The sequence below is a fragment of the Rhinolophus sinicus genome, linkage group LG12, assembly GCF_036562045.2.
Source record: "Rhinolophus sinicus isolate RSC01 linkage group LG12, ASM3656204v1, whole genome shotgun sequence".
NCBI lineage: Eukaryota > Metazoa > Chordata > Mammalia > Chiroptera > Rhinolophidae > Rhinolophus > Rhinolophus sinicus.
Window position 1 is genome coordinate 65,338,761 of NC_133761.1, and position 144,179 is coordinate 65,482,939.

General features: G+C 38.7%; 5 protein-coding genes across 9 annotated transcripts; 2 read left to right on the forward strand and 3 right to left on the reverse strand.

The window, feature by feature from the left end:
• Nucleotides 1-4,660: 4,660 nt before the first annotated feature.
• Nucleotides 4,661-17,753, forward strand: LOC141566965 (complement factor H-related protein 1-like). Of its 3 annotated transcripts, none has more exons than XM_074317070.1 (6): nucleotides 4,661-5,410; nucleotides 6,774-7,001; nucleotides 8,911-9,105; nucleotides 9,533-9,709; nucleotides 11,687-11,860; nucleotides 15,247-15,488. In XM_074317070.1, exons 2-6 carry the CDS (start codon nucleotides 6,944-6,946, stop codon nucleotides 15,471-15,473), a joined length of 831 nt encoding a protein of 276 aa, XP_074173171.1. In that variant the 5' UTR covers nucleotides 4,661-5,410; nucleotides 6,774-6,943; the 3' UTR covers nucleotides 15,474-15,488. The 3 variants fall into 3 exon arrangements, with proteins under 3 accessions (XP_074173171.1, XP_074173170.1, XP_019606484.2); XM_019750925.2 differs by lacking the exon at nucleotides 4,661-5,410 and adding an exon at nucleotides 15,875-17,753 and having other exon boundaries at nucleotides 6,712-7,001; nucleotides 15,247-15,428; XM_074317069.1 differs by lacking the exon at nucleotides 4,661-5,410 and having other exon boundaries at nucleotides 6,708-7,001.
• Nucleotides 17,754-19,577: 1,824 nt separating this feature from the next.
• Nucleotides 19,578-28,975, forward strand: LOC109457778 (complement factor H-related protein 3). Its single transcript, XM_019750924.2, has 7 exons — nucleotides 19,578-19,739; nucleotides 21,117-21,290; nucleotides 23,136-23,321; nucleotides 23,743-23,913; nucleotides 26,878-27,054; nucleotides 27,258-27,440; nucleotides 28,654-28,975. The coding sequence occupies exons 1-7, from the start codon at nucleotides 19,682-19,684 to the stop codon at nucleotides 28,848-28,850; spliced, it is 1,146 nt and encodes a 381-aa protein (XP_019606483.2). The 5' UTR covers nucleotides 19,578-19,681; the 3' UTR covers nucleotides 28,851-28,975.
• Nucleotides 28,976-38,216: 9,241 nt separating this feature from the next.
• Nucleotides 38,217-49,968, reverse strand: F13B (coagulation factor XIII B chain). The gene is given in 13 exon segments (XM_019750942.2): nucleotides 38,217-38,433; nucleotides 39,406-39,619; nucleotides 39,953-40,006; nucleotides 40,009-40,134; nucleotides 40,834-41,034; nucleotides 42,276-42,458; nucleotides 43,336-43,521; nucleotides 43,609-43,788; nucleotides 45,410-45,586; nucleotides 45,928-46,104; nucleotides 46,848-47,033; nucleotides 47,825-48,025; nucleotides 49,786-49,968. Coding segments are annotated over 13 exon segments (1,983 nt in total). The 5' UTR covers nucleotides 49,850-49,968; the 3' UTR covers nucleotides 38,217-38,399.
• Nucleotides 49,969-56,931: 6,963 nt separating this feature from the next.
• ASPM (assembly factor for spindle microtubules) lies at nucleotides 56,932-96,696 on the reverse strand. The gene is made up of 28 exons (XM_019750944.2): nucleotides 96,219-96,696; nucleotides 94,267-94,410; nucleotides 92,608-94,102; nucleotides 91,195-91,299; nucleotides 90,668-90,814; nucleotides 89,123-89,368; nucleotides 88,781-88,848; nucleotides 86,583-86,724; nucleotides 85,899-86,029; nucleotides 85,235-85,410; nucleotides 82,997-83,142; nucleotides 82,827-82,912; nucleotides 82,182-82,403; nucleotides 81,062-81,269; nucleotides 80,808-80,950; nucleotides 80,581-80,709; nucleotides 76,847-77,041; nucleotides 66,899-71,206; nucleotides 65,675-65,841; nucleotides 64,148-64,244; nucleotides 62,817-63,026; nucleotides 61,693-61,842; nucleotides 60,832-61,023; nucleotides 60,164-60,356; nucleotides 59,869-60,023; nucleotides 58,384-58,560; nucleotides 57,736-57,905; nucleotides 56,932-57,186 (listed from the first exon to the last, which is right to left on the reverse strand). The coding sequence occupies exons 1-28, from the start codon at nucleotides 96,492-96,494 to the stop codon at nucleotides 57,087-57,089; spliced, it is 9,978 nt and encodes a 3,325-aa protein (XP_019606503.2). The 5' UTR covers nucleotides 96,495-96,696; the 3' UTR covers nucleotides 56,932-57,086.
• A 1,461-nt stretch (nucleotides 96,697-98,157) lies between these two features.
• ZBTB41 (zinc finger and BTB domain containing 41) lies at nucleotides 98,158-132,979 on the reverse strand. 3 transcript variants are annotated; one of them, XM_019750935.2, is made up of 11 exons: nucleotides 132,749-132,979; nucleotides 126,516-127,759; nucleotides 121,034-121,241; nucleotides 120,243-120,312; nucleotides 118,746-118,893; nucleotides 114,237-114,366; nucleotides 110,903-110,998; nucleotides 109,265-109,371; nucleotides 107,741-107,846; nucleotides 105,620-105,708; nucleotides 98,158-104,383 (listed from the first exon to the last, which is right to left on the reverse strand). In XM_019750935.2, exons 2-11 carry the CDS (start codon nucleotides 127,636-127,638, stop codon nucleotides 103,728-103,730), a joined length of 2,733 nt encoding a protein of 910 aa, XP_019606494.2. In that variant the 5' UTR covers nucleotides 127,639-127,759; nucleotides 132,749-132,979; the 3' UTR covers nucleotides 98,158-103,727. The 3 variants fall into 3 exon arrangements, with proteins under 3 accessions (XP_019606494.2, XP_074173173.1, XP_019606493.2); XM_074317072.1 differs by lacking the exon at nucleotides 132,749-132,979 and adding an exon at nucleotides 128,395-128,553; XM_019750934.2 differs by lacking the exon at nucleotides 132,749-132,979 and adding an exon at nucleotides 127,979-128,382.
• Between the last annotated feature and the right edge of the window lie 11,200 nt (nucleotides 132,980-144,179).

Sequence of the window (144,179 nt, forward strand, 5' to 3'; positions counted from 1 at the left end):
CATTTAATTCGGTTTCCTCATTGTTTATGGAGGGAACTTACTGTTTCTCAACTCCTCTTGCCTGGTATTTCTCAGTTTGGTAAATTTCTTATGAACCACCTTAACTATGTACATTCTCTCTAGTGTTTGTTTCTGTTTCAGTTCTCATATTTTTATTTTCTGCAATGTGACTTTTTTCCGCTTTAATGGGGTATCATGACCAATAGGAATTGCGCATGTTTAAGGTGTACAGCTGCTATTTGATATATGTATACGTTGTGAAATGATCACCATGGTCACGCTAATTACCATATCCGTCAGCCCACATGCATTAGTAAGTCATTCACGATGTTAGTGTTCGTTGTCCTGGTGACCAGTGAACAAAAATTTCCTTTATCTGAATTATTTTTGGGTGTGTTTGGGGGCGGGGTAGGCTGAGGTGGTTTCATTTGAAGAGATACAGAATGTTGAGAAAATATAGATAATTTTTTGTCTGTTAAGATTAATTGCTAGTAGGGTGAAAAGTCAGTCCATCTTTCAGTTTAAGTTCTTGCCACAGTGCAGCATCCAGTGACTTAGTAACTAGTAAGGAGCCTTTTGTGGCTGCGGGTGTAAACTCATTTGTTTTTAGCTGAGACGTGTTGCCTGTTGTACCTGTTTTTAGGTGATCAGACTTTTATGTCCTAGTGTTTGTTCCTACACATAAAAGTTATGTTTTTCAGGGAAGGTACGGGTTCACAAAGCATCATGTTGGAATATAATCCCTGTGTAATTTATATGCTGGAATATGTCACCTGTGGAATTCATATGTCAGATATTGAAGCCTGGGGCTCTTCTGAAAACTCCTTTCCTTAGAAAACCTACACAGATTCCTCGTTAGGGGGACAGAGAAGCGCTTCCAGACAGAACAGATCGCCCTTTGCTGAGCGGGGTCCCCGTCCCACGGCCCTGAAGTTCATGGAGATTTTCTAAGAGCTGTTTGCTCAGGTCACCTTATTGAACCCAAAGCTGTGCAGTGAGATTTTTGACTCACTTTTGTTGGATATTTAAATTATCCATTTTAACGTTTTGTATTTTGTTTCTTCCTTTTAATGTTTTTTTACGTACCAATGGGTGTTAGCCAAGTTAAAAAGGATAAAAAATGTCTCCATGTCAAACTCATTTTATACTAAATTGTGTTCAGTTATCCAGTATAAACTCTTATTAGGGAAGATAAAATATCTATTATAATTTTTTCTACTATATTTTAGCTTAATTTTTTTAAAGATTTATGCTAGCTGACCTGTGGGCTGTAAGGATTTTGGAGCTTTGGCCTTTACTGGGCCTTCGCCCAAACTGAAGACTTGACACAGGCCAAGGTTTCATTTTACTTTTCCCGAATCCAACTGTTACCTCAGCATTTACTGGAGAAAACACTCCCCACTGAATGATGTGTGTGGGTGTGTTTGTCTGGTGTCACTGATTTGCACGGAAAATATGCAGATCTTTATGACAGTTCCACATTGTGATAAATAGAATAACTTAAAAACGATAAAAAATGTCTCTATATTAAACTCATTTTATAGTAAATTGTGATCGATTACCCATTATACACTCTTATTAAGGAAGAGAAAATGCATTATCATTTTTACCTGCATAGTTCTGCTTCTTTAAAAGCTTTGAGCAAGCTGCCTACATAACACATTATAAAATGAGGTAAATTATTTAAACTTTTATGAACATCACTGTAGTATAGAGTTAGATACTATTTTTTAGCATTTTACTTTCTCGTATTAATTACAAATGTAAAACTCATTCTACATTCAATCTTGAAGTGTATAAAATAATACGCAGCCATTAGGAAAATATTTGGAAAATATTCACACCTCAATGCAAAGCAGAGCATCTTATTTCTCTTCCCTAGTTTTAGAGAATATATTAGGGACAAAATATGTTGATATAAATGCAAAGTGAAATAGTTTCTGTGCAGTAAAGAATTTTAATACACATAAAATGATGGTGCTTAAAACCCAATTCTTTTTATGGACTGATTAAAAAATATAGTCTATTGACATTATGAAAGCTTCAACCAGAGTAGAGTAGTTAGAATCATGGAACATTCCCCATCTTATGCATCAGGACACTTAGTTTTTCCCGAGGAATAAATATAGTAAAGACACCTTAAGTCCGTTTGGCAGACCTATGGAATTCCACTTTGAGACCTGGACTAGCTGGGACGGATCAGAGAACGGGATATAAATTTGGGGTTCTTCAGCATATAGATTATATTTAAAGATGGGATGCTAGCTGATCTCACCCAGGGAATTAGTGTATATGGAAAAAAATTCTGAGAACCTGGTCATGGGTCATTCCAAGGTTTAGGGTTCAGAAAACACGGGGCACCAACAAAGGAAATATGGTATTATCCACTTAAACTTTGGCCTGGTGCATATTTTTCCCAGTGTTTTACTTTGAGCCTACCTATGTTTTCAAGTATGAAGTGAGTTTTCTACAGACAGCATATAGTAGGGTCTTGTTAATTAAAAAAAAAAAAAAAAAAAAAAACAGAGGACATGAATAGAAACTTCTCCTAAGAAGAATACAAACAACCGAAAGATATATGAAAATAATGGTCAACTTCATTAGCTATTAAGGAAACGCAAATCAAAACCACAAGACAGCTCAGTGTAAGTGATTAAAATTGCTTCAATGAGTCTTTTCTGATATCAGATTCTCAGTGTAAGTGATTAAAATTGCTTCAATGAGTCTTTTCTGATATCAGAAATCACAAGTCTTCATATTACATGTTTTGCTATGTTTTCATTTGCTTATGTTAACCTGTGTTTTTCTTTGGTCTCTCAATAAATCAAATAATATCATATTTTAGAGTGTAAAGGAAAATGTGGGCCCCCTCCACCTATGAAAAATGGAGACATCACCACATTCCCATTGGCAAAATATGCTCCAGGGTCATCAGTTAGATACCAATGCCAGTTCTTGTATGAACGTCAGTAGAAATGGAAAGTGGTCAGAACCACCAAAATGCTTAGGTGAGTACTTTGATGTTCTCGTGGGTTCTGAGAAAATCAGTGTAATGAGCGTGATGTTTTCCTGTTTATAATCAAATTTTGATGAATTAATATACAATAATTCTACCGATTGCTTGTCTACCAAATATGCAAATAGGAAGAAATAAAGTTTAAAAATTCTTAATCAAGCAACAACAGCAATAAGATATTCTTTAATAACAGCTCTTTCTATGATAATTGACATTATGAATGTTTGATTCTGACTGTTAATTATCACACATTAAACATAGTTCCTAATTTTTACATCATTACTTGTGTGAAATGATTCATATGTAAATGATGGATTTTCAATAAGTTTGTTTGGAAAAAGGTTTTGAGAAGAAATTCCTTGCCAAATATAGAGGATTCTATCTGAAAATCTGAATATCTGTAGAAAATGTTTGTATTCTACTTAATGTTCTATGTTCATTTTTTTTTTACCTTCAGATGCATGTGTAATATCAGAAGAAATTATGGAAAAACATAATATACAGTTTAAATAGACTTATGAGAAAAAACTTTATTCTAGAACAGATGATATCATTGAATTTGTGTGTAAAACTAGGTATCGTATACAGTCACCACATTCTGCATTTTGAGCAATCTATCAGGAAGGGAAAGTGGAGTATCCCAGTTGTGTGAGAAGACAGAGATAGAAGGAAGTCACGAAATTATAATATGCACACTCTTTTAGGATTTTTTATTATAATCACAGTTCTCAATTTTATTTTTGGAAGTGTTGTTTAATTTGTTTTTGTTCATAAGTCAGAATTTTTGTTACTCTGAAGTGCATGAAATAATGATACTCTGAGAAGATAAAACCTTACTATGAAAAGCACTGCATTAAAACGTGGCAAACTGAAGTGCCGTGTTGTAGTCATACGACACACTGACCAGATATTAGATGTAGTCACTTGAGAGCCTGCCTCCATCCACCATTCTCGACTCTCTCAAAGCTTCCTCCACGATTTCTGTGGCATTCTGAGACACGACTTTGGAGGAAATAGAAAACATTTCCTGCTTTTCATCTTTGAAATAATATCACTTCACAAACATATTGTAAGGGACTGTTAGCATGAGAACTGCTACTTTAGCATAAGAACTGCTACTTTAAGGTTAAGATAGGGTTAACAGCCCTGAGCTTAAAATAACCTAATGGCCTAATTGTTATGTGAGACCAGGTGCCTAATAGCTTATCTCCTGCTCTCTGAAGCAATGGAGGCTTTTGTAGCTTATCTGTAAACTCTTTGAAGCATAGCTCAACGTGCACTCCCTAAGACTATGAAAAATTACTAAATGCCTTAGCTATGTGGGAATTATAGTTTACCTTGTACTCCCTAAAATTACTGAGTGCCTTAGAAATGCTATCAAAACCCTTAGCTTGGAGGGCTAGGGGTCCTTGTTAAAACCCGCTGCGTCGGGCAGGGGGGGGGGGGGGGACCCCAGCTAGCTGGAAATAAACCTCGCTGTGTGACTTGCATTATCTTGTGTGTCCTCTGTCTGTCTGAGGGGTGGACGATTCCAGGACTTAACAATATACATGCCAAACTATGCTTGTGACAAGATACCAAAAATCATCAGTTCCTCTTTTTAGCTTACTTACATACAAAGAGAAAAATGTACAAAAAAGGATGATACAGCCTCCTTCAAGATTCTAACACTTTTAATAATTCAAGCAAATCATAAAGAGGACTTAGAATCCAGTTGAGTATGTAACAGTTATTCACTAACATAAAAATGATAATCCATATCAAGAATAAACATACACACCCACCCCACTTTGAACTCTAGGGTTTACAGAAGAACACTGGCAGAATTTTTACAGGGACTAGAGTTGAGTTTAGAGATAATAGAGGTAAGATTTGATGTTTAACCTCTTTATTCTTATCTCTAAAGTCTGATTGTTCCGCCTTTAGCATGTTACCATTTAATCACAAGAGTACATTATTTTAAAATAAAGAAGACTGAAAAGCAAGGCGATGCAAGCTGAGAACTGTGAAGACTTTGTCGTAATAACTTTGATGGCCGCTAACAGTTTCATGCACTTATTGGTATAGAAATATTTTGGAAATCTTCAACAAGATCCTGAAAAATAATTTCTATGATCACACATTTCATCAGCATGAATTAGCTAAAATCACTCCCGGACAGACACATTTTAAAGTTTCTATGAAAAATCTGAAAAATGTGGACATGAAACTGAACGTCAGCCCTAGATTTTAGGGGGATCAGTAGGAACTCCATGATGGGGTGTGATGAACAGCTCATCCGTGGAAAGCTGACTGGGAAGAAGGAAAGGACGGCCTGCATCTCTCCTCACTGCTGACCAGTCTCTGAGTCTCAGACTCTCCAACAAGAATATTCTGATGCTACAAATCTTCGAGGTGAGGCATGTACTTCATTTTATGTCACATCAGAGATACACAGATGGTGAAGGACAGTCACACGCTGTCCCCTAAGGTACATTTTCTCACTTTCGAAAAGAAATGCTTCGTGTGCTGCACTCTTGCCATTGACTATTGGGCAGCAACCAGTCATGAATATTCTTAGACATAACTTACTAACTTATGAACATCCAATGAGCTCTATACAGCAACCAGTGGAAGGTTCTGTAGAGATGATACACGCAGAACACTTTCCCCCCAACCGCCCAACGTACAGAATAGTTGAGATAATAGATTAATGAACTCTGGCGGAGACACAGTCAATATTCAACCAGTGTTAACATTTTTCCCTATTTGCTACTGTACTTACCAGTGTCCGCATAGATTTCTCTCTTGTGTGAGTGTGTGTTTCAGGAGAGTGAGGTAAACCATTAAAAATATTTGCAGACATTATGAAATTTCTTCTGAATTTTTAGTGTGTCTCTCGAAAAAAGAGGTAAATTTCACATCTAAGCAATATAGTACCATCACAGCTATGACAATGAACATGACTTTCCTAGTATTATTTATTCTTCATCTTTTAATAGCTATTATATCAAATGAGGTACTAATTCAGTGCATTCTCTGTTTTTGATTCCTAGGTAACTGGGAGCTTGTTCTTCTTCACTCACTTCCCCATTCCCCAACCTCCCACCTCTCACCTCCCACCTCTGGCTACCACCAGTCTGTTCTCTGTACCTATGTGCTTCTTTGTTTTCCCTTTTTCTCTTAAGTAACTGTATCTTAAAAGATGACATATGTAACTAGATATACACATAAAGGAAATATAGAATAAATGCAAGTAAGTAGTCACTGAAAAGGACAGGTGAGGATGCTTAAGTTATATTCCTACTTGGGAAATCATTGTGTGCATCTGAATTATTGGGCCCTAAAACAAAAGGTCCCCAAAACATTAGTTAAAGACGATTTTAATGCCAAGAATATGCTGAAACTCTTGTACGTTGTGTTGTAGTCTATTGTGAGTTAAAATTAAATAAGTAAATAAATAATCTGTGCTTCCCTAAGCAGAAGGAAATCCAGGTGGTGGAATAGGGTTCAAATACTCTGCTCATCCCCACACGCCTGAGTGACAAAGTTGGGGCAGGGCAAGTAAGGACAAGATGAAGTCAAAGTGATTTGACTCGGTTATTCCCGCATGACTCTCTTGGCTAAGAAGGAACCTCGCCTGTTTTCAAAATGTGTTTAATTTAAAAAATTCGTGTTTCACATCACTTTTGGAGCTAGGCTGTTACTGTCCCTAAAGAAACTCATACAGTAACTATCAGGAAATGAGGTCCAGAAGTGATTGTGAAATCCTTAACAGGAATTGAAGAATATTGCGAAACTCTTTGACATTTACGAGATAACCTCAACAAAGTAGCTTCTTGGTAGAGCCCTTAAATCCAGAATCACACTTGAAACCTGCTGTGCAGCAGACTTAAGCCCCACTCAGCACGACGGGAACTTGTCCTGGGACCATTGGGAAGAGCGGACATGCTGCTGCTGATCAGTGTCATCCTCACCCTGGGGGTGTCCTGGGCTCACGCACAAGGTGAGTGGAAACTACTCAATATTCAAGTTCCTTCTTAAGTGTAACTTACCTCTTCCATTTGTCTTTATTTTTTGAATGAATCAACTGGTACAAATAATCTGTATTATCAGATGTGGGATAACTATCACCTATTCACCTAGGGGAAAACAAAAGCAATTGTTTCCTGTCTTCTGAGTTCCACAGCGTGAACAGCCAGTCCTATTGCTTAGGGAGACGTGAATAGGCTCATGAACACTTGACATGAAAATGTGTCGCAGAAAAGCTTGAGTATTTGGGGGAGTCTTATTTGTAGCACAGAAAACTTTGGAGAGCGATGGAATTCTTCATAATCTTACATATGGCGATGATTTTACAGGGTCTTATATCAAAACTCATCAAATCACACATTTTAAATATACTCAGTTTATTATGTTTTAATTTTAGCTTTATAAAGCTTTTAAAGGTCATTAATATCACTGAATTGTTAATATTTAACAAAATTAGTGCATGCAACACATATCTCTGTTAATCAAAATGGAATATATTTTTAATTTCCAGTGTAATCCCAATACATTTTCATTTGTTTTCTGAGATCATGGACAAACGTTGAAAATTTGAAAGTTTTTTAAAAAAATCACTTCTTCAGTTAAATTTACATTCTTCATTATGATTTTCTGTCTGTCATTTTAGTTTAATATCCAGTCCTCTCATTTTCCAGTTCTCCTAATGAGCTTTATGGGGACCCATTAAATACCAGATATGACTGGAATATGCAAAACTGTTCATTTTTCATTTCAAACAATGTTGCATGTGGGGTTTTGTACATTATGTAATTGGGGTCGTTTCCTTCGCTAACAGTAACACCTCAAGAAAGATTTCAGAGATCCCCATTGAAAGCTCCCCACACCCCAGCTCCCCCATAAGAACGACTTGTGCATCCATCACCTCAGATTCCCCTGGGTCTGGAGTTTGGGAGTGGCTTAGCTGCCAAGGTCAGAGGCAGGCTCTTGAGTCAGGACGTGGCCTCGGTGGCCATCATGGAGGGCGGCTGCCAGGACGGCTCCCTCCTGGGCTTTCGGCAGCAGCCTCAGGGCCTAAACCCACGGGTCTCCATAGGATGCTTGACTGGCGTCTCGATTCCCAAGGGCCAGTGATGTGAGAGAGAGGAGGAAGCCTCCACACCTCTCGTGACCTGGTCACACTGTCACCTCAGCCACACGTGGTCTAGAAGAGAGTCACTGAGTCCAGTACAGGCAGGTGGAGGGAAGTTAGGCTCCCTTTTAGGAGGGAGGATGTTGAAGATGCTGGAACTTTCTAAAGCCATCACCTGTCACAAAATGCCACTCAATTCAATGGGGTATTTTATTTCCAGGGATGTTTCTTTAGCCCCTTTCAAGTGTTTTCTGTCCCAACTATCCTATTCCTTTTCTTTATCCATCACAGTTCATTGTAAAGGTGGCCCACACTTACAGTGGATATTCCATGAATCAGAAATGTAATGACACTAGTTGTAGGTAAGTGGCCTTAGTGTTACATCAGGGCCCAAGCGCACATGAAGTTTGAAAGTATGATACTATTGAAGGGACGGCTATTATCACCATGAACAGACCTCCACGTGCAGAAAAATATAAGGGAAAGGATTATTTATTTATTTATTTATTTATTTAGATAATATTGACATATAACATTGTATTAGTTTCAAGTGCAAAACATACTGATTCCTTATTTGTATATATTGTGAAATGATCACAAAACAAGTCTTATTTACGGCATCTGAATTTTATAACTTTGTCATCCTAGAAATCTTGACACAATGAGTGTAATTATGGTTAAGAAAATATAACTCATCAATGAAATAATTTGTCTCTCGTTGGATTTTTATTAAGGCAAACATTATTCATACTGTTTTTTTGTTTGTTTTTATTGCCAGTTCAATCATGTGATTTTCCTGAAATAAAACATGGAAGCCTATATAAGGAAAATAAATATAAACCAGACTTCCCAGTAACTGTAGGAAGCTGGTATTACTATTCCTGTAATGACAGCTTTGTGACTCATTCAGAATCGTTCTGGCATTGGGTTACTTGCACAGGAGAAGGATGGTCGCCACCAGTGCCCTGTCGCAGTACGTACACCTCTTTATAATAGTGTGTGTGTAAATAATTCTAAGAGTGGAGAGTGGAAAACACACAGGAGAACACAAGGAAGCCTTGTGTGATGAAAACAAGGTCAAGGGCTGAGCTCTATGAGCAAATGACCAATATAGGTTCTCCTTTTATGAGGAGTCTTCATTAATATAACATACAAAATAAAAATAGAGACTTGATGAGAAAACCTATTTCGTTTACACATATTTTAATTATGAAAACTACAGATAAAGGATTATTGAACAGACTTTTCTTCCTTAAGAAACATTTGGAAGTAGCTTAGTTTTTCTTAAACTATATGTTTTCCATGCTTATGCATGTAATTTAAATATTGTAAAGATAATTTTTAATTTACTATCTTGAACAAATTTATGAGTTTTTCATTCATCGTTTTATAATTCTTAGGAAAATGTGTTTTCCAATCTGTGGAAAATGGTGTTTCTCCATATCACCAAAGAAAATATTTTCAGGGTGATTCTGCAAAAGTTGACTGCCATCCCGGCTACAGCCTTCCCAATGAGCAGACCTCAATGACATGTACGGAGAATGGCTGGTCCCCTCCTCCCACATGCATCCGTGTCAGTAAGTAAACTCGTCTGAGATCCCAGAATGTCTGTGATTTTCTAAGACTCACCCACAATAACTGTGGTAAAATGTTCATGGCAGCTTCTTTTTCCACCAGTGCACCTGTTTGCTTTTATTCTTCCAAGTGTGTGAGTGGATACACTGAACTCCAGATGCGTATGTTGAAAAATAAATGAGCCTATTGATGGACCTTAGTCAGAAACACAGCCCATGATGGCAAAGTGGGTCCGTGTAGGAATATGGTGACATCAGCCTGGGGCTCAGTCACAGTTTCTATTGTCCTCGGCACAAAGAGCACCGAAGTTGACAGTCACCATGGATGAGAGCATCCCTGTGGGATGCTGATTTTGTGTATTTTATTCAGTATGATTGACATACTGAATGTCAATCTGGAACGTAAGAAGTTTGGTCTCAAGCGTTACCTGCATCCATATCTCTCCAGGCTTTAATTATCACTGCTCCCTTGTTACACTTCTGATAAATGTAGAATCAATCAATATCACTAAGTCAAGACTGCTAAGATTTTCACGGTATAAGAAAAACATTGTACAGCTTTCAGTGGTTTTACGTTTACCTAAGTATTGTTTTAGACTATAATTATTGGCCATTGTGTATTTTTAATGATTTGTTGAACAAACGCGTATTGTTTTCCTTTCAGAGGAGGCATGTTCTCACCCACCCAGGTTTGATAATGCCACGCTCATGAGTTGGAAGAGAGAGATCATATAGGTCAGGAGAACAATTGGCTTATAAAGGTCACGAATGTTGCCACATGGAAGGATCCAATACTGTACAGTGTATTAGGAGCCGTTGGATAGGGAAACAGACATGCAGTAGTAGCGTGAGGACATTGTAAAATTTATTTATCAAAGCGTCTGCAGTACTATAATATAGAATTACTTCTAGCACTATTCAAAAACGGACATAAGTGATGTTTTAAGCCCAGTCAAAGAACGTTTATGTCTCCACGAAAGTGATGGCACGGGTACACTATCGTTAGTCTCCTCGCCCCTTCGTTCTCAGAGTGCGGTCCAGGGACAGCAGGCACTGCATCTTCTGAGATGTTAGAAACGCAAATGCGAGTTCACAGGCACATTCAGTCTCAGAGTCAAAGGCCATGTACGTGACCCTGAGACTGTTTTAACAATTCCCAAAAAGACCACCCATACCTTAGTTTGGGAACCCTCACCATAGCCAATTATGACTTCATATCTCCCTGAATCTCTCTGAGGAATTACACTTGGCTCATGGTGGTGCCTTAAACATTGCCCCCTCCCCAAAATCACTGCAATGTTTTTATTAAACTTATTAGGGGCGCATTGTTTAGTAAAATGATATAGTTTTCAAGTGTACATTTATATTATATATCATCCGTTTATCGCATTGTGTGTTCACTACCCACAAGAGTGTTTTTATGAATTATACATTTATTTTTCCTTATTTTTCCACAATTCCTGTTTGTTCATTCCTTTGATCATCGTCTTCCTTCAACAATGGTATTCCTCAAAGTGTGTTAATTCTTTTCTTTTCTCTAAGGAAGTGGCTACCGTGTTTATTTCTGTAACAGTCTAAAATTACAACTTATAAACAAGATGATTACAAACCAAATTCTGATGTCAAATAATTCTTAATTATGAGTTTTTTGTGGTTTATAAATTCACCTTGAATTTATATAATTAATACTTATTTTACTAAACTCAAGGGAAGTATCAAATTAAAAAGATCATTTCTATTCCCCTGAAAATGTCTATTAACCGTCTGGAAAAAATGGGAAAGAGATTTAAGGCTTAGAATCTTACAAAAAATCCTTTACCTTCTTTTTTCAATCTTACGTGGAAATTAAAAAATTATCAATCTTTCATGACAGATGAGCCGTTGATTTTAAAGTTCCCTTGAAATATATGGAAACTCCCTTTGTGGATTTGCATTCAAAATGGTTGTTACATTAGACACATGCTCTTTCTTCCTATTCAGATGTTTCCTGTGCGAATCCTCCCGCAGTGGAAAATGCTCGTCTAGTAGACGAGATGCCTAAGTATCTACCGGGCGACACCGTACATTATGAGTGCATCGGGCCTTTGACCCTATTTGGGAACGGAGAAGTGATGTGTTTAAATGGATCCTGGACGGAACCACCTCAGTGCAAAGGTCAGCATCTTACTGCTCTTCCCTAATTTTGGAGAATACATTAGGGACAAAGTATGTTGACATAAATACATAGTGAAGTAGTTTCTGTGTAGTAAAAACTTTTAACGCACATAAAATATGGGCGCTTAAAGTCCAGTTCTCTTTGCAGACTCAATAAAAATTATGGTCTATTGATTTTATGAAAGCTTCGACCAGAGTAGAATGGTTGGAATCATGGAACATTCCCCACCTGACGTATTAAGACACTCGGTTTTTCCTGAGGAATAAATATATTAAAGGCACCTTAAGTCTGTTGGGCAGACCTGTGGAATTCCACTTTGAGACCTGGAATAGGCAGCTGGGGCGTGATCATATTAGGTTGGTGCAAAAGCAATTGCAGTTTAAAAGGTTAACAATTGCAAAACCCGCAATTCCTTTTGCACCAACCTAATAGAACGGGATATAAATTTCGGCTTCTTCGGCATACAGATTACATATTAAGGTGGGCTATTAGCTGACCTCACCCAGGGAATTAGAGGGTATAGAAAACAGTCCGAGTACCTGGACATATTTACACTCCAGGGTTTAGGGTTAGGAAACACGGGGCACCAACAAAGGATATACGGTATTATCCACTTAAACTTTGGCCTGGTGTATATTTTCTTACTGTTTTACTTTGAGCCTACCTACATTTTCAAGTATGAAGTGATTTTTCTGCAGACAGCGTATGGTTGGGTTTTATTTATGTGTCCACCGGCCATTTCAGTCTTTTAACTGGTATATTCAAGCCATTTACATTTAAAAATCATCATTGATATATTGGAGCCATGTCAGCAATTTCATTATTTGTTTTTTGTGTGTTTCCTCTGTATCTCATTTCTCCTTCCTTTTTTTCTTTCCTCCTTTCAGAATTTTGTGAACATTTCAAAATAATTTTATTTTGATATGTCTCTAGTATTACTGAGGATAGTTTTATTAGTGGTTTCTTGAGGTATTAAGGTATATATGTAGCTTACCACTCCCTACTACTGTTGAAATGTTACTACTACAAGTAAAATGTGGAAACTTCCTTCCATTTAGGTCCATTTAGTCTCCCCACACTTGAAACAGATATGCCTTACCTATTTCCTCTACATACATTAGCATGATATCAAAGGATGTAATTTTGCACAAACATCAGTAGTCATTTAACAAACTCATTAGAAAAAAGTATACTTATTATATTTACCCCGATTTTTATTGTAATTTTTTTATGAAATTTATTAGGGTGACAGTTAGTAAAATCATATAGGTTTCAAGTGTACATTTCTATAATACATCAACTACAGAGAGTGCCAAAAAAAAGTATACACATTTTAAGAGGACAATCTGTATTAAATTGTAATATTCAATATATGCCAATAACAAAAGATGAACACAAGTCAAATGTACACATTTTTTGGCACCCCCATCAGTATACAGTTAACCCTATATTTATCAATTCCATTGTGTTTTATTTCTTCCGGAAGTCTCAATCCTCCTGTTGCTATCATTTCCTTTCTATTTGAAGATTCCTGTAGCAATTCGTCTAAGGTAAGTCTGCTGGACACAGATTCACTTTATTTTCCTTACTGAGAATGCCTTTATTTCTCCCTTTAATTCTAAAGGATTCTATCCACTGGATATAGAATTTGGAGTTAACAGTTGTTTACTTCCATAACTTGAAAAATGCTGTCCTTATTTCTGGTTCCATAGTCACAGATGAGAACCCCATTGACATTGGAAGTTTTTCTATCTTGCTACTTTTGAGATTTTTTTCTTTTTCTTTAGTTTTCAGCAGGTAGGTTCTGATATATCTTCTTGGCATGAATTTCTTTGTTTTATCCTGTTTGAAGTTCATCTTTTGAAATATGTAGGTTTATGCCTCATTTCCTACTGAAAATTTTCAGCCACGTTTTCTGGACTTTGTGTTCGTTTTTAACCCCTTTCTTTTCTCTTTCTGGGTTTCCAGTGTTTGGTATCGTCCAACAGCTCCCTTAAGCTCTGTTCTTTGTTGGTTGTTGTTTTGATCTATTTCCCAAGTGAGTAATTTCTATGGTTCGAAATTCAAACTTAGGGCTTTATCCCTCTGTCAGCTGCAATCTAGGGTTGAGTCCTCCCATGAGATTTTTGCAAATTCTGTGATTCTAGTTTTCAGCTCTATAATTTCCTTTGGAAAATTTCCGAATGTCATATATATAATTTCCAAATGTCAATGGAGTTTTATGAATCATTGTCTAATAATTCCAACATCCATGTCATCTCAGTGTTGTCTTGTTGATTGTGTTTTCTCTTTTGAGACTTTCCTCGTCCTTGATATGATGAGTGATTTTCAGTTGTATTCCACATGGTCGGAGTATTATGTTTTGAGACTCTGATTTCCACTCAATCTTTTATGTACTGGAACTCCCTTACTACCACACAGGGTGCAAATCCCGGCCTCGTACTTGGTCTCCACGGAAAGCACAGAAAGGGCAGAGGTATCTTGTTCCTTCAGCCTGTGGGTAAAAATCTAGGCTCCTTTCTGGCATCTGTTAATCATGGTGGCCAGAGGGTTGGTCTTACTTAGGTTTCTTCGACGATGTTTTTCTAGATTGAGGAGAGTATTGCACAAAATTGTTTCTTTCTTGAAAAGGCTGCTCCTTTGGCTACAGAAAGCAGGCTCTTCCTGAGACTGTGTTTTTGTTGTTGTTTTTATAAACTTGATAGCATGTCTGGGTTTCAGTCTTCATACCCAGTGCATAATATACAGAAGGCAAGAGGAAAACCCAAACAACTCACTGCAGGGTATTTCCTGAAACCCAAGGTCGCTAATCAGATTGACTTCTTCTCTACATCTTCCACAGTCTTATGTTGGTATTTATAGTGTGTTCAGGAGTTTTAGTTACACAAGGCAGAAGGAATAAGCAGCAATGTTTCTACCTCATCTTGTCCAGGGAGGAAGTAAAAAAATCTTTTTCATATTATACAGATTTGTAATTCTTTAATTTTATTAAAGGAGTTGACATTTGTTCTGAAAAAAAAATGAACCCAGTGAAAATTGGCATGAGAGCCAATAGACACTGCAATAAGTGTAGATAAGAACAAGAAACTTTGTTTATCTTAGCTTTCCATCTGCCCACCACATATTTATGAAGAAAACCATTTTTAATACTGGAATACTGTAAAGCAAACGTATTTGTTAATGTTTCACATGTACCTTCATGTGTGGTGACAGAAGGACTTAATATTTGACTCCCAGATAGATGATTAAAATTGCTTCAATGAGTCTTTTCTGATATCAGAAATCACAAGTCTTCATATTATATATTTTGCTATGTTTTTATTTGCTTATGTTAACCTGTGTTTTTCTTTGGTCTCTCAATAAATCAAATAATATCCTTTCTTAGAGTCTGAAGGAAAATGTGGGCCCCCTCCACCTACTCAAAATGGAGGCATCACCACATTCCCGTTAGCAGAATATGCTCCAGGGTCATGTGTTGAATACCAATGCCAGTGCTTGTATGAACGTCAGGGAGACAAGCAGATAACATGTGGAGATGGAGAGTGGCAGAACCACCAAAATGCTGAGGTGAGTCCTTTGATGGTCTCATGCATTCTGAGAAAATCAGTGTAATGAGTGTGAGATTTTGCTGTTTATAATCAAATTTTGATGAATTAATTTACAACAATTCTACTGATTGCTTGTATAGCAAATATGCATGTGTGAAGAAATAAAGTTTGAAAAATTCTTAAGCAACAACAGCAACAACATTCTTTAATAACAGCTCTTTCTGATAATTGACACTACAATTGTTTATGACAGTTAATTATCACACATTTAACAGGTCCTCATTTTTATATCATTGCTTGTATAAAATGATTTACATGTACATGATGGATTTCCAATAAGTTGGATTGGAAAGGATTTTGAGAATGAATTCCTGGACGAGTATAAAGGATTCTATGTGAAAGTCTGAAAATCTGTGGAAAATGTATCCTACTTAATTTTTTATGTTCATTTTTTTGTACCTTCAGATGCATGTGTAATATCAGAAGAAATTATGGAAAAACATAATATACAGTTTAAAGGAACTTACGAGAAAAAAATTTATTCTAAAACATGATATTGTTGAATTTATGTGTAAAGCTGGGTATCGTGAAGAGTCACCACATTCTGCATTTCGAGCACGCTGTCGGGAAGGGAAAGTGGAGTATCCCACTTGTGTGAGAAGATAGAGATAGAATGAAGTCATGAAATTATAATACACACACTCAGGATTTTTTATTATAATCACAATTCTCTATTTTTTGAATTGTTGTTTAACTCATTTTTGTTCATAAATCAGAATTTGTGTTACTCTGAAGTAGATGAAATGATGATACTCTGAGAATAAAACCTTACTACAAAAAGCACTGCATTAAAACGTGACAAACTCAAGTGCCATGTCGCATTCATAGGACACCTGTGACCAGAAAGTAGATGCAGCCACTCGAGAGCCTGCCTTCGTCCACCATTCTCGAACTCTCTCAAAGCTTCCGCCATAATTTCTGTGGCATTCTGAGATACGATTTTGGAGGAAATATCCTGCTTTTTATCTGTGAAATAGTATCACTTCACAAACATATAAATACCAAACTATGCTTGTGACAAGATACCAAAAATTAATCAGTTCCTCTTTTTAGCTTACTTACATGTAAAGAAAAATACACACAAAATGATGACATGCAGCCCTTCCTACAAGATTCTAACACTTTTAATAATTCAAGCAAATCATAAAGAGGACTTAGAATCCAGTTGAGTAACAGTTATTCACTAACATAAAAATAATCCATATCAAGAATAAACACACACCCACACCCCACTTTGAACTCTAGTGTTTACACAACACTGGCAGAATTTCTACAGGGACTAGAGTTTAGAGATAATAGAAGTAAGACTTGATGTTTAACCTCTTTATTCTTTAGAGTCTGATTGCTCCGCCTTTAGCAGGTCACCGTTTAATCACAAGAGTACATTATTTTAAAATAAAACTAAAAAGCAAGGCGGTGCAAGCTGAGAACTGTGAAGACCTTGTCGTAATAACCTTGATGGCTGTGACAGTGTCATGCACTTACGGGGACAGAAGTATTTTGGCAAATGTTCCACAAGATCCTGAAAAATAGTTTTTATGATCACACATTTCATCCGCATGAATTAGCTAAACTCCCTCCTGGACAGACACATTTTAAAGTTTCTATGAAAAATCTGAAAAATGTGGACATGAAACTGAACGTCAGCCTAGATTTTAGGGGGATCAGTAGGAACTCCATGATGGGGTGTGATGAACAGCTCATCCGTGGAAAGCTGACTGGGAAGAAGGAAAGGACGGCCTGCATCTCTCCTCACTGCTGACTGGTCTCTGAGTCTCAGACTCTCCAACAAGAATATTCTGATGCTACAAATCTTCGAGGTGAGGCATGTACTTCATTTTATGTCACATCAGAGATACACAGATGGTGAAGAACAGTCACACGCTATCCCCTAAGTTACATTTTCTCACTTTAGAAAAGAAAAATGCTTTGTGTGCTGTGCTCTTGGCATTGGATATTGGCCAGCAACCATTTATGAATATTATTGTTATTAGACATAATTTACTAACTTATGAACATCCAAAGAGCTCTATACAGCGACCAGATGGAAAGTTCTGTAGAGATGATAAACTCAGACCACACTTTTCCCCCAACCATCCAACATACAGAATAGTTGAGATAATAGATTAATGAACTCTGGCGGAGACACAGTCAATATTCAACCAGTGTTAACATTTTTCCCTATTTGCTACTGTACTTACCAGTGTCCGCATAGATTTCTCTCTTGTGTGAGTGTGTGTTTCAGGAGAGTGAGGTAAACCATTAAAAATATTTGCAGACATTATGAAATTTCTTCTGAATTTTTAGTGTGTCTCTCGAAAAAAGAGGTAAATTTCACATCTAAGCAATATAGTACCATCACAGCTATGACAATGAACATGACTTCCCTAGTATTATTTATTCTTCATCTTTTAATAGCTGTTACATCAAATGAGGTACTAATTCAGTGCATTCTCTGTTTTTGATTCCTATACCGTGTCAATATCTTTTCATTTAAAATTTTCAAGCTGTATTGAGATAACCGACATAGAATGTTGTGTCAATTTAAGGTGAACGGTGTCATGACTTCATATGCATCACAAAATCATTTCTACAATTAGGTTGATTAGCACACCCATCTCCTCACACAATTCCATTCCTCCTGCTGAGAACATTTAAGACCTACTCTCATTCGAGTGTACAATACAGGGTTATTCACTATAATTACCATACTGTCTGTGAAATTCCAAGACCTTATTCATCTTATGACCGAAGTCTGAACATATTCACCAGCGTCTGCCCATTCCCCACACCCACCTCCCCAGGGTGCTGAGACTGGATTAGAGCCCTTCATCTCAGCAAACTCATCTGCCGTATGTTTGGCTTTCTAGATCCACACAGAAGTGAGATCGAACAGCCTCTGTCTTTCTCTGACTCGTTCCACTTGGCATAATGCCCACAGCTTCCATCAGGCTTTACTTTGCTTCAGCCTGAAGGATTTCCACGCCTATTCCTGGCAAAGCTGGTCTGCTCACAATGACCCCTTCAGGCTTCATCTTGAACGCATTTATTTTGTCATTATTACTACTTTTAACAGTAAGACCTTTTACTGTCAATTTATTTGTGAGTTAGAGTCTCAACACACACGAGACATAAACCATTGTATTACAAATGTCAGTTGTCAATATATGCATTAGATATTACTCATTTCTTCAACATCTACTTGTTGACCCTCTTTTGTGAAGGCCCTGGAAAAGCTCTCCAGTTTTCCATCATGTTCCATGCATTTTCTTTTTTCCCTATGCATGACATCCTCGTGACTTATTCATTTGGTAACTGGAAGCTTGTTCTTCTTCACTCACTTCCCCATTCCCCAACCTCCCACCTCTCACCTCCCACCTCTGGCTACCACCAGTCTGTTCTCTGTACCTATGTGCTTCTTTGTTTTCCCTTTTTCTCTTAAGTAACTGTATCTTAAAAGATGACATATGTAACTGGATATACATATAAAGGAAATATAGAATAAATGCAATTAAGAAGTCACTGAAAAGGACAGGTGAGGATGCTTAAGTTATATTCCTACTTGGGAAATCATTGTGTGCATCTGAATTATTGGGCCCTAAAACAAAAGGTCCCCAAAAAACATTAGTTAAAGACGATTTTAATGCCAAGAATATGCTGAAACTCTTGTACGTTGTGTTGTAGTCTATTGTGAGCTAAAATTAAATAAGTAAATAAATAATCTGTGCTTCCCTAAGCAGAAGGAAATCCAGGTGGTGGAATAGGGTTCAAATACTCTGCTCGTCCACACACGCCTGAGTGACAAAGTTGGGGCAGGGCAAGTAAGGACAAGATGAAGTCAAAGTGATTTGACTCGGTTATTCCCGCATGACTCTCTTGGCTGAGAAGGAACCTCGCCTGTTTTCAAATAGTGTTCAATTTAAAAAGTTGGTGTTTCACATCACTTTTGGAGCTAGTCTGTTACTGTCCCTAAAGAAACTCATACAGTAACTATCAGGAAAGCAGGTCCAGAAGTGATTTTGAAGTCATTAACAGGAATTGAGGAATATTGCAAAACTCTTTGAACTTTGATGTTTACTAACTAACCTCAATAAACTAGCTTCCTGGTAGTACATTTAAATTCAGATTCACACTTGATACCTGCTGTGCAGCAGACTTAAGCCCCACTCAGCACGACAGGAACTTGTCCTGGGACCATTGGGAAGAGCGGACATGCTGCTGCTGATCAGTGTCATCCTCACCCTGGGGGTGTCCTGGGCTCACGCACAAGGTGAGTTGAAACTACTGCAATATTCAAGTTCCTTCTTAAGTGTAACTTATCTATTCCGTTTGTCTTTATTTTTTGAATGAATCAACTGGTACAAATAATCTTAATTATCAGATGTGGGATAACTATCACCTATTCACCTAAGGGGAAAACAAAATCAATTGTTTCCTGTCTTCTGAGTTCCACAGCGGGAACAGCCAGTCCTGTTGACTAGGGGGTCATGTGAATAGGCTCATGAACACTTGCCATGAGAATGTGTCACAGAAAAGCTTGATTGTCACTCCACAGTGTTTGGGGGATTCTTATTTGTAGCACAGGAAACTTTGGAGAGCGATGATCTTACATATGGCGATGATTTTATAGGTTCTTATGTCAAAACTCATCAGATCATACATTTTAAATATATTCAGTTTACTGTGTTTTATTGTTACCTTTATAAAGCTCTTAAAGGTTATTAACATCACTATTAATTATTAATATTTAACAAAATGAGCATATACAAGAGACACGTCTTTTAATAAAAAATGGGATATATTCTTAATTTTCAGTGTAATCCCAAGACATTTTAATTTGTTTTCTGAGATCATGTACAAATGTTGAAAATTTGAAAGTTTTTTAAAAAATCACCTTTATAATTAAATTTACAAATTCTTCATTATGATTTTCTGTCTGTCATGTTAGTTTATAATCCAGTCCTCTCATTATCCAGTTCTCCTAACTGAACACTCTAATGAGCTTTATGGGGACCCATTGAATACTGTATATGACTGGAATATGCATCATTGTACATTTTTCATTTCATAATTTGTTGAATGTGGGGTTTTGTACATTATGTAATTGGGGTCGTTTCCTTCCCTAACAATAACAACACAACAAAGCTTCTTGAGTGTACCCATTGAAAGCTCCCCAGACCCCAGCTCCCCCATAAGAAAGACTTGTGCATCCACAGATTTTGGTATCAGCAAGCAGCTCCTGGGATCCATCCTTCATGGACCAGGAGGGTCAATCCTACCAGGTGCCTGAAAGTTAGACACTCAGAATATTTGTAAACGGTCCTTATGAGAACTTCAGAGGCCACAAACTTGAGAGAAGAGAGAACAGTTGAAGTGAGATATTATGACATCAATGCCTTGTGTGGAATATCACGACATATGTGGTGGTTTGGAGAAAGGGGATTCAAGAGTGCAGGGGACACAGATACATCAGAGGAAAATGTGGTCGAGGGATATAGTGCTATAGGGGAAGGACATGAGGCTGTGCTCATTTAATGCCACTTTGTCACATGACAAGGACAAAAATAACATCTGCTTTCTTTGTTTTCATGTACTGGATTATTTTCCTGGGGAGTGATTACGGTCTTATCCACATATCCTTTTTCAGAAATTACATGTGACGGTCCACTTATCCTGAATGGTAACTACCATCCTGTGAAGACCAAATACGAACTTGAAGATGTAATCATATACCATTGTAAAAAAGGCTTTTATCCTGCAACCAGAAGAATTATGGCAAGATGCACTAGTACAGGCTGGGTGCCCCGTCCAAGATGCACCTGTAAGTCTGTCATGTCTTCATCTGCTTCTTAATTCTGAAATTACTTTCTCTGAAACACAAATAATGGGGACCTCGTAAGTCCGAATATTTGCCTTATGAAAAGCCAGGATTTAGAGGCATTCAAAGTAGCCAATTCTACGTAGGAAAAAAACATCATTGTAAGTGAAAAATTTTTAAATTTTTGGTATTTGATATTAAATAGGTGCTTGTGTGCATCATTATTTATTTCTCTAAATGATATAATTCTACTATCAGAATGAATCCATTGGCGAAACTAGTATTATCTACAACCTAGCATGTTAGTTAATTATATCTGTGTACCAAATTTTCCTGTGAGGTCAGAGTCCCAGTGAGGAGTTTCCAGGCTCTTGGCCTCACGTGGAAAGGTGCTGGCTCGGGTAGTAAATGATCATCAACTGTGATTGGATGGCCATCAGCTGTAACCAGTTAGCCAACTAGCTACTGATATAACTGCCGTGACTGTGTTGGTTGGTTGGTTGGTTGGTTGGTTGGTTGGTTGGTTGGTTGGTTGGCTGGCTGGTTGGTTGGTTGGTTGGTTGGTTGGCTGGTTGGCTGGTTGGCAGGGAGAAAAGGGGATGATGGGTTGTAGCTAGCAAGGGGGTTGGTTGGGAGGGAAGTGGTCTGTGGATTATGGATCGTGTTGATCCTACTTCGTGTGTCTCGCCCAGCTGCCAGCGAGAATATAGCGGTGTGACTCCCCTATCTATGGCTTCGTGGGTGTTCCTTTCTGGCCTCACCATGTCCGGCATTCTTATGTGGGGAGCAGGACCAGAGACCCTGCATGAGTCCCTGCAAGTCATTTCCCTAAAACAAATTGACTTGAAACTACTAGACTCCATACCTCAGAGTCCCCTGAGTTGGAGTTTGGGAGTGGTTTAGCTGCCAAGGTCAGAGGCAGGCTCTTGAGTCAGGACGTGGCCTCGGCGGCCATCATGGAGGGTGGCTGCCAGGACGGCTCCCTCCCGGGGCTTTCGGCAGCAGCTTCAGGGCCTAAACCCACGGGTCTCCATAGGCTGCTTGACTGGCAGCTCGATTCCCAAGGGCTAGTGATGTGAGAGAGACGAGGAAGCCTCCACACCTCTGGTGACCTGATCACACTGTCACCTCAGTCACACGTGGCCTAGAAGAGAGTCAGTGAGTCCAGTACAGGCGCGGGGTGAGGAGGAGGGTAATTAGGCTCCTTTTTAGGAGGGAGGAGTGTTGAAGACACTGGAACTTTCTAAAGCCATTACCTGCCACAAAATGCCACTCAATTCAACAGGGTATTTTATTTCTAGGGATGTTTCTTTAGACCCTTTCAAGTGTTTTCTGTCCCGACAATCATATTTCTTTTCTTTATCCATCACAGTTCATTGTAAAGGTGGCCCACACTTACAATGGATAATCCATGAATCAAACGTGTAATGACACTAGTTGTAGGTCAGTGGCCTTAGTGTTATATCAGGGCTCAAGTCCACATGAAGTTTGAAAGTATGATACCATTGAAGGGGCGGCTATTATCACCATGAAACAGACCTCTACGTGCAGAACAATATGAGGAAAAGGACTGTTCATGTATTTATTTAGATAAAATTGACATACAATGTTACATTAGTGTCAGGTGTAAAACATAGTGATTAAACATTTGTATATGTTGTGAAATGATCACAAAACAAGTCTTATTTACATCATCTGAATTTTATAACTTGTCCTCGAAATCCTAATGCAACGACATTAATTGTGTTACTATGACAATATTATTCAATGAAACAATTGTCTCTCATTGGATTTTTATTGAGGAAAAACATTACTCATACTGTTTATTTGTTTCTTTGGTATTGCAAGTGAAGTCCTGTGAATTTCCAAAAATAAAACATGGACACCTACATACTGCAGACAGAGAGAAACCAGTACCTGTAGGACAGTGGTATTATTATTCCTGTAATGACCACTTTGTGACTCACTCACGATCATTCTGGGATCGCATTACTTGCACAGCAGAAGGATGGTCGCCAGCAGTGCCCTGCAGCAGTACGTACACCTCTTTATAATAGTGCATGTGTAAATATTTCTAAGAGCAGTAGTGAAAAACACACAGGAGAATACAAGTAAGCCTTGTGTGATGAAAACAAGGTCAAGGGCTGAGCTCTATGAGCAAGTGACCAATATAGGTTCCCCTTTTATGAGGAGTCTTCATTAATATAACATCAGAGATAAAAATGGAGACTGGATGAGAATACCTATTTCATTTTAATTATAAAAACTACACATAAATGATATTGAACAATTGATTTTTCTATTTAAGAAACGTTCAAGAGTAGCTTAGTTTTTCTTATGTTATATGTTCTATTTGGATGCTTTTGCATTCTAATTTAAATATTGTAAAGACAGCTTTTAATTTACTATCTTGAACAAATTTATGAGTTTTTCATTTACATTTGGTAATTCTTAGGAAAATGTATCTTCAGTTCTGTGGTACATGGATGTACCCCAAATTCTGAAGAATATTTCCAGGGTGATACTGTAAGAGTTGACTGCCATCCCGGCTACAGCCTTCCCAATGAGCAGACCTCAATGACATGTACGGAGAATGGCTGGTCCCCTCCTCCCATATGCATTGTCAGTAAGTAAACTCATGTGAGATCCCAGGAGGTCTGTGATTTTCTAAGACTCACCCACAATAACTGTGGCAAAATGTTCATGTCAGCTTCTTCTACCGCCAGTGCACCAGTTTGCTTTTATTCTTCCAAGTGTGTGAGTGGATACACTGAACTCTGGATGTGAATGTTGAAAAACAAATGAGCCTATTGATGGACCTTAGTGAAAAATATAGCACATGATGACAAAGGAATAATGTGACATCAGCCTGGGGATCATTCCCCATTTCTATTCCCCCAGCACAACTAGCATCGAAGTTGACAGTCACCATGGATGAGAGCATCCCTGTGGGATGCTGATTTTTGTGTATTTTATTCAGTATGATTGACATACTCTGGTATGCCAAGGGTTTTCTCTTCCAGTGTTGTAGTCTGGAAAATTGTTCCATCAAAAAGTCACTTTGAGTTCACATCATTTGCCTCTATCCCTCCAGAATTTTCGTTAGGTCCTGAGTGTTTCTCCAAGCCTCACAAGGTTCTTTTCACATGTTTAATTCAGTTTCCTCATTGTTTATGGCTGATACTTTCTGTTTCTCTTCACTCTTCTGGCCTGGATTTAACAATTTAGTAAATTTCTTCAGTGAACCACCTTTTAACTATGTACATTTTTGCCAGTGTTTGTTTCCACTTGATTTATGCTCTTTTTTTTTTTTAAGTTTTTATCTTTTATTTATTTATTTATTTTTGTTGGGGAAGGGGAACAGGACTTTCTTGGGGAACAGTGTGTACTTCCAGGACTTTTTTTTTTTCCAAGTCAAGTTGTTGTCCTTTCAATCTTAGTTGTGGAGGGTGCAGCTCAGCTCCAGGTCCAGTTGCTGTTTTCTAGTTGCAGGGGACACAGCCAATCATCCCTTGCGGGAGTCGAAATGGCAACCTTGTGGTTGAGAGGACGCACTCCAACCAGCTGAGACATCCAGGATGCAGCCCAGCTCACGGTGCCATGTTCAATCTTAGTTGCAGGAGGCGCTCCTCACCATCCCTTGAGGGACTCGAGGCATTGAACCGGCAACCTTGTTGTTGAGAGCCCACTGGCCCAGGTGGATATCGAACCAGCAGCCTTCGGAGTTAGGAGCATGGAGCTCCAACCACCTGAGCCACCGGGCCAGTCCCGCTGCTCATATTTTTATATTTTGAAATTTGTTGTTTTCAGCTTTAATGGGGTATCATGACCAATAGGAATTGTGCATGTCTAAGGTGTACAGCTGCTATTTGATATATGTATACGTTGTGAAATGATCACCATGGTCATGCTAATTACCATATCCATCAGCTCACATAGTTTACTTTTTACCTTGTGATGAGAACACATAAAATCTAGCCTCAGAATATTTAAAGCAAAATGCATAAAAGGACCCATTGCTAGGAGAGCTCTGGGTAGCTGGAGGGTTCCAGGTCCATTGGATACACAGGTTTCCAGTAATTTCATAGAAGGGATTCTGAGTATTTTAAATCTTGCTTTGCTCCAAAAATTTTTTTTAATAAAGTATCTTGATTTAATACCTTTGGAAACTCATAGCCAATCTTCTCTGGCACAAGACCTTCGATGATTAGGTTTTTCCAGGTTTTCATTTACAAATGACTCCATATTTTCTATATGGTTATGTTTGAGTGCTTATAAAAATGTTTTTTGAATACATGCTTATCTTTTCCTTATGCTCCCTACCTTTTAGAAACAGGTTCAAAATCAGACCTAGAAATTCCAAATGGATTTATTTCTGAATCTGATCCTACATATCCTGTACAAAAACAAGTACAATATAAGTGCAAACAAGGATAGGTGACCGCAGATGGTCACACCACTGGGTCGATTACATGTCAGCAAAGTGGATGGTCGGCTCAGCCCACATGCATTAGTAAGTCATTCACGATGTTAGTGTTTATTATCCTGGTGACCGCTATACAAAAGATTCCTTTATCTGAATTTTTGGGGGTCATGGGGCGAGTAAGCTGAGGTGGTTTCATTTGAAGATAAAATTTTGAGAAAGTATACGTTTTTCTTTTTTCGACTGTTAAGATTAATTACTAGTAGGGGGGAAAGTCAGTCCATCTTTCCGTTTAAGTTCTTTCCACTGTACAGCATCCTCTGACTTAGAAACTAGTTAGGAGCCTTTTGTGGCTTGTGGTGTAAACTCACTTATTTTTAGCTGAGAACTTTTTGCCTGTTATACCTGTTTTTAGGTAATCAGACTTTTATGTCAGAGTGTTTTTCTTAGAAATAAAAGTTAACGTTTTGCAGGGAAGGTATGGGTTCAGAGAGTCTCATGCTAGAATAATATCACCTGTGTAATTTATATACTGGAATAATGTCACCTGTTGAATTCATATGTCTGACACCGAAGGCAAGGTGCTCTTCTGAAAACTCATTTCCTTTAGAAAATCTACACAGACACCTCATTAGGGGGACAGAGAAGCCCTTCCACACAGAATAGATCGCTCTGTGCCGAGCGGGGTCTCTGTCCCACAGACTTCAAATTATTGGACCAGATTCATCTCAGGGCTGCCACTTTGGATGGTCCCCTGATCCTCCAACTTGTAAAAGTAAATATTTATCTGATAGTTACTGAAACAAAAATTAAAATATTGGTTATGACATTGTTATTCTCTATTAGTTTCCTGTTGGCTTCCAGAGTGTCTATAACCTAGGGCATTAAATCAAAGACATACGTGAGGAGAACGTGTGTGGGGTAGTAGAGAACTCTGATTACCTAACTTAAGAAATTAATCTTCCATCGTTTTTTGAAATATGTATTAAAAGTATCCACAGATACATATATTGTGTCTGACAGTGGATAGACTGCTTTTGTCATTTTTTTTTTCAACTCTTCAGCACAAAATAACGTTGACTGTCAGAGCATTTTAAAGTGGTGCTTAATGTATACACAGACATGCTAAAGTGTCTGATTCCCAGAATCACGTTCATTTGGCTTTAGAATACTGTGGCATGCCGGTATTCGAGAATGCCACAGCCGTCATTACTGGTGCCCGGTTCAGAGTGAATGACACACTGGACTATAAATGCCTGGACGGATATGAAAACCGAGATGGAAAAAGCACAGCGTCCATGGTCTGTGGTGAGGATGGCTGGACCCACTTGCCTACATGCTACAGTAAGTATTTTAATTCGGCACTTCCTTGGTCAAGAGTTGAAAAGCACATATGTATGTAGTCCTGGTGGGAGTGTGCTTTATCTGGGACATTTTTAAGATGCAAGGTTTAAAATTCAAGATAGGGCTCAGGTATGGAGCTTTGTATGGATAGTTTCCCATAAAAGTACAGATTTTTCCTCAACATATAAATTGCTGTTTTCCAGAATCTACAGACATGTGTGGGCGTCCTCCATCCATTAGCAATGGAGACATCACCTCCTTTCTATTAGCAGTGTATCCTCCAGGGTCAAGAATTGAATATCAATGCCAGGCCTACTACCAACTCCGGGGTTCTAAATACGTAACATGTAATGAAGGAACGTGGTCAGAACCACCAAGGTGCACGGGTAAGTGGTTAATATTCTTCTGCACCCTGAGAAAATAATGTTTGCTACATGCCCATGTCTGGTCCAGCCGTCGTGGATTCACTCTAGAAGTGTATTCACACACTGCTGTTCTGCTGAAAACTTGACATTCAAAAACTGATGTGCGAGGTGATAAGCTTGGGAAATTCCAGTGTAGACAATGACACAGTTTCTTTAAAACATGAGCGTGCGCATACTCAGATGCTGATACATTAGCTGACGTCACTGTGGACCAAACCTTAATCATTATCCTCCGTTTATGTGGCCCTTTTTACACGAGATCTAAGGAAAATCGGGGTTCCAAATCCTAGAAGTGGCAGGACCAAAGAGCAAAGCAGTATACCCAAGTCAGAATAGTCTAGGAAAAGCCCCAAACCAGATTACATAGGGAAAACACATGTTGAATTTCAAAGGTAAATTCTAAATTTCAAGTTTGATTGAGGAGATTGTGAAGTTTAAGATTGTGTGATGGTACAAGCATTACCTTTTCTGAGCTTTACAAATACGAATCGATTATCATTATCTGAGGACATAAAATCTGTTCTATGACAGAGGTAAGACTTTACTTTGAGTCTCTGAATTGAAAGAAGCATTGAGCATTCAAGAAGGTAAAGTGTGCTTGCATCAGTAAAGTTCAGAAACTTCTAGAACTTATCTTTGGAGCGATATCTAGAGCTCAGATAATATATCTTTTTGGATATAAACAACATCTGAATGTACTGAGGATCTCTTGAAAACTTTTGATATCAGAAGAAACATATATATGTATCATCTACTTTCAATTCAGAGTCTACAGTGACTTCAAATACTCCCCATTTATTCACATTCTGCTATTTTAAATCTATGTTTATATTTTCCTCTTATGCACATAATGTGGAGAACTACAGAAAAACAAATTTCTAATAAACTGTCTTCTATTAAAATGCAACTGTCTATACACATATACATCTATCTATCATCTATTTATCAATCATCTGTCTATCTGTTGACATCTATATATCTATTATCTATCTATCTATCTATCTATCTATCTATCTATCTATCTATCTATCTATCTTTCTATCTTTCTATCTTTCTAACTATCCCACTTACGTGGCCGTTTCTGTACAAGATCTAAGGAAAACATTCATTAGGTTGAAGTTTTCTTAGTCCCAAAAAGGGAAGATTATTGTTTTTATTTATGTTTCTCTTTCAGATCCATGTGTAATATCTGAACAAAGCATGAATAAAAATAACATACAGTTAAAAGGGAAAGATGACAAAACGTACTACGCAAAAACAGGGGATCTCATTGAATTTGTGTGTAAATCGGGACACACTGCAGCTACATCACAGCAAACGTTTCAAGCAGTGTGTCAAGAAGGGGCAATGGAGTACCCCAGATGTGAATAAAGAAGCACATATCCGGCCACCTTCCACCTACCGCTCTTCTCAGAGCTTGCTAAGATAACTTCTTGTATCTTGCTGCTACGTCCTGCTTTATTTCAAAGAAAATAAAAACAATATGGTAGTCTCAATGTTCAACTTGTCTTCCCACGAATGTATTGAAACAAACTATATCATCCCTTACACTTGTACTAAGACAATAGTTATTTTCCAGTCCCAAGTATTAGACTATAATACTTACCAATACATTAAACATGGTAATATGGTAATTATATGCTTTCTGCATATTGAATAGTGTGTTGAAACATTCAAACAAAGTAAGCGAGCTTAGAATTTATTGGGGGAAATGATGCAATGATAAAATTAGATAATAAATAAAAACTGAAAACAATCACAAACTCCCTTAGTGCGGTCACAGGCTGAATCTCTGGATGAGGAAATGGCACTGTGAGGAATAAAGGGAACTTTCATCTTTTATCCTATTTTTATTTGTTCGGTTGGAACTGGTTCACAACGTCGAAGAGTAGTTCTTCCATTGACAAAAATAGTCAATCATGTTAAATCTTAACATATCCGCTTACAGAAAAATTTACTTGTTGCTAAGTAAATATAGCAACTGAATTTTTACTTTCTCATGTAATTTAGAAAGCATATAAAACCAAATTAAAATCCCTGTAAAATAGAAACCTCGTCTAACAACTACTCTCCAATTCCTACTTGGGAAGAAGTCTATCAGGCAAAGTACCTCTCCGATCGGGTCAGACTTTTTATATTTCCCATTTGCTCCATTTTTCCTCCTAAGGAGCCATGCTGACTGCCCATAAATTCTGTTTTAATGTGTAATAATCTGCAGTGTTTTGATCTTTCTGTTACATGAAGAAATAGATACCTATGAATCGCTTAGAATCCAAAGATACGCTTGACCCTTGACTCCTGACCCCGACCCTAACCCTATGGCCGCCAGAATCTCGCGAGAGCAGGGGTTCTCGAGATAAACATGGCCGCCACCATGTCCCGAGAGCGAGGGGCCTCAGGTAAACAAAACATGGCCACCGCCAAGTCGCGCGAGAGGTGTGTTTCTCGCGATAAAACACTGGGCCCGCCATGTCACGAGGTCGGGTTCTCTCGCGATAAACTAAACATGGCCGCCACCACAGCACGAGAGGGGTGTGTTTCTCACAATAAACATGGCCGCCGCCACCTCACGAGGTTGGGTCCTCTCGCGATAAACTAAACATGGCCGCCACCCCGGCACGAGAGGGGTGTGTTTCTCACAATAAACATGGCCGCCGCCACCTCACGAAGTTGGGTCCTCTCGCGATAAACTAAACATGGCCGCCACCACGGCACGAGAGGGGTGTGTTTCTCACAATAAACATGGCCGCCACCACGGCACGAGAGGCCGTGTCCCTTGGGATAAACAAAAGTGTTTCCCATTCCGAGGGCCCATCCTCTGGACGGGGACAGTGAGGTGTAAATAGTGAGACGCGCCAAGCAGCCTCTTGACGGCTCAGGCCAGGACGCAGAGGCCTCTCCACACACAGCGCAGAGGACGCCGCCCCCCGGAGCCGGGGGGGTCACAAAGGTAACGAGAGAAAGCGCAGGCCTTCGTCACAAGGTGCTCAGGATGCGGGGAGAGGCTGTCTCAGGGCTCCCCCAAAATGTGCGGCACGGCCAGGCCCAAACCACTCATTCTGCCGATGGAAATTCAGAAAAGAGAAAGGACTCGCGCCCCTTCTCACTTCCATCCCGCGGACAGAGACCAGGAGCTGTAATATATGAGCACCTGCAATTCTCCAAAAAATCTAATTTCCAAAGACAGTGAGGAAAACGCAGGTAAATACAACATTTTTGACAAGGGTAGGAGTGGGCTGTTAGGTCTTAAATGTAAAAATAGGAGATTTACAGGTAATTCAGGAAAAGAACACACGTGGCAGGTCAAGTCCTGTGAGGCTCCTGGTTGGGGGCTCGCTGTCTACGGCGAAGGGGCTTGTGCTCGGGGTTGTATTTGTGCTTCACAGTCTTTAAGGAGACAGGAAAAGGGGAGTGAGGCTGGACGACGGAGGCCTGTGCTTTCAAAAGTGCCGCGTTTCAAGCAGTGTGTCAAGAAGGGGCAATGGAGTACCCCAGATGTGAATAAAGAAGCACATATCCGGCCACCTTCCACCTACCGCTCTTCTCAGAGCTTGCTAAGATAACTTCTTGTATCTTGCTGCTACGTCCTGCTTTATTTCAAAGAAAATAAAAACAATATGGTAGTCTCAATGTTCAACTTGTCTTCCCACGAATGTATTGAAACAAACTATATCATCCCTTACACTTGTACTAAGACAATAGTTATTTTCCAGTCCCAAGTATTAGACTATAATACTTACCAATACATTAAACATGGTAATATGGTAATTATATGCTTTCTGCATATTGAATAGTGTGTTGAAACATTCAAACAAAGTAAGCGAGCTTAGAATTTATTGGGGGAAATGATGCAATGATAAAATTAGATAATAAATAAAAACTGAAAACAATCACAAACTCCCTTAGTGCGGTCACAGGCTGAATCTCTGGATGAGGAAATGGCACTGTGAGGAATAAAGGGAACTTTCATCTTTTATCCTATTTTTATTTGTTCGGTTGGAACTGGTTCACAACGTCGAAGAGTAGTTCTTCCATTGACAAAAATAGTCAATCATGTTAAATCTTAACATATCCGCTTACAGAAAAATTTACTTGTTGCTAAGTAAATATAGCAACTGAATTTTTACTTTCTCATGTAATTTAGAAAGCATATAAAACCAAATTAAAATCCCTGTAAAATAGAAACCTCGTCTAACAACTACTCTCCAATTCCTACTTGGGAAGAAGTCTATCAGGCAAACTACCTCTCCGATCGGGTCAGACTTTTTATATTTCCCATTTGCTCCATTTTTCCTCCTAAGGAGCCATGCTGACTGCCCATAAATTCTGTTTTAATGTGTAATAATCTGCAGTGTTTTGATCTTTCTGTTACATGAAGAAATAGATACCTATGAATTCCTTAGAATCCAAAGATACGCTTGACCCTTGACTCCTGAGCCGAACCCTAACCCCCCCCCCATGGCCGCCAGAATCTCGCGAGAGCAGAGGTTCAAACGCTAAACATGCCCAGCACAATCTGACGAGCAGGGTTCACGAGATAAACGTGGCCACCACCGTGTCGCGAGAGAAAGGGGTTCTCGGATAAACAAAACATGGCCGCCACCACGGCACGAGAGGGGTGTGTTTCTCACAATAAACAGTGGGCCCCGCCACGTCACGAGGTTGGGTCCTCTCGCGATAAACTAAACATGGCCGCCACCACAGCACGAGAGGGGTGTGTTTCTCACAATAAACATGGCCGCCGCCACCTCACGAGGTTGGGTCCTCTCGCGATAAACTAAACATGGCCACCACCCCGGCACGAGAGGGGTGTGTTTCTCACAATAAACATGGCCGCCGCCATGTCACGAGGTCGGGGTCTCTCGCGATAAACTAAACATGGCGGCCCCCACGTCACGAGAGGGCGTGTCTGTCGGGATAAACAAAAGTTTCTCCCCTTCCAAGGGCCCGTCGTCCGGACGGGACAGTGAGGTGTAAATAGTGAGACGCCAACCAGCGTCTTTACGGCTCAGGCCGGGACGCAGCGGCCCCGCCACACGGAGCGCAGAGGACGCCGCCCCCCGGAGCCGGGGGGTCACAAGGTAATGAGAAAGCGCAGGCCTTCGTCGCACAGGCGGTCGGGATGGGGGGGCGACAGGCTGTCAGGGCTCCCGCACAGTGTGCGGCACTGCCAGGCCCAAGCCCGCTCCTTCTGCCGATGGAAATTCAGGAAAGAGAAAGGACTCGCGCCCCTTCTCACTTCCATCCCGCGGACAGAGACCAGGAGCTGTAATACATGAGCACCTAGAATTCCCCGAAAAATTTAATTTCCAAAGACAGTGAGGAAAAATCAGGTAAATACAACATTTTTGACAAGGGTAGGAGTGGGCGCTTAGACCTTAAATGTGAAAATGGGAGATTTACAGGTAATTCAGGAAAAGCTGAGCACACGTGGCAGGTCAAGTTCTGTGAGGCTCCTGCATGGAGTCTTCCTGTCTAGTGCGAAGGGGCTTGTGCTCAGGGTTTTATTTGTGCTTCACAGTCTTTAAGGAGACAGGAAAAGGGGAGTGAGGCTGGACGACGGAGGCCTGTGCTTTCAAAAGTGCCGCTTTTCCCATTTATTTTCCTGTGTTTAGCTCCCCAGGCTCGGGGCAGCTGTGGGCTGTGCTTGCATTTCCGACCCACTTGGCAGGGGGCCCAGGGGAGATGCTGAGACTCTCTCGTTTCTATCAGACTGAAAAGTCAGCTTCCGTTTCTGTCAAGTTTCTGATCGGTTATTAAATCCTTTACAACCTGTTTCAACATACCATTTCTCATAATCGTGTGTCTCTATAACATTTATACAGCTCTTGATTTTCCCTTTTGCCTTTTTTATACCTAATGTTGATATTAGCATCTATAAGACACAAGAAGCTGAAGAAGTAATTCAAAAGATTAAGAATAAATTTCCTTGTATCCCTTTGTATTAGACATGTGGTCTTTCTCTACGTTCCAATAAAACAGCTGTTTGTCAATGAGAGTTCTCTTAACACATTTTCCAATTTAGAAGTTTTTCCAATTCAAAGGATCCATAGTCTGGCCACTGATGATAGGATTTTAATAGATATTATATATTTCTCTAATAGATATTATGTATTATCAGAATGAGAACATTGGCAAGACTAGTATTATCTACCACCTAGTATGCTAGTTAATTATATCTGTGTACCAAATTTTCCTGTGGGGACAGAGTCCCAGAGAGCAGTTTCCAGGCTCTCGGCCTCACGTGGAAAGGTGCTGGCTCGGTTATTAGATGGCCATCAGCTGTAATCAGTGAGCCAGTAGCCACTAATATACCTGCCGTGGCTACGCTAAGGAGTTGGTTGTTGGTTGGTTGGCAGAGAAGCGGACTGCAGATTGCAGTTAGGAAGGAGTTGGTTGGTTGGTTGGTGGAGTGGACGGTGGATTGCGGATCCTGTGGCTCCTGATTCCAGTATCTCCAACCCAGCCGCCAGCGAGAAAATAGTGGTATGTCTCCCCTATCTGTGGCTCTGTGGGTGTTCCTTTTGGGCCTCACCACGTCCTGTGTTCTTCTGTGGGGAGCGGGACCAGAGTCCCTGCGTGACAGCTACTCAAACCAATTAGGCTTTTCACAGCTGAACCAAAGAAGCAAAAGGCTTTCTGTCCCTGTGGTATTTCCTTATCATGAAAAACAGCACAAGAGACGTAGATACAAAAAATGACCACCTCTGGGAGGAAAGATTCAATAACGAAAACCTGTGAGTCACTACTCCCGAGAAACTAGCTTCAAAAATATTTTTTCCTGCCAGTCTACATGTAGGAGAGAGGAAAAGGACACTGTGCACGTCTAAATTCTCCCAAACCCCACAGAGATAGACTGGGTAGGACGACAGGAAAAACAAAAACACCGCTTCCCTCTGCCGGCAGACGTCCTTGAGCGCCCAGCTGCAGAGGTTTCCAGGAGCTCGCAGTGCCCCAGCCAGTGCTGCTCCTTGCAGGCTCTCCAGAACTGTGAGGGCTTTAAAAACTAATTCTTTTGCTCTCACCTGTGCTATCGGAGAGCCGGTCTGAGCCATGACAGGAAGGCATTCCAGGATGTAGGAACAATGCCTCATGAACAAAGGGAAGCAGATCAGGATTTATTAAAAGAAATATATTCCCAAAATGCAGGTGTGGACAGGCACAATAGGAAAGGGACTGCGGCCAAACAAAGATAATTTAGGATTATATTTTAATGAGGGCGTGAAATATTCACGGGTGGAGTGACAGATGACCCCAAGGCGTTGCCAGGGTGTGTCTTTGTTGACGACTCCTTCCCATTGGAGGAGGGATTCCCTTGTAGGAACTGTCCAGGGGACAGGAGCTGTGGAGATTGTTCCCTGACTGGAATGCTATTAGGGTTGTAATCCATGACAGTTAGCTGTAGATGTACCTTTTCTTAGGAATGATGTCTCTTTTCTTTGTTTCCCCTCACATCTTCCTTCCTTTCCTCCCTGTTCTCCCAGTGGCCCTTCTTCTAGCTGAACTAATCGTCAAATTAACAGAACAGAATCAGATTAATAAGATAAAACTGAATTTTAACATATGTGCATGGGGAATTCACATACGCGTAAAAATTCCAAGGACAGTGAGGTCAGATTGGGTGCTTTGCAGGTAATCTAGCAAGAGTGTCACACTCACAGAAGTTAAATTGTTAGGTAAGCCAAAAAATAATGGGACACGGGGGAAGGGTGGTCAGCAGTCTCCAAGGGGCGTGTTCCCACCTCATGCTAAGGAGTTTATGCCAAGGTCCCCTTCCTAAACCGGGTCTTTCCATCTGAATCTCTTAGGCAGGAAAGGGGGAGGGTCAAAGGTTCTTTATGAGTCTTTTGTTTCTTAACAACTAGCGTAAAATCAATATTCCCAAAGGCAAAAGTTTTGTTCCTCTTCATTCCCGCCTTTGAAACTTTAATAAAAGTTTCACATCCAGAAGTTAAAATGGTAGATTGTTCCTTATTTCGTTGATCTGGTCTTTTGGTCCTGAGACTAAGTTAGTTTAAATTGTTGAATCTTATTGCAGCGATGTAGATATATTCCCAAAGTTCACCTTTTATTAACTATCTGATTACTTGCTTAGGTGGGGGAGGAAGAAACTTTCCTCTACCTTCAAGATTCTTTTGGTTGCTCTAATAATCAAATAGACATGAGACAGATTAGCAAGAGAAAAATAAGCAGATTTAATACATACATCGAGGTCAAGGGTATCTGTGAGTTCCTCACTTATTTTGAAAATGAAAGTGTCTCCCACCAGAACTAGGCCAGCATCCTCCCTTCAAATCTTTGGATAACCCAGGGCGATCGCCCAGTTAGTGACTCATGTTTGTACCAACAGGACGGCAAATGGCCTCAGCAAACTTTGCTTTCACCGCCACCATGATGACAGTTGTCTGACCACGTCAAGTTCTCTGAGAACACAATGGCCGCTATGGTAACAGTCTCCTCAACACCTCACACATCTAATGGACGTGATACTGCAATGAAACGGCTGTAATTGGCCACATCACCCTGCGGGACGTGCTTCTGCCTCAAGCAATCCTTCATGTCTGCTGTCATCTCACTCACTCTCTACGCGACTTTCTCAGCTTTCTCTGGTCTCTTCCGTCCTTGAACTTCTCTATCCATTGTCCTTCCCCGTTCTCAGCAGGGGACGTCCCCTCCTGGACAGAGAAATAAGAACCATCTGACATCACCTCATTCCAGCCACAAAACCAGCCCCTTCTCCCAGACAAGCGTCATCTGCTACTTGTGCCTTGGGTCCCACCTCTTCTCACTTTTCCAGGGACCCTCTGCAATCACTGTACAATATTTTCCCGACATCCCCCTCCTGTCTCTCTTTACTGACTCATCCCCATTTGGTTTGAACATGCTCACATTTTACCCTTTTATGCAAAAGACTCCTTTATTCTTCTCTCCCCCTTTATAAAAACTACTATAGCATCTCATTTCAATCAGTGACTTCCAAAAAGTCTCTTCCACATCTAATAAAGTCAAGCCTCTAATATAATGTAGATTTCTTATCCCTAGTGTGTTTGTTATTTTTTAATATTGACGGAAAGATGGAATTAAAAATAATGGAGGGCCAGGGCGGTCGGGTGGCTCAGTTGGTGAGAGCCCAAGCTCTGGGCAACAGGGCTGCCGGTTCGCTTTCCACAAAGGCCAGCGAGCTGCGCCCTCCACAACTAGAATGAAGACGAGCTGCAGCTGACTCCCAGGCAGTCGGAGGGCTCATTTGGCTGCAACTAAGATTGAACACAGCACTTTGAGCTTAGCTGTTGCAGAGCTCCCGAGTGGCTCAGTTGGTTAGAGCGTGGGCTCTCAACCACAATGTTGCTGGTTCGAGTCCCGCAGGGGATGGTTTTTGTTCTGTGCCTCCTGCATCTAAGATTGAACACCGCATCTTGAGCTGTGAGCTTCTGAGCAGTTGGGTGGCTCAGTTGGTTAGAGCGCGGGCTCTCAACCACAAGGTTGCCGGTTCAACTCCCGCAGGGGCTGGTTTGTGTGCCGCGCCCCCTGCGACTAAGGTTGAACACAGCACTTTGAGCTGACCTCCCAGTGGCTCAAGTGGTTAGAGCACGGGCTCTAACCACAAGGATGCTGGGTTCAATCCAGCAGGGGGGTATTGTGTGTGCCCCCTGCGACTAAAATTGAACACAGCACCTTCACTTAGCTGAGCTGCTGAGCTGCCCAGGAGCTCCCGGGCAGCCCAGCTCCTGGGCTCCTGGGCTCCTGGGCGGCTCCCCAGCTCCGCTCCCTCCTGGGTGGTTCCCCATCTTCCCTTAGTGGGCCCTGAAACTAACAGCTGGGAAACAGACTGTTTTTACGCAGGGTTACAGAATGAAACGAACCTAGAAATGAAGATAGAAAAATGAAACTAGAAATGAAATGAAGCTAGAAATAAAACTAGAAATGAAACGACCTAAAAATGAAAGCTACAAATGAGCTAGAAACGAAAGTAGAAATGAAACGAAACTCCAAATGAAAGCTAGAAATGAAACGAACCTAAAATGAAAGCTACAAATGAGCTAGAAACGCTAGAAATGAAACAAACTTAGAAATGAAAGCTAGAAATGTAGCTTGAAATGAAACGAACTTAGAAATACAAATGAAACAAACCTAGAAATGAAGATAGAAATGAAACTAGAAATGAAACGAACTTAGAAATGAAACTAGAAATGAAATAAACCTAGAAACGAAACTAGAAATGAAACTCCAAATGAAAGCTAGAAATGAAACGAACTAGAAATGCAAGTTAGAAATGAAACTAGAAATGAAACTCTAAATGAAACGAAGCTAGAAATGAAATGAAACTAGAAATGAAAGCTACAAACGAAACTAGAAATGAAATGAATCTCCAAATGAAATGAAAGCTAGAAATGAAACGACCTAGAAATGAAAGCTACAAACGAAACTAGAAATGAAATGAAACTCCAAATGAAAGCTAGAAATGAAGCTAGTAAATGAAGTTAGAAATGAAACGAACCTAGAAATGAAACTAGAAATGAAATGACTAGAAATGAAAGCTAGAAATGAAACTAGAAATGAAACGACCTAGAAATGAAAGCTAGAAATGAAACGAACCTAGAAATGAAACTCGAAATGAAACTCGAAATGAAAGCTAGAAATGAAACGATACTAGAAATGAAAGCTAGAAATGAAAGGACATGTTCTGGCTTTTGTTTACAAATAGGTTACATGTGAAATCATCCAAATTAGAAATGAAAGGATATGTTCTGGCTTTATATTTACAGGTACAGAAAATATTTATTATAAACAATCTAGGTTCAAATCTTCAAGCAAGTGAAAACTTATAAGTTTTTAATTCAACATTTTTCTTCTAAAAATTACGTTTCATAAAGGATTTTATAATGTGTTGAAACATGAATCTTCTTTCTGCAATTCATTTTATGTCCTCACGGGTTCTTGATAAAACAGCATCCTTGGTAAGAAAGGCCGATAGAGCGGTAAGAGAAAAAGAGAGAGAGATTTTTAAAATAAGCATCACTTCTGGTCAAGTTTTTATTAGCCTCAGTCCTTCAATATTTCATGTAGTTAGTCAATGGTTTAACTAGGTACTTCTAAAAGCATGAAAACACACTTGTAAAATTATACCAGAAGTCCCTTTTATAAACTACATTAACACTTTTTTTTATAATTTTTCTAAGTTGTTTATTTCTTTTTGTGTTAGGAATTACAAATCAAAGATACACTAAAACATTTAAATGGCATATGAAAGTTTTCTATTCTGATATTTACCACAGTTGTTAAAAATGAAATATAAAAGTTTTACACCCATCATTTTGTTGTATTATTTCAATGTTTTTCTAAAAAAAAAAAAAAGATCATTTTCCATTCTTCAACAAATAGAAAATGTATTTTTAAATTGTCATATGGGAAACACTTCAATAGGGGAGTCCAAATTTTATATAGAAATCTGTTCTTTATAATAAAGACCATAATTTTAATCATTGTTATTAGCATGTTCTCCTATCACTTCAAAGATTTATACAACTGTGTTTCCAATCTTTAGTATCTATACATAAACCTATACTGGGAAATGGAAGGATATGTGACTTTGTCTACCTCAGAAAACATAGGTAACTTTTTCACATTTAAATATGGCACATATAAATGGATTTATTTATCAAATTGCCAAAGTGTTGCAAATATCAAATAACACACAATGCTTTCAGTTTGGATAACTCAGAAACTTTTCTCAATTAGTTAATACTTCTAGGAGCTTTGTTAGTTAAAAAAAGAAAAAAGAAAATTATTTTTTCCTTTATAATGACCAAAAAGTAGAAATGTAGAGCCTAATATTTCTGAAATTTACAACATGATGACTGTTGACTAACAATGACTAAAAAACAAACAATCAAAAAATAGTTGTAAGACACAGGCCTCGTCTCACCTTTGTTTTTGAATACGTCTTGGATATTTTATCTGCCCTCTGTCACATCGCACTCCAAGTTCAGCTCCAACAGTAGATAACTGAGCTACGTAAGTCTCCCTCCTACAAAGAAACTCAACATATTCACCACGGAAAATATATGGTCTGTTGTCAAAATCCCATTTCAACAGTACATTATTCTTTTCCATTTCAACAGAAGATGATGTGCAAGGCTCTGAAAAATTAAAAGAAGAAAATTACGTTGCTACATCTTGGGACTGCCAGGAAGCATTGTGTTGCATGACGACCTTCAAATTTCCAGGCATTAGAGTGTCAAGTAAGTTAGACAGAATTAATATTTAAGTCAGAAAATAGGTTCCGAGCTTACAGAAAACAGCCTGCTGTTTTTCTCTGTAGTTCTTGGTAGATGTCTGACTATATAGGAACACTAACTAACACAAACATAGCATGTGAAGCGTCCTGTGACCGTTGTAGTAGCACAACGAGCATGGCAAGTGAAAGGATACGGTTTATCTCATTAACGAGAGCCACAATGAGTCGTACGTACCTACACACAATGGTGGTTTGGTCCACACTCCCTGTAAACGGTGGGAAACTCTAGGCCTTGTAGGAAACGCTGATCGAGGCACCTGGATTCTACTGGGGAACCATTTTCAGAGCTGCCTCCTACTGAACTAGGAATGACTCCATTTTTAATAAGTGGAGGAGATGCACACATGCCTTTAGATTCTGAAAAATAATTGTTCAAATATACAGTCAATTGCTATAATCAGTATCCAGTGCTTTCATAATTGTTACAGAAATACAATGGTGTTTTATATAAAAGCATTTATGACACGTCTCAATTTTTAAATATTGACAGCATTTCTCAATTTCATACTACAACATTTATTATTTCAATTTGAATCTCATAATATGTAAATACACATTTAAATGAGCCAAGTATTGACAATCATGGTTTTATTTTTCCCCTCTACCTAGCTGGAAGTGACAGTGTATGAGATTCCTCTGGAAGCCACGCTTCTGTATATATTCTCTTCCTTTTTTTCTTCTTAAAAATCCAACGTCCTAGGAATAGCAAAGTCTCGTGCTCCACCTCACCCTTTCCTGAGACAACACTCTCCAGTCAGCGCTAAGGAGAGCAATGTTATACATACTAGTTGGTTCTCCCAGACGACTATCAATGCTCTGAGAGTCTGGTGATATTCATCAAACCTCCTGATGACTCCCTTTATAAACTTGACTTACTGGAATGAAAAGATGTCAGCGTAGCCATCCTATTTAAGTATGTGTTGACTGGAAATTCATCAGCTCATTTCCACTTTTATAGATTAGAAGATGACGATAAATGGTTTAGAGTCTTCTACTGTGAACCCAAGTGACAACACTGATCCCCTGAGCTATTCTGAGGAAGCACCATTATTTTACCTTTTCTCAAACACACAGGATATTTCACTTCTCCTCTGTCGCACTGCACAGATAATGCAGACACTGGCGTGGATGGAGCTAGGTCAAAGCCCTGTTTACATACAAAATCTATTAAATCTCCATGTAAGACCTTTCCTTCAAGCTTCCACTTCATCTCTATGTTGTTTCTGTTCATGTACTCCATGTTAACAGTACACGGCTCTGTAACACAAAATGTTCTTTTCATTGTTTACTCATCTGGCAAATATGAAACTGATATATTTTTAAAATAAAAATGATAACAGACATAGAAAACAATTATTTTATATTTAACATTTATCATTGTCAAAGCTCCTCACACACATACATATTAAAGTATGCACTTTTTATTATCAACTGAATTTAAACATTTCTTATAAATTAAGACCACTTAATTTTTTATAATCTTTTTATTTTTCAATTATAGTTCACATACATTATATTAGTTTCAGGTGTATAACCTGATTAGACATTAATATACCTTAAGAAGTAATCACCCTGTTAAGTCTAGTACCCATATGACACCATACATAGTTATTACAGTGTTATTACATTCCTTTGTTTTGTAGTTTAAAAGGCTAATTATTTCTAATGACTTTCATTTCATTAAAATAAAAAGGTTTTTATTTTAATTTATAGAAGTTGATCATGCCATTACCCATTTGTAAAAGTCACAGTGTAACAAGTTAATTGCACCTATAGTGACCAGTTCCATTACTTTAAATGTAACTCTCACTAGCAAAGGTAAAAAATGAGAGCTGAATATTGTTTTCTCACAGTTATCTCAATTTAGGTAATTATGTAGGTAGCTGCCTCAGTTCTCTATTTGAAACAGCATTCGTTATACCATGCCTTAATCTAAAATATATTTAGAGTAACTACAAACATGTTTTGATTTGCTCAACAAGATATAAAAAATGGTGGCGAGGAAAGCTATTAATATACTGTACTAAGAAAAGAACTAGATAGCTATTGGAGGTTTTCTGCTTACAGAAATAATAAGGGAAACACTTGGGGGAAAAAAGATTCCTATAAAATCATTATTTCCATGCTATAAAACATTGTATGAAAAATCACACAAAAATACAAACACGATGGCAAAAGACATTCAATGTGTCCTGTTTTCTAAGAGAAATAAGTTCTAAGGAACAAATCACTAGAGTTAACAACATTGTTTCATATACTTGAAAGTTACCAAGAGAGTAGCTATTAAATGCTCTCATTATAAATAACAAAAGATGGTAGTTATGGGAGGTGAAGGCTACGTTAAGTAAGCTTACTGTGGTAATCAGTTCACAATACTATACACGGGAAATCAAATTATCATTGGACACCATGATCTTACATAATGTTATATGTCAGTTGTGTCAATAAAGCTGGGGGGAAAAAACTTTTTTAAAAATCGAATGTGTTCTCTTGCTTACCTAAGCAAACAGGTGGGGATGACCACTGCCCTTGCTGACAACGAGACCTTTTCGCTCCCTTCAGTAAGTAATATTCATCACACCGATACTCCACGGAGGACCCGGGCGTGTAGCTTGCCAACAATCCACCAACAACAGCCCCATTTATTATCACGGGTGGAGGCTTACAGTTCTCATTATTTTCTAAGAAAAGAGGTTATTTTCAACTTAATAGGAACTTACAACAACAGAATGATATAATATATGTAGTCCCCCATATGATAGTACCTCAATGTTTGCCCTACCTGGTTTAGGACAATTAATTTCTAAATTCACCAGAATCTAGAGAAATGTTACTCAGCTCTAATACTTTTAAAATTTACGAAGACTAAACAGCCAGCGTTTTGCCTCAGAACTAGGATGAGTATTTCCACTTTTCTTGCTTGTGAAGGAATCGTGATCAGGATGTTCCTAAAATGGATACCAAGGTAAATACTGCTCTTTAACCTAAACGTTATGCTCAGTTCTAAACCTGCCCATGATCATCATCCAGTTTTATTTTTTTCCGTCTTGTTTCTCCACATCTCGGATCTCAGTCAACCCAGGGATGAAAACTCCCATTTCTCTCTCTCCTTGGAGTGTCCCTCTTCCTCTGCTGATGTCTCTAGCATCTCTAATAGCTTTGCTTTCACACAATAAATCTCCTCAGTACATGTTTGTGGGGATTCCTCCAGAAGCTGATGGTGAGTAGCTCAACCCAGCATGTCCTTACTCGTCTTCTCCAATGAAGCTTGTCCTCACTTATATGCTGTCATCTAAAGCTCAGAAGTTACAGAGACACATAGGTCAAATAAGAGTGTCTAACACTGAGACACATTCAAAACGGTGTTTTTTGTTTCCCAATTCTTTATGTTGGCTTCACTTCTACAGATGGTTCCCTATCCTCACACACACACACACACAAAGCTGAGTTTCTATCTTTTCTAAGCAGTGATCTCTTGCTGTAAGTATGCCAATGAAATGAAAAGAATAAAAATTGTTTACGCGATAGGCTTAGCTACTGCCACTGTGCCACACGTACCAACACACTCGGGGGAAACAGTCCACTTCCCACGCAAACAGGTGATTTCTTTTGGCCCACGCAGATGATAGCCACGTTGACATGCAAATTCCACTTTATCCCCATTGTAATAAACCTTAGCGTGTAAGTTTGCTGCACCGTGCTCAATGCGGGGTGGCTCCTCACAAACTGTCTTCTCCTTTTCCTCTGAAAAGGGACAATTTAAAGAGAAGAGAGTATTCAGCCACACAAGTGGATTTCCCTTTCGGGAAAGCTGATGTGGGTGTTACTAACCAGTGCACTTTGGAGGGTCTGTCCATTTTCCATTATCACAACGTATTTCTTCTGATCCCTGTATCTCAAAATTCAGTTCACATTCTATACGAACTGTTTCTCCATGACGATAGGTTGTTGAATATGTTTGAAGCTTGGAGTTTAGAGGCAGAGGTGGAGGAGGACATCGATTTCTTCTTCCTTGTGGAAAAGTATCAGCATATTTTGTCATATAATTACAAAAAAACAATTACATCCGTTGTGCCAAGTACCATAAGAAGTAGGGCAGACAGACTTTAGGGTCACTCCCCAAACCCCCGCCTCCTGATGGTCACCCATCCCCAGGAGCAGGAAGTGAGATTTGCTTCTAACCAACAGAACACAGTAACGACTGGATGCATGAGCTCATGAGGCCCTGTCCACATACTCCCTCTTCTGTAGTCCCATCCCCCTCTGCCCCCTTTTAGGAGGATGCTCGGGATTACATTTAGGGCCCAGGTACATCATCCTAGATGTTACTCGCAGCTCAAGATCCTTAATCACATCTGCAAAGTCCCTCTGCAGTATAAGGGATCACTCACTGGTTCCAGGAATTAGGACACAGGTAGCTGGGGGGTGGGGCGGCATTATTCACCTTACGACACTGCCCATCCCACATCTACTGAGGATTTACTAGAGAAAATAATAGGCATGTTGGCAGCTGACTAATTTGAATGGGGGCAGGGGGAGTGTGGAATAGGAAACAGGTGAGCCTGTCTCTTTTTTTTGAAGTAACACACCACAGACAACTTGCTAACAATCTCCCTCTCTACTATGACACAAGGCTGGAAATTTTTACAACAAACACGTTAATTAATTACAAACATTAAAGTATCGTTCGGTGCACTTGCAGAATCATGGTCCTTCCGTGCAGTCCCACTGCACCCCCCTGCTGGGCTCCCCCTTCCGGTCCTCCCAGCACCGACCTCACATCTTCAGTGCTGTCTTCCAGCTTCGACTTTCCTACCTTTCTCCTGTTAATAATCACACAGTTTTCTACACTACAGAGTAAACAGAGGCTTTGACGTCTCCCCATCCTTCCCAATCCTCAAAACTCTGGTTTATCTTGTAAGGCCCAGTTCGAATATTCTCCATCATCTCCGTAAACATCGTACCCATCTTTAATTGCTGTTTAAATCCTTCACTCCTGATTTTCTTATACCATGTGTCACCTTGTATCAATTACTTTTTCATTTTTCCATATCTGTTTCCTCTGTGAGACTAGGCTCCACTTCGGTGTGATTAAATGACTATTGATTTGATGTCTCCTAACAGGGAATCATGCCACCTGCTTCAACACACCCAGTGACAAAACCTTAACCACAATCGTTAAGTTACATTTTAGGATGGCTCTTCCTAGATAACCTCATTTTTCATATTCACACTGGGTAACACTCTGTTGATTTTCCTGCTCTTTACCCATGATTTTGAAGACTGTATTTTTGCATCAGGAAATAAGTGACCACATCAGAAAGTTCCCTTCCAAAGGGAAGCCTCAGACAATTGGATCTAGTAATTACCAACAAAACAGTTATTCATTATAATGAGAGATGTAAATTTTATGAAATTTTCTTAAGAAGCTTAAAAGATAATAGCAACTCTATAATCTAGTACAAAATTTAAGATTTCTTCAGATTAACTATATTAAAGTTTGCTGAAAACAGCACTGATTTAAAAGACAATATTAATTTAAAAAGTAGCACTCAGGACAAGAATTCGATACCATCAGAGACACTATTAAGACATGATATTTTGCTTGCATGTGTAAAATTTTAAAAGTTACCTTCACATACAGGAGATTCTGGGTACCAGCCAAAGTTGTAGCACTGGATTAAATCAGCCCCACTTAGGTAATAATTTTCATGACAAAAAAACTGAACAACATCTCCTTCTTCATAGGTTTGCTTTATAGGATGAAAATATCCATTTTCTATTAATCTTAAAGGAGAGCATTTTAATTCTAAAAATGAAAGAACAAACAAAAAATACAAAGAAGTGTTACTTTTCTGATAGAAAAAAATTCACCTACCACTTACATGTCACATTTGGAATAGAAATTAGAAAATTGGCTATATTTCATTACACATACTAAAAGCTTGCCAATTAATATTTAATTATCTGAGCTGAAAGAAATTCTTTCCTATTTGAGAGTTTTCAATGATCAAAACCTACTATCCACACAATTAAGACCAGAAACAAAATAAAAGGATGAAAAGGGAACATATTAGCATGACAACGCATATACACTTCCGAGAGGAAATTTTCAGAGTGAAGTCGATTGTCTTCAAAATGAGAACCTACTGGTGCATTTTGGTGTGACAGACCATCCATAGGTGTGACATTCTACCTCCTCCGTCTTCTTTCCTCCAGCTGTATAGTAGCCAGGAGCACATTCGTATCTCACTTTGCCCTTCACTTGGAACGTTCTCTGTGTTGTGGAATAATTTCCATGATACAATTCTGGAGCCAAACATGTCTCTAGCAGAAATTAAAGTTACTTATTTTATGAACTTCATCACTAAACTTGAAATAGTAAGTAGAAATCTCCACGTGTATTTTCATGAAACCTTAGGCTGTATAACCAAATCAACCCTTGGCAAAGATGCAAAATAGACAAAGTTGGCCTTGGCCTCTCTATTTCCTTTCTTCACACACCATGTGTCCTATCTCTACCAGTTTCCTTGTTTTAACATCCTAGTCTAGTGTATTTGACCAAAAGCCACAATTCAACTGAAGGCGTGTGCGGTAACAATTTTTGGATTATGTGCCCTCTGTGGATTTGTATAATTTAAACAAACTAACAAATCACTAACAAAGCATGTGTATTCAAATTATTGGATAATTTTTAAGTATATCTGATATTGGTTTACAATATAAAATAATGTACATTACCCCAATGTCTTCTCTAAAAAAAAAAAAAATAGTAATTTACGTATGTGGCAAGAAACAGGTTTATTAAGTTTTTTTTGTTCCACTCTAATTCTTATTTTTATGGTTCTTATTATTAGTATAAAGTCAGACCTGCTGGACGAGTGTGTGGTGGGAGTTGAGAACCCCTGGATTAAGGAAACACCTAGCATTTGAGAAAAACCATACAATAACGTCCTGCATTTGCAGACATAATAAAAAAAGGATTGCATGAAATAGAAATGCCCATTAAGAAATGAAAGCAGGAGCCCCATAAGCCTTTATGGTCTGGGAAATGACGCTTGGGCACATACCATGCTCCTTCCTGCAGGCTGGTTGAGAAGACCATCCGTCAGCGAGACACTGAACCACTTCTTCATCCTGTCCTCCAGTGGTTTTGTATCCTGAAGCACAACTGTAACGCATGTTCTCTTGAAATTTGTATAATAATTTGGCATCAGAGATGAAACCATTCATCAGGTCAGGCTTAATACATTTTTCTATGGGAAAAAAATATTTCTTTGCTTACATTGATGAAATTAAGCTTCTCTTTTACTAAGTAGCAAAACTAGGGGAAAAGTTTAATATTATTCCTGAAATTTGAAGGACAAAAGTGTTCACTCAACAATTCCTTCATTATACTCAATTTTGGAAATATCCTCCAAGTTCGGCTTCAAATTTCCTCAACCATTGATTCAATTTGACACTGACAGTCTTTGTATTATATTTACTAATTTCACTTCCACTAGTCATTTCTACTCTACCACACCAACTTTTAGAAAATATAGCCAGAGCTATTCCATTGACCATCGTTAATGGAAAATAGGAGGAATCTTTTTGGATTTACTTCCTACTATTTTAAGCCTACAGTGTTGGACGATTTTTAACATAAACAAAAGCACATTTGTACTTGACGGATCCTTAACTAATAATTCTGCAGACATCAAGCGTTTATCTGGCTCCTATGCCCAAGGACCTGTATAAGTTTCTCATTAATTAAAGAAACTCAATTGTGTCTCTGTTCCTTGCAATGTGACAAATAACAATTTCATTAATTATCTGTATTCTATTCATAGGGAGATATTAACAACCAATAACGAAAATAACATTTTAATGAGAAACATTATTTACAGAATTTGCCTGTATTTTGTACAAAGGACAGTGGACCACTCATTTTGTTCGTATCTACCAAAATGATTAACCACCTGCCATCTTCTAATGGTCCTTGATATTTATTAATTAATTTACTTGAGTATCACAGAGATTATGTTGACACATTCCACCGACTTACTGAAGCATCTTGGTCTCGGATTCCAGCCTTCCGTTGTGCACGTGGTTTTGTCCTCTTGTTTCCCAGTCTCAGTTGCATAACCAGCCAAACAGGAAAATGACAATTTTTGGTCTATGCTCATTGGAAAGTAAAAACTTTCAAAAGAGTAGTAATACGGGGCAAGTCTTCCGTTTTCCACACTAGGAAGACCACAGGGTTTCTCTGAAATGAGTAAATATCAAGCTGAAAACTGAAAAACGTATCTAAACCCAGGAAATTTGTGTCTAGGCAATAATACACGTCATTTCAAAGTGTTTGCAGACACTTTACCTAGTACTTATTTTTATTACCTAAAATTTGAAAGTACTTCTGTGACAATCCTTTTCAATCAGAATTAAGCTGAAGGCAACCCCAGCACCAAACAGTCAGATGAAAACTGGGCACGCCACTTCCTCAGGAAGCTTTCTCTCACCTTATAAAATAGCACTCTCTCCTAGACATATCGTGTGAGCCACAAATGTAATTTTAAAATTTCTAGTAGCCACATTCATGAAAGGAACAATTAAAGTCAATTTTAATAATAGGTTTTATTCACCCCAATATATTACAAATATTTTCCGTTCTTTCTTCTGTCAGTGTGCCACTGTGATCTTACACTTACAGCACATCCCAGTTAGGATTAGCCACATTTCAATAGCCATGTATGGCTGTGGCCACCATATTACACAGCAGAGTTCTACAACAGATGGAGTCCTGAAGACATGCAAACGCAGGGTGGGGGTGGGGAAAGCACGGGAATATGAGATCATGGTCCCTGTCTTGGGCAGCTTTTTTGTTTGTATGAAAGATTACAACCATATAAGAATTAGAAGTTTTGCTAGAATATTGCAATGTCCTCATGGTATATGTAATAGACAACTACATCAGCTGGGTTTTCTCTGTGTAGACAGAAAAATAAAACTAAAGAAACTATGCGAGTATTATCTTATTGTAGAATTAAATGTATCACATAGGATGTATTCTATTTATTTTACTTTCATAATTTTAATTGCATACCTCTTTTTGGTAGAAAATTTATAGTAAACTATTTGACTAAAAGACAATTATAATGCGTAGGATATTCTGTTTCAACAGATTCCCTGAGGTGTTTATTTTAGAAAAGTCTTACTGCTGTGGTTTCCTGTTTTGCATACTCAGCCTTGCTGGCACTGAATGACTTGACTGGTTTCTTACCCCTACAGCCTAATATCACTGTTAACGAGTCACACCCGCCTCACTCTCACACTCATGTCACACATTAGACCGTCTGCTATAAACATTTCCAGTGGTCATGGAGACCACAGGTACTGGTTTGTCTAAACAGTCTTGATTGACACCTGTCGTCCCACATAATTATTAATAAAGCCCCTTCCACTCTCAAAAGTGTCCTTGTTCACGTAATCAATTATACGGGCCTCCTACAAATCACTACTGAATGGCTTCAACCAGTGAATAAATTAGGATAAAAAAGTAGGATAAAAAAGCATCAAGAGTCAAAAATCTTCTTGATGCTCTATGGTCTTTCTCAAATTTCCCACATTAAGCTCTCACGTTATGAACAGAGAATGGAAACTGTCCAAACTTTGAAGTGTTAGAAATGGATTCTAGTACGAAATAGAAATTCTAAACGACAGTACTGCTAGTCTGAAAACCGTTTAAAATATTTAGATTGTGGTCTTCTGTGCCCCAAAACCTAGAAATACAAAGGGTTTTCGAACTTGTTCTATTTTTCTCCGTTATGTTGCTATAAGAAGAGTTTAGTAGCTTTGCCCAAAAGAAAAATATCTAAATATTTTAACAAACTATATGTATAAGAAGTTTGTTATTTTTAATAAAATTGATACGTAAAAATGAGAGACTGTATTAAAAGCTCAAATTGAACGAATGCTACAATTTCCCTTTATAGGTTTTAGAGAATAAGGAATATTAAGAATTAATTTTACCTTCTGCGTAGAGTTCTCCTGAGATGATTAATATGATAATAAAAGCCAAGACTTTCGACCTCATCTTCAACGGTGCGCTTAATCAAGAGTCGAACAATTCTGAAGCCCTGGGGACTCCTCATTAAGTACACAATACTTCTGCTGAAAAGTTAATTATTTACAACATCTGTTTAAGTCCCTTTGTCACAAGCCTTATATTTCAGGTAAAAGATTTTCGAATAATACTAAAATAACATAACTAGGTTAATGGACAATGCTTTTCATACCAGAATCCAACAAGAACATAACCAATAAGGACGACAATAGCAGCAGCATAAATAATTAACTCAGACTGCAGTAAAACCCAAGTAATTTTTCAACTTAATCCCTTCTTGTAAATCCACAGAGTAAAGTTCACTGTGGCCATCGATTTTTTTTCCCCCGCCATTGATCCAATGGAGAGATGAACTTAGGAACACGAGATAATGGACACCTGATGTTAAACAATGATGTTGTCTAGACGGCGCTGCTTAAGGAGACAAATGACCTTAATTAGCTTGAACAATGATAGGATATTATATCGTAATGTCTAACTTCTAGAGAGTTTGTATTCAGTGGCAGGTGATAAGTAAGCACGGTGCTGGCGTTTTCAGTGTCCACTACGTGCCAAGTCACGTTCGGCTTTGTGTACAGCGCAACGAAAAAAAAAAACCAGATCAAAATTACTGCCCTTGGAGTTGAATGCATTCTAATGGGTTTAAACTACAGGATAATGCTGTGACATGGAAACTATTATCATTTCAATGTTGTAACTTTTTATTAAAATACAGCATATGTAAAGTGCACACAACATAAGGGTACAGATCAGTGGAGTCTCACGCTGAACATGTCTGTGAAACCAGCACCGCCGACTCCTCAGTCCCCTCCCCTCCAAGTCACTGCCTACGCCCACCGCGTGTTAAAACAGTATCTTGACTTCTAACAGCACAGATCAGTTTCACCTACTTTATATTCCATGCCTAAAATCATACTATTTTTTTTTAATGCCTTGTTTCTTGTGTAACCTTTTGCTTGTGAGATTCATCCATATTTTGGGATGTAGATCATGGCTTCTCTGTGTGGTATTCCATGTGGCTATGCCTCAAAGCATCTGTCCCTTCTGCTCATGCACATTTGGGTGACTTCCGGTTTAGGGATATAATTGGCTTCTGCTCATTTCTAAAGACGTTTTTGTCTTTTAATTTGAAAATGGTTCAATATAACCTCCCCCCGGATTCTACTATTCACAGCTTATTATATTTTTAATCTCACATATTTATTCATCTATCCGTCCATCTTTTTTTGATACATTTCAAAGTGAATTGCAAGTATTTATGTGTCACTATAAATACATATGCAAATATGTCATTAACTTGAACTCAGTATTTTTTACAGATGATTCTTTGGATATGAAATTTGCAAAGGAACACAAAACTTTTTTTTTTTTTTCCTATTGGGGAATGTTGGGGAACAGTGTATTTTTCCAGGACCCATCAGCTCCATGTCAAGTCATTGTCCTTCAATCTAGTTGTGGAGGGCACAGCTCAGCTCCATGTCCAGTCGCCATTTTCAATCTTTAGTTGCAGGGGGCGCGCAGCCCACCATCCCATGCGGGAATTGAACCAGCAACCTTGTTGTTGAGAGCTCGCATTCTAACCAACTGAACCATCTGGTTACCCAGAAAAACACAGCTTTTAAGCGTAGGTTCTATGTGTCTTGAGCAATGCATCCGTCAGTAGACCTCAAACCCCTACCAATTACCATCGTCCCAGAAAATTCCTTTCTGCTCCTTCCCAGGTAAACTGCTCTCCACTCCCCTCACGCAACCACTGCTCCAATTTTTCCACCGATCATCTCATTTATCTGTTCTAGAACTTCATGTAATTGGAAATATACAAGTACCCATTTTTTTGTAAGTTAGACTTCCTTCATTCAGCATGTTTAGGGATTTATCCATGTTGCTGTGTGTCCTAGTATTTCATTCCTTTTTATTGCTCAATTTTACAAAACAATGCACTGAAACTTAGAGAGTTTTGAAGTTGAAGAGGCTTGTCCGAAGATCACAAAGTTAGTAAGTGTAAGGGCCAAAGTTCAAAGAAAGTCCTTTTTTAAAAAAGTAAAATACATATAGTGATATCAAAATTAAATATCTATATTTTTAATCAGTTAAAAGTTACTAGCATTTACTAATTTCAGTAAATACAGAAAGTATACTACATCTAGAAACATAACAAAATGAGAAAGTATATTTACTGTTTCAAAAATTGTTGGAAGAATCTCTTTCATTCTAGGTAAGAACAAACATGATGTTTAAATGTTTATTTTTTCAAGTCAATATATTTACATGGTACAAACTTCAAAGGGTGGAAAGTGAAAGGTCACCGGCCTCCACTTGTCTCTCAGGCCCCAGTTCCCCTCTCTTGAAGGCAAAGAAGGCCCTCAGTAACTTTGCCCTCTCCCAGAGTGGTTCTAGCCATTTACAAACAAATCTGCACCTTCTAACTCACTCTTTTTCACATAACAGTGTATACTGGAGGTCGCTCCATAGCAGTGTGTAAATGGGTTCCTTATGTTTTCAGATCAGCATAGGCTTCTGGTATATGGACATATAATTTAAATCAAATTCATTATTGTTGAATAATAAAGTTGCTTACAAGATGTTCTTTTGCTGAGATTTCTGCGATGTCTAGTACTGCATGTGTCACTTTGCTCACATGAATCTAAGTGATTATAAAACAGATAAATATTGCTAAAGTTTTCTAGTGGAAATTATGGCAATTAACTCTCCCAATAGTGCAAGAGGATGTTTTCCGAGTCCCAAAACAGTTATTAAACACTCTATGGTTGCAATTTGATAAGTAAAAACATCACAGTATAGTTTAATTTACATTTTTCTACAATTGAGATGGAAGACTATTACATGGATTTGAAAGCCATTTGAATGTTATTAAAATGCTCTTTGTTCATTTTTCTATTAAACTGTTTGTTCTTATCCATGTGGTCTTATATGAACTTTTTATATATTAAGGAAAATGGAATTGGTCTGATTTTGAGTTGTATGCATTTTTTTCCTGGTATGCTATGTATCTCTTAAATTTGTTATGGTAGATTTTGCAAGTTAATTGATCTTTCCTTCAGGAGTTTTGGATTTGTGTTATAGTTACAATCAATGCAAAGTCATTTTTTTAAAAAAAACAATATTAACACAGTTTTCTTATAGTACTCGTTTTAATTTTTAATTGAATATAAATCACTGTGAATGGTGTCAACAAGATTATTTATTCCCAGAGAGTTGCCAATTATTTTTCAAATCATTCATTTATTGCCACTGATCGGAATTTCCACTTTTCTCATACACTAGAGTCCAGTATACACTTTAGGTCTTTTAGATTCTCTATTCTGTTTTGTTATTTACTCTCGTCATGACTTTAGCACCAGCCTTTTAGCTTTACTAGCCATAGAATATATGTGAGCATTTAAGACTAGTCCTCCCACTTTAGTCTTTTTCAGAAATTTCATCTAGTTTTACTTGTGTATATACTGTTGATGAACTACAGGCTGGAGTAAAGACTTTGGAGTCACTCAGTTTTGATTTATAATCTCAGTATCCAGACTGTGACTTCAAAAAAAATCTTGTTTGTACTTACATTTCTTCGTTTCTAAAATAACGGTGAACACGGAAGCTACCTCAAGCATGTTATGGAAATTCTGCTGATACTCCATGATCTGTTGATCCCTAAAAAAGTCACTATTCAAAATGGTTTTAGAGACAAATTCCTAAGCCAACATTCATAAGCACTTTTGAAGGAACTATATCCAATTCAGGGGGAAAAAAGGGCAGTAATACATTGAGTGGAAAAATTAAAAGGTGACAAAGATGGAATTATAAACGTGTCATTCTCTCTTTCCTTTTTCCTTCATCTCTCAACCCTGTCAATAATAAAAATCTAAAATCTTTCCTCATATAGATTTTGAAGTCAACTGTAATAAAAGTTTCTTTCAATGATATGATTGAATATGTTCCATGGGCATTATGCATGCTTCACAAAGTATCATTTTTTCCCCCATTTTGCCCAAGTCGGCACTTTAGGGAGAAATAATGACAAGTTTGGCTCGCTGCACTCCTTTCTATGTCCTGCCGAGTTTGCCTCAGTACACACCAAAGCACTTCCAAGACTCAGGCACACCACGGCTTTTGTACTGATGTAGTTTCCGCTCAGTGGACACATGCTCAGAAGAAACGGATGTCGGAAGTGAGGGTTATAAAGCAGAAACCAAGTTTCTGCTGGATCTGTCATTAGCCTAGTCAGGGCAATCATGGATGCACATGGCTTTACTGGATCAGCTGCAGCAGAAGCCGGAGACATCTGAGGAGACTATTTGGCTCACAATCTGTGATCGGGGTTTCCCGTATCCGTTCCTTTCCAGGTGACCGGAAATAAACAGCATCCTCAGAGCGCACAGGATGGAGGCTGTTAGAGCAAACGTGTGCGTGTTGACTCTGAGGCAAGAACCAAGACGGATTTCACGTAGAAAGCTACCTGGGTCTGTTTGTCCTGTGTCAGCGTTTGCTTTAGAGCAAATAGGAATGTGGATGGGACAGAAAGGTCTTTCAGGAAAGTGGTGGTAAACCTGGACATTTTCAAAGAGAAAGTCACCGTAGAAGGAAGACGCTGAGTGACACTGTCCAGGTAAATAGGAAGGTGTTGGGCTATTCTTTTAATGTACCTTAAAAAATATCCATTGCAAAGACCAATAGCAAGAAGAGTTTATTTCAAACACTCAAACCGTGTTTGACGGGTCTGACACTTAAAGATACTTTGGCAAAGTTAGGACAAAGTTTAGATCAAATTTCATTTTGTTCTCATTTAGATCGTAATTTAAAAAGAGCTATCACTATTACAAATACAAATGCTCTCTGCAGTAATAATGGAATATTACTCACAGAATAAAACTCTATTCTCTGAGACTTCTCTCTGAAATAGGCTTCTATAAAATTTATTTAAAAAGGTCCATAACTTAGGCCAGCTCCAGAAGCACTCACTACTTTAGGTAGTTTTCCATAAGCACTTCAGGAAATTGGAAGGCTTTGGGTATATTTCCTTCTTCCTTTACATAGGTTGGAAATTTTTTCACATGTTCTCAAAAACAAATTGTAAATAATATTTCTCTGCATTATTTTTAGGTTTTATGAAGAAGTTACAAGCAAAGTATTTTCACTGGAATTCTCCCTCTTTGTTGAAAGCAGAACTAACTACATTAAATTGTCACTTTTTCTTTACACCATGAATCAAGGACTAGTTAAAAATATAAAAATTAAAAGTAAGTGTATTAGCACCATTAGCTACTAGCAACAAGCTATCCAAAAGATTTTCTTAATCAGTAATAGCTTTAAAGTACTAGGCTTGCACTGCTAAAAACAAAAATTAGAAGTCATAAAGATAATACACCTGGGGGAAAAAATCACCTACCAATTGAGAAAAATTTGACCAACTTCAACTACAGAACATACGTGAATTTCTTCCTCTCAAGATGAAGCCAAAATATGGTATGAATAACAATCTGAATTAGGGATATATTGATAAAATTTTCCAAGAATGTAAAAGCAATGGCTTTTATTTACAAAAATTACAGCTTTGTATTATACATTTACAACTAAACTAAAAATGACACTACATGGTCGTCATGACCTCTACTGGAAATATGGGTTATTACAGTTAACAAGAGGGTTAATTTGAAACTCACCTAACTTCACCATGAATAAACTCACCTAAAACAGAATTAGATTGCAGTTAATGCATTTAGATTCCTTCTTTAATATAATAGCTGTAGAAAATAGTGATTTCTAAAGTAAAAGGCTTGATTACTTCTCAGCCAGTCCTGCCACCACACACACACACACACACACACACACACACACACACACACACACACGCCTTTAGCTTTAAGGAAGGCTCAGAATCCTGATATGGATTCATCACATAAATTTAGGAGAAATGTTCTTCCTATAAAAATAGGTATTATGTAAAGTTTTAGTATGAGTTTCAACAACAGAACAACTTTAAACACATGGAAGTCATCTTGCATGTGTGACGTCATAGAAATATTTCTTGTGTAAATGCTAACTCGTAACCACTGAAGGGGAGATTAATGCCTAACAATTTATGCAGATTGATTACATCCTAGCAGTATCACCTACCAGAGTAAATACAGTTCATACTAAAATTCTGTTGAATAAGAGGGGGGGGAAAAGAGCACTTCAGAGGGTCAACGAAAACCAGTGTTTGGAAAATACTGAGAACCAACAGTTCCTAAAACCCTTACTGCAAGAAAAACCACGAAAGCAACATCAAAATTTATGCCGAGTTAATTTCAATACACTAATATACCAATATAATTTTTAGATGTATCCTAACTAAATCCCAGACTATTTCAGACTAATTAGGTTAAATCCTTCTTCTAAAAAATTAGTAAATGAAGCAGTTACATGGTCTCTCTATTTCTAGCTACTACTGAGTAATCGTCAACACTGACACATTTTTATGGCTTCCATTTACGGACATGTTTGGGGACCCCAGCAGATTGGAAATAGCCACTGGAATCAGGCTCCGAGAGTCTCGGGAGCACACGGGCTCCGTTTGGTGGCAGTGACCCAAAGGTACAGAAACCACAGAAAATAACAAGTGTTGGTTTTGACAGCAAATCGTTTTCAGGTCTGTGGAACAAGTGTCTATTAGAAGCGATACCTTGCTCCCACCGTCAGTGCAAAGCGAGGCTGCTACTGTACGAGGGGCGGGCTGCTCTCACTGCTGCCCTGGGGTCACGTACCTGTCTGGACGGTCCAGTTGTCAGGGACACACATGGGGACTGTCCATAGGCCTCGGGATTTAGTCCTCTTCTCACTTGTAAGTTATCAGAACCTTAAATCGCCAACATCTGTTTTAGAAAAATGCCTCGATTTATCTATAAAACAGAGATAATAACTTATCCTATTCCCTTTAGGAATATGATATTCAAACTAACATAATATTTTAAGATAATAGACGTGAATAACAGTGTTATAATCATTTTGTGACATACCAGTTTCTTACGTGCATTAAGCTATTAAGTAATAAAAGAAACAATGAAGAATGTAAAAATAGTTTATTCAGTACATGTATTTCTTCGATTTTAATACAAAGTCAGATTTTAGGAGTTCTACAAAAAGAGCCAAAACACTTCACACATTCATGATTGGCTTTACTATTTCTTTTCTCTGTACACACTGAAAACATTTATATTTACTAATAAGGAATGCCAAGCGTATCCATCACCATTCGAATAGCTTGCAGGGGACTTGTGATCTCCATGTTGTCCCTTCTCAAAACCCAACCTGGTTTAAGTCTGTGAAAAGAACAAAACCTCCCATTAATAAAGTTCTGCTAAAGGGCTACCCTCACCCGTGTTACCCCACCACGTGAGGTTACTCCTGAGCACAACTGTCCTAATTCCAGACTGGGAGATGGTCCTGCTCCCTGCAGCTCATGCCATTTAGCTGCACCCTGCCATACTTGGGAGGACTTTGAAGGGGACCATAGTGATATTCAGCAATGTGGTAGGTGGCACTTTTTCTGTGTGTTCTTTTCCCCATTGGTGATCGCATTCACCGCCAAGGCCTTCAGTGCTGCCTAATGATTCCCTAATTTAAATGTCTAAACTGATTCTTCTGCCCTGAACCACAGACCTAATGTGCTAAAGCTACAGACTTCTTACTCCATTATTTACTGAGATCATCTCCCTTAGATTCACCAGGTTCTACTCTTGTTCATACGTTGTTTCTCCATTGTTAAACACGATATATTGCTTATAGTAGGTACTCAATAAATGTTTCTTGAATGAATGAATGAATGAATGAACAGTGACATAATGCTTTAGAACACATCCACCACTTACCTTGAAACCACTCTGGTTCGTACAGGTGTTTCTGGAATAAAGGAAGTACTTATAGAAGAATTCTTATTTTGCTTATAAAGTATTCTTTCAGTATTCATTCTATGTTTACGAGCTGTTAGTTTGTAGAGACTATAAACATAGTCAACAACTCTGGACCTATTTCGAACATCCTAAAAAAGAAAATGCACGTTTATTAAAACTAGTAATTAAATTTCGCATTCCTTCCATTTTACCAAAATCAATCATAATAAATACACACTATGTAGTAAACCTCTGAGCTTTTAACAATCAAAAACCAAGCTCTCTCAGTTCAGTGATTAGACTGGTTTAAATTACATGCTAATTTGTAAGACAAGTATAAAGAAGGCAGGTACTAAGAATTGTACATTTAGGTCTCCCTGAGTGAAAAGGCAAATATCAGAGTCAGTACCATCGCATTCAGTCACCAAGTCTTGTGAGCGTCCCTCTTCAAAGTTCCCAAAGTCATACAACCCCAGGTCAAGTACAACCTCTGGCCTAGACCACCACATGGCTACACTTGCCTCCCTGCTTAATCGCCTCCCTATGTCCACACATGCTCTCCCAAGCCCATTCTTCAGTCTGTGGCGAGAGTGACGTTAAAATGGAAACCAACTGATTAGCACTCACAGAGGCTCGATTCGTTGTCTTCAATAAAACAGCTAACAGACAACAGGTTTTGGTGAAAATACTTCCGCTCTTGTCGGCAACCTTATCACCAGGCTTTTCTCGGTACATCTGCAAAAGCTCCAGCAGCGTATCTACACAGTTTTCTACGTCGTACACTGCGGAAGTCGTTTTCTCATACTTGAAGAGAACAGAATGAGATACAAGTTATAGCAAACACATATGTCCTTAGAAACAACCCAACCGAACAGGAAGCGTAGAGCCAAATTTTGGGACCGTCTGCAGCCAGGGCAAAGGACTTAATAAGGTGACTGTGCTATTACTGCACTGTCATTTCTCAATCCATCTTACAGGCCTACTTGCATTTTAATTTTTTTCTTCCCAAACTACTTTAAATTTTCACAAAACATGAATCAAATCTATAGTCTCTGAAAGTGAACACCTTGACGTCAATAAAACAAGCTTAAAGCCAAGGCCATTTTAGTGAGAACCTTTTAGGAAAAGATAGCTTGTCTGTGACAGTCAATCACAGGGTAAGATAATGAAAACGGAACCTTTGATTAGTTGCCCTATTGCACGCTTCTTGAGCGCGAGGTGAGCTTGCTTTAAAATAAAATATATTTGATACTAGTAAGTCTAAAATATATTTCTCCTACCTTTTTTCAATTGTTGACTCTTTAATCCTCACAACCTCCTGAGGCAGATACCATTACGGCACCCATTTGACAGATACAGAAAGTGAAGCCCAGAGAGGCTAAGTAACCTGTAGGGAGCTGCAGAGCTGGGATGCAAACCCAGGCGAGCTGGAGTCAGAGTCTGTTTTCTTAACCACTACTTCTCAGTAACAAAATGTGGGGTAACGTGCTCTAAGTTGGAGCTGAGGGATGGGATGGCGAAGAGAAATCTGTCATCTCAATACCACTAATTGCATGCATTAGAGTTCAGGACAGACAGAGGCTACCAGTCCAAATCCCAATAGATAGAGTATTACAGGGTAACTAAGTGATAGCAGTATCTTTATTACGTTTTGCCAGACATGGGTAGAGGAGGTTCTACCGTTTCGATACAATGCAGTGGGTAAAGACACCAGCTCTAGAGGCAGGCAGAAATGGATCTAAATTCAGCTCTACCACTGACCACCCCTGAGTCTGCAGGTGAGGAACCTATGTAAAAATTATTCCTTCTCTATAAAGTCGGAATAATAGTATGAAATACCTTAGAGACAGTTCTCAACAAATAAGTAGTCAATAAATGCTAGTAATCACTGTTACTAATATTATAAAAACAGAAGAAATAAACTCATAAAAAATAGTGTTTCCAGGAACAATGATGTTAACAGATTAAACATTTTTTTCCCCTGAGCCTCTTGCAGCACATGAACGGATTTTCACTTGGGATCTGGGTTGCAGTGGTGAGCAAACATGCACCTAATCGCTGAGCCAGGTGTCCTGGCCAGTGCAGCACTTTCCTCCCTGACGTGGGAACTACCTTGGCGACGTTGAGCAGGACTTGCACAGCATAACTGATGACTTCCATGCAGGGGACACTGCGATTGCAACTTCGGATCAAAACAAATATTTCAGAAATCGCTCCACTCTGGGCCATGTCTTCACAACAACGTGGAGACAACCTAGTAACTACCTCTGCAAGGCAAAAAAAGAGAAACTCACAGCAACAAGGTGAGGTTTTAGCTAATACTGTATCATTAAAATATTCTCTGTACACTCAGGTAAAACTGCATTTCAAACCTTCTACAAGACATTGTGAAAGCAAACGAACTAACCGAGGTGCTTTAAAGCCTCGAGAATAGCTGAAAGGTGCTTGTACGTCAGCAGGTGGTGAAGGGCAAGTGCGGTTCTTCTGTAGAGCTTGCTTTCCTCTCGAATCTCCCCATTAATCATTTGGAGGCTGCTTCGTATAGCTTTAATTTTTGTACAGTCATTTTTCTTCCTCCAAGAATAGCCTCTCCACAGTGCCTTAAAGAGATAAAACTCAGGAATTTTAAGATTATAATCCACAATGTTTTGAACTTATAGATGTTCGTATCTATTTTCACGAAGTAAATATTTTCAGTAAATTTATATGACGTGATCAGATACTTTGCAACTAAAACCTCACTCCAGGTTCTAAGAAATAGCAAAATCAGTTCTTCTAAAACAAAATACATGTGATGTTCCTGTATATAAACTGGAGTTCATTCACTGACCAAAGATATATAACTCCATTTAAAATGCTAATATACTTTTCTTCTCTCAATCACAGGCTTCCTCCAGGGAATTGGAAAATCAAGGGCTTAGCAATGAAATTACGGTAACGTACTGTTTAGAAGTTACCCTACTTGCTACTCTCAGCTTTTTAAAAAGTATGTGACTGCATTTTTTAAATGTTGGCTATCATATAAATGAATTGCAAACCAAAGTCTTGAACTAAAATCAAAATATTTTCAGTTACCTGAATTTTAATGATTCCATTACTAAATTTTTCCTGCTTTTTACGGAAGAGAAAACGGCGTACAGCCTTCTGTATTACTGATGCCGCCCTATTTTGCTTCCTCTTACGTTCTTGAACTTCATGCTGAATTTTTATGATGCTATGATATATCTGCATAAACTTCTGTAGCTGCAATCTTGCTCGAAACCATCTCTGTTTAAAACATGATTTCTTTTTAACTTCAGTGTTTTAAAAACAAACAAGTACACATAAATTAAATAAGCAGAACATTAATTAACAGAACATTGGAAATCACCCCTCCATTCCCAGGCCACGTGGGTGCATCTGCGTGTAAACTGAGCCTAGACAGCACTGCCTTCATTTCACCACTTACGTAAATTCTATCAAGCTGCATGTATCATTCTGCAATTTGTGTCTTCACTCAATATTTTGTGTGTAAATATATGTTAACATGCACAAACAGAAAGAACTCCTACAGAGCATTAAAAAAGAACAAACATGCACCTAATCGCTGATGTGCAAAAGAAAGAAAAATGCACCCAAAAGAAAAATGGACAAAGTATATGAAATAAAGAACACATTTTAAAAAGCACACAACACACGTGTTGGCAAGGACAGAGAGAGGCAGGGACCCTCAGCCTTAGCTCGTCGGAGCATAAATGAGTACCATGACTTCAGACAGTAATTCACAGCTTTAGTTCTGTGTCACAAAACATCAACCTACTCCTAACGCATCAAATCATCCCAACAACCTTATGGCCAAAGGGTGAATTTCTATGGCCTTACCATAAGGTACTTGGAAATTGTTTGTTAAATATCAAAAAATATATCCTATCGTTTCACTGCAAAAGGAAAGCTAACCTGAATACAGATGACTGAATTAACGTGCTTTTCAGCGTTCTTCAGTGCCAGGCGGCGTCGATATGCTCTTTGAATTCTAAGAGCGGACAGGTGGTAATAGGCAGCAGCTGTGAAGTGAAGACGCCTAGTGCTGGCTCTCTGTTCTAAAATCTAAAGGAGACAAAAAAATTAATAACCACATATGTGACCTTCAATCAATATTTACTTCTGTATATTCTCAATGTCAAATTATATAAATTAGTAATAATTAACTGTTAACTATGAAAATTATTCACATTGTAACTGAAAGTGATTATAATCCTTTATTATACAATACTTCCACTTTTGTAACCCATAACTCAAGGTATAAAAAGCAAAATTATATTTTGGGCACTTTACTAAAGAACAATATCACTTAATTTAACTAGACTACCCAATCACATCGAGTTAAGGCTTTAAATGTGGTCATTACGAGAGAAGCATATGAATACGAAGCCCAAAAAAGGTTACAGTATTCCAAGCAAAACTGTTGGAGGTGGTGCCAATAAATCAGACAAAAGTATCTGAATTGATTTCTCCAGTATCAGTCTAGCAAAGGTCCAGCACAACTCTTGGAGAAGTCTCCTCCAGTTTATATTTAATGAAGAAAATACAAAACATTTCTCCAGTTGATCTTCAAATGTAATTAGCTTGTCTTTGCCAGCGTTTCATGTATTGATGCCGGAAGCATCATGAACACCCTAGGAAGGGCTCTGTTGGGCTGCAGACATGGAAGTTGTCACGGGAATGGCGGTGACAACACCTCAGAGTTGCTTGGTGGCAGCAAAAGGCCCCTGGAACAACCACCTGCTTCACACATGGAGCCCTCCTTCCCTCAGACTTCTTTCAGTCCCTCTGTTAAGCTTCATTACACAAGAGAAAACTGACTTTGCCTTTTTGGTGGGCCTCTGTGGGAAACAGGTTCACAGAACAAAACTCTACAGCAACCAGTGATCTGGGTACATGGCTCTACAGAAGCTGAGAGTTCAAATGAAAGGTTATATTCGCTCTGAAATTATTCTCCAAAATCTAAAATTTGTTAACACCATTTAACATCAAATATTTGAATTTCCTAAGATGGAGATATTCTACTTAAAAGTACTTACTCTTTTTCTCACTAGCCAACCCCGCACCAGTGCTTGTAGAGCAACTGTAGATTTTCTTAATTCAACAAATTTTGTCCTTTCACTCTTCCCAGACTTCCAGGCTCGGACATGTCTCTGTATGGTCAAAGCGGCAGACTTCTGCCGACAGAATCGCTGCCTTGCTTTATATCCTCTAAAATTTGTTTGGATCAAACAAGCAGCTCGATGTCTCTACCAGGGAAAAAAAAATCACAAGTGGTCTGATTAGATAGAAATAATAATTGCAATCCACTGGAGGTTCTGGAGTTTCTCAATGTAGAGTGAAATAGCATAACAACGACACTTTTCACATTCTTAGCTTAAGAATGTCATATTGCACAGGTAAGAAAAGGTGATGGCGTATAATTTCTAACCCAAGAATGAAGTTTGGATAATGGCGCAAGCCAGGGTCAGTAACCAGACACCTGGTGCCCTTTCCCTCTCACCCTCTTGATACTTCTCACGGTGAGGGGAAAGGGCCAATGTCACCTGAGGGGAAAGGGCCAATGTCACCAGAGGACAAAGCATTTAATAAAAACGCTAGCTCCAACAGAGAACGCAATGGGCACTGTGAACAGCTGCGAGGGAAACTGTGTGGTGCTTCGAGAACCACCACATACTACAGGCCCATCTTAGATTCCTGTTATATGACATCCTGACAATCAGATTCTAAGACACGTAAAAAGTATAGGAATTGAAGGGGAAGCCAGGTTTGTTTCACAACATCGATTCCCCACCTACGAGGAGAATGAGCTTGAGTAAGTGACCTTACCTCCCCTAGACCTCACAACGGGTACGCCAATAACTACACCTCAGAGTTCTGAGGAGGATCAAATTAGTAAATATACAGTAGGTACAATAACAGTAATGGCTAGAATCTTAGTGCATACTACATGCAATTCAAAATTTACAAGTAAAATTGTTAATTTTCATTTCTTTAATAAAAGACCATAGGTATTGTAGCTATTGTAAAGATTTGATGTTAAATATTTTAAATAGATCACCACTTGTGGCTTGAAGAGTATGTTATTAAATGTGTCACTTAAACTATACAAAATGTTTTATCTATTAACACTTTTCCCAAATAAATTATTTATTCTAAGTTACTTCAAAGTTGGGTTTGAGAATATTTTATAAATGCACATATACATAAACAAAAATATTCACAAATGGTATTTTTGTGAGTAAATATAGGTTTTAATTGACGGCAATGATGTGTCTGAAATAATGTATTGTTAGTTCTTAAAAATACTTTTTGTTTTCTGTCCTAAAGTAGTTCTTCGCAAATGAGCCGCATTTATTTTTAGACTTACTTTCATCATTAAGAAGTGTTCACGAGCTATTCTTCCAGAAAGTCTAGCTCTCCATTTTCTCTGAATGATAACTGCTGATGCTCTCACATTCAAAAACCTAAAATGTAGATATTAGAAAGCAATTTCAAATTACTTTAATCTATTTAATAAGTACTTATTGACCCCTCCCCATTTAAATACTAGAGGATAAAGACAATATAAGAATGGAGAGAATCAAAGCGGAAAAATATACTTAAGTTCTAGCAATCATAATTTTACACACACACACATTGAAAAAAAAGTTTTGCAATTGGCAATATTCCAGTGGGCAAGAAATATGAAGTTGCAGAATGACAAAGAAATCTGAACAGGATAGTAAGATTAACCAGATGCAGACAAAGCCCAGGTAAAGGGGGGGGAGAGGGTGGTAAATAATTGTAGAATATAAAATCTGAGTGCATGTTGCAAGGGAGCCTTTGAGCAGACAGGAGGTGGTCAAGAAGAGAACTGGGGAGATTAGAACAGATAAGGCCCATAGATAAGGCAAATGAGAAATGGACACGCATTTGAAAGAAAAGATAGGCATCAACAAAATATCTAAAAAGAAATAGTCTGTAAACAGAATTGGAGAAAAATTTAAAACCTCATGAGGGCTAGAGATTGACCTTTAGGCATCAACATAGTGATAACAGATAAAAACTGAGCATGGTCAAGCTTTTGATCTGTTCTTGCTAATGTGGAAAAGGCAGAAAGATTAACTTAAGGCACGTTGCCACATTTCTCAGAAAATAAAGCTTAGTGTCATGAGAAAAATTCAGCTTTTTGCTGCAGGAAAATTAGATTCTGGCCCTTCACACAGCTGAGTATAAACTACAAGTTCATGTGATCAGCCCTGCTTCTAACCATGGAGCTGACCCAGGAACACGAGTGTGCGCTCCTAAAAAGAACTTTCAAACCAGCAGTGACTGATAACGCTTCATCATTTCTGGGGACTGAAGGAAAGTTCGTATACTATGAAATAAAGAATAACATAGATAATCTGGTAAGAGCTTCTGAAAATGTGCTTAAAAGAAATGAACTAGGAGCAGGGAAATATGATCAAAAGAAACAATTTAGTAATTAGGACTTCATCATTAAGGATAGAGTATAGCAGGGAATAGTGCAAAGTGGAGAGAGAGAGAGAGAGAGAGAGAGAAACTAAGTAAAACAAAATTTTCCAGTAGCTAAATCAGCAAACCAAACCAAGATTTACTAGATTATTTTACTTACCTTCCTCCCCTCAGTGCTTACCTTCATCCCTTTGAACCTGAACTAATTTATCAAGTTTAAGTAAATACTTTTTACTAAATAATAGATAGCATCTCAAGGCTCTATCTCAAAAAATAAGACAGTCTTAGACATATATCTTGTTTCATTAATGGAGAAAACACCAACAAAATGAACCATACATATTAAGCATAGCAAATACTTAAAAGAAAAATCAATGAGCAGTATTATTTTATATAAAGACTTATATGAAGACTCTCCCACATAGCTCTGAGACATTACCGCGTTCTCTCCAGTTTGGTACAGAGGCAAGCTTGAATGGTTTTAACAGCTTTTAATATAGCTAGGTATTCTTTACGTGCTTTCCAACACCTGTACCACGCTTGAATCTTGCAGGCAGCCTTCACTTTACACACATATTTCCGGGCTTTGTATCTTCTCCACGCAGCCTATTAAACACATAAATATAACACATATGCAATGAAATGTTGGGTTTTGTAAATTGAAAAAAATCAGTATTCAAGACAGTTTATACAAGGCTAAGCAGACAAAATCAACTGCAGAAATATAGTCATGACTCTTCTATGAGACTCACGCAGGCCTGATGCTTAACGGGCCCTGGGGAAAAGGGGGTGCTTCCCACAGTGAACACCCGCTACGTGCTCCATCACCCATAGTGTGGCTGGCCGACAGCTAAGCCTGGTATAACCCTAACAAATATTTAGAAATGTTAGGCTTCCCTTCTCTGCTCTCTCTCATTTTGGATTATAATTATTCCTCCTTGCTCAATTAAGTTTTCTGAGGACAGCAACTAAGTATAGCTGACCATCTATTCCTATCGCCCTCTATAGTACTTGGCATATTGCCAGCATCTGCCATTTTTTGTTGAATGAAAACATTATTTCTAAGCTTAACAGGAACCCAGCAAGATACCAACATATCACATACACCTAGGTTTAATGCCCAGGTTATCACAGGTAGACTAGAAATAACTGAAGTACCCAGATTCAGCTCCTGGATTGGCCTCTCTCCAACAAAATAAAAATGCTTTAAGGGAAACCAAAAGTGCTCAACACTCTGAATAAAGTACATATGTCTATTTAGCCTTAGAAGTGCTGATGAACAGATCAGTAAGAGAATAAAGTTATCCCATTTGGCCTAAATTATGCCAAATATCACTTTACCTCAACTTAATCATTTTACCAAACAGAGAACTCCCATTAATCAAACCATATTCTCAAAATGCTTCCAGGAATGCTATAACAAACACCTAGCAAAATGCACGAAGCATAGGGTGATTATCCAGAACCCCAGTTCTGTGCTGCTTTGGGTAAATTATCCTTGAGCCCTTTTCCCACTCTCAAAAACGCTCCATTTTGGAAGGCAAATGAAATGGACATGTAAACTAAGTATTAGTCTTTATGACGTGCTTGAACTCATTTTATAAATTCTAACAAATACTGGTCAAAGAAAGGATGAAAGCCTAATACTTCAATGCACAAATACCTGGATTTTTAAGGCGCTCTCTTTCATTTTCTGCAACTTCCGTTTCTGCAGAAATCCTCTCATGCTGGCCTGAAGAAGGATAACACTGCTCCTAGTTTGTAAATACACTTCCCGCTGGTGTTTTGCAGACAAATGAGCTCTGTGGTGATTCTGTAGAACCACTGCTGCTTTTCTGTACAGTAAGAACTGCTTCCTGGCCCGCCAGGCCCGGAAACACTGCTGTAAGGAGACCGCAGCTCTTTTCTGCTGAAGGAATCTTCTTCGGCACACAGCCATCTGAAGGAAGGACTGAATTCGCAGGGCAGCACACCTCGGTGTTGCCAATTTTCTTGGGACCGTTTCACGAGAAGCTTTCTGGACTGTCACTGCAGTCTGACCTGGAGAATGCCACTCTGCTTCCTGTGCAGGAGCGAGCAGAGAGGCGTCAGGGTGCTTCTGCGGCGCAGTGGCTGAGCTGTGAACGGGGTCATGCTGAGCTCCAGCTGGATGACCCGGTGGTGCTGGCCGCTCGGCGGGGGCCGCCATCTTGGCCTCCGACATGGTTTTCAGTCTCTGTCTTACTTTCATGCCCCTGAAAGCGGCCTGAAGAGTTCGTACAGCTCTCTGAACTGCTAAGAAGCGTTTTCTTTCCATCTTTCCTCTGACATATGACCTATAATAATTCTGTATGACAACAGCGGCAGTTTTCCTCGCTTGGAAGTCAGCGTTGGCCCCGTGCATTCTGGAGAAGGAATGGATGCAGGTGGCAGCCAGGTGCGCACGCTGGGTATCGCTTCGCACCTTGAAGGCCCAGTACGAAGGCTGGCCACAAACCGCTGCTCCAGGACGCTCTGCAGTGAGTGCTCTGTATCTTCTCTGAACAAAAACCACTGCTGCTCTGAGGTGGAGATAGCGCTTCCTCATTTTAAAGCCTTTAAAATGCTTCTGAACAATAATGGCAGCCTGATGCTGGCCCTCACGCTCCCCTAAGACCGTGTCCTGGAAACCTGCCTGAATACAGGTCGTTGCTTTCTTGGGTGCCTTGTGCTGAAGGGCTTGCTTTTTATTTGCTCTGTATTTTTCTTGTATTACTTTTGTAGCCCACCGAACCTTTTGGTAGAAAACATACTGCCTGTACATTCTATATGTGCTCTGTATTATGAGAGCAGCTCTGTGTCTTTCCCTTAAAAGCTGTCTCGCTTTCATTCCCTTGTACGCAGCTTGAATGACCACAGCAGAGTGCCTCTGTCTCACGTAATTTTCTCTTTGCAGTTTTGCAGCTCTGCCGGCTCGGTAATGTTCCTGAATTAGGATTGAGGCGAGTTTCAAGGCCTGGTATCGCCCACGTGCTCTGTGCATTCTGAAAGCAGCCTGGATGAGAGTAGCAGCCCTGCGCATTTCTTGCATCTTTTTCCTTACCATCCATCTTCTGTATGACGACTGGATTTTAATGACGGCTTTTTGTAACCGTAGAAAGTGTAAGTGATGCTTTGCACAAACATTTGCACGATATTGTCTCTGCAACCAAAGAGCAGTTTTCCTGAGAGACAGGAATCTTCTTCTCATCATCAGAGTTCTGAATCTCCTCTGAATAAGCGTTGCTGCTAAATGCATAACTTTTAAATGTCTTCTAGTTTTCATCCCTCTAAAAACAGCCTGAATGTGGATCACAGAATGCCTTAATTTGTTATACCTTTGAAACTGTACATTTCTTGCCTTCACGGCCCGGTACCTTTGCTGTACTGTCTTTGTCGCCTTCTTTACCTTATTAAAACCTGTTTGCTGTCTGTACCTTCTGTAGTGTGACTGAATGAGTGTTGCCGCAGTCTGCATCTTCCTTAGCGTCTGCCTAACTCTCGCTCCTCTAAAACTGGCCTGAAGAATATTAACAGCTTTCAGAATTGCCAAGTACTTTGCACGCTGAGTTTTACCCCGATAATAGGCTCTATATCTTACTTGTATTACGAGAGCTGCTCTTCTCGTTTTATGGTATCTTCTTTTTGCTTGATGCATTTTAAACATGGCTTTAATAAAGGTGGCTGCCAGGTGCATATGTTGAATATGTCTTCTTACTCTAACACCTCTATAAATAGCTTGGATTTTGACTGCTGTTTTCTTTAAATTAAGATAATCCTTACGTTGATGGCTTGCAATTTTAATATTTCGGTACCATCTCTGAATGATAATAGCTGAAGCCCTATATGCTGCATTTTTCTGATTGCGTTTGTAAGCTCTATATTTAGACTGTATAGTGACTGCGGCTTTGTTGCGCTCTTTTATTTTTCTTCTCACTCTCATACTTCGGTAAGCTGACTGTAAAATCACTACAGCTGCTTTGGTTCTCAAATACACATGCCGCTGTTTCCTTCCAGTTCTGTAAGCCCTGTAATACACTTGAATCAGACGGGCAGCTCTTTTCATGGCTCTCCACTTCTTTTGTTGCACATACATCCTATAGCAGGACTGTATGATGACAGCACATTCGTGTTGCTTTTGAATCTGTCTTCTCACTAGTTTCCTCTTCCACATGGCCTGGAGCATCACTGCAGCACGGCGGAGCTCAATGTAGTCCATACGTTCCTTCCTTCCCACACTCCACGCCCTCTGATGCTGCTGGATGACCAACGCTGCTCCTTTCAGCACCCTAAACCGCTTCTGGGCCTTGGCCATCCTAAAAGCAGACTGAATTTTCACTGCAGCTTCACGCTCCCTTCTGATCTGCTCCCGAACTTTCCAGCCACGATAAGCAGACTGGAGAGAAATCACGGCTGTCCTTGTCTTTAAAAAATGTGTTCTCGGATCGCAAACAGCCTTGTGTGTCCTATACCACCTCTGTATCTTGAGAGCAGACTGAAGCACAGACCGATATTTCATCCTTCTACTATAACCTCTAAAAGCAGTTTGAATTTTCAGAGCTGCTATGGATTGCTGCTTGATTAGCTGGCGTACTTTATAACCTCTGTACACTGCCTGCAGACGAGTAACTGCTCTTTTGACTTGTGAGTTCTTCCTCTGATTGACTCGTGCTTTGTATGCACAGTAGTAATTCTGAATGACAACAGCTGCTTTACAAATTTTCAGATAGTGCTGCCGCATCTTTCTCATTCTGAAATAAGACTGCAGTGAAATAGCAGCTTTTCTTTGCAACCTTATCTGCTTTCGAACCAGGTAGCCTCTAACAAAAGCTTGCAGTTTTATACAAGATTCCCGCACCTGCCTGAATTCTTCTCTCTCTAGTGCAGACATTTTTATGGACCGATACCACTGCTGAATACACAGTGCAGCTGCTCTTATATGTAAATATTGTTTGCGAGTTTGTTTCATCTTGACAATTGACTGTACCTTTACGGTAGCATGTTTTAGGCTCAGAAACTTTTTTCTGGAAATATAAGCTCTATAGTATGACTGAATCTTTACAATAGATCTGAGGATGTGATTAAACTTTTTCCTGGCTTGCATCCTTCTATATGCAGACTGTAGAACAATGACAGCAGAATGTGTTTTCTGGTAAGATGCTAGAACTTTCTTGGCTGAAATGTAAGCTCGAAAATGAATCTGAATTACAAGGGTGGCTTTCTTCATCTTCTTATATTTCTGTACTTGCTGATATTTTCTTATGTGTGCCTGCAATTTGATGGTAATTTTCTTAAGGTTCAGAAATCGAAATCTCTCTCGTCTCATTCTCCAATATGACTGCAGAACACAAGCAGCTCTAATTTGTCTGTGTAAATGACGAGCTTTCATTCCCCTGAAAGCAGCCTGTAGTCGAATGGCTGCAGCCCGTTTCTGCAAATACTTGGTGCGCTCAGTCTTCCCTTTCAGATATGCCTGGTAGAACCTCTGGATAGTCAGTATAGACTCTTTCTTTCTTCTATATAACTTTTGGGCTTGAAAGCACCGAAATCTTGCCTGGATGATAACAATACAAGATCTAATATGAATGTATCTCTGTAATTCTCTGTGCATTCTGTACCACGATTGTATGACAACAGCAGATTTTTCTTCTTTAGCTCGTTTTCTGATATGCCATTGTCTAAAGGCTCTTTGCAATATTATGGTAGCTTTTATTTGTAATTGGATTTTACGTCGCTTCCATCTTCTGAACATAGACTGGATTATAAGGGTTGATGATTTTAGCATTTTATATCTCTGCTGATCCTGTTTTCTTCTTAAGCAAGCACGCCAATGCCTCTGAATTGTAACTGTAGCCCAAAGATATCGTTTATAAGAAGCAACAGCAATTATCATTCTTATCCTCGATTGCAGGATGATTGAGGAATACTTCAATTGCAGAAATTTTTTTCTAGTGGAATATCTTCTCCAATATTTCTGAAAAAGGTAGGAAAGGACACAAAGTAAAAGAGACATAACTTTCTATACGTAACATCTTTGAAAGTATTAATTTTTCTAACATTATGCTTAAAAACTAACACATTAGAAAAACAATATATTTTTTAAAAAGACATTTGTCTCTTTTGTATGTAGTTTAGTTTCTACCTGAACACAGCTGTAGCCAATTCAGAAATCCTTCTCTCATTCCTGATATTACATTGCATTTGTATTCCAGAGATGTAAGAAATATAAGCAAATTTATTTTAAATTAGAATAACATATTAGAAGAGTCAAAATAAAACTATAATATTTTGCTATCTACTGGTTCTACGTAATTTCCTATGAATATTATCTCTGAATCTTATATCCCCCTTTCATCAAGATGACTAAACTATCTTATAATGATTGGAAACTACTTATGGGAGGGATCCTATACCATCACATTACAGGCCTGGTAATATAAACCCAGGAATCTGAGAAATAAGTGAGACTATTTACTCATTAGAAATACAATTACGTCCTTTTCCCAAATTTAGGAATTACAGGTACATGTTTAAAAAGCAGAATTCTAGAAAGACTTGAGAAGTGATAAACCAACCAGACTGCTTCCTTCCCACACTACCCCACTCCCTAACTCCTCACTTAACCCAGCAATATGGCAGCTCAACAGAAAGAGACACAAAGTCTCAAGCTGATTCTGGCTGCAGGTATGTAAATGGCCCCTGGCTACTGGTCACCAAGCTCTGGATGTTCTTCTAGCAATAAAACCATTCCTTTGGCTAAAACACTCCAAACAGTGATAAGATTGGAATGGGCCCTAGGGAAAACTCCCTGCTGCATCTCAACATTCCTTACATAAGAGGGAAGCACTACAGAGGCTAGCATCACCATCTTGATAGCTCTTCCTGTTCTGCACGCATCTGTGCTTGGCCCACACACCCCGATCCACAGGTGAGGGCAGGTAGGGAAAACACATGTACACCCTGCTGACCGTCTAGGTTTTTTTCCCAATAGATACAGCCTTATCCCTCCACTACGTGTCGACTTTGGTTTTGTTCCTACCCTTCAACCTGACGAGAAATGATGTGCATAACACATTACTTCTCTTACTATGAAGACATGTGTAAGTAACTAAAACATTTATCCAAGTAAAGTTAAGCTTACTTATGCAAAATGGTTTTGGAAAGAACAGGACACTCCAGCATAACTAAAGCTTCAGCTTTCTGGCCAGAGGACCAAACAGGGCAGCCCTAAGGAACAGGAGAGGACCAGGACGATTAAAGAGAAGGGACAGCTCAGGAAAGCAATCCCTTTATGTTGTTTATGAATTCCTGTGGTCACCAGGAAGCTGCGTGGATCTAATAGCAGACTAGACTTTGAGAACTGAGTTAAGAGACAGACCACCACCTGGACTCCAGACTGGCCAGTGGGTGATACACACATGGAACTGATATAATTATTACTGTAAAGGCTTTGAAAATGGAACTGACATTGAAGCCGTACCCACTGAAGGTTGATCAGAACTTGTGGTCTAAACCCAACTAGGCGGATTACCAGCAAACGAATGCTAATGTTTATATGGAGAGACAAATACCTAAAATAGCAAACACAATATTGATGAAAAACAAAGTTGGAAGACTTCAAAACTTAACTGTAAAGCTACAGTAATGGAGACAGTGTGGTATTCGCAAAATAATAGACAAACAGATCATCGGAACAGAAGAGAAAGCCGAGAAATAGACCCATACAACCCAGTCAACAGATCATTAACAATTGAATGGATAAAGAATAGTTTTTTGTTTTTTCCCAAATGGTGCTGGAACAAGTAGACATCCATATTAAAAAATATATATATATGAATCTAAACATTGACTCTTTACCTTTCACAAAACTTAACTAAAATGGATAACAGATCTAAATATAAAATGTAAAACTATAAGACTTCTAGGAGATAACAGTAGAATCCCTAAGTGAGTTTGGATTTGGCAATGGCGTTTCAGAAATAACACCAAAAGTATAATCCATGAAAGAAAAAAATTGATACTGGGCTTCATTAAAATTTAAAAAAATCTGCTCTGGAAAGACTTAACACAACAAAAAGATAAGCCACAGGCTAGGAAAAAATATTTGCAAAATACATATTTCATCAAGGATTTGTATCCAAATATACAAAGAACCCTTAAAACTCAATGATAAGAAATCAGAAAATAGGCAGTAAGAATTAAAATATGGGCAAAAGATCCGAACTCCTACCAAAGGAGGTAGACAGATGGTAAATAAGCATATACAAAGATGCTCACCATCATATGGCATAGACTACAAAGTGAAGCAACAACATGATGCCGATACACACCTATTAGAATGGCAAAAATCTAAAACACTGACACCACCAAATACTGGCCAGGAAGTGGAGCAACTGCAACTCTCATTCATTATTGGTGGGAATGCAAATGGTACAGCCACTTTGGAAGGCAGTTTGCAGTTTCTTACAAACAGAAACATAATTTTATTACATAGTGAAGCAATCACACTTCTAGATACCTACCAAAAGAAGTTGAAAACTTACATCTACAGAAAACCTGCACACAAATGTTTAGAGTACCTTTACTCATAATTGTCCAGAATAAGAAGCAACCAAGATATCCTTCAAATAGGTGGATGGATGAAAAAAACAGTAAATTCATACAATGGAATGTTATTCAGTGATGAAAAAGAAATGCGTTATCAAGCCAGGAAAAGATGTAAAAAAAATCTTAAATTTATATTGCTAAGTGAGAGAAGCCAATCTGAAAAGCCTACATACTGATGAATTCAAACTATATGACATTCTGGAAAAAGCAGAACTATAGAGACAGTAAGAAAATCAGTGGTTGCTGGGGAGGGGTGACTAATGAATAGGTGGAGCCCAGAGGATTTTAAGAGCAAGACTTTTGTCAAACACCACACAACACAGTGAACCCTAGTGTAAACTATGGATTTAGTTAATAATAATGTATCAGTGTTGGTTCATAAAGTGCAAAAAAATGTAGTATAATACAAAAAAAAGAAAGCAAAGCAACAGAAATGATAAATCTCTGCATTAATAATCTTCATGTGTTGTTTAAAATATTTATTATGATTGAAGACAAAAATTATAACACCGCCTGATGTTTTAACTGTATGTGGATGTAATAAGACCATTACAATATGAAAGCAGGGAGGGGCCCAAAGGGACCTAGAGAGTGATAAGTTTTCTATATTCTAGTTCAAGTGATAAAATATTGATTCTAAGTAGATTAAAAGTTATGTATACTGTAACCCCTAGAACTACTAAAAAAATAAAAGAAACCTGTACAAAGGGATATAGTCAGAAACAAAATAAACTAAAATGTAAAACTAACAAGTGTTCAAATAATTGAAAAGACAGAAACAGCAAAAGAGAAAATGAAGGGAAAAAAAAGTGAATATTAAGAAAATAAACAATAAAATGATAGACCTAAATCCAAACATATCAATTAATACCTGATATATAAATGACCTAAAGCACCAATTAAAAGACAGATTTTCAAAATATAAAAACTATATGCTGTCTAGACTTCATCATATATGATGACATAAGTAGTTAATTAAAAAACAGGATAAAAATATGCCCTGCAAATGATAATCAAGTGAAAGCTGAAGTGGTTATGTTACTAGCAAGCAAAGTAGGCTTCGGAGCAAAGAAAATTACAAGGGATTAAAAGGAACATTCCATAATGATAAAACATTTACCTTACCAAGAAGACATAATAATCTCAACTGTGTATGAACCTAACCACAGAACTTCAAAATACATGGAGATAGAACTGAAAGAAGCAAGACATGCCCACAGTTACAGCTGGATACTTCAACACCGCTCTCTTAGTAAAAGAATAAACAGAAGCTCAGTAAGGATATAAAAGAACCATCAACCACATGGCTCTAACTGACGTTTATAGAACACTCCATCCAACAATAACAGAATACATATTCTTTTAAGTACACAGAATATTCACCAAGATCAGGGATGAGCAAACTTCTTCTGTAAAAGGCCTACAGACTGGGAGAAAATAGATGTGAATCACTCACAAAAGACTTGTATCCAGAATATAGAAACAACTCTCCAAGATCAGTAAGATAAGCAACTCAATAAAAATGGGCAGAAGATTTCAACAGATACTTCACCAAAGAAGATATATGGAAGGCAAGCAAGCATTTGAGAACAGACACATCATTAGCCATTAGGGAAATGTAAATTAAACCAAGATGAGCCACCACTTCACACCTATCAAAATGGCTGAGAAACAAGACAACACAGTGTTGGCAAGGATGTGGAGCAATTATGACTCTGACACGTTGGGAGTGGGAAAGCAAAATGGAACGAACAGCCACACTAGAAAACAGTTGGATTATATCTTACAAAGTTAGACATACACTTAGCAAATGACATAGCAATCCCACTCCTAGATATTTACCCTAATGAAATGAAATTATCTAAAACTGAGAACAAAACTGTCTTTCAACAAATTAATGTCTAATCAAAATGTGGTCCATCCATACAATAGAATACTACTCAGCAATAAAAAGGAATAAACTACTGAGACATGCCAATAACTGGGATGAGTCTCAAGGCATTATGGTGAGCAAAAACAAAGCCAGTCTCAAAAAAGAGGCAAGACAAAATTACAGAATTTAAGGAATACGTGAGGAAAAATGCATGATTAGTATATATTAGGATCATGGCTGGTGTGGGAAAATTAACTGACTGAGAAATGGCTTCTGAAAGGCTGCCAATATTCTACTTGGTGACCTAGGTGGTGGTTAAATGGGTATTTTGTGAAAAACTAGTAGGTCAGGTTCTACATTTGTGTTTTGTGCAAATTTCTATGTGTATTATTTCACATTTAAAAAAACATTTAAAAAAAAAAGAAAGATCATTTATTTTATCAGAGTCCCTCATTAATTAGTAGCAGTAGTCAGATGCAAAAATTTCCAAATTTATAAAACAGAGAATTATGGGGTGACACTTCAATGATATTTACACAGTGCAATTTTAAATAGTAACTAGCCTCTCTGATGTTAGTAAGATAGAATCTAACATCAAAACTAACAGAGATGTAAGAAGTATGTCTACTATATAAAGTAGATATGTTAACATTTTTGTAACTAAATAGAAAAATAACAAAGGCGTTCTATAGGCTAATTATAAGCAAAATTTCCACTGCGTGCCATTTAAGTGGGCTGCAGAGGAAACATGCACATTAATCCCCAAAGTGAAGTTTCCAGGGTTCACAGTAAAGACAAAAGAGAGTTCGGTTTGGTACATGGATGTACAAAGTAGAATGGCACAGCATGCCAGCATGTCTCACTGAGCAGAGACTGAAAACCTCTAAAATAAAACTGCAAAAAGGGTAGAACTGGACTGCTTGCTCCCCCAGAGGAAAGCAGGCATTTCCAGCTGTTTGAACATTATGCTGACACAGCAGAGTCTCACAGGTAGTGGGAGGTGTGAAATATTTGTTAAAGTGCAAGATAAAATACAGAAGCCGAAAATATAATAATTTAAAACTTTATCGTATTTCACTTTCTTCCTTAGAGTCATTAAAACTCTTAAACTTCAAAAATTCCAGGATACTATACCTGAATGAGTAATGCTGATTTATTCTGAACTTTTTCTAGGTTTTTCTTTTTTAACATTAATAGTTTTCTCTGTTCTAAGAGCCTTCGCCAATATTTCTGAATGACCAATGCTGCATTAACCTTCTTTTTCAACCGTTGTTTAGTTAGAAAATTGATCACAGCTGATTGAATAATTCTTGCAGCTTTGTCTCTCTCCTAAAAAACAAAACAAAACACATTCAAACATAAATGAAACAATCACTTAAGACCCTAAATTATTATTTGTAAGAAAATCATCTGTTAAATATTAATCAAATTGATCCTAGAAATAAAACACACCCAGACCCCTCTTTGTAGTACAGATACTTCCAGGCATGTGGAAATGGCTGATAGGTAGATTTGCAGATATAATGATATAATGAAACTCACACTCCTGGGAAATATCATCGTTAAGAAATATCACAGACATGTTTGATACATCACAGATCCTCAGTAGTTAATATAAAGGCAACTTAAATGTGATGTGTTTCTCAGATTATGGTCCAGTGAATTCATGTTTAACTTTTAAAAAAAGAGATGGATTATATAAAAGAAAAGGAAAATGCTAAACTAAATAAAATGCTTTACAATATAAGATAGTATTGCTTTGTTACAATTTGAACAAAGGAATTCACAAAAAGGGAGAAGCAAAAGACCCCTTTTGCACAGAATACACATGTGGCTTCAAAGCACAGAGGCTTAAGCGAACAGAAGAGAATAGCGGGTGTGAGACTAGCATCAGGGCCTCCCAACAGTCATGGCCGAAGAGGCCAGGACCCTGCATCTCTCTACCTGTTACTTCTCATAATGAATCGTGATGAGTAATAACATCTACTCAATAATTACAGGAATCAGGCACCATTCTAAACACTCCATGAACAGTAATTCATCTACCTCGACCACAAGAAGAGGTGAGTAGGCCCCAACTACGCTCGTGACCACCAGGCACCCGGCCGGGCCAGGCGGCCCAGCACACAGACTGTCAGGCCACCGCAGGATGCAGCCTGGCTTCAGAGCTCATATTCTTCATCACTTAGCTATGCCCTTCAAGGCTAGATTTAGGTTACATCAGTTCACCTGAACTGGAAACTAGAATACGAGTTGTTCCCTCTGGTGGCAAGAACCAAGTTAGAGCATGTCTGACGACCCTTTGTGGGTTGTACACAGACTAACTACAGAGTCTAATTATCATCTAATTGTAATCAATTCTTGGTGTCTCTGGTGGGAACTACAGAGCATGGAGCACAGCCAACTAGGGAAGGGATCAAACTGAGATTCTGACAAAGGAAAGAGGTAATCAGTGGACTGAAGCAAATACAAAGGAACCGTGTGGGCCATACAGTGGCTCACTCTGCTGAGTGAGAAAAGACTGGGAAGATTCTAAAATTAGGCTGAGGAACTCTATCTAACAGTGTCAGGTCTCCATGAAGCTACTGAACAGTGCACTTAAAAACAGGATGGTACATTTTATGATATGTGTTCTTTAGCACAATTTTTAAAAATTCAGGTGAAAATAAAAGCACCCCCCATTGGCTTAAAAAAAATACGGTGCAGTTCAAAAGTAGCATTTGAGTCAAAAGTTGTGAGGGCCCGGGGCATTCTCAGATACAGCAGGCTGAGGTCAACTAAAACTTACCCCAGTCTGTAAATCATCTCAGTCTCAAGCAAAGTAAGTAGGAAACCATTTTCTGTGACATTAGAGAAGCTCCAGATGGAGAGCAGATAAGTCCAAAGAAGCCAATGTTACAGAAACTGGCAATGACAGCCGTCCCCAGGCCGCAGTCGCTGCCTCTTCTCTGAGTCAGGCGGCATGCCATCATTTTCAATCCTACACTGTTCCCAACTTACTTTTATTTTGCCTGTGTATGAGCCAAATACAAGAATGTTCTGTGCTTCAGAGTTTGTGTCGACTCACTGACAGGAACAATTATGAGGTACGATGTGCCAGGGGACCCTTGGATGATGACCCTGCTCATTCACCGGGTGAGGGTGGCCATTGACCAGTGCTTCCGTGGCACCACCAGAGCCATTTTGTTCTCAATGGAGTTACTGCGATTCACACCAGAAACATGAAAGCAAACTATAAAAGCTGAAGAGCAGCTACGCCAGGGCAATGTCTATATGCTTGCTAGCTTAATATTTCTACTAGAATATAGAGGGAAGCTACTGCTTAATGATCCAAATAGCAAATGAAGTACCTGGGTGCTACAGTACAATTCTGTAACAAAAGGAGCACTTGGAGAAAGGAGAAGCAGTGGTCTTCATAAAAGGGAAATTTCCACTACCTGAACTAAGGGAATAAGGAAAAGGATCTCACACCAAAAAAAAAAAAAAAAAACCAAAAAAACAAATCAAGAAAACTCTGCAGTTAATATCTGATTAATAATAGGCTATCTTCAGCAGAAAACAAAGCAGATTTCATTATTAAAAAAAAAAAACCACATGAAACATTCTGATTGATACCTGTTTCTTAGAATTTTGAATCTCATTTAATGCCATATAAAAAGAATGAAGTAACTTGAGAACTGACCAAAGGAGAGTCTTGCCTGAAAACTTTCCTAAAACAATTCTCCTAGAAGCCTCTGGAAGTACAAAGTTATCCTCCAAGAGACATGTGGGCAAGAAGGAATGTCTGAGAGGAAGAGGGGAACGAAGGCCGGAGAATATGAGGCCACAGAGAAGAGTGGCTGTGTGAGTCTCTCCGTTTCCTACCAAGACTGAGTGGGGTGAGGGCACTTATTTCAATCAGCGTTCTTTCCAAGTCTGGTACAGGATGAGCAAATACACGGTATGTTGAAGAGTGGCCAGAATGCAGCTGTTTTGTACAGATACTAAGAACTTTATCAGAAATGCACTGTAATTCAAAACTGAGGACGAATATCGGATAGAACATATTTCTGAAATATCTGATAAAATTTATTAAGCATGGCTGCTTATTTTCTTTGGTTTGGTTTCTCCAAATAAATAAATAAACATAGTTTCATAGAGATAAAAGGATTAAAATAGCCTGTTCAACTTGATCAAGGAGACTATTTCTCAGATTATTAAAAATGACACTGTTCTCAGAACTCAAGAAAACACTCATTTTATGTTAATGCAAATTCTCACACTATTGGGTCCACAAAGGGAAACAATAACATCTCTACCTCAGCGCCCAATAACATCTCTACCTCTACCTCCTAAACATTTTGAGAAATAAACAATAGAAACTAAACTACTACTTTAAAACAACAAAGGTCAACTGGAAGACAGTTTCATGGCAGACAAAATGTCGGCTAACTGAACCGCACTATCAGACACTTGACGCACAGGCCCAGGCAGCACCAGCTGAGCTCACGCCTTCAGAGCACAGCATGAAAAATTAATGGAAAACTCCTGTTCCCTGGAGGCAAGTTAGGTTCCAAGAAGAAGGAGGGAAGAGCTGAGTCAGGCACCTCCAGTTTATTTTTCCCAAGTTTACAAAGTGGATAAGCTATTCCACTTAGCCTAGAGCACACGAAGTGAAAGGGTGGCTAGAGACAGGAAGATATGTCCAATGAAGGAAACATCGGGAGTTAGGAGGAAATATCCATCCTCAACTCAAAGCACACGTGATTATCAAAATTTCCTCAATAATTTCAAACATCAGTAAAATGTAAAAATCGTATCGAGAATCAATCAAGAGGCATCTTAGGAACTACCACTTGCATCCTAATGTTTGCCTTTTTTAGGAGTACCTGATGGCGTTTTAGATCTGCTTTTAGTTTGAACTTTCTCCAGGTTGTCTGGATGAGTCGAGCAGCTCGTGTTTCTCTGCGGAGATCCAAAAGCCTTGCACAAAGAAATGACAGATAGGTAATCACCACCTAGGAGAAAACATAAAAGATGGAAATAGAATAGTCCACTTCCTGTCACCTTCTGAAGCACTTATTATTCAGGTGTTGGTGAACAAATTCTTACTTACCTTTTCGTCTGGAATTGTATTTGACATATCTGAATGATGAATCATAGCAGGTATCCCACCAAGGTCTCGGACCGCAGACCTAACCAAGTGAAAATTCTTCTTTTCATTTTCTAGGAGTTCTTTGGATAGTTCTGATGTATTTTCTATTATATAAGTAAAAGACAGATTAAACTGCTCTGGTCAAAAATCAGACATGGCAAAAAAAAAAAAAAAAAAAAAAAGTATGCAATGTTAATTAACCAAAAGGGACTGACCGTGATCAAGTGCTTTGAGAGACACATCCAGACAACTCTCATCAGACTCCGAGGATGAATTGAGCACCACTGACCCCGTCTGTGCACATTCCACGGTGTGAGTAGTACGCTGACATATGGAGTCAAAAGGTATGTAGCACGGATGATAGTGGTGAATCAGGTAACACAACACACGGCCATCTGAGAAAGACACTGTGAAATTCTCCACCTGATTGGAAAGACCATTGCAGATTTAATGAATTAAGATGAGGTCATCCAGGAGTAGGATGGGTTCCTAATACAATAAGTGGTGTCTTTATAAGAAAAGGAGAGACACGGAGACAGGCAGAGAGAGAATGGCACAGGAGGGCAGAGGCCAGAGTACTTATTTCTATAGGCCAGGCACGCCAAGGACTGCCACCAACACCAAGTCGAGAGAAAGGCATGGAGCACTCTCCCTAGAGCCCTCAGTAGCTCTCTGGTACTTCATTAAAACATGGAGGGTCATCCATATATTTACCATTTTTTTACTAATGATACTTGTTCAGGGTATAAGTTTACCATATTTAGTTACATGTACTCTATATCATTTTTCACGTTTTATTCTCCTTACCAGATATTTTATTCATGTGTGTCAGGACAACTCATTTTCATGTATTTACACTTGAAGGTGTACTTCATGTAGAAATACAGCAGCAATCTAACAAGTGATTATAAAAGACTCAACTTAGATGTTTTTCCTCTTCCCTTTACCTAGTGGTAATGTTTTCTATTGTTCCTTTCTGGTTGTGGATTTATTTGCATTTACCTTTATTATAAGGCTGTGATCCTTTGGTGCCCCAGTTCTATGCAAGGGTCTCCTATTAACACCCCCAACTAGGGCATTTTTTCTTTCTTACTGATTCATAAAATAGTCATGATTTATTCAACTGGTGACATCTTAGATTAGATAACATGGTATATGATAATGCCCTCACTCACTGGATAAAAGTTTGGAGAGGTTTTATACGTATGTGTGTGTGTATACATATATACTGAATTATTTTTAAAAATGCAAAAAAAATTTTATGCATTAAGTTTAATTGACTTTAACCAAAATACATTTAAAGATACTGGGCTAAAACAAAAACGAAGAACTTACTTTTTTATTATAGAAGGCACAAACGGCATTTACCCAATCCATCAATAGCTTTATGCTTTCACTATATTGTTCAAAGGGATTACTCAACCTTCTGTCTTTTATCTTATTGAGAACAGTATCAGAGGGGCATGAGAGTGCAGACATTGTTTTCTTCATACTCCATGTGAGTTTTAAAAAGTCAATTTCTTCCTTTAATTGATCTACATTAAGAGAGATATCCACCTGAAACAGACATAAAAAAAGATAAATAACTTTGTCCTTTAATAGGTTAATATATCTTTTTATATATTATTTTTAACCCACAGAAGTTCAAGTCTCCACTTTTTTTTTTAAGAAAACGAGTCTACACAGACATGATGGAACGTGTGGTGTTAGGTCGATGGGATTTAAGGTCACACCAGCCTGGTTCCAATCTCATCTCCACTTCCTATCAGCGATGTGACCTTTAGTTTCAGTTTCTTCACCTGTGAGGTGGTGGTAACACCTACCTCATAGGAGTGTTGTGAAGATTAAACTGTAATACATAGAAAGCAATTATCACAGTTCCTGGGACAGAATAAGGTCTAGTAAGTAGTAGTTACAAGTGTTAGTCTTGATTTGACAAATGGATAAAAAGTGCAAATGTACCAAATGTATATAGAATACCTGGAAAGCGAATGCTATTTTCCAAAGCAATGCGAGAGTTTTTTCTCTGTGCCTATCCACAATATCCTTAGACAGGATGGGACTTCCTGCAAATGAAAAGACAGCCCTTCAGCACAATACAGGTACTGAAATGTTGTCACCAACAAGAGAAAGTGTGGCTCAGCTCTCACCATGCTCATCATTTAACTGAATTCCTCGTGACTTCAGAACCTGAAGGACAAGGTCGACATTGTGTACCTTCTGCAGACGGCTTATGGCGGGAATTCTGAGTCTCTTTGAGAGATCCCAGTTCTGTGTGAGGAGTTCCATGGCTCGCCTAACAAACAGAAAAGTGGTTTTCAGATGAGATTGTTATATCAAAAACGTAAGAAAAATGGTCTTCATTTAAATATAGTTATCACCCCCAGAAATCCCCCCAACTTAAAGAGTTTTAGGTTAGAATGACTCCAAAACACTCTATCAAAACCTTGTTGCTCCATAGTCAGCAAATAGTTATTTCTCATTATAAGCCTGGGAACTGAGGTCACTAAACAAATATAAGAAAGAAATATGAGACATACACACACAAAAACACACATGAACAAAATAATAGGGTTTTATATAGAAAGGGCGTTAAAAGGAAAGGCAACAGGATGTTTCTTGAGGGCCTACTGCATCCTTCACATAAGCAAGTCCATCCTTTTCTTACTTTAGGCCTCGGGGCAAATCCCCCAACAGAGCAGGTATTATCATCTCCTATGTTGCTGATGAAGAACCCAAAGCCCAGAGGAGTTAAGTCAGTCACCCCGGTCATTATATTAACAGCTGGTATAGAGAGAACTATGATCAGAAGGAAAACCCCGTTTCCTCAGTTTCCAAATCCACTCTCCTAAATCTATACCAGATTACCACAGAATTACTTAAGTGCCTATCTTACACAGACATATACACCACAGCTGAAATCCAAACCCCTAATAACATCTAGGTCACTAGTGTTTTATCTACTAGACAATAATTGCCAACCCACAGAAAAAGCAGGCCCCAACTGATTACTGAATAGGGCTGAAGCTAGGCAGAACTGTTTATAGACCGGTATTTCTAAAGGTTAGAGACAGAGAGCAGCCTCGGGCCACTCTGGCCCTCCACCGTCTCAAGGCACCAAGCGCCTGTGCAGCTGCACACTGACGTCACCTCCGCTGACGTCACTTCCGGCACTGGTGGGTCAGCCATTCCCAGGGACCTGCAAAGGACTGCAAAGATCTAAGACCATTTCACCAACACTTCAGGCAACGGAAATTTGGTTTGCAAGACTGAATCTTTTGACTAGGGAGAGTTCCTGCACAGCCATAAAGCATCAACATCCAACACTGCTAAGTCCTCGGTAACTCCTGTGAAAGCATAAAAATGTCTTCCATTGTGAGAAAAACAGCAGCGAACACACAACCATTCAGTGCTCCTTATGAAAGGTGGGAAAAGCCTAAAAACATGAATTCTTATTGGCCAGAAAATAGATGGGATGGCTTGGATTTATGAAATAAACATTTTCAGTAAGTGCTGTAGCCTATATATAAAAATTGTTCAAGTGACAGAAAGCTACAGTAAAGTTCAAAACACTCCTACCTTGTTTGTGAGAACATATAATTAGAAAAGACAAGAAAATTCACAGAAATTTAATTTAGAAGGAAGCAAGTGACATGCATTGTGTTTTTGAAAAACTGCAGAGTCATAAAAATCTAGGGATTCCTTCATCACAAATGTTAAACATAACAAACTAGAGAGTTTCCTAGGAATAAGACGAATGTCTCCAATCCAGAAATCCTAAAGGCCCAACCGAGTACCATGCTGAAGACCGGCCACTCCTTCCGAAACAGGAACTGGACACTCACTGTACGCACACCAAAGCCCATTTTAGGCTTCCAGTTTGTTACTAAGGAAATATCGTATGATTTGATACCAGACACCCTGAGACGTACCCCAGTACCACAGTATGAAACTTGGGCAAGCCATTGTCCGTCTTCATCTTACTTTTCCTCATGTGTAAAACAAGGTTAATACTGCTAACACTGGTAGCAAATGATGTAGTACTCATGGAACCACTGCAGACATAAAGTGGTATCTAAATGTCTGATATTTTAATTAGTTTCCTGCTTTTCTCAACTCCTATTCCAGAGCATCAGTAGTTCCTACTGACTCACCCTAGTCACATGCTAGTAGGGAACAAAAATGCGGATAAGAGACAGGGTTTCTGGGCCTAAAATAGATTCCATTTTTCCAAAAGTGACGCAGATGTTTATTTCAAATTTTTTTAAAATCCTAAATTAATTTTATTACATGAAAGAGCAAGAAAGATTTTGTAAATACAGAAAAGTGTTTTCCAGAAAATTCTAGTCTGTTCTATTAAGTAAAATACTTCTATTTCTTATACTTACACAAGACGCACCCCGCATTGCAAGTCTACAGCAAGATTTGTAACAGAAAAATTGAATTCATCAAATGGTGTCTGAACATGGTTAACAGGTAATCCCAATAAGCTAAGGTGACGGGAAAGGTCACCTTCACCACTTAGGAAGTCTCGTGAAAAAGCCAGAAGAATTTCTTTACTAGCCTATGGAGAAACAAGTTGCAGGTATTATAGTCCAATAGTATAATTTGTCTACAAAAAAAAAAAAAAATCCTTCGAATCATTCTGTACATATAGAAATAAAGTAAAATTAACAGTAGTATAGAAAGATTGTTAGTTTCCTATCATATGGTAGTAATGTAAACCTCATATATTTACAATTTCAAACCTTTTAAAAGTTTTTTCATAATTAATAATATATTCTAAAAATTAGCATAAATTTGCTAATATACGAAATTAGGGAAGAAATTTCCCCACAGATTAATTCCTCAAAAGCATAGTTTTGTTCATTCTCAAATCCAAGTTAAGAATAGGGTGATGTGCTGGTAAAGTGTTAGAACTACTGAAAGGACTCACTAGATAAGCATTCTCTTCTTTGAGAAACATTTTGTAAAGAGAAAATATACAATAAAAACAAAGCAAAAGTCTTAAATTTCAAATATAAAATGTAATATATAAAATGAAAAACATACCTTGAATTCGGCATCTTTACAGAAGAGACAAGGATCATGATCGATAAGTCTGGAGATTTTCGCATAATCCAGGAAACAAACCAACAACAATAACTTTTTCAAAGTGAACTTAGACAAAGCTTCTTCATGACCTTAAATAAAGTGCAGAAAAACATAGCAATATAATCTGTGACAGGCTGGTTGAACCATAAAATATGACGATGATAACAATGTGTTAGTAAACAGAGTGAGTGAGCACACAATAACACCACCTGCCTTTCTCAGTGCTTTACATGATTCAATCCATTTAATACAGTAACGCATGGGGCACACACCACGGGATATTTCCAATCCATGCAGATGGAAACACAGGCACAAAGACACCAAGCAATTCAGTTCAGAACACTTAATGAGCACCTACTACGTGCAGCACCATCCTAAATGCCACACAAACAAGAGCAAACTAAAGCAAATACGATCTCCATAGGGCTTAGAGCCACGTCGGGGGAGAGGGTGGATAGAGACAACAAGCAGATAAAAGTACTTACAGTGATGGAGGACATGATGGGGGTGGGAGGCAGGAGGGCGGTGGAAAGAGGACCCTATGTATATATTGGTTTCTCTAGCAGGTAAAATTTTCAGAGAAAGGAAGCACGAGAAGCCCTTCGTGCAGGGTGGGGAACGCAGTGCGGGCAAGTTCCTTACCATCTCTATACAGATGAGGGACAGAGGGATGTCTGTACTCAGCTGCTATGTCAGGATTCCAAAGTAAGCGCTTCAGAATAAACAGGGCCAACCCCGTGACATCACTGTTGTCTTCCAAAGCTACAAGTTCTCCAAAAACTGTCTGGAAGGAAATTGAACCTAAAGTCAGGACTATGTTATCTCTGAGAAGCAAAGGGATGAAATACGGAAAGGCATGCAACAACCTTCTAGGGAACTCGCAATATTCTACTGCCTAAATAGTGTGGAAGTGACACAGATTGCTGCCAAATAAATAGCCTTTAAACTGTACATATATGTTTTGTGCCTTTCTTAATGTATATGGTATACTTTACAGTGAAAAAGACAAAAGCTGAGGATTTAGATAAATTCTTTAAAATCTTCTGACGAGCAATATTTGCATTTCATTTTTTTCCTTTAAGCTAAAGAACTCTCAAATGTAGGTATGTTGTTCAAATTTAATTATAACTGTCCCAGTAAGGATATCATGAAGATGCAACAGAAACCTACATATTCTAAATTTTCTAACAGAAAAGTTAAAAACCATCTGTGAATCATCTAAGGAAATAATCTGAGAAGTATAGATCTGTTTATAATAATTTAAATATGAAGTCAGTTTAATGCCACTATGCTTATGATTATGATTTTTAAACAAATTAAAAAAACTAAAAATGTATAAAATTATGTTCGATAACTGTACACTGACAAAACATAGGGACGAAAGCATGGAAAAGTATTAATACCTGCCAAAATAGAGAAACTTTATCATTATTTACTTATTTTTTTGGCCTTTGCTACTTTCTTAAAATCCTCAAAGGCCAGGACCATTCACAGAAGCTAAGGTTTGGTGGTGAATTCAAACATTTTGTCCAGTTATTCACCTCTCCCTTCCCTGTAAGACGATTACACACCCCCACCAACTGTCAGAGACTTGGATGACTCTTGTGGGAGAATAATATACTCCTGCCTCATTTGTGTTTGGTTTGGGCAGTGGAACATGAACGGAAGTGAGCACAGGTTCAACTACTTAGTCGACATTCCAGAATTATCTGACATACGAAGCAGAGTCAGTTACTATGTAATTTTGTCATTAACCTTTCATTGAAAGAAACAAGAAATTGAATTTCAATTCAATGAATTAAGAAATCTTAGCAAGGACACTACCAACCCATGTGACATTAATGGGCTTATTACTTATTCTCTACAGGTCTCAATTTCTTGATAAATAAAAGCCAGATTATTATAAAGATTCCTTTCAATCCCAAAGATTGTTCTACTCCAAAACCTAGAATAAATTGAATAGGATATTCTACGTGACAAAGGTAAAAAGGCTAAAGAAAATATAAAATTAGACCAGTAAAAGACTAAAGGAAATGAAAACACGGCATAAATTTTAAACAAAACCATATTTTTAACAGTTAACTACTAATATGTTTCTAACTCAATTAGTTTTAACATTCTAAGTATTACAGAGCTACTATGCACCATGTGAAAAACTCAATTTCATGAGCTGTGCTCCATCAGAATGGTTACAATGGCATCAGACTGGTGTAGATGCAAACCCTGATCAATTACTGGCATTCAGCAAGTCACTCACCAGTTAAGCTTCTGTTTTGTCAGTGAAGTGAAAATAATCATACATACCTCAATGGGTTTTGTAAAGTTTTAAATTTGAAAATGTATTTAAAACAGCCTGGTATTGTCATTTGTGAATGCTCAAAAAGGAGCTTACTATACTTATTATTATATCCAGTACCAAATTAAGAAACTAACAGGAAAATTGCTATAAAATGAAATGACAATAATATATAACAGCATGGTCTAGTTACCTAATCAGTATTTATTAAAGCACCATAATTTTTAAACTGAAAGATCAATTAAGCTAACCAAATGATTTTATAAATGAAACCATATAAGGGATCAAATAAATGGTGATGGAAGGAGAACTGACTCTGGGTGGTGAACACCTATGATATATAGGTGATGTATTACAGAATTGTACACCTGAAACCTACGTAACTTTACTAACAATTGTCACCCCAATAAACCTTAATTATAAATAAATAAATAAATAAATAAATAAATAAATAAATAAACCAGAATTTTTTTTAAAAGGCTACTTTTTAAAAGTATATAATTTGAAAAGTTACCTTTTTTCAGAAACTGAAAGGTATACTTACTTCTAAGCCAATTCGTAGCCACAAAGGATTATATGACAGCAGCCAATTTAGAATTTTCTGCCGTTCTCCTGAAACACAGATAAAAAGCAATAAAGCTCAGACCATTAATCAAACAGAGACAATAAATAAAATTTCATGGAACGACATCAGTGGAAAGAAAGGATAATCACATATGAAAAAGCTAATTTAAATAAACTATACTTCCACTCAAATATATATGGGCATATTTAAATATGTGAGATTTTAGGCAGCAAAGCCAAATCATGTATATATCTAACTCTGAAATACAAAATCTCCAGTGTTTTTAAAGAATTAATCTTTAGATTTCTATAATCGTCTTACCCACATCTTTCCAGAGGTGTCTATCTTTTCGAACAATTAATCGCCTAGCTTCAATTTCAATTTCAAGCTTTTTGATAGCTTTCACCATTTTTTCAGAAGTAAATAAACGACACGCTGCACGACGTAATCTATTCAGCCTGCACCGAGCAGTATAAGCTCTGAGAGACATTTCATCTTTTGTCGGAGCTCTGGGAACACTTAATTTATGTTGACTCTCCACTCCCAAAAGAAGAGTAGCAGCATTTACTGGGTCAAAACAAAAGGAAGAATGTTTCTGGTTAAACAGTACATTAATATACCCTTCAATCCAGCAGTGAATGCACTTTAAAATGGCTAAAACAGAGTCTATTTGGGCCCATTCCAAGCTTGCCCTCCCCTTTTCCACCTCAAAATAAAGGTGTCACCACTCTCTCCGTGCCTTAGGCCAACCTGTCATTGCAAGCTGTTGGCCCTCCCTGCAAAAGGTGCGCCAAGTCTAACCACTTCTCACAACCTCCACCACTACCATTCAGTTCACACATTATCATCTCTAAGCCGACCAAACAGCCTCACTGGGTTCTCTGCTTCCATCTTTGTTATACAATAAAAAGGAATGTGATTTTTTTTTAAATCAATTGAACTTTGAAATACAATTTGAATTTTTATAAACTAAATTTTCTCTAGAGAAGTAAAACAGGCTTTGTTTACTCTGGGGGGAAAAAGTGACCTTAAAGAGATCATCTAATCCAAGATCCGTTGATGCAAAAACCCTACATACACGATTCTTTAAAAACCACTGAGCAGTCTGCTTGAACACTGAGGCAATGGAGAAGTGACTACCTAGGAGGGAGCCCATATGATGGTTGGACAAGTGAAGTATCTACAAGGATTTTCTTTTCTTGACTTGAATCAATCCCTGTAACGTCTATGGGAGAGCAGGGGCACCAAGGTTGTTTCCTTCTTTCAGGAGAAAACCTTTCGAATGTTCGAAGGACAACATGCTTCCTCCTTGTTCTGCACCTAAGTCTTCTCTTTTCTAGGAAACACTGAGATGTTTAAAAACTCCCCATAGCAACTGGTTTTCAGGTCTCTCGTAATTCTATAGCTTGCCTACAAATGTCTAAACTAAGGTACTTGAAGGAGAGACAAAAGAAAAAGAATAAAAAAGAAGGTGGAGACACTCTGCATAAAGTGATCAGGCCACACAGACTTAAATGTATTCCCCAGGACATTATATTTCATTAATGCAGCTACACTACTCTGAACTGGATTTCTCAGCAGCCATGTTTCACTGTTAACTCGGGTTGAATCTACATTAAAATAATTCACCTGGAAATTGAATTGGCTGATGTGTAAAAATGGAAAGAAGAAAAAGTAAAAGTTCAGTACTTTTAGTCGAGAATCCCCCCAAAATTCTCACCTACACAATCTTTAGCATTTATATCAAGGATTTAGTGAATAATGCCATTAACTATAATAAAATATATATAATTAAAGGAGAAAAGTTTATGTTAAACATTATCTGTTAAAACAAGAGTACTATTTAAATATCAATTTAATGTTTACCTTCAGAAATATTTGTTTTTACAGTGAAGTCATCAGGAGTTAATATAAAGTTTAGCCACCAAGTGAAGCCCTGTTGTTGCTTTTCCTTCCAGCGTTCATCATAAAACATGTTTTTGGCAGCAAATGGCATCGGGTGTCGAGGAATGTCTAAGAATACAATTAGGTTACTGCGTATGAAATTTTCCTTTAAATTACTATATAATATAAAGCAAAAGACTGTTCTTACTAGCAAAATCACCTAAAACACGGAACAGTAGTTCCTTTTCCACTTGCTGGAAATAGTGCAAAGCATTTTGGGGTACGAAATGCAATCAAAGCAAAAAGGGAAACTAAGGCAGTACCTCCTGGTTTTTTAAAAATGCCAAGTCACTTAGTCAGTTTCATTAAGTCTAAGACTATATCCTCATTGTTATCTGAATACACACTTTAACAACAACAACAAAGTACAATTCATTTCCATTTGAAATACAATCAGTGTTTCATTCAATGTCAGTTCTGCAAAGACTGTCAAGAAAATAAACACTTGCCTGTTTTTAATGGTTTTATGAAGGTCAAGTTAGACTGCGCCACTGGGACAATGCGCCTTCTCCTTTTGTTTGTTTTAGAATTAGGAGTTTTGTATACTGATGACTCTAAAAAAAGATTACAAAGCAGAATAACAGCATTAGAAAACAAATTCCCTGAATGAACTGATTTAAAGTTAAAATCTGGGTTCTCCATGATCATGTCCATTTAGCACAAAGTAAGCAAACACTACGTGCCAGGCATTAGGCTATGACTTGGTGGGGCCAATAAAAGCTACAATGGAAGTGACAGACTTCCAATCCTTTAGGAAACAAAGGGTAATGGAATGAAAGGGGTTAAGACTAGAAATGGAACGCTAAATGGAAGCAATTGTTGTGACCCAGGTTGGCTGCGAGAATTTAAATTAAAACAGAAGCAGTGAAGACAAATTAGAGAGAATTATTTTAATAGTACAACCAACAAGCCTTAAGAACCAGCTGACTAGGAAAGTGATGGAGAAAGATAACTCCATGATTTCCAGATTCCTAACCCAGGTGACTGAGGTAGATTGTAGGACGTACCTTCAAAGAAAAGCGCATTAAAAGCCACAGTGGCAAATAACCAGAATAGAAGTGCAGCTTACACTGCTACTACAGACAAAGAATAAAAGCAAAGGAGAACAAACTAGCCCACACGCAAAATACAGCCCGCTGCCTGTTTTTGGATGGTCCTTGTTTCTATATTTGTAAATAGTTGGTCTGTTCAAAGAGAAATGAGATAAAAATACAGATGTGTGATATTTCCTAGGAGTCGTAGGATTCATTTAAATCATCTGTTAAATAACTAGTGTGGATTGAAAGGGCATGACGGGATTAGGCCTGACTCTGTGGTAGTAGGGCTGTGAGTATGGGGGAAGGAACAATGAGGCTTTTCCCAAAGGAATGCAGATCTCTGGGGCCTGTCTTCATTCCTGATTAATGGCAGAGGGAGAAGGATGTGGCCAGGAGCACAGGGCATGCAGAGACCTCTCCCGCATTCCATCAGACGGCAGTATGGAGACCAGACACCTCCCTGGCCTTCGAGTATAGGCCTTCACTAAGGGGAGGCAAGTGAAGTACTTTCCTGGGTCCGACACTTGACGGGGCGTCAAAAGCTCAGTAATCAAGGTAAGTATTTTAATGCAGTCATGTTTAAAAATCAAAAGTAACGCAGAAAAACCATGACGAACAGAAAATCAAGGTTAAATAAGAACAAGATCACAACTATTTCAGAATTCAGCCCCACATTACATTTGTCCCATCTTCCACTAAGCAAGTTGGTAACTGAAAAGTATACGTTAATTCAAGCTTATCAATTGCAAATTTATAAAACCCAAAAAAACAGAAAATATGCCCTTTATAAGTAAGCTTTCATTAAAATTTTTACAAACAACTCACCAGTTTTCTTCTTCAGGTTTAATTTCTCTCTGTTGCTAATAAGTTTCGAGGCAGGGGTCATCACCGTTTTGGTTTTTTTAACAGTCGATGTTTTAAACTCCACAGGAGAAAAATGGATTGTTTTGATTTCTTGCACTTCTGCATGTTCTGTAACTGCAAGCATCACATTTCCACCCTCCCTGTTTCCCTCACTCTTCCTTTTACGAGCAACGAAAGCTGTCTTTGAGGAAGGAGTAATTACGTTTTTACCACCCTCAGATTTACTTCCTACTGGATCTATAACTGGGAGATGCGAATGAAGAGCATCTTTCCCTTCTTGATTATCAGTTCCTTTTTCACATTCACCCACTACACTGTGGAGACATCTTTTTGCCTTTGGTCTGTTAGTCTCAGTTTGGTTTTCTCTGGTACAAGTGGGCTTCAATTTAGTAACAGTGGCAGAAAGTATCGGGCGTCTGTGATGTTGGGTATTGTGGCTACAACCGTTAAGATCCTGAACTGCAGAAAATTTAGGCTGATTTTGTTTTGTAAAACTGTAACAATTTGCCTTCATTTCTAAAGCTTTGGGTTCTTCAAACATAGCTTTGGGAGATTTTGAACCCTGACATTCAGGAACACATGGTGAAACTTCATTTTTTCTCTGCCTTTGAGGAGACTGTGAGGCCTGAGCATTTTCATTTGATAATGGCGATAATTTACATGTTTGTTGAGATATACATATATGTGCCATATTATCTTTTACAAATTGATGAGGGGATAAAATTGGATTAATTATCTCCGATTCTAGATCCTTCTTTAGCCCATAGTTATCATTTATGAAAGAATCTGGACTTAAAATTGTCCGATAAATTTCATGTACAGATTTTGATTCCAAATGCACAGGCCTTGAATTATCTTTCATAAATGTATCTGGTGAAATACATGTCATTAATTCTAGTTCATTATTAGCTTTATGGCTATTATTTACAAAGGAATCTGGACTTAGAAAATTTCCTTGGCTTTGTGTAATGTTCAAAGTTGAAGAATAGTTTGGAGTAAGAGTAAGTTTATTATCCTCTTCAATTTGGCCATTCATATTATTCATGGAGTTAAAGGAAATGTCAGTTATGACTTTCTCATTAAAATTAAAATCTTTGGAAATGTCGGCACCTTCTAATTGCAGCAGTTCCCTGTTTTCAGGTGCATGAAGAGATGTGTAGGTGGTAGATCGACGTACAGAAAGTGGCAAGCAAGTTTCACCATGGCATTCTTTGAAAATGGGACTGATAGGTGATATGGGTATTTTATTTTCTTCAAGGATTAAAGAATTATTTTCTGTTGGGGAAAAGCTTTCATTGCCAGCCAAATTTTCACAAGCTTGAAGTGGGCTCCTAACTCTGTCAACTTTTTGGGAAACACTAAATGTTTTATTAACATTTTGAATACTTGAAATCTTCTTCGCATGACCTGAAGAGCCCGAAGTTTTCTTCTTATTAATGGTATCCCAAAGACTCCTCTGCAAAAATAAGGAAAACATATAAATTCAGCTGACAGCTGTTGAATATTACCTCTAATAAAGAATATTATGTATGTCGCTCACTGCAAGGCTGTTAGCAAAATAATTTTTTACATATTACTATTTTTTTTTGAGTAAATCACAAAATGATTAAAACTTATTACCTTTTTCTTTTTTGGCTCTTCTGCATTTCCTAGTAATATGACTTCGTGCTTCAGAACATCATTTACAAGAAATGTCACAATCTCTCTCACTCGGCCTTGTTTTAATGGTGTCCAATTAACAGAAATAACAATTTTTTCTTTAGGCTATAATCAAAAGAACACATTTTTGAATGACTGTAACAGTCATGATGCATAACAGCCAAAACATACTACATATGTCTTAGAATACAGAAGATTAATAATTGTTAGTCACCCAACACTCTACACCATAATAACATTTAACAACTCAAATATACTTTCCTAACCTATCTCATTTCATCATAAGTAAAAAAGCCACTAATGATAACAAGGTTCACAACAAAATAAAATTATAACAAAATCTTAATTGTATATGAAGCAATGCGACAGTCACCAAATCATTTTGATTATCAATGGTTTTTTAAAATCTAATCACATACTTCTACTTCTTTAGAATATGTACAGTACATCTAGTTCAAATATATTAGAATTTGCATTATGAAGACTTCTGTCAAAAAAAATATAAAGACGATCAACTAAATTTCTTTTTCCCACAAACTTCTGTCAGGTCCACACCACCATCATTACTGGTATTTGTTAAACACGAACGTTCCAGTCTCAGGCATCTTCCAGAACTCCTTTAATCCTCACATCCCTGGGAAGGAGGTTCTGTGATTATGCACATTTTACAGATGAAGTAATCAAGGTCCAGAAAGCTTTAAGTATGTTGCCCATGTCTTACTGCTACCCAGGCAGTCTGACTCCTGGGTACAGACTCTCACATCTGCATCCCACAGCCTGGCAGGAATTTGCCAAATGCAAAACCCTGACGTGACAGAACAAACCTGTGTCTGCTGTTTTTCAGGGCAAAAAAAGAGACAAGTTTTATTCTAAAGCAGAAACCATCAAACATCAGAAACACCTGGTTTTAGAAAATAGAACAGTGAACTTTTATTCTATAAAAGAGTAAATTCTAAAACAAACAGAAAAACTTTAGTTCCATACAACAAAAAAAGAGGACAACACCCATCTTGCCATGGAAAGAAAAGCCAGCATTCACACTCGAGGGGAGGGGCAGGTTCAGGGCTGCTTACACTCCAGCAGGTGACCTAAGTGACAGCCCCTGTTCACACAGGCAATCAGCCCCCCCCCAGCTTGGTCTTCACACTTTCAGAGGTTCTTCTCCACGGAAAGGCCACAGCAGTCAAAAGAAGAACTTAGCTTCTCTGGGTGTTGGTGACAATGATGGGAACATTACTCCGGCCAACGCCATGCAGAAAACCTGCCCGGGGAACTTGAAACAGCGTTCATAAAAATCAAATGATTCGTTCGCCGTCAAAGCTACACTAGAACAAGACAATAACCCACCGCACAAACGGGTGGAAAACAACCTGGAAGAGCTGTTTTCATTTTTTGGCTGTAGATATTTCCCAAACGCAGCTCACTATTCCACCTGAATAAGTCGTGACCCTGACTCTACAGGGAGTCGGTTTCCCTGATACATAAGGAAACTGAAATGCGTATTGAGTGATACGAAGCAATAAAAACGCTGCTCTAACCAAAGTACTGCTGACAATCTGCAAAAACGCTAATTAATTCGTACAGTGCCGCCTATTACTTTAATGTCAAGTGTCGTCTATCACTTTAGAACTGCAAGAGTCCTCGCAACGCCTCAAGCCGACGAAAAATGCTTCTCTGCTTAATAGTCCATCGAAACGCTCGTGAGGATGCTGACGCACATGCGCACTGACCCGCTGTCAGCGCCCACGCCCCTCTTGCGGGCTGGGGACCAGGGCTTCCCCCGAGTGAGCGGAGGATCTGACTGTATCCGCTAAGCCCCTCGTCTGGGGGTTTCCTCCCCGAGCCGCACCCCTCCCCGGAGGGTGGCGACATGGCAGCGGAGGAGTGCGGCGCGACCCCCCGTCACGACCCACCTGCAGCACGAAGGCGCGCGGCCAGACGCTGAAGCCGCGGTCGGCGGCCGGGAGGCGCGGCAGCGTCACGGCGGCCTCCTCGGCGTTGGGGTTGTCCAGGGCCAGCGACAGCGTCCGCGAGGCGCCCAGGCGCACATCCCCGAAGCAGAGGAACGGCTTCGTGCAGAAGTGGTTCAGGGACAGGACCGGCGGGGATGCCGCCTCCGCCTTGGCCGGCGGCCTCCGCTCCGCGGGGCTTTCATCCCCGCAGCCCCGTCCCACACGCCGCGTCGCCATGGCAGCTCGAGCCCCGCAAGCCGCTCCGGAAGGGGACCCCGAGGACACCCAGCGCTTCCCGGAGGTCGCGGGAGCGAACTCACCTCCCTTTCTCCTCCAGTTGCTCACACACCAAAAAAAAACAAACGATCCCCACGAACTCGCAAACAAGACAGGGAACTCAACACAGGTGTGGGCTCTGCCTCGGTTTAAACTTCCCTCCTCCACCAATGGGCACGCGCGGCACCGCCCACCTCCGCACAGAGCCAATCAGGAAGCAGAAGGGCGAATCAGTGAGCAGCGGTACCGAGCCAATGAGGCGACAGCGCTTCATTTAAATGATTGCTCCGCCGCTTGTCGCTCTGGGCGGAGGGGCCGAAAACCCAGGCGGGGTCTTTGCGACATCCTGGAACCCATCGCTTACAATTGAAATTCGCCTTTTGATTTTGTAAACAGGTTGCGTTGAGGGGAGGAGAGTGGCAGCATTTCCACAAGAAAAGCAGCAATCGTGGCGGTTGCCAGGGACAACCTTAAGTAAAACCGTTAAGTAGGCAAAAATTGGCGTAAGCAATCCTCTTATTCAATATACCCCGCCCAGAATTATATTACAGTAGCTTTTCTTTCGGGGTTTCCTGGGCTGAATGGAAGAAAATGAAGACAGTTAAATTTATAGTTTGTGTGAAAGTGCTTATTTCAGTGACGGACCGCAGTTAGGGGCTCGGTAAGTTTCGGGATACTGATAGCAAAACTAGATGAACAGATGAAAGCTGAGATTCCCGATAATTCACACGTGATGGTTCTGACAGGCAACCCCTTGACAAATACATTTTCGCTGTAGGCAGGTAGTAATAATGATTACAGCTTGTATATTACTATTACTATTAATATATGCCAGCGGTTGTTTTAAGCCCGTTACATACTTATCTCAACCCTGTAAGGTAAGTACCGTCACCTACCTGTATTTTACAGGTGAGCAATACAGAGCACAGAGCCAGCTGGGAAGTGCCACACCAGGGAGTTTGGCTCTAATCTTGTTCTCACACACTATCTCATACTGTCTCTAAAGGCTGCAGGAAACTTCAAAAATAATGCATGGATATGGGTACGGGTAACAGAATATGTAGAAAGAAGTCCCTGGGTGGATAAACAAAATGAGGAGGGTGAGAGATGAAATTATATTCACTAACACCCAATTTGGCCTGAAGTTGAACCGTTTCCTTAATTTTTAAATAAAATTGTTATAGAGGTTTCTTGAATCCTTTAGGATTGATAAGAACACTACCACAATTTTTCTTAAACAAAACTGTTAGTATGAATTACAATAATTTTCAAAGACACTTAATTTATATTCATTATTTCATACTGTGAATATTGTTCATCAAATTAACATTGCAAGTATAAGTCACGGAAACGTTTGTTTCAACGCAACACGGTATAGCAGTCACTGTTAGTATTTGAATCTATATTAATTAGCCACTTAAAACCATTAAATAGTTTAATGGTTTCTATATTTAACATGTGAAATGTTTCAAAATAATATCTAGATTACGAGAAATAAATAAAATGTAAGTAAATGTGCCCCAGAATCCTTGGTTTTCCATTTGTTCATGGTCTTTGCACTCGGTTATTAAGGTGGCACCACATCCCCATGCTGTGAAATGTGTTCAATAAAACCTTGATATGCTTTATGAGGACCAAAGAACTTTGTATTTATTTTAAATATCAAAATAACACAAAGAACTAGTTCAATATACAATACATTTTCTAGTCTTCACAGAGAACTGAATTTTTCTATAAAGACATTTGTACTTAAGAAACACAAGAGACAGCCAAAATATCTATAAAACTGACAAGATACTTTACATACAGTTGACAAAATAACGAATTCTGATATTTCAGATATTTTTGTAACTGCTTTTAAACATGTCCTCAATGATTCAAAGCAAAATTTATGATTTGAGACTGAAAACTAAGTTCAAAACCGTTTCCACTTTAATGTACAGCATAAATCCCCTAAATGAGAACATTTATTACACACCCTGGAGCAGCTCAGTGCCCACCTCTGTACTCGTTTTTTGGCAGCCACACTCAACATTTGTAACAGTTTTATCTATAGGGATAAGAAAAGTCGATTGTTGGAAGGAACAAGTTTTGTAATTACACCACTGTACACTGTCCAACTTTAATGCAAGCAGGAAACCAAGCAAAGAGGCGGAGTAACCCTAAGTGTACATGCTTTTCATTCAAGAAAGGTTTTAGAATTTCCAACAGGAATGCAAGCACTGAAATTACTTCTTTACCAAAGAATTTGAAAAAAAAGAAAAGGTATGTCCATTTTTGTATAACCTCTATTCTTTGAATATAATTCTTAATTTCTCTATATAATGGCTGCAAAGGCTAAATTTAAATTCTTTGGGGATTCTTCAATAGTCATAGATTTAAGATCAATACACAGCAAGTTGAAACATGAAGAGTAAACAAATCATAGGCACTCTACGAAAGCTCTTTCTCTCATCTTCCACACTACCTAATTCTATTACACCTATCTTATTAATGCTCCCAAAGAAGTGCAGAAAGCATGCTAATATGCCAGGATAAAAGTATCTTTAAGTAGAAATAATTTTGGAGGAAATAAAGAGGGTGATGCCCCCCAAAAAAACCACTATAGACTTTACCGAGAGAGGAATGTGCAAAAGAAAAAGGGAGGATCTAAAGAAAAATTGTCTGTAGTTCCTAAAACTTGTTTAAAAAAATTATTTTCGTTATCCATTATTCACCCTAACAGCAAGTAACATTTACTATAATACTAAAGTTTTAGAAATGTTACCTGTTCCTTATGAAAGAATACATTTTCAGTCATTTTAAATTTGGCACTGACTCTTAGAGTGATCCAAACACAACTTCACAAGTCCTAACTTTTCCTGAGTTCATCAACTCAAGTTCTGTATGTTGACTGGGATCCTGCTCCTAAAAGGAAACTCATCTCCAACCATCACCTCTTGGTTCAGTTTTAGGCAAACTGAAATAAGAAGCCATTCAGTGTAGAACTGTGTGGTTATGGTAACTGATTATTCAAAAAAAAAGGTAGGAGGGGGAGGAGGAGACGGAGAGGCAGACACACTACTCATTTTATTTGACTTGTCAGATTCCTCTAATAAGCACGTACAGACAGGCCCAGAGTGGCTTTACAGTGACTATAAAGGCCTAGCAGAGATTAAAAAACAAAAAAACAAATATTCACACTAGTACTTAGTGCCAATTTCCCTACATAAACGTAAAGCAACCTAAAAAAATAAGTGTTGCCTGACCAGCAGGCAACACAAACATAAGAGCCATAACAACAACAAAATCAAAACCACTTATTAACCAGTACGATCTAGCCAGCAGAATCAACTCTAAGCATCTACAACTCATTGAAAAGGCACAAAGATTCAATCCAGAAAAGACTGGGTATGAAGGACACGACAAAGAGCTAATGTTCCAAATCTGACTTTTCATCAATGAAACCGTAGAATGATCTGGAAGGAAGAAAACTCAAACTTATAAACATACCAGTTTAACTGTGTTTTTATTTTGTTTGCAATTATAGAATGAAAAGCAATGAATGATATTTACTTATTAGCCTTTGACACTTCAAAGGCTGACAGAAAATTATTAGTGTACCTCCTTTTTCATGACCTACCATCACTTTTAAAAGTCATTTAATAAAGCACCAGTTTAAAACCCTAGTTTTGCAACTCCTCTTCTCCCAGCTATAAATGACTAAATTACTTAAAAGTATGCTAAGCTTAATACCTTCAGAGTTCGTTAAATCGTGCTGGCAAGAAGAACAAACCCTAACCATAAATGGTACTTTAGGCCGCAAAAAATAGGTGGGGTTTCTTACAAAAATAACTTCACCTTGTCTTAAAAAAAATTCTAAGGCAAACTGATTTTAATAGTGTAGTGTAAAAAATAAGCTTATTATTTTGCATTTAATAGTGTCCACTTAAAAGATAACATTCAATTAAACTGAGAAAAAATGAGTATTCTTACTTGTAATTAATTTGTCAGTATGACTATTCCCAGAGTATTTTCTCCTGTTCTTATTTTTATACATATAAACACAAACAATCTTAGTATTCACACTAATGATTTTTTTTCTTTTAAATCCATAATTGTAGGACTTCAACTGTGCTTCTTTGGACAAATATTTATTCAAACAACAAAGAATTTAAATTCTTTTAAACTATTTTAATACCTACTAAAAATCTTTGGTGCATTTAAGTAAAAACTGATTAGGTTAACAAATTTCTATACTTAATAAATTATTCAATTTACATATTTAAGTGCTAACTGCTATCAGCTAAAAATAAATTTAAAACAATAAATTATGCTCATAAAATAATAAGTTCTGAATGAGGCTAAACTTAGTTGCAAGATGCAAAATTTAAGTACAGATACAGAATTAATGAGTTTTAGAGTTAATGGAACTTTTGTCCCAAATACTTCAAAGCAAATATTACAAAAGGTTAACTGAAAAGAGTAGGCCTCATTTCATATTTTTTTGTGCCAACTTCAAAAACTTATACATTCAGTTTACCCAAATCCATGAGGTTTTCACAATTTTAAAATTTCTTATATTCTAATTTGAAATTAGAGGCAGATTTTTTGTTTGTTTGTTTGTTCATCCATTGAGACTATTTCTTCATAAGAATTACACTCTCTACCTCCCAGACTATTTAAGATTACATGAGAAAATGTAGTGCCCGGTACATGGTAAGCATTCATTAGTACGCTACATTTCTCTCCCTGGTTATTATAGCAGCTTGGCCACTTACAAATGATGCGAGCTTAACTGGGTCCTTCACCTTAATTAACCTCAGATTCATTATCTCTAAAATGGGAATACAGCCTGTCCTTTCTATGTCAGAGCTGGGTATGAGGTTTAAATGAGATAGCTGTGAATGCATTTTCTAAAACAGTAAGCCACTATGAGTTTAAATTATTTACAATAACTAAATATATTTAAATTTCACTTTATAGAAGAGATGTATTCCAGAAAAGTTCTACACTGTAAACCAATTCCTACAATCAAATCATGTATTTAAAGCATTAGATTATTATTAAAAGAACCCTAAAGTAACTACCTTCAAAAAACAATGTATTCTTTTCAATGTGAAAATGCAACACCCTCGTTTTCTGCTACCATATAATACACCATACACATACATGTATGTACCATCTGCCTTTTTATAAGTCCAAACTTTTCTACATTGGCTTAGGCAGGGTTCATTTTTAGGCATGATTTCTTCTCGTAATAGCATGATTTTTAGTTAAAAGTCTTGTTCTTTATGATAAAAATCATAAAGATACGTATTTTTAAAAGTCAATTTGAAAGACCAGCAGACTAACAGTACCTCATAGAGTCAAGTTCAATCATGTTAAGTACCCCAGATATAACATTTCCACAGAAAAGAGTGCCTTAAAAAGAAGAAATAATATACAATTAGATCTACTGGTCCTAGGATAATTATAACAAAATCTTAATAAATGAGGCAAAAGTCAAGTTGGTTTTATTATTTATAAGAGCTACTTTGGTTAAATGCCTCAATTCTCAACACCGTTTTCTTTTGTTTTATGTTCACTAGTATGGTGAACATTCCTGTAAAGTACCTTCATTTCTTAAGTGCTTCAGCAAACATGTTTCTCCATTATTAAGTGGTTAAGTTTTATTCATTAAAACTTCATTATTTTATTTGTGACTTTTTTCACAAGGGCTGGGCCAGACTTTACAGTTTACACAAAAAAAGTGCTTAAAGCAATTAGGAGTGTAAACAAAACGGAAATAGAAAACTCTTAAAATTGCTATTTTCCAGTAGTTTACATAAATATGACATGCTAATAAAAAAAATCAACCCTGCCTAGTCTAATCCTTCAAGCAGCTCCACTAGGAAACATTATCCTAGTTTAAGTTTAAATTGACTTGAAGATATGGAAAGTGCACATCTTTAAAGGTATTTTATAATTACCTATCATCTGACTGACTTTTTCCTCAATTAGTTTTAATCAGTGAGGTTTTGCTGTAACTGCTATTTCCTTTCACCAAGTGCTCAACTTTTCTCTCATACCAAAATAAAAATCAAGGATAACACTAGTCTTATGTGAAAAGCAAAAATAAAGATCTGGATTACATGGAAATCTGCATACAAGTAGTGGTTCCCTTTAATGAAAGTAAACAACACTGAGTTTAGTTCGACACGAATTTTGTAATTTGTTTGGCATCTTTTCTAACATTTATGTATGCAATATCTGTTTCCTTGAGTTTCAGTTAGCCAAGATCAATGAGACCAAAAGTAGCTTGTGAATGAAATGTCATGAATTAGCTATCACTGCCCCTCCCTTGGTGAGATGAAGCTATATGCTGTATAGTGTTAATGTTTCTGAACTAAAGGGCAGAACACAGAAGGTGAAGTTAACCTTGAAACATGCCTAGTTAAAACTGTCATATCCTGCTTTTAACACATTTTCAACGAGTATAATTTAATGCATAGACCTAGATTTGCATTTCTTATTTATAATAATTGAAGCATAGGCAAAAACCAATCATTTGGGTGATTATTTCAGTTCTACATTTCATTGAACAAGCTAATCATACATTAGCTTTCTGGCTTTGAGTTTGTCAAAAAGACCACATAATGATAACCTGAAATTACGGCTAGATGAAAAACAACACAGAAGTATCCAAAACTGTCTTATAAAATCAAATTCCTAATTTCAGTTTTTAAAAATCTGGAAGAAATAACAATGAATCTTATGTTAGGATAAGGAAGAGTTCCAAATCATCAGTATCGTCTCATAAATTCTTTCTTAAAGGCTGCATGGTCCTTGAACTTGGAAGATGGGGAAGGGAGAAAAGAGGAATGAGACTAAAGAATCAAATTTCCACTGATGATTAAAAAAATAAAAACTCATAATGTCAGCAGCTAATAATTTTGAAAAGCTGGAGATATAATTAAAAATTAGCACTAAATAATCTTTTAAAATCACAAAAATGTTCACTTCAAATATTATACCTCAAAATGTGTCCAAATATTCTTATGTTCTGTAAACAGAGATACATACTTTTCTTGATTTGAGACGGTTCGGAAGAATCTAGAAACTAGAGAAAATGAAGAAAACAGCAGCCCTCCTAATTGAAAGGCCCCCAGCGCTGGACCACCATTAGCACATAACCATCCAAAACTGGAATGTCTGTGGAATGGGTCCACTTCCTCACGAATGATGCTCATTACTAGGAATTGTCTGTACAGCAGTAGCATTGTCCAGGCCCAGCAGGGTTCCCAGGTACGACTGTTCTCTAGGATCGAGCATGTGCTCAGGTCGGACTGGATGAACTATATTTGCAGGCTGAGGAGTCAGAGTGTACTTTTCCAGAAAAGCTAAATCGGCTGCTCGCGGGTAATCAGTGGCCGGGGGCTGTGGCGACAAGATCTCGTGAGAAGAGGGTGGAAGGGTGGTCGTGTGACGCACCAGATCGCTCGGAGTGTCGGGCATCTGAACAGGAACCAGTGTCACCGGCACACACACTTCGGCCGACACGTTCTGTAACATCGTCTTGGCTTCCGACGGATACACTTTGGGCTGGTCCATGTATTGTTTTGTTTCTGCCTGAAAGATTTTATCATCAGATGAGTACTCTACTGGCAAGGACACGAGTTTCTCCTCGGAAGGACCCAGAGGGTCATCGGGAGACTTTATGCCGTGCACGTGGTCAGTGTGGTACTTGAGCTTGTCTTTCCGCTTAAACGTTGCATTACAGTGCTGACAGTTGAAAGGTCGGGCATCGGAATGAATAACCAGGTGTTTTGTTAAGGTTTTCTTAATTCTAAAAGACTGATTGCAAATTTGACACTTGTATGGTTTTTCACCTGTATGAGTAAAAAAACGAAATTGAGTATGAATGCGCTCGCTTGGCAAGACAAAGATTTTAAGTAGCATATTCTCCATGGGAATATTTACAAAAACTTAGTAAGAGCAGTAATACTCTTATATGTTATCATAAAACAGTAAAGAAAATGGCCTCAAACATTTAAGACAGATCTATGTTTGAATTCTGGCTATACCACTTACTGGCCAAAAGTGAGCAAGGTACCAACTTCTCTACACAGTTTCCTCATCTGTAATATGGAATAGTAATAGTACCTACCTCACAGAGTTGGTGAATGGATTAATGAGAAAACGAAGTAATACTGCCTACTGTACCTGGCAGAGCATAAGTGTCTAATAAACCTAAGCTACTAGTATTATTGCTTGCTTTTCCTCCCACTATAGCCTCTATTTGTGTACCCCATAAATTAGGAGGTGTTCATTTGGAGGGAGGTGTATTTTTGTTTTTAACAGGAACACTGTATCAGTGGCAAACTCTTTACTGCAATTATTTGCTACTGAAATTGCCCAAATCCAGTTATTTCTCATTCTAATATTTATGAAACCAATTATTTTTCTGTTCCAGAAAAGCAGCTTGACAAAAATCCAAACTAAATAAAAAACAAAGCAGCCATAAATGCATAAATGAGTTAAGGCTTTAAAAATTGTTACTTTATATGAGATGTCAAACAAGGGCTATGACAACATGTAAGAAAGATTCCAACATAGTCTGTATTGCAAAACATGACAGTAGCACCAAGGGGGGATAATCGATTTAGAAAATGACAACTTCCAGAAAGCAGCTGAAGCAAACCATTCTATAACTACCTATATATGACGACTGACTGTATAAAGGAAAACTGTAAGTGGTTAACTTGGTAAGCAAGACAATGAGGTCATATTTGAATTACTCTTTTCAAAAAAAGTAAATGTCTTCAGAGTTACACAGATTTAGAGGAAGCACAGAAAGAGGAAAGTGAGAGCTAAAAGTTGAGTCAATTCCCTATGGAAAAAATTTTTCCCAAACTGTACAAAATGACAGTCAAAAGTATTGAAGTGTATATAATAGAAGACCAGACTATTGCTCATTCTCAACATCAACTTTAATATAATGAGTAAAAATCGTAATGGAGGAAAAAAACAAAGCAATTTAACCAAGAACTACAAAGTTTAAATGTCCATATTTTACTCCTGAATAATTGCACAAAAATATTCAGAAAGTACCCATTAAGTTTTACCTGAATGCGTGCGAAAATGCATTTCGAGACTTGATTTGCCTTTAAAAATTTTCTTACAAACATCACATTGATGAAAGGTTGCTTTATATCTAAAAAAATAAAAGGTTAGAGTTTTTCAATGCAGTTTTAATAAACAGCATACCACAAATAAAAGTCCGATGACATTTCAGAGAAAAGCACCTGTGAGACTGAGCTATGAGCTGAAGTAGCCACTTTCTTCATGGAATATAATACCATTTTACTGGAAAGAACAAAAGACAAACTATCGGTACAGACTTGAGTATTTGACAGATATTTTCTCAGAAATTAAATGAAGTGACCTGTCACTTTAAGGGAAAAATTGACAAATATTTTTGACAATAATTGACAATAAAATAATTTTCAACAATAAAAATTGACAATAAAAATTTATTATGAATGATAAAATTTGAGCTTTCAAGCTAATATAAGAATTTTGGAAAACTTGCGATCTTGACAGCCTCACAGTACTCCTTTCTGAGACTGGAGGCTGTGTTAGCAAATGTGATTTGCTGACCATGTCCTGTGAAATATGCTACCATTTGGAAAATCTGCATAACTCAGTGAACGCTTATTTTCCAAATGACAAATGCATGATGTTTCAGTGTTATGCATATGTAGGTAGAACACCCATTCAAAGGACCAGACAAAGATACTGAATGTGAGAGGAGGAGAGCTTCATTAACCTTGTTTCAGATTCCACCTTGAGCCATACTTAAGGAACTACCACTTGTTTGGTTTTAATGTAGTAGCAAAGGATAACATCCACAGTTATCTAAGAAGGCTACTGTAATACTACTTCTTTTACCAACTATGTATCTGAGTGAGGCCACGTTTTCTTCATTTACTGCAACCAAAATAACACATGACAGCAGATATGACAATCCAGCTATTAAACCATTAAAGAGATTTACAAAATGGTAAAACACTCTTTCAATAGTTTTTTTTGTTTTGTAAACTAGGTATTTTTTACAAAATGGCTATTCATGTTAGAATGTGATGGGTATATTATTATTTTTAATGAACTGTACTCACATTTTTTTCTCATTTCAATTTCTAATGATTTATATAATTTATTTAAACAATAATATACTTTTTATATTATATTATAATTGATATAAACAAAAGCTCCTGAGGTACTGAATAATTTTTAATGGTATAAAGGGGTTGAGAAAAAAAATGTTCTAGTCTCCGGAGCAAGGGAGTGTGCAATTCCGTTTTCCACCCATTCCTACGGCACAGTGCGGTCCTACTTCCTCTCCTGGACAGCATCCTGTGTATGTATTTCTACAACCCAGCACTTAGCAGCGTCCCTAGTATCTAATGAACACACGAGTTTAGTGACTACAATGAAGACCCTGATTCAATGAGCACGTCACTGAACAAAATCAATGGAGGAAGCACTAAACCAATACATGGAAATGTAAACTACGAATCAACACTTCCTACTGGTCTTCAAATCAGTCTGCCAGTTCCTGGACTTACATACACTGTGTATTTTGTTGATCATGCTCGGTGCTATTAAACTTGCTTTCTTGGCACCTCAGACCATATCTATTATTTAGCACTTACTCCCAATACCTAGTCCCAGAGCAGGACTTCTTGGAATATTTTACACTCAACAACTAACCTCAGTTGAACTTGGATATCTAAAGTGTATTACAAAGTTGATGTTCAGCACAATGCATGCCTCCTTCAAGTAAAATACCATTTTAAATGCTCAGTGTGGTAGAAAGAGATTTAAACTCAGACTACAAACATTTTCCAATAACTGCTGTCTTATTAAATGTAATACCTAGGCAGTATATTTATATACTCAAAAAGCCACAGCGACCAAACATAAATGAATTCACCAAAGAATGCCAAGATTTTTATATTAGCCATGAACTTCAAGATCTACAACCTCCTTGCCTTTGAAGCAATTGAAAACAAGGACAATAATACGCTTTGCTCAATTCCTTCAGGTCTGCAGAGAAGCTGGAGAAAGAGAGCTGACTAACCTACCCCAACTAACGGAAACAAGGTATGAGGCACGCTGGAACTTTCCTCCAACGGAGGCTTATCCTGAGCAGGAACAAGGAGGAGCTTGGCTCTTTCACTTACTTTTGCCACACTTTCTCTCCAAGGTGCACACTTTTGTAATGGACAGTGAGATGGTCCCTACGACCAAAACATTTTCCACATTCTTCACACTGATGAGCCTTCTCACCTTAAAGACCCAAACATTTTGATTATAATATGCATTTCAGTCTTTTCCCCCCAGAAAAAATTATCAAACAGGAAGATAACATGGTGAGAAATATACCAGGAAAGTAAAGCCACCCTTTATTCTGGGCTATTTGCTTTATATCCCTTACTCAAATATCTTTCTTCAGTCAATCTATGCTTATTTTCATAGATGGGGAATTCTCTTCCCCATCTCAGGAGACTTTTGCTGTAGACTCCAGATCTTACCTTTCAACTAAGAGAGCAAGATAAGTGAAACCACTTTGAAACTCAAGACTGTTTTGGGACATATGAGTCTGGATAGCAAACACTTCAAATGAACATACACTGAATCAGCAGGAGGCTGTTGTACTGATTATAAGAAGGACCCGAACACTTTCAGATCTTTGTACTTTACTTTTAAAAGATTTTTCATCTGTGGAGATTTCTTACTTTTGTAATGAGCCAAAATACAAATATAAAGGAAAATTTCAGATGAGTCCACTTTCTCATCTCTATTCTTATATCCAATTACAAAGGTTTAGTCTCTAAAAATCATTTTTTTGACATAATACCAGGGTGCAGTTAAACCATGCAGCCTCTAGAATTAGGAATTTAGAATTCTCCACCTAAAAATGAAAATGTGTAAGTTCCAGTGAAAAAGTCATAAGACCTTTAACATCTCTTAAAAATGGTAACAGAAACTCAAGCTGCCATTGGGGTCATTTAAGGAAATCATCACTACCTGTTACATACTTTATACTTAAATTATGTTGAGAGGAATAATAATAATCACCTGTTCTACTGGGCTCAGAGATGGTGCTTTCCCATTATTGTGCTCACATAGCTGGCTCTCTTAGCACTTCCTGAACATCAATCTGAGAGGAAAATATGAAAGAAATCCCCAGAATATGAAAATTATAAAGATCTGAAATTGATCAGGATTACTAAGGCACTCTTTTCCAAAGACAGGGTTTCAAAACTTCACTATTACATAAACCTTAACACCCAATTACGATCAGTTTTCTTCCAACACCAAAGGTTTTCTAACTTCTCTCAAATCCAATCAAAACGATATTATCTTGGCTTCTCCCTTTAGGGAGGTGTCAACAAAAATTATTGCACCTATCTGCAATAATATGCAAAACGCAAAATTTGAAAATTTGTTAAAACAATTTTAAAATATACTTTGTAGTCATAAAGAGCAACCAAATGATTAAAATTACAGTGAACAAAAAAAATGTCATAAAATTATGTGCCTTTCAGACAGCTTTTTAAAAAACATTTTTAGAACCAGTATTATAGAGGGGTGAGCAACATACACCAAATTGTTAAAATTACAGCCGACATAAACATGATGTAGCACCTTTTCAGGTGCTTTTTTAGAGGATTTTGGAAACATCCCTACAAAATCCACCCTACCTGAATGTATTTTTTTGTGCTTTGTGAGGTGGTCATGACGAATAAAGGTCTTCCCACATTCATCACATTCGTATCTTTTGTCATCATGATGTACTCGTAGGTGAAGTCTATAAAGAAAAACAACTGAAGGTCACTGAACATGGTGAGACAGAAGGAAAAGTCCTGGTTAAGTCTAAACGATGAAAACGGCTGGCTACTCAACCAGCCTCATACATTACGGGAGCCGTTTCTATGGCTTTCCGAGTCCTTCCCACGCTCACTGCCTGACTCCACGGTTCCTATCAAAAGAGCACGCCAGTGTCTGTGCAGGCTCACCGCCTCTGAATCAAACTCCTTCCTGACTTCTCAGATCTTAAGCCCACTTCAGTGAACCTGCCAAGTGTCTCGAGTCCTATCCGACCACTCAAGCCTCAGAGTCAGCGAAGGTAGGAGTGAATCCGGAAAGAGTGAGAATCAGACAAATGGGGTAAGTGCACAGTGACAATCATACAAGGATGGTAACTGATTCAGCCACTGAATTAATCCCTCTGGATAACTGATACTACTTACAGACTGATAGTTTATTAGCATTTAGTACATTTGTAAGCAGTCAACTTCCTGACAATTACATTTTACTACTTGTCCTCACACTAACCAAACAAAATATGGCTCATTTTATAGCTACCCGAGGACGGATTATACAAGGTTTAAATTATTAAAACTAATCTCACTTGAATTATTATCCCACAACCCTTCATCTGTGTGTGTGTGTGTGTGTGTGTCTGTGTGTGTGTATATGTATGTGTATATATATATAAGTGTATATATATATATATATACACACACATATACATATATATATATATACAGAGAGAGAGAGAGAGAGACGTATACCTATCTATCTATCTATCTATCTATCCTAGGGAAATGACTAGTTTTCCCATTCAAGTTGCCCAAATAGGTATTGATTCTACCATAACTAAAACCAGAAACTGAATGGACATGTAAAGGGGAAACATTCTCTTTAAACTTAAAAAAAAAAGGAAATAATAAATGGAAAGGTAAACAGGAAGGCCTTAAGATTAAAATTCTTAAGAGCACTAATAAAAAGTAAAATTATACACAAATGTCACAGTAGGTAGTCTCCTTCTACTCATTCAGAAAACAATAACGTTTCAGAAGCTGCCAATGTGGTCAGGGATTCAGTTATAAACTAATTACGTAAGTTTCAAATAGTGAATAGAAGACTTTCTAAAACTGGGGATCCCGGAGTTTTCAATTTTGCCGTATTTTTATAGCATAGTATTCTTCGATCATCAAGAGTTAAGAAACACACTAAGTTTAGAACCCCTGACTTGTAATGAATTTTGATTCAAAGAGAAGTAATGAAATAGATCTTTAAAGGATTACAATTTAGAGAGTCAGAATTCAAACTTGGTGCTGAGGAAATGTTTAAAAACATTTCACAAAATAGCCACAGAATGAAGGCTAAAATATGAAAAGTTGTAATGTAGAGGGGAATCTATAAATGTTTGCACAACTTTGCCGGTCATAAGTGCTAAGTAATGTTTTAATTCAACAAACTAGAGCACTGATAAGGCAGAATTAAAATGGAGACGGAATTTTATCTGAATGTAAGGAAAACACGGCTTGACTCACCTGTATGAGCTCCCATGACGGAAACTCTGCCCACAAATACTACAGAGATGTGGCTTTTCTCCACTGTGGATTCTCAAATGCTCTTTCAAAGTAGTTCTGTGTTTAAAAAACAAAACAAACAAAAAAATATTTAAACTAAAGATTTTTTTAATGCCAATGAATACCTTAAACACAGATGTCCCAAATGCCCACCCTAAAGATATTCAAGCTAACACACCCTGTGGCAATTCTCCTAGGATCAGTCTCGCCTGCACACAAACATGCTTGTTTTGTCTCCCCTTTAAAACAAAAAAATTTAACTTTGGCCTCCTTTGCCATTGGTTTGCTCAAAGATTTAACTATCTAGCTGAAGCAAACTTTCAAGAAACACAAATAAAAATACTCAATTGTCACTACTGAATTAGGTAAAACGGATGCAAATTTTGATGGCGAGAGCACAATACTAAATAGGGAATCCAGGTGATCAGTACTAATCTTTTCAAACATGTGCTCAATACTTGTTAACAAGAATGTTTCAAGGCAAAGAGAACTACAGGTAGCTGGAACTTCCAGATGCCAATGTGGAAAAGGGAAACCATATCAAGGATATGGTCACTGCCCCTCCAGCCCTGTGACCCTCCCTGGATGTAACTAACCACTGCTGGTCCAAATACATCACGAGCATGGGCAGTAGTTCTACCATTCAGAGGGTTTCAAAGGGCTGACAAAGTTATTTGGGGGAAAGAAAGGAAAAGGCATGTGTCTGATGTTGGCGGGCTTCTGACCGTCAGTCCCACTCGGCAGTTACTTCAGTCCCATTATCTAGCGAGCATAAAGGCTGATTCTGAAGTAAAGGTAGTTCTCTGCCAGTAGGTGGCGCTCTTCTACAAGGCCCCCAGCGCGTCACGGGGAGTCTGCAGGTACACCCAGCTTTGTGGAAAACAGCCGGAAAACTATTCCTAGACCCCAACCTAGTACGTAATTAAAAGTTAAAAGATGGAAAGGTTGTTATGGTTTTGGTTTGTTTGCTTTTTGTTTTTACTGAAAGACCTTTAAGGGGAAAAAAGAGTTTATGATGCATAAGATAACCTTTATATTTTATCAATCTGTAAATACAAATTTTCAGATGAATATAATGCACTGATTTTCCTATTCTGCCACCATATCCACCTGGTAGAAAGTGGCATTTCTAATTTTCTTTAATTAGGAAATTTGAATACAGTGAAGAGTATAAAATCTACGCATACTGTTCACAGAATAGCATTAAACACACGCAGGGCAAGATACGGAACTCCCTCCACCAAACCGGCCTCCGCAGGCTCCCCCGATCTCACCCTCCCAATCCCCCTCTCTCAGAAATAACCACCTATGTCATGCATTCCCTCTTTGTTGTTCTGCGACCTGTGTTGTGTATGTCACGAAACAATACAGCGCATGTTTCTGAAAAGCTGAGCAGGAAGCACAACAACCCTAACAACACAAGTCTTGACGTGTCACACTCACTACCACCGCTGCTGTGGGCTGACACCCAGCACTCCTGACACCTTGGGGTGCCCGTCCTGCCGTGAACCCCCTTGGCCCCTTCCCATGTCAGAATTCCTATTTCCCGCAGCCTCTGTCTTCCTCTGGAACAGTTTCGCTTCTCATTCTGGTGAAGCATGCCCTTTAGTTGCTTCAGGAGAAGAACCTTAAAGGCTCATTTTCGGACATCAGGAAAAATGTCTTTATCATCCTTGGCCTTCACTGTCAGTTTGATTAGGAACAGAACTCTACATTAGAAATCATTTTCTTGCAGAATTTTGAATGTCCAACTGCATCATCTTACTTCTGGTGCTGCTGTTTGGAGAGATCTCAGTAATTCTAATTCTTGATTCAGTGTATGTGGCTTTTTCCCCAGAAAAAACAGAAGCATACGGAAGCCTCATTTGCCCCCCAATGTTCTGAATTACCACACTGGTGCACCTTGGAGTAGGTTTATTTTCTCGTGAGGTCCTAACCACGTGATGGATCACGGTTGTCTGGCAGCTCATCAGCTCACGTCCTTCCAGTCTGGGAAATCATCTTTTGAGTTATTTCAGTGATTTTTCCCCATTTTCTCTGTTCTTTTTTCTCAACTTCTTACCAGGTCCTCTAATGTTCTAATCTTTATTTTATATTTCTGCATCTTTTCGGTCTACTTTTTGGGAGAGTCCCTCAACTTTGTCCTTCAGTCCTTCTTTGAGGCTTTTCCTTTGTCTTTCATGCCTTGAATTTCTGGTGTCTGATTTATTATGTCAGTGACTCTTTCATACTATAACATCCTGTTCTTGTTTAATGGATTCTAGATCTTTAACTGGGGATATTAATAACTGTTTACTCCTTCTTTTTGGCAAATTCAATTTTTCTTGCATAATCTGTTCCCTTCCAGTTTTGCTTGTTTTTTCTGTTTGTGTTGAAATCTGTCTTCCATGTTAAAGGATTTCCTTCTGTGTCTTTATCTGCTCACGATTATCTGTGATAGACAAAAGACTGGACGGGAAGATCAATAGCACGGGTGGGCTCCGATGACTGTGAGTCACTGTAGGTGATCTGCGGGCCTATCTGCCCTGGGGTTGCTCAGATTTTCCACAACTGATATCTAAACTGCTACCTAGAGGATAAAATCTAAAAGCCAAGGTGTCAGCAGGGACAAGGGCTCACTGCTTTCAGCACTCAGAATGCATCCAGTCCTGCAACAACAAGGCTCACTCCTGCTCAGATTCTGCCGAGATGGGAGAGGGGAGGTACCCAGCAGTCACGGCCTGTGCGGGTGGAAGAGAATCCAGTGACGAACTTCTCAAGATGCTTTTACTCTAGAGCCCTTGTTCCATCTCCTTCACCTGCTTCCAGAGGTTCCAGTGCTGCCAGCTCCTGCACTGTCTGTGGATTCTGTGATGTGCGCTGGGTTCTGGATTTCTCCATTGGCACAGCAGGGTTTGTCTTTCTCAGATCTGCTAAGTCAGTCAGTTATCACTGATCTATCAGCTGCCGATCTGCCAAACCTGTGTGGCTCTTGTCACTTTTCTATTTTCCCTGTCTTTGTAACTTACTATCTTGGAAATAAATACATAGATGCATAACCTTTCCTGGATTTCTAGTGGGGTTTCAGAAAGAGACAAAATGGTATCTACGTTACATTCACCACCTACAGGTGCAAATCCTGACTCCACCTTCCATAAGATTTTATTATATCATTTCTTCTACCCTTAAATTTCAAATTAAAGCATAACTCAAGTATCTTGTATCTTGTGTTGCTCTAATCCTTATAAACTACATTCATTAATTATTCCTACACAACAACAGCAGGATTTTCCTGGGTGTGTGGATAATTCCTCACCTCTCTCGTACTGATTTTCCACAGATAAAGCAAGTCCATTTTCTCTTTCCACCATGGGTACATTCTATATGGCGTTTCAAATTCCCGGTGTCGTTAAACTGGCGACCACAAATGTCACATGGAAAAGGACCTAAAAAGGAAAAGAACAGGGTGCGCGTGAAGTTTAAGGAGTACATACTAAGTTACACTTAACATGTATGTGAGAGGTAACAAAGTGGTGGGTGGCCTGGGGACCAACTACTTGAGCCTGACATCTGAGGTTTGGGGGGCAGTCCTGTGGGATGGAGCCCTGAATCTGTGGGATCTGACACTGTTCCCAGGCAGAGAGCATTAGAACTGAGTTAAATTGTAGGCCACCCAACCGGTGTCAGAGACCTGCTCATTGTTGAGGGAAACACACACACATCTGGTGACAGAAGTGTCAGAAGGGAAGTGTTTTGTGTGAGTAGAAAGGAGATTCCCAGGGAAGAAAGACATAGTAGAAAGAACTGATTTTTCCCTACACAGAAGGAGACTGAACTGGCTTTTTTCCTTTACAGTACATTATACATTTATGCCTACTTTTCTTAGTGCACATATAATAACACAATGCAATTATTTATTTACGTTTCCTCTTCCCTTCTAGATCGTTTCTTCCTAGAAGGCAGATTTACAATCATTTCTATAGCCCTAGTGCTGATATAGGGCCTGACATCTAATGTAATAAATGCTGATAAACAATTGAGTAAATAAACTGAAATGGTCAATTCCCAGTTTGAAATAAGACTGGAACAAAGTAAAAAATGTTACATGCTGGATTTTTGGGACAAGGAAATAACGAAAAACTTGGGAAGAATAAACAGAGGACTTAAGAGAGTTCATGGTTTGGAAATATATTATTCAAGGAAGCTGTGTATTTGGAAAAAAGATGTCTCAGAACTTGGAAAAATAAACCAAAAAAGGAATTCTTAATGAAGAATTGATTATAATAGCACAATGGAGCAAAGAAAATGGCATATAGACACATCTGGAATTCAGACACATATCTGAGGCGACCATTCGTTCTGGATGAGGCTTCAGCACGTTTCTGCACACTAGAAATGAGAGATGACCTCAAAATGTACATTGTATCAAGTATCTTTAACATATTCTCATTTACAGTCTCTAATATTTCATCTTCCATGCGATCTGAGTCTTTTATTTATTCCTGAACTCATTCAACAAGTATTCGTTGATTCTTAACTCGTTTCTAGCAGTGTTAAAGAAAGTACTATGAAAAATCCCTCTTCCACTCCCTGCCCCCCAAAAAAAGTTGAGAAAGGGAGTCAGCATTTCACATAGTTGAAAATGACTAGATGAGGCAAAGATAGGTCCAAGGCGAGCAGGTTATGGAAGTGTGCGTCGGGCGAAGAGTGTAATGTGTACCGTAAAACTCTGAGTCAGTGAGACTAACTATACATACCCATGAAGGTCTCACCCACTGAAGGAGAAAGGAGGCCTCTCTCCGAGACGTGGGTGGCCAGTTACCTATCAGGGCTCTTCAAAGAAAATACCACCTATGTTTTTCTTCTATGACGGACACCCAGTTTTGCAGCTAAACCTCTTTGAACTTTTATTTATGAAGCTACGCTGGGAACTTAAACTAAAGGAGATTTTCATGTCCACTCTCTAGATAGGATGGAATTAGCAGATTTGACTTTTTAAAGCCAAACTATAACTTTCACACTTACAAATAGAGATACATTAAAAGTTCTTCTCCCCCACAGGTTCCTGTTGTATTTCTTAGGTATCTCTCCCAGATGTTCAGTATAATCCTAGTGTGGTATATATGGGTGCTGTTGGATAACCAAAAGCAGTAACTCTCATGTATGTGGTACCTGGACCAGCAGCATCAGCATCTCCTGGGAAACGTGAGAAATGCACGTTCTTGGGCCCCAGCCCAGACCTAATCAGTCGTCTAAAGTATATGGTGATTCAAGGGACCAGATGTACAGAGATGGGTACAAAGGAAACTGAATACATACATGATTATATATAATGCACACACACGATACATAAGCATATAAAAATGAAGCAGAATTCTACTTGGTATATTTTTCTCATAATGGCCAAAAATGCAAAGCGACTATATTATTTCACAAACCATACTTCTGGGAGGTTGGAGAACCTTAACAATTATAACACTAGAAATGTAACGTATCCAGAGAGAGAGAAAGCAAAGCAAGCCAGGCCTGGCCCTACATCTGGCCCTTGAGAAGTGTGACTTCATTTAACCCCACAGCACCGCAGAGCCTGCGATCAAACTGTTTCCCACACGCGGAAGCCAGAGCTCCATGAGGCTGTCCCAGCTCACAGTCTCCAGCCTGGACAGAAGGCCCCCTAACTCCCACTACCTGTACATCATGCTACACCTGTTAAACTTTTCTTCTAGTACATGTCAACTTGTATTCAATATTATACAAATTAACTAATCGTTTATAAAATAGTTGTGTGGGCCTAACATTATAATGGAATGGTTTTTTACTAGTCTGATTGCCCATGGACGGTAATTTAATTTGGCAGGAACAGTGTGTACAGATCCTAACAGAGTGGACATATGGTTTCGGTTGTTCCAGTTGTTCAAGGAATAATTACTACTGGGAATGCTGAGCGTAGTTTCCTCAGGACATTAGTTAGCAGGTTGGCTAAACCTGCCTGCCTAGCATTTCTGGAATACCTCCCCTTACTGATACCCTGGAGCACGATAGAAAAATAATCTTTTAATAACATTTCATAAAAAACTAGTTCAACCACCTTTTTAGGAATGCCCTCCTCAACAACTCTAATCGCTGATTGGCTCAGCATCTGCTTATCTACTTTCATTGACAGGAAAGTAACTATTGTGCCACACAAGTTACTCCATTTTGTAAGTTCCGATACTCAAAAAAATTTCTAAATTGAAACTAAGCCTATACCTTAGAATTTCCATTCAATGTTCTTCAGATGTCTATTTATTTATTAAATGATGTATTAAAGAACAGTTGAAAAAGAAAATCAGGAAGACAAAAGGAAGTGGAAACAAGTATGTTAATCATAAAAATTATTGTATTTTGCTATGATGTTTCTACAAAGTGGGACAGATAACCTATGGTTTTCATTTCAAATTGGATGAAGCCCACAAATTCCCCAATAGAAACTGTTTTTTCTGGAACTACTGTCTAAAGAAATTCCTCACATGCAAAATGCAATCGTGCACAAGCCTCCAACTATAGGTCTTATATTAGTCATATGCAATACCATATAATAAGTATATATTTAATACAATAGAATATATATTATATATGTATATTATATATTATGTTATATTAATATTATATTAATCATGTATATTAAATATGTATATAAATAACAGTAATTATAAAACCTGTTTCCACATGTTGGCTTCTTAGAAATGCTCAGATGAAATACCATGATGGAACTTACTAAATTCATAGATAAGCAAAAAAGAAAAATAATCTTCTAGCATACACGAGTCTTATATACTAGAATCACAAAGATTAAGGATTCCTTACTACACAGTAAAGCCTGGAAAGTATTTGAAGACAGCTGTTCTGTCTCACTTAACTAGTCTGTCACTTCCCAGACAAAACATCTCCCTATTTCCCACACAAAATATTTCTCAGTCCTTCAAAAGCTTTTTCCATGAAATAATTTTAAGACCCTATGTCACTATAATTACCGACCTCTAGAATATATATTTGTTAATATCCACCTCGAATGTGGTATCCAGAAATGAATGCGATACCCCACATCAACTTAAAATCAGTGAGATGATTACCTCCTAATTTTGAACAATACATTTTTATGAATACAGCTCAAAACTGCATTGGTTTTTGTCAGTTATATGACATTATTGGTTCAGATATTGCCTTAAAAAAAGCTTAAAAGCCTCTGCTACTGAGCCCACCTATGAAACGAAGAGTTTGGATTTTGTGCCATTTTTCAGGTCCCCAGTGACTGAAAGTCAGATCATCCTCACGTTTACGACTTTGTATTTATTTTTAATTAAAGTTAATTGGTTTTAACCTGTGGACAGCACAGAGTTTTGGGGGTGTTATTTTTTTTTTTTTTTTTACATTTATATGTAACTGTCATAAATGTACCTAACTGCACTACCATCTAGACCACAAATCTCCACCTGGGCCATAAACATTAGGGAGAGAATTCATCAAATACAATACTGAATTCCAAACACACCAGATTTATTGGACTCCTTGAAAACTTAAGTTTTTTCCAAAACAAAAATGCCATATCCCAAGCACTCACCAACCTATCCAACCATCAACTGTAAATAAATGCAATTTATGACCATGACACGTCTACCACTAAAAAATGACAAGTAAATAGACAGACGTGTTTATCACCTCCAGGACCTGCGGCAAATCGGTACTCGGCCCGGTTTGCATGACCTGCTTCTCCTAATGCTTCGACAGCGCAATGGGGCTGATCAACCACTGTTACGACCGCTTTCAGAAAAGGGCGTCTGCTCACCCAGATGGAACTTTTCTTGATGCTTCAACCGTGCAAACCGTGACTTGAAGTGCTCCTCACAGTAGGTACACTTAAAGGGTTTATCTTGAGAATGTAGAATCATATGTTCCTCCAAGTGCGGTCTGCGAGTAAAAGATTTCTTGCAAATCTAAAAGAAAACGCACATAAAATATAAGGGAACCTGAACGAAAAATTAAAATGCAAAGCTCATGTTGAGAAATAAACACATAAATTCAAGTGGTCAGAAAGAATGTGGAGGGCATGCTGCTCTGGGGCTTCAAGAGCCCCGTACGGTTCCCCTGGGCTTCCTGGAGCCCAGCTGCCATGGAAGGTCAAATAGCCGCATGAAGTGACCACAGTGGAGGAGACTCAAGGCCCAGCCAACCATCCTTGCTAAGCTCCCAGATGTCAGCCAACCCCAAGTCACCAGTCGTGTGACTAAGCCACTTCGGAAGTGTCCCCAAACCAGACCAGACCAGACCATCCATCGGCTGAAAACAACTGATTTCAGTTGAAACCATGTGAAACAGAAGAATCACACAGCAAAGCCCTGCCTCAAATTCAGATTACTCATCCATAAAGTGGTGAGATACAATAAAATGATGTGTAAAGCTCTAAGTTTTGAGGTAATTTGTTATGGAGCAACAGATAACCAGAAATGGAGGGGAAATGATAATATTTTACACTTTGTGCAATAGTAATGTCACAGTTTACATACACAACTACAAGGTGTGATTAAAAAATACGGTGAATGCTGCTGCCAAGTGCCATCCAATGGAAAGGCAGGGCTCTTCAATATGGGAAGTGGCACGTCCAATCTTAGTAACAGTGTGTGACAAGTTTCAACTTCTTCAGTGCAGTCAGTTGGGTGTGAGCTACAGTTGACAGAAGGTGTGTTTTAAAGTGTGCTGCACATCATCCTCCATCATGACAATGCTCACATCACACATTGCTTCTGGTATACGGCAATTTCTGTCAAATAAAAACATTATGGGGTGTCCTCATCCACCTTATTCACCGGATTGGGTTCTGTGTGACTTCTGCCTCTTCCCCAAAGTCAAAATGATTCAGGACATTGAGGCAGCCACGACAGCATAATTAAAGACACTCACGAAAGAGGACTTCTAGGACTGTTTCAGAAAGTGGCCAGAACGATAGGTAAGTGTGTTCGAAGTGAGAGAGAAGTATTTTGAGGGGGATTAATGGCAATGTGTCTTTTACTGTAATAAATTTTTGTTTATTTAAACATTCACCGTATTGTTTGATCACACCTCATACATGGCATAGTGATTACAATAAAATTAAAAACGAGGATTTCTATTTCTCATCATCTAAAAACTAACCCATACCAGCCATTTACAAAAATATTAGGATATCATTGTATAAAAGAAAGGTCTAAAAGTGAGCTAAGTTTATACTACTTTAAAATCTAATTACTTTCCCAAAAGGTACCATTACATTTAGTTTGGTTTTCTACTACAAATTAAAAGCTCTTACATCACATTTCCAACTTTCACTCTTCGTCTTCTTAATGGAAATAAATTCTTGTGCATTTTCAGGATGAAATCTATAAAAGAAAAATAAAGAGATGATTAGGAAATTATTATTTTAGTTAATAACCCATACAATCTGCTGACAGTGATTACAAGAGCCAGGCACTAATTCCTTTCTTACAGAGACAGACACAGGTGAGTACTTTAAGAACACATATAGTGACATCATTTTAATAAATCAATGTGTACGCCAAAATTTATGCAGAAATAGTCAAAGAAAAGTCTAAACATGTTTTGAATACATTCATGGACCTAGCTATTCACAGATACTCTTCAATGTTTGTTTTTTTTAAGTCCAGATTTCAGTAAACTTAATATCTTAAGAGTTAAATATGCAAACTGTATTGAATCTTCTTGCACTCAAACATTTTTATTTTATCAACTAAAGATGAAGTTCAGCATGAGGAATACGTTTCCTAGTATTCTAAAACCGTAGTTTTTGAAAACATACTTGCCAAAACCCAAGACAAAAAAAATAGGCTAACCAAATGCTATATCTTAAATTTCTGTAGTATAGACTATGGGTCTTGTTTCTACACCAAAAAACTTCACTTCAACAGCATTAATAAAATGTGTGATCAAACTAACATTTGCTGCTCTTAATAAATTGATAGTCTGCAAAATGTTAGGCGGTGAGAGCATTGGAGGCCAGCACTCCACGTGTGTTTTCAGCTTACTACATATTTAAATTCGAAGGCACAATAAAGGACATTACAGAAGCAAGATAATACTTGCCTCTTTACATGCTTGGCTAAAGTCTTCTTGCTTGCATGAAGTTTATTACAATAAGGGCACTTGTGCTCCTTCTTATGAAATTCTGTTTCATTACTGTGCTTCTTTCTGTGAACAGTTAGGTTAGACTTTGTCGAATAGCGCTGGTGACAAATATCACACTCAAAGGGCTTCTCACCTGTGTGAACACGTGTGTGGCTCTCATATTTCCCTATAAAAGGAGAGAAATTAAAATCATATTCAGTACATTTGCCACGCAGTGACTGCAATTTGACAGTGGAATAAAATCTCATGACTAAGCCTATTTAATATACACACCCACACCGAGAAAAAAGTTTACCTAAATTTATAACTTTGATAAACCTCAAAGACTTATTGCTTTGAGTTCACTGCTCCAAATACACCTTTCCTCAAAAACGTGGGTCACCACTTCCCCAACTGTGTTCAAGGGGCGACATCTCATCTGGGACTTTACTGGGGGAACAGTGCCCTTGATTGTCCCAAGGTGAAATCCGGAATGCATTTTCAGACATCACAAATAACAGGTAGGTTTTATAAAATAAGAGTTAAGTTACATCATGGTTTAAATCAGTATTCTACAAACTAAAGGTCACTGGTGCTCACAGAATCAATTCCTTGGGTTGTAACTAGTATTGGGGTGGTGTAGGGGGGATAGAATTGCATACAAAATATCAACAGCGCAGTCACACTAGTTTCATACAATTGTTGTTTCAATTTAGGTATGAGCATGTATTTGTAACTACGTATATTGTATAATATAAATTTGTGGTAAAAATGTAAACAAGTCAAAAGTAAACAGTCTGATGTTAAATGACTAACTTGTAAGTGATTTCTGGAACAGGCTCATTCTTAACTGGGGATTGACTGTACATGTTTAACAGACTCTCAAGACTAAAAGCTAACTTATCAACCCCTTGTGCCATAAACTCCTGATTTGTGTGTCCAAGCGAACAGAGCAGCAACTTAATAAAAATCTTATAAAGTTTAAGTTTTTCACCAAATCTTTTATTTTCTATGAAGTGACTTTGCTGGAAAGATATTAAATTAACAATTAGTAGCATTTTCCCTTTGTTTAAACTCAAAAAGTTCTTTCTTGCTTGCAAACAAATGTTGTTACATGTAATGGAATATTAAAAACCATCAATGTGGCAATTTCATTAAAGATCAAAACCACTTTTGACTATTAAACTCCCATTTTCCCACAGACCAGTAGACTTCACAAGATTTAACCAAGAAAAATTAAATAGAAAGTTTGGAAATTTAAATCGAAATAACCAAAATTAAAAAAAAAAATCCGCAGAGTCCAATTAAAATACATAAATTTGAATAATTTGTTATCACATTAAGAATCTCTAAAAGAGAAAAATGTTTTTGTTAGGTTATTAATTCAAATTTTACATACAAAGGCATAGTAGGGCCTGGTATCTCCATGGATTTGAATTTCTCAACAGAAGACACACAGCTTCTGAGGAAATGCTGGACCTAAAAGGATGAGATAAATCTCGGGGGGCTAGTGGGAAAAAAATTTTAATCTCCAAAGAACTCCTATCTTTTAATCAATTGGTAGGTCTGTGTGTGGAGGGGGCCGGGGGTACCCCTCAGCAGAACGGTCAACATCTACATCTGTTTTTCCTTTTTTTACTGGGTGGGAGCAATTCTATAAAAATGCATAAATCAAAATATTCACTACGAACTTGTCAAAGTTTCAAGCAAAAAAAACAGTATTCCTTCACAGACTACTAGGCCCAAACAGTCCTACTCACCAACAGAAAACAAATAATGGTCAGCAAGGACATCCACAGCATTTTTCTGAACTGAATCCCATTATGAATTGTGCCCCAGATCAGGAGACACAAATTAAAGATATTTTCATGTGAAAAACTTGACCTTGTGCTTCAGAATTTATTATTCCCCCATATCGGTCGTGCAAAATGATCATCATCAGATTTTGTATACAGTTTTCATAAAGAGAAACATCACCTAATTAGCTCACGGTATACCTGGTATTGCTAAATCTTCAATCATACCTTGAATTTCTTCACGCGGCAATCCCTAAAGTGTACTTAACTAAAACATGTAACCTGCAAGTAGAGAACTGTGCCACTGCTACAACTCTCCTCCCCTGAGAACCAAATGGAATCTCTGTCAGGATGGTCTAGTGAGTCCCATTTTTTTTACAAAGCAATAAAACACTTTCTACCTCTTGGAAGACTTGTACATTTAATCTAAGGAAATATTTAGTTCCCAGTAGGAACAATACAAAAATAAATTATCCAAATTTTCTCTCTCATCCCATCTGTCATCTTCTCCCTATTTTCGCCTCCCACCCTCTAGGTTGTTGGTACAAGGGGGAGAAGGTCAAAGGACTCTTATTTGCATGAGAACAGGCTGCACGGAGGGCAGCTGGTGGCCAAGGGAAAAATACAACTGGATCCGGAGTCTCACTGCAAGCCACTATTAAATAGATCAGAAAGGACAGAAGCGCCACAGTCATGGAACCAAATTAGTGACTACACACAGTGGAGCTCATGGTTCCAGCAGCCCCGACTCCAGGACAAGCTCCTCAGAGCTCATCATGATCGCTCTTAAACCCACTCCCAGACAGCGAAGTTAGACGCTTACAAGGACGCCCAAGTGGCTTCTTACAAGTCCAAAGTCAAGTCAGACACCAACCTTTCAGCCTAGTTCAATTAAAAAGCTTACCAAAACCTTAACATTTGGCATGCCCTGGGGTATCACAAAGGATACTAACCAAAAGTAAGATACAAAACCTTCAGGCTCACAATCTAATGAGATAAAGAAGCACAAATCTAGGTGGACATTTTTAAGCCTTAAGGAAGGCATGGAAGAGATATGAGAAGGATTAATGGAAAATGGCCCTTGAAATGTTGTGTGTGTGTGTGTGTGTGTGTGTGCCTGTTTACTTACTGGATAAAATCTAAACTCTTCGGTTTAGCATAAAAACCATTCAGAATTCACCTCTGCTTACTTGCCATCCTCATCGCCTGTGGTTTTCATTATCCCTCCAGGCCCACCCCTCAGCAATTTCCAGAACACAGCAGACACCTGGATGTCTGCACGTTGGTTGTCCTGCCTGGTAAATTCCTCCCTCCCTAATCTTTAGGTCTCAGCTCAAACACTACCTGCTCTGTGAAGTCTTTCCTGATTCCGTCAGTCCTCTATACTTACTCTGATAAGATTATCTCTAGTGCAATGTAATTGTGTTTTTATATGTACTCATTAAATTCATAGATTCTTGAGGACAGAGAATATGTCATTTCATATTTGTTTAGCAGTATCTGGCATAGCAGAGCCACCCAGCTATACCAGATTAATAAGTAATAAGACCAGTTAGCATGCCTTGCACACCTTGTAAATTCCACACATTTCAAGTGATTTACGAGAACTATTCAATCCTCATAATAATGCCCAGGAGAAGGTACTATTAGCATCATATTAGCATCACCCCACTATACCTACGAGGAAATAAACTACAGACTAAGTAACTTGCCCAAGAGCTGGATTCAAAGCGCAAGCAGTCTGACAGCCCCGCAGCTCCTGTTTTTTTTAACAGAAGGCTAGAACCTCAATGACAATCTCTCTAGGTACTAGGTTAAAGCCAGCAGCCCCAATGAGGCTAAGCAAGAGGGAGGTGAATAAGAGGGGTATAGTTTAAAACAGTCAGAAAGGCTCAGGAAGGCAGGCTGGAAACAAGCCTACAATGTGATCTATTATTCCCACAATTAGCTGGGCTGCTCTTGATCCAAAAAGCTGCCAAACACATTCCTCAGTATATCAGGATCTTCATCTTGAGCAGTATTTTCCTAAATTATGTGCAAAGAAGTTGAATTTCTTGGGATATTAAAAGAAGTACCCCCAAAGTGTCCTGTAACAGAATGCTCTGAGGAAATGCCAGGCCAAGCAGAATGAACAGGTTTCTTTCCTACAGCATTTGACAGCGTTAATACACACTCTGAATTACAGTATGTGGTTTTCCCAATCTGACTTGAACATAGAACCCCTCTCAGAAAGCATCTCACTGGCCTAGTGTTCAATAGCACAGTTTGAGATCTACGTGCTGGGCCTCCGACGCCATGTGTGAACTGACCCGTTGTTCACTCATCTCAAGTGAAATGAGGTCAAATTAAGGAAGAACACAGGAAGCATGTGCTAAGCACACAATGTCTGAGCAGAACCTACTGGAAAGATGGAATGTTCTCGGGTTTCTCAATCCAAAATGCTGTCTCTTCACCCCTCATTATACTTGTTTATGGTTCTACAAGAGCATTTATCCAGCCTGAGTTTAACAAACTTACTGGTATTCATGTGCTCTTCCGACTGACTGAGTTACTCAAGAAAAGCTGTACTATTCATGTGTGCACACAGCCTCGCAGTAAAAATAGTAGTGAATTATTTCATTGGATTGTCAAAGTATTCTGATTCGGAGTGAAAAATATCCAGAGGCGTAAAAAAAGCAAAAAGAGGTTACCACTGGTATGCCATCGTGTACATCATTGCACATTTTGAGAGCAAATGATTACCAATACCTTATAAAACTGATTTCTACCTAACTGACATACCTAACTTAACGCTGCAAGACACATGGGGATATATTAAACTCAATTAATAATTTTACAAGGTCTAATTGCACTTACATGCTCCTTTACATGTGGTTGAATATATTTCACAATTTCATAACTTTGATTTGTATGGAAATAGTTTAATTGTTGCAATTTGAAAGGTCACATTAGAAAAGTTCAGGAGACCTCCAAAAATTATTTTATTGCAAATATTAGCTCTCTTGAAATTAAATAGTCACTGCATATTTTTAACTTAAGATGATAGACCACATTTCCTAGACACACATTTCTAATAAAGGAAAAGTTGATTTATTCATTATCATAATAACCAAAGAATACTACTAATTAGGACACTTCCAGAAGTCTCCACCTACAAAAGTAAGTTACAGTTTTATTCTCAACTGTGCATTAGTTTAATCTGAAACATCCCAATTCTTAACAATACTAGATACCGGAAAAATGACTATTTCTAACTCACATGTTACCATGCTCAGGGGGAAACAGTATACAAATTATTAAATTAAATCTAATACAAGATAATTCGATTTTCCATAATGACCCCAAAATAGCACTTAATTGTGATATTAAAATAGCATATAAATCAAAGCTCTACATTCATAATTAATAACACTCTGGAGTTTTTCACACCAAATGCATGAACTAATTATCCATCACCTACTGCTGGGACATGAGAAAGAGAAAAGATAATATAAATACTTAATTCCTGAATCACACTAAATTTAAACTAATGGGATAAAATATGTATCAAAAATCAAATATCCACCCTAACTGAATACTTCTTAAAGTTTACTTCCCAAGTTTCGCTTTATATCTCCCTGAAAAGTAAAGTTATTAGAGACAGAAATCAAGCTCGCTTTTCTTACCTATTCGGTCAAATGTTTTATCACACTTAGGACACTGCAGTATTTTTTTGTTACTGTTCTGAATGACCACGGGGGCTAGCCCCGCGTGAATACTTCCTACGGAATCAGCAGCCTCGGGCTCCTCTTCCGCGTCCCGCTGCTCTGGTTCACTTTGTTCTTCAATGTCGGAGTACTCATCGGACATTTCCTCCTCTAGCTCATCTTCCTCGGCGTTGTATTCACTCCCCGGATCCTCAGAATCATTTCTGTCCGGCTTTTCCTTATCGAAACTTTCCTGATTCAAGTTGTCCGACCCATCACCGCTTTCCTGTTCATCATCGCTGGTGTCATCAAACTTAACAGGGCACTTCCGATTTCTTTTGGATCTTCTTGTGGAAAGACTTCTCTCCAACATTTTTAACCCATGTTTTTTCCCCAATAATAGGGACCTATGGGTTTTAGCCAAATGGTTCTCTAAGGACTTTTTATAACAAAAATGTCTACTACAGAATTTACACTGATGATTATTTGACAGTCTTCCAGTTAACTCACTTAGTGTTTCTTCTGGTGATGACTTTTCAGTTAGCTCAGCCTGAAAAGTGGCAACACTTTCATTATTGAGCAGCTTCACTGCGTCTATAATGTCCAGAAATTTTGCAGCCTCTAAAACCAGAGGTATTTCGTATTTGTACACAAAAAATTCGGACGTGTACAGAAATTCAAGCAAATGCTGAAAAACTGAGTGTGGGACGTGATCCAGGGTGACCACATCAGTGCTTGGATTTTTGCTCAAACACGCATGAAAATAACTACTGCCAACAGCAACGACGACTTTATGTGCGCTAAATTCTTTCCCTTCTACTATGATAAGTAAGTCACAGAAAGATGGTTGCTTCTGCCTGTCATCATTTAAATACTTGAGCAGATTCTTATTATACTGCAAAGAACTCAGGAGTTTTCTCTGATCTGGAGAGGGAGGTAGTTCCTGGTAACAGTGGAGAGCTTCATGGGGCGGTCTTTCTGCCGAGTGAGTGCAGGTTACCGGCTCACACTCCCCTGCGACATGGCCTTCGGAAGCCTCTTTATGGTAGCCCAGATGGATCTTCTCGTCAGGATGTGAAGTCACCTTTCTCCTTTTCTTCATTGCAGTGCGACAGTTTCAGAACAAGAAACTTCATAAGTGTCTTCAGGGGTGCAGACAGGAACAACAACTAGATTGTCTCGGGGAACAGCTTCTGGAGGGGCGTGCCCGAGGGTTTCATCGTCTGCAAAACAGTAAGAACCACGTAAAACAACTCCACGCCGAAGCCACCCGACAGCGTGCACGGCATGTGCCAACCACCCCTTCCCACACTAGAACTAAAGCGTGATCAAGTCACGGCTTCCACGCGTTGGAGGCTAAGGTTTGCGGGCGGAGAACAAGGAGGGCCGGGCTCGAGAGGACAACCAACAAAAGGGCCGCTGGAAAGAAAGCCGGCGCACACCTTGCAGGCCCGGCGCACGGACAGGGTTCGGACACGGGGCGCAGGAGCGGGAGGGCCGCCTCCCGGGGCGCTGAGGGGACCGGCGGCGGCGGGCGACCTCCGCGGCTTAGGGACGCTCGGCGGTGACAATAAGGCCTCGGCGGCCGCGAAACCCAAGTCTCTCCGAGGACGTGCTCCCCGGGGCGGGCCGGGCACACCTCGTCAGGGACAGGGAGCGTCCGTCGGCCAACGCCACCCGGGGGCGACGGCGCCGGCAGGGGCGCGGGGCAGGCGGCGTGGGGTCGACCCGGGGGACACCGACGCAGGCACGAGCGCCCCCGCAGGCCCAGCCCGGGCGGAGACGGCGCTCGCCCGCGCCAACCCGCTCCCCTTCCCGCCCCAGCGTCCCCTGCACGGACGCCCCACAGATCCATTACCGGGGACGCAGGGCTCGCCCGCTGGCTCCCGGCCTGAGCTCCACTCCGGGCGCGCTCGCTCCAGCGCCGACCCACTTCCGGGTTCAGCCCCCCTCCCTCCGCGCGGTCTCCTCCCAGCGCCGCGCCGCCGCCGCAGCCACCGAACACGTCAGCCGCGCGCGCCGCCGCCCAGCCGCCCGGAGCCCGGAGCGCGGCCCTGCGCCGGCCACTGCGCATGTGCGCGCGCCCCCCTGTGCGCATGCTCCGTGGGCCCTCCTGGCCCCCTGGGGACCCGTGTTACGCCCCAAGTCTGTTACTCCGGGTTTTCGCGGTGGTTTGGTGGCCTGCTGGGATTGAAGCCGTGCAGACCTTGCTGGAAGCCTTGCTGGGGAGTGAAAGACGGGGGGACGGTTGGGGAGCTGAGTAGAAATGGGCAGAGGCGCAAGAGCACAGACTGATTTCATCCTCACTGGTGTTTTCAAGAGGTTGTAACCAACCCCGCAGCCACAGACCAAGCCGGTCCCCAAACGCTGCCTTGCGTCCAAAGAACCGATGTTGACGTTTTATGACTTTTCTGATTTTCACGGCTACCGCAGTTGCCCCTAAAATTATTCTTTAACCTCCTGTTTTACACCGACAACGTGGGGAAAACGTACGTACAAGTATATGGCTGGAAGGACAGGAAAGGAAGCCAAACAAAAAGAAAAATCCACAAGGACAACTTTTGGAGCCAGTGCCTAAGATTTCGCATTTCTTAATGCAAAGGTGATGCTCATAATGCTGGTCTGAGAACTTAACTGACTCATAATGTTGATAAGTTACTATCCTTCAATATGACAGGTTCAACAAGGGCACAAGAAAACGTGTGTTCATTATTTTGATTGTAGTGGTTTCACTAGTGTACACATATGTCATAACTGATCCAATTATACACTTTAAATGCATGCAGAGAATTGCATAACAATCATAAGTAGAGTCATTAAGATAAAAGGAATCTCACAGACACATGAACAGAGACAATAAAAAAAAAGCCCAGAGATTCAAATTCACGGATGAATTTTCTATATAAAGTCAAATTTCAAGTCTGTGAAAAAAAAGACTGCCAAGTAAATGAGAATACATGAAGAGGCGGGCCTCAGAAATAAAAGTAAGTTATATATAAACTTCTCATTGGATTAAGACATTCCAAATGGATCAACATTTTCAAATTGAAACCGTAAAAGGACTATAACAAAACACAAACTTCTAAATAATAGTAAAAACAGTCTAACCAGAAATTAGAATTCAGGAAAAGAAATTGTTAAATCACCCATATAAATTAAACTTTTGGGGCCGGCCCAGTGGCTCAGGCGGTTAGAGCTCCATGCTCCTGACTCCGAAGGCTGCGGGTTCAATTCCCACATGGGCCAGTGGGCTCTCAACCACAAGGTTGCCAGTTCAATTCCCAGAGTCCTGCAAGGGAAGGTAGGCTGCGCCCCCTGCAACTAAGATTGAACAGGGCACATTGAGCTGAGCTGCCTCTGGGATGGCTCAGTTGTTGGTTGGAGTGCGGGCTCTCAACCACAGGGTTGCCAGTTCGATTCCTCCAGTCCCGCAAGGGATGGCAGGCTGCGCCCCCTGCAACTAGCAATAGCAACTGGACCTGGAGCTGAGCTGCACCCTCCACAACTAAGACTGAAAGGACAACAACTTGAAGCTGAACGGCACCCTCCACAACTAAGATTGAAAGGACACCAACTTGACTTGGAAAAAAGTCCTGGAAGTACACACTGTTCCCCATTAAAGTCCTGTTCCCCTTCCCCCACACACACAAAAAAAGTCTTTTAAAAAAAAATTTAACTTCTAAGAAACGTGCATGGAGGAGTTCCAGTATCAGTAATAGTGTATCAAAGAGCTCAAAGCAATTCTGCTGAAAACAGCGAGGACAAAAAGTTCTTTAAGAGAAGCTTCTGTTTGGAATGCACAGGATAGCCACCAAGGTTGTGTGTGAGGGATTGTGAGGCTATGACCTGCAAGGAAAAGGCGCTCCAAGAGGTGACCCTGCCATTTGGGGGAGCTTCTCCCTAAAAGCAGTTACTGGTTGGAAAGCAGCAGCTGAGAAGCTGGTGAGATGAGCAGATCCTTCATAGACTCAGGAGGCAGGGAGATAAAAACGTAAATTTAAGGACCGCAGACAAAGGTAGGGCCCTAGTAAACACCCATGTTTTCAGCCCCGACTCTGAAAGGCCAAATCTATGAGTGAGAATGTACCAGAAAGAGACTACCCATCCCCATCACAGGAGTGAAGACTTTAACATTTTTAGGCCTTACCTGAGGAAGGCAGTCAGGAATTGCTGCTTCTCCCAGCCTGTCTGCCAGAAGCAAAACTAAATCCCATCTTGACTAAGATGACATCATCCAGACTCGTGTTAATTTGTAATATATAATATCCAGCATGGAATCAAACACACAAGAAGAATATCTCCAATAAAGTCAGAGACAAAACAGATCCACAGGAGATCAAGAAAATGAAGTTATTGGACCAAAACAACAACAAATAAACTATGAGTAATATGTTCAAGGAATTGACAGAGAATGTTAAAAATTTCAACAAAGAAATGGAAATCGAATAGAAATTCTAGAATAGGAAAATACAATAGGCAAAATTAAGAACAATGGATGGATTTAACCTAAGATTAGAAAAAGCTGAAGGGAATTTTTTTTTCTTAAAGAATTCATATGTGTTATACCACGCAGTATTTGTCTTTGGCTGGCTGGCTATTTCACTTAGCATAATGTCCTCCAGGTTCATAGATGTTATTGTAAAGGGCAGTATTTCCTTCTTTTTTAAAGCTGAATAATATTCCGTTATATTTGTATCACTTTTTTTTTTATCCATTCATTTGCCTACAGACACTTAGGTTATGTCCATACCTGGGATATTGTGACTAATGCTACAATAAACATGGGAGTGCATATATGTCTTTGAGATAATGCAGTTATAACCTCATAATGGTTTTATAAGATTAAAGCCCATGTAGCTGATGATTCTCTAAGGACCTAAGTGAGCCGAAAGTGCTAGTAGATTTATCTTGGCCTCTGAAAAAGGAAATAAAGTGATTTTTAAGGTATTAAAAGTTAGTATGACCAAATTAGCCAAAAGAAAAAGAAATGGTCATTGACTAGAATTCAACCTCGTATAGTGTTTTTAAAAATCCAACATGTTTTGAGTTGAAACTGGGTCTCCAGTACAAAACTGAATACTTGCCAAATGCTCACTGTGTCCTAAATTCCGTGATCACCACTTCGAGTATATAATCATGTGCCCCGAACAACGAGGATACGTTCTGAGAAGTGCACCGTTGTGCGAACATCACAGAGGCACGTACACACGCCAGATGGCACAGCCCACCACACACCTAGAGCACAAGGTACAGCCTGGTGCTCCTGGGCTGCAAGCCTGGAGAGGCTGTTACTGCGCAAAACACGACAAAAGGATGTAATCAGGAATTGCAATAAACACGAGATGTATGAGGTTACTGCTGGCGTACCAGGACGACTGACTTAAAATACTCTGTTTTTATAAGTACGAAGAGTACACTCTAAAATAAGGATAAAAAGCCTAGTTTAGTAAATACGTAAACCAGAACATAGTCATTCATTGCCGTTATCAAGTATTACAGACCGTACTTAGTTGTCTCAGCTATACTTTTATACGACCGGCAGCACAGTAGGCTTGTTTACACCAGCGTCACACGCGTGAGTAGTGCGTTGTGCTGTGACATTACTTTTCGACAGCTAAGACAACACACTAGGCGACAGGAGTTTGTCAGCTCCATGATAATCTGATGGGCCACCATCGTTTTAATAGGTCCATCGTTGATCTAAAGGTCATTATGTAGCACATGGCTGCATCAATTCTTTTAATCTTCACACTATCCTATGAAGTAGGTATCTAACACTTACTAGCTGTTACATTTGTGTCACTTGCTTTCTGTACCTCATTTTCCTCATTTGAAAAATAAGGCAGATAGGAATAGGAAAAATAAGGGAATAGGATCAAAACAGGCCATGCATGAGACAGAGAACAGTGTTTAACACAAGGTACATGCTCCACAAAGCGTCATCATCATCCCTGGGGTTTGTAAACTATGTTACAATGGCTCTTTTATTGCCATTTCACAGATGAGATAAAGAGAAGTTGAGAAACTTGCCCAGTCATGTCCCATGGCTAATGTGTAGAGAAGGAAGACTTCAAATGTAAATCTCACTACACCGCCTTTCACCGCTGCTATAACTTTGGAACGCTGTCTCTTTGCTTTTAAGATATGTGTCAAAATTCTGAACAAAACCTGTATGACCCTAATCCCACTTGCCTCTAAATATACCCCCTTACCTTGTGCCTCAGCCACAGTGGCCCTTTTTTATTTCTTGCAAATCAGCTTGCGCGTTCTCCTGTGTCACACGGTTTTTTTGTACTGCCATCCCTCCGTGGCACTCACGCCCTTACATATTTCCCTGTTTTCTTGAGGCCTCAGGTCATCTCTTCTTTAGGGAAGCTTTTGTGAACTTCTCTGACTAGGCTAATAACCTGGTCATATGGTCTCATAAAAAACATCTCTCCTTTGTAGCACTTAACATCGCTATAACTTTATTTGTGCTTTCAAAAATTAATATCTGTTTTTCTCCACTAGACCTACGAGTAAGAGGCAGTCTTCTATCTTTGTTCTCCACTACTATCTAGCATGGAGAGGTTACAAAAAAGAAGAAAAGAAAAAAGTTAAAAAGTGACAACATGGGTAAAGAAAAGAAAGGGATAAAAAAATAGTAATGGGTTAAAAATAAAACCAATAGAAGTTTAGAAAGTGAGAGTTACATTTTTAAAAGAGATAACCAAAAAGTAGAACTAAGGAAAATGAAGTGAAAACATTTAGAAATAAGTAAAACGAGTGAAGTAAATAAACAACATAGAAGTAGAAATAAAACTTGGAACCGGCAACATGAAAGCATTGAATTAGAATGAGGAAGCTGTTCAGAGGGATGAGAACAAACTTTACCTGACAGGAAAATGCCAAGTTGGCTGCAGGTTCCACAGGTGTTTTCTGAGGCTTTTGTTTGCCTGGGATGTGTATGTAAGATGAAGACTAGGGAAGAATTAGGGAAATAGAAGAGAGTTTTAGAGGCCATGTTGCAGAGGAGAGAGGAAAGCCGAGGACAGAGGAATTACAAAGAGATATGTTACAAAAAGGACCTCAGTTTGAGGTGGTCCCCGGCCTGATTTTGATAGTGTGCCACTGATTCACAAGAAACTGGAGAAGCTAGAGCAAGGGGTAACTGGCACAGAATATTGTGGGACGAGTTCGGTTTGGGAGCCCACTGATATATGTTGAAAACGTACCTCTTTTCACATCCGGTTAGTGTCCACTTTCACGCTTCCAAAGCAGAATGAAACAGAGAGAGATGGGGTCAGTCTTTCTGTTCTTTCTGAAAGAAATGATAATTTTACTAACAGTGATTCACGTCTTTTACATTGAAAAAAACATATACATTTTGAAGTAGAATGAAACATTTGTCTGATGATATGGTAGGATCGATCTAAAATGTCGCTATGTGAAATATAGTCAAGAACAGTATTTTAGAAAACATTCAATATATGCATCTGCATGTCGTTTGATTTTACTTTTTATTTAAAAAAAACACACTTTTTTAAAGGGCTTTTCAGCTTGCCCAACATTTAATGTCCTATTTACATAATGGACTCTGATATTCAGAGCAACTTCCTGGGAGCCCAGAGTACACGAGCAGTGATAGACATACATCAGTGTCGGTCATAAAACATAATTGCAGTAAAATTTTTTCAGGTAGAGGCACATTTGATTATATCAAACCTGCCGTGCAGAAACACACTAAATGTTCTGGATAAACATTTATTTTCCCAATTTGTCAGTGGATCAAGATTTCCACAGTTCCTTTAATGAGTATACTTTATAAGTAATAATAGACAGATGATTATTTCCAAGACACTAATGTAGGATGCTAAGCAGATTTCGTGGAACAACATAAATGAAATGTCACTAATAGGAACCTGGGCTTTATTCTATAATGTACCTATGATTTAATTAGGAACAAGTGCTTTATAGGCTGAACATATTTTATTATTTTATTGTCCTATTTTGGATACCATGTATGACTTTCTTGGTCGTTAATACTATAAAAATGTATCCTAATAATTTTGAATGAAGATAAATACAGTTCTACCTCTAATATTATGAAGTTTCTGGATTTGTTTTCTGTAGCAGTCTATGTATTTAAAATTATAAAATATAGATCACTTTCCTATAATTAGTCTTTATACACAGTCATAATGTGTGGTCTAAAATTAATAGTAATTTTAATAACATAAAACTAATATATACATTTAATTGAAAAAAATGCTTTAGTTATATACTTTTTATATAGTATAAAATTTAGATAATGTGTGCCTTAGATAAACTACTAATACACTATGAATTATAGTAACAACCAATATTTATTGAACACCAACGAGGTGTCAGGCAGAGTTCTATATTGATTAACTTTCCATTTTTAACTTACCTAATCCTCTCAACCACTTCAGCAAATGGATACCATTTTCCCCATTTCCCAGGTGAGGAACCTCAGATGTCAAGTGACTTCCTCACGTTCATACAGGTAATACCAGGACTCAACGTATGTGGCCTGACTCCGTGGTCCAGACTTTATCACTGTTTAATAGCAGTGTTAAACTTATTGATGCGAACCACTGCTATTCATCAAGTAATGTCTTGATTTTTATTTTAGACACTTAGATAGGCAATTTCCATTGTAAGTTAATATCTCAAGGATGTCTATCAAATACTGTGAGGATTTTTGTTTTGTTTTGGGGTTTTTTTGTGTGATTTTTTTTTTTTTTTTTTTTGCTTGGTCTGAAGTGCTACAACTCCTGTTAATTATGACTTAGACGAATGAGCTTGTGGCACTGACCCTCAAATGCCTACCCCAGCAGCCCTTCTTTCCTTCCCTGTTAGTCACGGAGCAGCAATATTTTGCTGGCACATTTTTGTTCATGCAGTTTGAGATCTTTCTGGTTCTTGCCACAATGAGGAATTTTTTTTTTTTAATTGAAACCTGGAGTTTTGCATAATATGTTAAGAGACTCTGGGTGTTATTTAAACCTTCTGAGTTAGCCGGCTGCCTCTGACCCGCCCCGTGCATGAGAAAGGTGCCGGTGCATTGTCTCTACTGCCAGGTGGGGTAGAAGCCCAGCTTCCTCAGGTAGTCCCTGTTGACACACAAGAGTGGCGTTCCTCCCGGTCTAAGAGGAAAAAGAATGTCCTATTATTGTTCCCATGCAGCCTCCACTGACCCACGGCAGTGGGCGTGGCCTCATCACTACCAGGCGAGGGACAAAGGTCCTACCTTTCCGGTAGGGCTCCCAGGACAGCAGCCCAGTGGGAGGGGAGCTTCCAAACTGCGGAATGTGGTTGGAAATCCAGCCTCCCCATAGTCTCCATTGGCAATGCCCCCTAGTGGCTGCAAGTCCCAATTCCCTACTGAGCCTTCTTGGCTAATCAATACCCCGGGGCAGAGTTGGGTGACTCGTTACAGCCCAGTGGGATGGAAGTGTAGGCCTCCCGCTTGGCCTTTGCTGGACCGGGTAGAGCTGGGGCCACAGTTTTGTTTTTGTTTTTTTTTCCCTGTGGTGTTTGGCTGGAGTTGAGTGGTTATTGTTTAAAAGTTTTCTGTCTTGTTAGGTTGTCTCTTTGGCTAAAGACATCAGGCTTTTACTGGAGGTTTTTTGGTTTTTTTTTGGGGGGGGCCTACATCCATTAGTATTTCTGAGTTGCTGGCTCCTTCTAATTCTAGGATATATGGACTAAGTTCTAAGTCTGGGATATATGAGGCCAAAGCAAAACCCCCCAAACCCAGAGAGCTTATTATTATGTCGTTTCTTTTTCTTTTTTTTTTTGAGTCCTGAGTTCATCAGCCAGTCTGCTTTCTTCTGTCGTTCAGCCTCCTTACTTTTGCTTTATACATAATGGCTGGGGCTTTTCATTTTCATTAGCAAAAGGAATAGGGAAAAGGATGTCTGTCATGCAGGGTGTCACGCGGGGTCTCTGGTCCTGCTCCCCGCATAAGAACACAGGACATGGTGAGGCCAAAAAGGAACACCCACGGAGCCATAGATAGGGGAGACATACCACTATACCCTCGCTGACGCCTGGGTTGGAGACACAGGAAGCGGGAGCCACAGAATCCACAATCCACACTCCGCAATCCGCTGTCCACTTGTCTCTGCCAACCAACCTTACTTGCTAGCTGCAATCCACCATGCTAACTACAATCCGCTCTTGCTAGCTCGGCCACCATCTTCTTGCTTAGCCCCCATTTTGCTGCTAATGTAGCCACGGCAGTTATATTAGTGGCCAATGGCTCACTGGTTACAGCTGACAACCAAATAGCCACAGCCAATGGCCAACTAGTCACAGCTGATGGCCATCTACTCCAGCACCTTTCTATGTGAGGCCAAGAGCCTGGAAACTGCTCTCTGGGACTCTGTCCCCACAATGTCTACTCCTTTTTCCTGGAAGGGGTCCCAAGAATATTTTCAGATTTTTAAGTGATTGAAAAAAGAGCAATAAATAAATAAATAAAATTTCATGACACCTGAGACTTACATGAAATTCAAATTCAGTGTCTATAAACAAAGTGTTAGTTATCTATGGCTACCTCTGCGCTACAATGGCTGAGGTTGAGTAGTTGCCTCAGAGACTGTGAGGGTCACAAACCCTAAAATATCTACTGCCTGATCCATTATCGAAATCTGCTAACTCCTGGATTCCATGAGGGAATGGATTATTATTAGCAGAGCTTTCTATTCATAGAGCTGAGCAGAGTACCTCCTTCATCAAAACTAAAAGAAAGAAGGACATGTCAAGTCAGGTAGCCTCTTCTCAGTTTTAGGCCCTGGTGAACGAACACAGGTTTGGTGGAAACGTTGGTCTGGAAAGACGCTGCTGCCATGGAAGGTTTTCTGTACTGCTAGTACCTAGTATTCATAATTTTTACAAAACTAATATAATTCTTTAGCTCATTAAGCCTAAGAAGTACTTTTTTGCACATTTTGACATCTCTGATGTGATTTATAGTCAATACCTTGTCGTAATTTAACAGGCAGCATTTCTTTCTTTCTTAGTGACATATAAAATGAGATGCAGCTTACAACCGTGATGTCTTAGATTTAATGAAACATGTCATCGGTCTGGAGCAATCACAAATAAATCCTTACACAATTCAGAATATACACATTCTTGAGTGTAAGCCCAAAGCTACTCAGCTTATACTGAATAATTTCTTAAACACTGACCTCAAAATCACTCTTTTTAAACTCTTGTTAGTGCAAATACTCTTTCACGTCAATGATTTTCTAGCAAAGTCTGGCATAAATAGTCTGACACATTTTTTCCTACTGTCACAATGTTTCCCAAGAAGCTAGAATGCTTCCAAAAAATATTTCTTCTTATGAGTATACATGTTTTTGTGTGTTTGTAGCTTCTGTTTGCATGTTGGAATCCTAGAATCTAGGTTGTCACTGTCATGATGTTGACCAATTCTAACTAATCCTGAGTCATACATCACAGTTCCAAAACTAAAATTTGAAAGGCATGATGCAAGGGAATAAAACAAACAAACAAAAAAAACAAAAAAAAGCAATGGTTCCATTTTCCACTTATCTAAACTTTCAAGGGCACTTAGCAGTTAGAATATTATTAAGTCCAGACAGATTCCATGATTAGAAGGTTAATTACTAAGAAGGTACAGAATACTAATCACAAGACTTTCGTTCACACTGACAAGGTCTGACCCAGCAAGCATTCATCAGTGACAGTGGAATTGCCCCCTGGTGGGGGCAACCACAGGGACACCAGAGAAAACATGCTCTTCGTGGAGAAATTCATCAACAGTACACAGTGCTGTATCACACACCATAGATTCCAGGAACTCCCCTGAGAGCAGCCAGCGTCTTATAGGAATCAAGTTTGTTTGGTCTGGAAAATGCAATATGCTCAGGGGAAGTTTGCATGTTAAAGAAAAACAGTTTCAACTTCAGAATTTGGGCAAAACAACCATCATGTGAATCTGCGCCTTAAATAATCGAATTGACCACTAGTGAGTGCTTCGGTCAATGTTAAATCATATACGCACAGGCTTAGACTCAGCTATTAACCATGTAATAATTGTGTTATAAACTCTTGTAAATATTTTCACTTTTAAATATTGTGACACCAAAAGGATTACTATATTACTGTCAATCAAAATCGCATATTTTAAGCCTGAAAGGATATTTTCACATTATAATTATAAATGTGTATTTAATGGCTCTTTTCCCAAATGTCGCAATTTTCAACAAAACATGCCCTTGTCATCTGAAAGCATTTTATGAAGAATTATTAAGTTCCCAGAGCTGCACTTGGGGCTGTGAAGGGCAAAAATCAGCACTGCCAATGTCCCCACCTGCAAAGGGCTTACTGCTAACTTGTTGTAAATTGAGCAAAAGAAATAATTAGAAATTATACAAAACAAAATATAACAGAGAGGGAATCCCGCAGGCTCTGGAGTCAGACAAACCTGATTTTGAATCCTTTTCATTACCTAAGTACTCTGGCCTTAGTTTCATGATCTGTAAAATAGGACAATAGTGCCTAATATTCAAGGTTGGGGTAAGCGGTGATTACTGTAACCAACTCCAAATTGTGTGGTAAATATTTCAAATACAGAAAAACACCAAAAGAGGGAAGTAGATCAATGAGACGGGAAAAAGGCCTACTGGGTTGAGACTTGGCTGGGCCTTAAACATTCTCTATTTCTTATAATAAAATTATTATTCTTATATTTTAATGTTGCTGAAATTGATGTTAAAATAAATGGTAAAAACAATCAGGTGAGGATTAAAGTATGATACAGTTAGCACTGCCTACACGTCTGCCAATGTATGAGTTACCCACAGGTTGGTGATTTTTAACTCTAATTTGGATCTTCATTATTGATTGAAATGTCTTCATTAATGATTAGACTCTGGTACAGGATTAAACCTAAATGCTATTTTTTAAAACAAAGTGGGATTACAGGCTACAGACAAAACCAATCTCTCAGAATAAATCATGAAACTTTTTCTTAATTGAATTTTTAAATAAGTACTACAGTTATAAATTTCAACATGAAAAAGGGGAAGTATAAAAAGACATGAAAAGACTCCAACTCACCCCTCTCCCCGAGCCACCCAGGTGTCTTTCCCAAAGGGAAATAAAATTATTGAGAGAGTGGGTTAACGTATCTTTGTTTTCCAAAACCTTTTATATACTTGGGACTTAACAAATGATTTTGAACGCTACAACAAAAGAATTAGATGTGAGTGCTCACATCTGTGATGTTTCGCACAAATTTGTTTCACAACAAAGAAAGAAAGATACACAAAATATTCTGGGGAGGAAAACAGTGTATGGGTTTATTCATTTGCAAAGCAAAGAATCGCTTGGTAAACTAAAATTCCCTCTAAAGTTTGTTTTGAGCTTTTTTCTTAGTGGGTGTGAATTTTTAAGGCTACGGTTTCATTTGCTAAAACTATCAAGGTTTTAAAGAAATAGCAGCTCTGTGTGCTATAATAGCTTCAATGACCAGTTATAGGGAAGCCCAGTGAGATTACAATTGTTAATCTGAGGTTTGGGGAGTTTTTTACAGTAATAAGGACTTGGGTACAGAACTATTCTCAGAGTTCATCCCAAATGACCCAGGGATGCGAATGGTGAAAAAGCTTCAGGCAACTATTGATCTGAAGCCCAAGTCTCTTCTTAGCAGTCTTCAGGCCTCCCAGTTCACATACCTCGCTTCTGCTTCTCCACAGAGAGGCTAGATACACTGATTTACAGATTTGAGCATAATTCATGGGACGAAAGCCACAGCACGTGGATTTGATAAAAAGCTTCTGGAAGCTTCTACAGGCTTGCATCCCTTGTGAAGATTCTGCCGGGATGGTAACCCAGGGTCCCTGAGACCAGGTCTGCCCACACATCTCCCCGCACTCCTGGCGGCCCTCCCTTGGCGTGAAGCAATGCACACAAAATTCTATGCAATCATTGTTTGTACCAAGATACAGTGTTAAAGGTTTTAGTCCACCAAGGATTTTAGACATGTATGTCGATGTCATTGGTGACAACTACGCAGAACTGGTTGTGTTCTCTTCTTAGGAGTGTCACCATGATTGATGATGTGAACCGAATTTTTTTCAAATCCCAGGCTCTGTTGTTATTTCTACTTCTCTGCGGTGGTGACCACTGAATGAGGAAACGGAGCAACAAGGCCTCTAGGTTTTACTTTCTGAGTCGGGACATAGACGAACTAGAACCAGCAGAGCCGCATGACCTCAGTAAATTAGCTTTTTAAAAGGTGTCTTCAGATATGTTTAAATGAAATATAATCATTTCTAAAGGCAATTACAGGGTTTCAATAAAGGGAGTTCATATATGCCAATAATTGCTTTACCTTATTATGTGACATCTCGGTATATAGATAAAGAGGATGCCACACAGAGTAAATGAGTATATATATCAATGGGCTGACCTGCCCGGGAGAGCTTGCAGCTTCTTGTCTGGAAACCCTTGAGTAACCTTCATCTCTGTGAGTGGCCTTACTATGCGCCCAAGTACCCACGCTGGTAACAACGGTAGCTTTCCTGCTGCCTGTTCCCCACATAGGTCCCTTAGAGCCCCCTCGCTGACTTTTGTTCTGATTTTTCTTTGCCTCCCCACCGTCTCTACTTCCGCTCAGGCCCTTATCGTCTTTCCTGAGGGCTACAGCAGCAGGAAACCCTTCTTTCTGGTTCCCATGCTTCTCACTAGTCTGCCCTCTTCTTCCGACCATTCCTACATTACCACTAGGGGGTCTCTTTCTAAATGCAAATCTGATCGTGAATGGTTTCCTTCCTTCATAGTGAAACTTAAACCACCTTGATTTTGTGGTTTATTGAGTCTCAGGAGCTGACATCTCCTCTTCATGCTCATGTTCCTGCAACATCAGAATATTTGCAGTTCCTGACCCACCCAATCCCTTAATGTCTCCACATGTGTCCCATTTTCCTGAAATGCCCTCAAGACCACTCTCCCTCTATTTATGTGTTGCACTCGTACTTATGATTGAAAACTCAGCTTAACTACCACATCTTTAGTAAAGGTCTCCTGAATGGCCCCAAATCTGACACAGAGGAGCCACTCAGTCATTTGTTTGATGGCCATATCCCCCTAATTTTCCTATATTTAAGCTCAGCATATACCATTCCTTCAAGCATTCTTTGTATAAACATTTTCCCAACCACTTATTATCTTTGATACCTTTGTCTTTTGAAAAATCGAAGTTTTTTTGTCTCACTGTGACATTCCTAACTAAACACACTTCATAGAAAGTGTTCGAATACCCTCAGACTCCAAGCCTGACTTTTTTTTTCAGTTAATTTCCCCTCCAGTCTATCAACTGGCTTTCTATGGTGTCGCTGCCTTAGTTTTGAGGTCCATAGTGGAGGCCTTCTTTTTTCATATTTTAAAGACTTCTTTTAAAAGGCGCTTTTAGATTTACAACAACATCAGGAGTAAGTCCCGAGATTTCTCTTCTACGCCCACGGGCAGATCCCCATAATCAATATCTCTCCCGGGAATGGTACCTTTTTACCAACAATGAACCTACATGGACACAGTATAATTATCCAAAGTCCAGAGGTCACCTTCGGGTTCACTCTTGGTGGTGTACGTCCTGTGGGTTTGAATGAAAAGATAATGACATGTAGCCATCATTGGATTGGGTAGGTGCAAAAGCAATTGCCGCTTTTGCAATTATTTTTAACCTGTCAAACTGCAAGTACTTATGCACCAACCTAATCATATACAGAGTGTTTTCAGTGCCTGAAAAATCCTCTGTGCTCTGTCTATTTATCTCTCCCTGGAGGCCTTTTTAGAACAGATAGAAGATTGTGTTGGTCCAAGATGTGGACTGCCCAGAGTGGGATTATTGCAAAAAGGGTGAAGGGATATCTAAGAATAAATATGGAAAAGGAATCCATAGGGTTTGTTGAAAGAATGCTCTAGAAACCAATGGGGAGACTCTGGTCCTACTGCTGCCACTAACTCACTGGGTGACCCCGGGCAGATAGTATAACTGCTGTGAGTTTCAGTTCTCCAACTGGTAAAATACAGGGATTAGAGTAAAGGATGAAAAATGTCTCTCTAATCTGACTTTCTTTTACTCTGCTTGTTAAACTGCCCAAATTAAATGGCACAATAGGGGGGAAATCTTTTAAAAATAATAACTGTCATGAACTCTGTAAAAAAATAAATAATTTTAAAGGGATAAACTCCACTATGGCAGGGAAAATCCCCTGGGAGTAGAGGAGAGATTAACATTAGTAGAAAGCATTAATGCTAACTATCAAAATATCATTCCCCATTTAGATACATGTGCAGCAAACATAAAGATTTCAAAATATATAAATATCTGACAGAGCTATCAAGCTTTTCGTAAAATCTGTCATATAAAAAAGTGTAACGAGCAATTAGTTTTAACAGTGGATAAAAAGGGTATTCTCCAGTCAGAAAATAAAGCATTCCGATTTTAACTAATAGATGTTTCCATGAAATGTCCAAAAACAATATAATCTTAAGGGCTTGGACAAGTAATCTGAAGAAAAATATTGTAGTCTGTATGATAAGCATATATAAAAAATAAGCAAATGTGTTTTCATTCCACATTTACAGTAAAACAAAAAGTCAGGAAATCCCAAAGTATGTACATGTCATTAGCAGGGGATAAAACGGGTCCTGGGCTTGTGGAAGAAATTACTCCTACATAATCTCCAGGACTCTGTCTGTTGTATCCACCCCAGAAATCTGGCTGCGCTGTGAGAAATGAGAAACATTGACGTCGTCTGTGAATCGTGTTCTGGAGATGCACATTAATGTATGCCACATAGGGTGTCCCCTTAGTAGTTGTCAGATCATAACTATTGTGCGCCAAGACAGTCCTCAGAAATTAATTCCTGTATTAGAGTTGACCGGAGACACTAACCTGACGAAGATCTTTTTGAGGAGCCATTGTTCATGGAAGAAAAGGCCTCAGGGAGAATGAATCCAGTCCAGCTGGAAACAACTCTGCACCAGGTTTGAAAATTCACCCCATCCCCCTGTGAAAGTAAGATGCTAAGAAGCAGCCAGTGCTTTTTCCATCTAAGCTGCCAGGGGCTGAGATGGCACCTGGGGACTTAGAGGCACCCGCTCCTTTCGGAGTCACTCAGAGGTCAGGAGCAGGACTGGCACCAGACTACAGCAACACACGACAGCATGTCCTCTAAATGAGACCACGGCGCCAAAGAAAATTAACTACCTTCTCATCTGCTACCTCAGTTTCTCACTGCTCATCTGCATAAAAAGTAAGCTTTTTCCATGTATTGAGCTTTTGGTACTATTCCTGACTTTTAAGTATTTCTTGCACATAGTTCAAATGTCATGCATGTTCTGTGGGACACAATGCTTGAAAAAAGAAGCAAATTTGGCACCAGCAAGTGTCCTGGGTTAAACGGTTGGTGTGAACAATTTTCTGATTCTGGGATTTCCAATAAGTATTTAGCTATAGAAAATGTTCTTTCGTAACCCTTTGAGTTTCTGTGTGGTGGACTATGGAAATGGTCACAGAAAATAAGATATTTTGTTGTTTACACTTTTACAAAACAGATTTGACACTTTATCACTGACATACTCTAAAAGGAAGTT

What these genes read in the sequence shown, in the direction of transcription:
- LOC141566965 (XM_074317070.1), top strand. Translation starts at nt 6,944, where the DNA reads ATGCTGCTGCTGATCAGTGTCATCCTCACCCTGGGGGTGTCCTGGGCT. An exon ending in GCCACCAGTGCCCTGTCGCA is followed by an intron (nt 9,106 to 9,532) that starts GTACGTACACCT and finishes TATAATTCTTAG; the next exon opens with GAAAATGTGTTTTCCAATCT. An exon ending in TCCCACATGCATCCGTGTCA is followed by an intron (nt 9,710 to 11,686) that starts GTAAGTAAACTC and finishes CTTCCTATTCAG; the next exon opens with ATGTTTCCTGTGCGAATCCT.
- ZBTB41 (XM_019750935.2), bottom strand. Translation starts at nt 127,638, where the DNA reads ATGAAGAAAAGGAGAAAGGTGACTTCACATCCTGACGAGAAGATCCAT. An exon ending in TTAGCCAAGCATGTAAAGAG is followed by an intron (nt 120,313 to 121,033) that starts GCAAGTATTATC and finishes TTTCTTTTATAG; the next exon opens with ATTTCATCCTGAAAATGCAC. An exon ending in GCACAAAAAAATACATTCAG is followed by an intron (nt 107,847 to 109,264) that starts GTAGGGTGGATT and finishes TGGGTCTTTAAG; the next exon opens with GTGAGAAGGCTCATCAGTGT.
- ASPM (XM_019750944.2), bottom strand. Translation starts at nt 96,494, where the DNA reads ATGGCGACGCGGCGTGTGGGACGGGGCTGCGGGGATGAAAGCCCCGCG. An exon ending in TCAGTTAAATGATGAGCATG is followed by an intron (nt 82,913 to 82,996) that starts GTGAGAGCTGAG and finishes TTTCATTTGCAG; the next exon opens with GAAGTCCCATCCTGTCTAAG. An exon ending in TCCTGCTCAACGTCGCCAAG is followed by an intron (nt 58,561 to 59,868) that starts GTAGTTCCCACG and finishes GTTCTCTTCAAG; the next exon opens with TATGAGAAAACGACTTCCGC.
- LOC109457778 (XM_019750924.2), top strand. Translation starts at nt 19,682, where the DNA reads ATGCTGCTGCTGATCAGTGTCATCCTCACCCTGGGGGTGTCCTGGGCT. An exon ending in GTCCTGGGCTCACGCACAAG is followed by an intron (nt 19,740 to 21,116) that starts GTGAGTTGAAAC and finishes ATCCTTTTTCAG; the next exon opens with AAATTACATGTGACGGTCCA. An exon ending in GCCAGCAGTGCCCTGCAGCA is followed by an intron (nt 23,322 to 23,742) that starts GTACGTACACCT and finishes GGTAATTCTTAG; the next exon opens with GAAAATGTATCTTCAGTTCT.